Source organism: Oreochromis aureus, linkage group 7 (assembly GCF_013358895.1).
Source record: "Oreochromis aureus strain Israel breed Guangdong linkage group 7, ZZ_aureus, whole genome shotgun sequence".
NCBI lineage: Eukaryota > Metazoa > Chordata > Actinopteri > Cichliformes > Cichlidae > Oreochromis > Oreochromis aureus.
Window position 1 is genome coordinate 40,419,918 of NC_052948.1, and position 141,165 is coordinate 40,561,082.

A 141,165-nucleotide genomic window follows, 5' to 3' on the forward strand; every position below is an offset into this window, starting at 1 on the left:
ACAATGCACACAGTGGTTTCTGTCGATAAACTCTTCTCAGGCTTTCTATACAACTTTTTGATTGATTGAAGACAATTTTCTCTGAAGGAAAACTTCAACGTGTGGCCATATCTTATTGGTTTCTGTCCCAGAGAAGGTCTCTAGCACACCTTTACTCCTGGAGGGTAAAAACAAACACAACAAATCAGATTTCAATACCAGCATTTGAACTGTTAGTGCAACTTGCAGGAGTTAGAAATGCATGTACATCTCCTATTAATCAGCTGGCAATGCTCCTAAACTTCAGAACAAGTTATTTTAAACATTAAATCTGCATCTTCTTCTATTCTCAGTCTGTTATTATCTCTACTTCCTGCAAATGACAGACTTTTAAGCAATGTGGTTATAGTGGAAAGTGGGACACTGGATAAAAGCATTTCTGTGGAAACAGTCATACATTTTCCTGGCCCAGAAACAGAAAATAAGATCCATGAATTTGCCAGCCTGTGTTTTAACCTTTCAAGATAAATGTTTATATGTCTGTCACCTGATTTAATAAAGAGAAAATGCTCTGCAGTATTGGCTAGTGCTGCTGGAATGTGGTTCTTAAGCATTTTCTTCAGTCATGCAAACAGCTTTGAAGAATGCGCAGGGATGAAAAGGTCATGGTTCAATATTTTTGACTTTTAGCTGGACCCAGGCTGAGTAGTAGAGAGACTTTTTGCATATACTGCTGGCACTAAGTTTTAAGGTATCTGCGGTGCTCTACCTGTAGTATTCTAAGACGGGCTCCGTCTGGGTTTCGTAAGACTTCAATCGCCGTGTCACCGTCTCTGGTCTGTCATCGTCCCTCTGGAAAAGGGGCTCCCCTGTTTCATCATCGAAGCCCTGCAGAGATAAGATAAAGGTGTCTTAATGCTGACCTTTTGCGCATGTTTACTATGTGCTGCAAAGAGGGTTTTAGTTACTTTTTTGCATACTGGCTCTTTAATAATGAGATATATTATGCAATAAATGTTGGAACATAAAAAAATATGAGACATGTTGGAAAAGAGTAGAAATCAACTAACTAATCCACAACCGTTTGTAGGGTATGATCAGTGTAGAATGAAACGTGACAGAGACGTCAGTGTCAAAGGGCTGCCTTCAGTTCATTTCCCATGTTGCCAAGCACATTTCTGACTTTAAGAATTTGAAAGCTACAAAGATTGCTGCAGGCTGGCTTCTTTACTTTCCAAAACCTCACAGGATGCCTTTTTTTTTCCCCTGCAGGGATAGTACTGACCTTGCAGTACTAGAAGGTGGCTAGTGTAAACAAGTCTCCATCTGTGCTGAAAGCACTGCGAGGCTTTGAGCTACAGCGACTTCTACTAAAACACAGATTTACAAAAACATGAACCACAAGCTATTAGTCAGGAATGATAATAATAGTGTGAAAGGCAGACACTGTGTCCCTGCTCTACCCAGTGAACTTGACCAGCACCCTAAATCGACCCATTTGACGTACTCAGATACATAACCTGTCTGTCTCTGTGGGGCTTACAAAGGTTACGTTTCTCTCCCACTTCTTGCAACTCTCAAGGCTTTTTATAATCTCCTGCCTTAGGTTAATGTTTAGTTACCCTTCATCTTCTACCCATGAACTAAAACGAAACAAAAACAACCCTTCACATACACAAAATATCCTCAACTGAACTAAAACAAACTATATTCATCTCACATTTCTCGGGAACTGAAAGGTTGAAATTTATCTGGATTCATGTTGTTTATTTGTTAAGAAGTACTTGATGTTCTATTAGGACCTTGAATTTCTGAATTTCAGACAGACATTTGTTGCTAATGAACCTGTACAATTTGACCTTCAACATGATATTTTTGATTAAAGTGTATTAATGCAATTCGTTTTTATTTTAACAGCACACTTTTTTTTTGATCGGTTAAACTTCCAAACTCTTTACAACATTTTATGACCATCGGAGGATTGAGAGGACTCTAGATATATTCTCAACACCTCTGCCCCATGACACTATCTAAACATCAACTTTTACCAGCTGCTTCCATTATAGGATCAGTCACCCTGTTATACATTTCAGGAGGGTAGACTGTAATAAAATGGGCTCAGACAGTTCCAGGAATATGACAGTGTCTTTAGTTTACTCAGACAGCAGACACAGTCCCAGAAGGGTACTTCTGAGGCCAAGAGGGAGCACTGTAAACATGCTGTCCAAAATTCTGCAAAAATTAATGGTTTACATGGTGAAAGAATTAGCTGCCTCAAGCAATTCTAGTCTATTGAGGCAGTAAGTTAAACTTAGAAATCTGATATGAGAGACTAAGTATTATATTAAAGGCTCTCTCAGTGTGTTTACCATTACTCTTAGGAGATTTACCAAATATGCAAAGTGAGGGAATATCTCTTGGAAGATTGGAAATTTGCTGGAAGGATGAATACCAAAGACTTGAACCATTACCAGCACATGCTGAAGTCATTCTGGCAGCATGTGGTGGCCAAATACCTTACTAAGATTTATACTGTTTTTTTCCCCCTGTAATCTGGTATCCTTTAGTCTGAATTTCCACATCTTTATTCAGCAAATATATATAAATTTATGAAAATTTGAGAAACCTGAATGGCCTCTTGTCCCGTCTTTCCTGTTCGCATCACTATGTGGTCCAGACCATCAACTAAATTTTAATATTAAACAAAGATAATCTGAGTAAATACAAAATGCAGTTTTTAAATGATTATTTCTGTCATTAAGGGGAAAAAAAAAAAAAAAAAAAAAAAAAAAAAAAAAAAAAAAAAAAGCTATCCAAACCTACCTGGCCCTGTGCGAAAAAGTAAATGCTTCCCCAAAAACCCAATAACTTGGCAGCAAGAAATGCAGTCAAGCTTTCACAATGGCTGGTAACAAGTCTTTCACATTACTGTGGCTTACTGTTCTTTGCAGAATTGCTTTAATTCAGTCACCTTGGAGGGTTTGGGCATGAATGGCCTGTTTAAGGTCATGCCAAGACATCTCAATCAGATTCAAATCTAGACTTTGACTAAGCTGCTCCAAAACCTTCCTTTTTATTCTTTATTTTTTGGTACAGTGGTAGACGTTCACAGGTGGAGTTGCTGGTGTGTTTTGAATCATTGTCCTGCTGCATAACCCAAGTGCGCTTGAGTTTCAGGGCACAAACTGATGGGCAGACGTTCAATTCATGATTCTATCACTTACAGCCCCAGACATCACACTAACACCATGTCTGTTTTTTTTATGAAATGCTGCGTTAGTAATGAAACTTAAATTGGTCTGACTATCGGAAACTTAAGATTTTTGCAATTATCTGTGCAAAGCTGGGCTAAATACAATATAAAACATCAAATAGAAACTAAATCAGGACGTGATAGGAAAGAGATATTTACAGGGACTTTAGGCGGGTTGAAATCTGTGTTGTATACTCTGCCACTTGGAAGGTGAGTCCAACGTGAAGTCAACCTTTGCTTGATGGTCTGGAAAGGTACATTGAGGTTGAGAACTGTGTCCAAGGTGTAGACATCATCCAGAGCTTCTGCTTGGGACACTGTACGAGGAAAACCTGGTGAAAGAGACAGAGGAAATCTAGGCAAAGCAAAAAAGGAATCAAGGTTGGTGCAATCAATGCCAGTAATTTAATTAAACAGCTTAAAGTCTAAGTCTTTCCTCGAATGTTACATCTATTTTTTTATAGAACAAATTCAACAATTCCTAACTAGGAATTCTGATAATATGATCACCTACCACTCATTTTACCAGATGAAACGAGTGCTGATGCAAAGTTGTGAAAACTTACCATCGAGTAGCCAGCTGCTGCCATCTATTGCCCTCAGGTCATTCAGGATGAGACGAGACATGACGTCATCAGGTACCAGCTGACCCTGATCAATACAGGACTTCATTAGCAGCCCGAGCTCTGAAACAAACGGGGGGGGGGAGAGACACACAAGGAAGAGCGAAAGGAAGAATGTTTGTGTTAGAAAATGTACCATTTTCCCCTCATGCCTCAATTTTTAATCCATACTTCATAAAGCCAACACGGATACTATATCAAAATTTGGCTGCATGTGCCTGACAGACACCTGATAACATGCATCTACACCAGAAAACCTTGTTTATGTTTCAGCTATTCTAACAGCAGTGTCTCCATCATTATAAACAGTGTGCATAGCTACTCAGTGACACACAGCTGTTATAATTACAAAGATAAGCTATGCAGAATTACAAGGTAAAAAATATAAAATGATGCAAATACCACACTGCATATTTACACTTCATATGCAAAAAAAAAAAAAAGTGGTATAATGTATAATACAAATTGAGGAGGTTAAAGTGGAGGCCTTTTTTCTATTACTCCCACTTTAATTGGCCAGAGTCCATCAGAGGAAAGGAATTTCCTGACAAGCCTTGTAGAAATGACCTGCTGTGCTAATCAGAAACAGTGCAAAAGGCACTATGGCACAGTGACTACTCAATGTCTTGTACTTTGCCGTTTCTTTGGACTGCACAGTGAACCTTGTTTGGACAGCAAAAGCATTGCCAAGCAACAGCCAAAAGACGATGCCAGCTGGGAAATGCAGTTTACAGCCGGCACTTATATGGAGTACTCATGACCAAAATCCAAAAGTGCATTCTTCTAAGCGGATTTAATGAGGAAGTAGAATGCGTGGGGGGGTCGCTTGCTGAAATAAAAAGTCTGACTTTTAAAAACCGAACAGTCACACTGCATAAATACTGCTTTCATTGCCAGATGCTCAAGTGGATTAAGTTAAACTTGCACGTCTGCACTCTGTGTGGTTTAGGCTTTCCCAGTATAAATAACGGTTAAAGCTCGATTACACACCGCACACTCCAAATCAACCAACATGGGATTCTCTTCATGCAGGACTTTTTTTCCCTTCAAATGTGTAGCTCCTCCTCTCATGGAGCAAAAGTTCACGGCTATCTTATCTTTACAACTCTCAGCCACATCCAAGGTGATATTGAGCAGTAGCGGGCCTTCCTCCAAGGTCCAGGTAACTCCGGCGCAAATGTTGGCAGTGGAAACATGACACAACGCTGACCTTGTTTAGAGAGGACACAACATGTTTAAATTGTATCCTATGTTTAGTATTTCACAGCCAGATAAAAATCACACTGTTGTAGGCGTGGACTCTTATCAGAATATTGCAGAAAACGAGCCTTGGTTCGTTTTTAAGTTCCGCACTTTGTGCGTAATGACCAGCTGTGGCTTTGAGCAAAATAAGCTTGATAAATACTAAGTTAAATCTTTCAGTTTGACACGTAAACTCCTGAAAGCTTTTGCACTGCCTTAGTTTTAGTTCGAGAGGGAGGACACGCTATCTTACCGGTCTGTGCGTTGATGTTGGCTCTCAAAATGTCCCCACTGGAAATGTGCTTCAGTCCAAAAGTTTTGGTAATGCGCCCAGACACCGTTCCTTTCCCCGACCCCGGGGGTCCCATGATGACAGCACGGATAACTCTTGGCAGCACCATGTCCAACCGAGTTTGAACTGACTTTTATCGAGTAACAGAACAAGTGTTCCCTTCTCATGAAACGCAGAGCAGATCCACTCTCTCCTCTCCTTGCAAAACTGCACAACGCAAGGAGTGGGCGCGTCTTAAGCAGCTAGTTTGAACTCTCGGTGGACCTTTTATGTTGCGCAGCGCTTGCACAAAGTGGAGGAAGAGGAGGAGAAGGAGGAGGAGAAAGATGATGAGAACTACAATCAGCGGGTTTAGGGCCAGCCAGCCAGAGAGAGGAGGTTAGATGATGCACCCCTCAGACGACGCACACCGAGCAAAATGAGCTCCTTTCTCCTGCGTGCTGAGAAACTTACCCTCCCATTTAAACACTGCGCTTTACCGGACATGTATTTATTGTATAACACGTTATATAATTGGTCTACTGGTCGAATAAATAGCTTGCTGGCAAGGTGGCGGTGTTTAATCCTGTACGAGCCGATCCCTTGTGTAGCGGATTGGCTAGCTGGCAGCCCAGGCACGCTAGGTTGAACGACGACTCGTTTGCTTCCTCACACTAATCTTTAAAAAAAAATAACTTGGGACTTTTCAAATAATTAAATTATATTAGCAGCAATGGTACGACCCGTAATGGTTTAGAAAACATTTTTGTTTTCCTTACTTTGTTGTCTATTAACGACAAATAATTTCGAAAATGCTATTTTAATTTAATTTAATTTTTTTTATTTCTGTTTATTAAAGAAAGACTGTAGGCCAAACCAGAAATTCGTATTTTTGCTGTTTGTTTACATTTTTTATGAGATTTGTGCCTTTAATTTGTGCGTCATTTAGCCACGCCCACGTAGCGTTCGTGAATGGTTACAGTGTGCCATCTAGTAACAGTAGTGTGGCAACGCAGCCGTAGAAACCATTATTTTGACCCTACTGCCTTGCCGTAATCTCCCCCTCCCACTAACGTCTTCCTGGACAAACACACGTGGATTTTACTGACGCCAAGCACAAACAACAATAACATGGCAAGCCACGGGCTCACCTACGAAGGCTGCAATTTCCTCAGACAGCGTCTGGTTTTGTCCACGCTCAGTGGGAAGCGCGTTAAGATAAAAAACATCAGGTCTAAAGATGACGAGCCGGGACTCAGGGGTGAGTTTTTTACAGATTCGCTCCGCATGTGGCGTCGCAGTTAGCTCCGTGGCTAACTGGCTAGCTGTTACGCAGTTGGGAGTGTGTTCAGTCGCTGGGCGTCAGAGGAGGGAAAATGATGGGACAGTAGTTTGATAGTGACACGAGTGTGGTCGTACATTTGCCTTATGAAGTTGTGTCTTCGATAAGCGTGTCAAGGGGCGTCGAAGCAGTGATTTGGCAGTTTTGTTAGTTGTTTGAGGCGTCTTGGTGTGTCAGAATAAAGTTCACACTGTGGGTGGATTGTTTTTGAGTGCCAGACAAATTAAAAAATAAATTACCAGTTGACGTTTTTTTCAATCTCTACATATAAATTCTGTCTTCTCCAGATTTTGAGGCCAGTTTTATCAGACTGCTGGACAAGGTGACCAATGGCTCCACGATAGAGATTAACCAAACAGGTGAGTGTTACAGCGAGGGTGTGATTTCGGTGTTGCCTTTGTCACAGACTGTATTTTATGCACAGTAATGACTGTTTACTGTTAAGGTGCAACGGAGGGGAGATTTCACCAACTCATCGACAACTTTGACGCATGATTAAAATTAAGATTTTTTTTATTATGTTTTACTCCATGATTAACTTTTGCATTTAATATACATCTTCTCCCATAATATTTGTCAATTATGCCTCTCTTTAAGCTCGCAATCCAAAGGTAGAAATTATTTAAAGCTTTAAACTGTAAGGATGCTCAAATAGTGAAATTGTGGGCCTGTAGCAAGGTTTAAATAATGTCTTAAATTGACACATAATTATTATTGATTTTTAACGAATAAAATGTCTTCATTGGAAATCTTATGCGTATTTCGTTGCAGTTCTGTATTTTTCCAAATAAAGCATTTATTGCTTTTGTTTTATATCTACAGTATGTTTTATGTGATTTTAATACAGCATATATGTGGATGTAAAGTGGATTACACTTAATAATTTGTGTGTTCTTGACTGTGTAGGTTAAGCTGTATTTTATTTCTTTGTTACTTTTGTTGCCTTAAGGCTTTGTAGACTTAAACCTGGAGTTTTGTATGTTAGGTATATTAGCTTTATGTGTAATGAAATGTGCTGTATAAATTTGTACCTTAGCAAATATTGCCATTCACTGTCTTTCTTAGGTACCGTTTTAGTTTACCAGCCTGGGTTGTTGTATGGAGGCACTGTGGAACATGACTGTAACCCGCAACGCTCAGTTGGGTACTATCTGGAGGCCCTCCTCATGCTGGGTCCTTTCATGAAGTCCCCTCTGAAGGCCACTCTGAGGGGAGTTACCAATGACCTCACTGACCCAACGGTAAGCTCATAAATATGTTCACCTTCCAACTTTTGTTCTGCATTTTTCTCTCCTGATTTAGTTGCAACTCATCCACCTCATGATCGCACTGGGTGGAGCTGAGCCGTGCATCTGCAAAGAAATGAACTGCGTGTTTTGTGGTGGAGTACACACCTCCCATTTCCATATGGACACTGCCCTCTAGTGCACACTTGATGATGAGCACGTTATACGTCAGTTAGGATCAACAGTGTTTCACATAAGAATTGGTGTGCGCACAGTTTGTGTACACATATTTTCAGAAGTTGATGTCACTGGGGTTCATGTTTTTGTGATAATTTAGACACTCATGTGTTGACTTGAGGCAGTTGTGTAACATGCAACTGCTCTCTGGTTTCCCTCTTGTAACACCCTTTTTTGCCACATCCTTTGCACAGAAGCCAGTCTCTGTATCGTTCTCTTCAACCCTTTTCTTTAAGGTGCATTGTTTCAAATTAGATATTGTCAACATATCATACAAAAAAGGAAGCCTTGCGAAGTATGAATTGAGGACATTGGAGAGAGGTGTTGTCATGGAAACTGAACAGCGTCTGTCTGTTGTTGTGATGAGACTGGGTTTATTCTAGGGTTCTGGAAGGTAGTTTTCAACTCTCTGCACAAGAGTGTGCGTCAGGATTCAATCTCACTGTTCCTTGCCAGGTCGATCTGCTGAAGTCCACAGCCCTCCCAGTGATGAAGAAGTTTGGGATCGATGGAGAAGGCTTTGACATCAAGGTGAGGACCTCATGGTATTCTGTTTTTGTAGAGATGCATTCAAACCCAGGGATAGATAAGGAAACCATGCATGTCATCTTATATCTTAATCTGTCTCTTGTGTTACCCCCTCAGGTGGCGAAGAGAGGAATGGCACCTGGTGGGGGTGGAGAAGTAGTGTTTACATGTCCTGTCCGCAAAACCGTCAGGCCCGTCCAACTGACTGACCCTGGCAAGATCAAGAGGATCAGGGGAGTGGCGTATCCTTTTTAGACTTGCATTTTATTTCACCTTAAGCAAAATGAAAGTGATAGAAATACAGAAACGCCTCTTTACATTTTAGCCCTGGTAGCTTTTATGTGCTCATTTTAGTTTGATGAGTCATTTTTTTGTAATAATAAAGAGATCAGTTCTGCACAATTATAAGTCCGGCCTAGTTACAATTACATCAACATGACACAACTGATGTGTTATTAGTATTTAAAAAAAAAACCCAAAAGGCCAGAGTAGCTTATGTTGAATCAATTCACGAATCATTTGTTTAAACTTTAGCTCAGTATCTAGTTATAAATGAGCACAATGTTGCTGATGAAGTGAAGTTTACACATTACTGGTAATATGAGTTGTAGGAAGCCATCATGATTTTACACTTGTTACAATATACTAGCTACTAGCTTGATTTTGGTGTAATTTCTACATCACAAAGTGGGAACACAAACACACACTTTTGAATGGCGTGTCCTTGACATTTCAAACACAGATATTCAGTGCGAGTTTCTCCTCAGATGGGCAACAGGATTGTGGAGTCAGCCAGAGGCATCCTCAACCAGTTTCTTCCAGATATCTATATCTATACTGACCACATGAAAGGAGCCAACTCTGGAAAGTGGGTATCTTTGCTTACATTTATAAGCTGCTAAGCTTTACAGGGGTTTTCTATGTGTTTTTAACTCTCAACCCTTATTTGTGGAAACAGACTAAATCATTGTACTTGGTCAACCCCCCAGGTCTCCAGGGTTTGGTCTGACACTGGTAGCAGAGACGCTCAATGGCTGTTTCCTCAGTGCAGAGATGTCATCCACGCCACAGGGGCAGGGAGACCCCATACTGCCAGAAGACCTTGGCAGAAATTGCGCAAAACTGCTTTTGGAGGAGATATATCGGGTAAATGCACACATGCACATTTATTACTGTGTAAAGGCTCTTGATGCCTGGCTGTATATAAAGGTATAACAGGCGTGTGTGTGTGTGTGCGTGTGCGTGTGTGTAAAGTAAGCCTGTGAATAAAAATAATGATATTATTAAACAAGGACGGATCCGAACTGCGACTGAAAAAATGGTTAGATATGCCAACAGGATTTCTTTGTGCAAACAGGACAGAGCTTGAACATCACTGCTTCAATCCTGGGGGTGCATGCAAGTATAAAAAAAACATCTTTCTTTGAGCATTTAACAAATACAAATATTTACTGCATTTAAGTAAATATTTCAGTTTTTGACTTGGAGGGGAGCTGACGTTTGCTGCTTTCAGGTATTTCTAGATGTATTACCTGCAGCATTAGACAACAATTTATTTCTTGCACATTTCCAAAGTGAGAGATATGCACATTTAAGTGCTTGAAAAAACAGCTGCTAGTTTACTGCTCACTGATGTTAAATATTTCACAATCGTATAGATGATTGTGAAATATGTATCAGGATGTCACAGCAGATTAAATTGTGAACTTCAGCTCAGACTTTAAAGCTTCCACAGTTATACGGCACAGTTGAATACTTTGGTTAACTAAAGCTTCTTAAGCTGTCATGTCAAGTCTTCTCTGACTTCGGGACCTGTGTGAAGGTAGGGAACTCGCACACAATTCAGAATATTGCACAAATAATACTGTTACGACATGTGTTACATGGACATGTTTGCAGGAAGCCAAAGCAAAATACACATAGACATGACTTCTCCTAATGACAGAATACTGTCAGCATAACAGACTGTTAAATCTGGCAATGTCTGAATAATGCAGGTAACTGAAAGCGCTTTAATCAACTAGCTGATCTAAAGGGAACTGCCATTCAAAATAACAAGCCTATCCTGTTTTATTTGCATATCACAAGCAGGCAAAGCTGATTTCTGTCCGTCTTCATCAAGTCTGCTAGTAGTTGACTGAAAACATTACCATAAGGACTCTGCTGTATATATGTGCTTCCATTTGCTCCATCACAAGCAACTCTTAACATCGTTTATGGTGAGCTGTCACAGTTTTATGAGACACTCATATGTGAGCTTTAACAGTGAAACATCAGATGTTGACAACATGAAATGGAAGAAAGGGCGTGAGTGATTTGGATTTGCAAATTTTTGCATCAAACAGCCCACACCAGGCAGTGTGAAGTCTGTAAAAACTCCTCTCAGAAGGAAAGTTGCAGCATACATGCGCACAGTGTGTGTGTGTACACTTGTGAGCACAGCTGTTCCTAGAAATTGCCCTTAGCTGGAATGCATTGTTGTTCTTGTGCATATAGCCCCATCCTATTTTGTCTTTGTGTACACACAATAAAGCTTGAAATCATGAATAGTGAATGTTGTAGAATATTGATATATTTATTGCAGTTGTAAAACCAACACCATTCTTTTTAGATATAAGCCAGAGCACGTGTCACTGAGTTTATTGATATAGATTTTCTATTGCAAAGAATACAGCATTATAGTTACAAAGTTGAACTCATTCATGATTCCACTTTTTGTTAGTTTTTTTACTGTGCTGGGAACTCTCTTATCACTTAAAGTAAATATGGGCTTGAAACAATGTTGGAAAAGCTGCTGCTGCTTAAATAAAACTCCTGAATTCTTGGGGAATACCTGAGATACACTGTCAGCACACATTAGGCAACAATGAGATTGCACTTGTTTTCCTGCATTCCCTGGTAATAAACCTCGCCTGCATTTCAACTGAAAGAAACTTGTTTGTGGACAGACTTGCAATGTGGAGAGCAGCTTTTGTTTAGGTAGATTTTAGAGCACTTGATTGCATTTTCTACTTTTAATTAGGACATTATGTTTAAAAAAAAAAAAAAAAAAAAAAAGTAATCATGAAAGCCTTCATTTTTATTTTTTTGTGGAGGAGCAGTCGGCCTGTGTCAACTGAGGAAAAACATTTGAGAGACATCTGAAATGAAATCAAATTAGATTTTTAAGTTAAACTAGACTGAAGACCAAGAAAATGGCAAAATTAAGTTTGTACATTCAGATCTACAGTAGCCTCAAAGGGTTCTGCCTTAATATCAAGTAATTACCTCCCTCAATATGTAAAAAGTGTAATGTAATGTAGTATAATCAGTCATTCCTTCAATTTTAAAATGTATTAACAAGAAAAAAAATGGTGCAGTATGGGGTCCAATAAGCCATTATTACAACGGAGTATATAAATATTTGTGGTTTCAGAGTGCAGTGGGTCACACATTTGACAAACAAGCGAAAACTTTCCTGGGAAGAGAGGCAGATTCTTTGGGGAAGGTATCAGCCCAAAACGTTTAATATGCGAAGCTTCCGTAGTAGTAGCAGTGTTTACAAATAATATTTCATAATATGGATCAGGATTGTGATTGTACTGTTTATAATTGTACATTTACATATTGCCCCAGTTTCTTTCAACCTTACAGCTCATGTCCAATGACAGGATTTGCGCTCATAAATTGTTTAATTCTTCGAATACGCGAGCCGATTGGGTAACGTGTCAGCTGAATAGGCTGTGTTCAAACAGATTTAATCGATTAGAAATTCCTGATGGTTGTGACCACAGAAATCCAAAAAGTGAGACTTTTATTCATTTAGTTATCTCTGTGTGTGTTGAAAGGTTTGCTGTGTGTAAACCGTCACGTCGCATAGCCACACAGAGGGAAAAAGCCATTTCACCAGAATACGTACAATGGGAGTCTGTGAATCATGCTTGCCTCCACATGGTTCTGCCTCTCTGGCCTCTCTCATAGGAGCCATGTGAGTCAAGTTAGCTGATCAGGGTAGTGCTGATTATCTCTGAAAGGGGAATATTGTTGGCTACATCTTCTTAATTCCAGGCAACAGAGTGCAGAGCTAATATCTCTCATTAGCTTCCTTGGAGGGTGGTGGGTTAACAGGGGCCTTCTGCTTTAAGTTGCTTGGCTTTTTAAAAGCTTTAACTGCTGCTGGAAGAACGGGTAGATCATTTGAATAACTGCTATGTGTTATACCGAACTGTAGCAGGAGGACAGAGTGATTGCTAGAGCTGAGAAGCAAAAAGAAAACTCTGGAGTTAAAAGGATTTAATTTTATTTTGGGGGGCTGGAAAACTTTGTTTTTGAAATCTGAGGAAAATCAAAGGGCGCAGGTGCCCTGTATGTTTGGCTCTGTTTGTTTTATGGTTAATCAGTACAGTCTTCTAGTTGTAAACCAGTTACTCCATGGACATTTTGTTTTTGGAAGCAGCATCTACACAGGAGCTGACGTAAGTGGTGCACTCTTTCAATTTTTACTCTTTTTTTTTTTTTTCATCATGGAATAAATTTTTGCATAATACTTTGCAGAACGCACCACACTTGTGTTTGCTATTTGCATTGTTTTCCAAAAAGGAGTTACAAAAAGAGATTAACTGTATTGGTGATCATGGAACAGGTTTGTGGAGAAAGTGTCCATTATTTTTCATTTAATGCTAATGAATTCATAAGCTTGCTTAGGAAACACTATGTTCCTCACCTGTTGGGCAACTTGTGAAAAAAAAAAAAAATATATCTATATTACCTAATCTATCATTTCTAATGAATTTAAATTAATATGTGTTATATAGACCTACAGGTTCAGGTCAAATATATCTGTGGATGCTTAGAAGTTAACCCTCAATTATTTGCTTTACTGTCTGTTTTTGGGCGGCTGGGAAAGGGATTAACTTTCATTCAAAGGAATTAAGGGACTTTTCCATTAGGCCTTGTGGTTGGCTGATGGCCTCTGGAGACGGTCTCTGGAAGGCAGGGCCTGAAACTGGTGGTTAGAAATGGTGCTGTTGTGTCATGTTTCTTAGTTTGTTCAGAAACCGTTTTAGGTTTCTTTTCCTGTTTGGTCCAGAGCAGCTCTGAGAAGAGTAAAGTGTAAAATAGCTTTTCAGAGGGGATAAGATGAGATGCAGTAGCAGAGCGGACAGGACAGGGTTAAATGTTACATAGACTAACAACGGTAAACCTCTAACAACAAGTCATTGTTGTAATGTGTTTCACCTAATAAATGATGAAAACGTCACCATGGTTTCCATGATGTGATTACGTAATTGAATCAAAATTCTGCTGACGAGCTGTCTTGATGCCATAATTGGGCATGACTGAGCTACACAAGTACGTTGTTAGAACGGATCAGGTTAATGCTGCATATCGCATGTCAAGAAATGAGTAAAACTACCAGTGGACAACCATTTTAAAGGTCAGACTATAAAATGTTCTTGGGTGTGTCCAGTTGTGCACTGCACACAGTGGGAAATCACACACTGAGCTTTTTTAGAGCAATAGCATGTGCTCTCTTGGATATTGAGTGGATCATCTGTCTAAATATTTAACATGTAGATGGAATTGGGAGTGTTAGTGTCATTTGAGAAAATGGTAGGAAGATGACTGGAAAGTCGACTATAATACATTTATGTGTGCAAGAAAGAAGAAAAAAACACGTTAGTGACAACTTGCCAAACAGTTTCAAGATTTTAATTATATTTAATTGGAAAAAAGTTGTTTTTTTTTTTTAATGAAAAGTTAGTCAAACAAATCTACACAGCTTTCACTCTACAATCCCACTGTCAAGAAGTTGATTTCTCTGAACGTTTCCACCTCCCTGACGCATTTCAGTGTTGTTTTTGGTTGCTGACACACGACCCCCGCCCTCCTGTCTCCCTCTGTTTTAGGGTGGCTGCGTGGATTCATCCAATCAGAGCTTGGCGCTGCTCTTGATGACCCTTGGCCAACAGGACGTGTCGAAGGTTCTCCTGGGACCCCTCTCCCCATACACGTAAGACCCATTCAAAAATTAAATGTACAGATGGCAAATGAGGAACCCGCTCAATCCCACGTTTAGTTATTCTTCTACTAGTCCTCTTTTGGCAGATGACAATATCCCAAAGTTCACATCAAGTGCATCAAATGCCAAAATAAGAAGCTGAATAATACTCTGTACAGCTGGATCGTCAGAGAGGAGGGGAAAAAAGTCTGCATTTCTTAAATGAGCACAAAATGAATCCATTTCCACTGAAATTTAACCCACTCCACTAAAGATTCAGGGTTTCTGGTAAGAGCACTCTGATGGTGGCATGCAACCACAAGGGTTTGTTTACTCAGTGTCCAATTTTAATTTGATTACTTTGAGTAACATGTGCGATCAGATCAAACTGTTCAGATTCACATGGCTTTGCAGGGATTTTTTTTAATAGGCTCATAATGGGTGGCACTTAAGATAATGTAAACTTTTGCTAAACTACATTTTTGTAGTTTATAATAATTTAATAAATACTGTGAAATATTTGATAAAGTCTAATAAGTCTTGTTTTTGTTACCCTGCTTCTACTTCTAACCTCTTTGGGTGTGCTGCATTTTAAATGCATGATTTGTGTGTGTTTGATTACTTGCAAACAACCCAAATAAAATAAATAAAAGTACAGCAGTATAAAAATAGCTGAGCACTAACCTTGTTCCAGATGTCCGTCTTCTTGAATGAGGAGCGAACTATGAACTGTCCATTTTCAGTTATCATGGTACCGGTGCTGTGTCCCTCTCAAGTACAGTACTATGATAACTGAAGATTGGCAGTGCCATCACAATACACTCTTCCTGTTATTCAGGTAACACTACATCAGTTTTGGATAATTCCTGTCAAGGTTTACAGTTTTAAAAACAAAAACATGCACCTGTTAAGTTTTTAGCTTTAAAAAACTTTGTATGAGAAAATCGAGGGCTAATGGTCTTTATTAACATGAAACTCTCTCCTTTCTCTGTCTATACAGGATTGAATTCCTCCGACACATCAGAGATTTCTTCCAGATTATGTTCAAGATTGAGGTCCAGAAGCCTTTAGAAGACGAACGGAAAGGGGGCGATAAGGTCCTGATGACCTGTGTAGGTGTTGGATACAGCAACATTAGCAAAACCTTGAAATAAATTATTTTTTCATAAATGTTCTCATTTTGTTTTTATTAAATGTTAAAGTTATGACATTAGTTATTTGTGTGTATAAAAGAAAAGTGAAGTTAACAGATATCAGTCAGACATTTAAGTGCTATTATTGATCCATTAATAACAGCTTCTTTTTTTTTTTTAAATGTAAATCATCCAGTCTCAAAAAAAACAAACATTCTCACCCTAACCTTTAAAAAATTCATGAGAATTAGTTACATTTCCTAACTAGTTCAATTATATCAGTATGAAGTTATTCTTTAGATAAGTAGCTGGTCGCGCTGTCAGGTACAGGTCATCACATCTGCTGTGATGTAAAGCTGAACGACCCAACAACGGAGCTGGGAGGAGTTATTCTTCTTGGCCACACAGACACTTCAGTGTTTTTCCATAATCACCGGACACTTCAGACTACACAAGGATGGGGAGAGAGAAAATAAATTAATTGGTTGTTTGTGACGCACACCACAATAAACAATAGTTAACATTTAAACATGTTTATGTTGAGTCTAATGTTATAAATTCATAACATAACTCCTGTTTATACTGACCTCTAGCTGACTGTAGAGGGAACATCCAAACAGCTTTTTGTACTCTACTTTGATGTCTATCAAATCGATCTCTGAGCGACTGACGAATATCCTGGTCAGAGTGGACTCGGTGGTCCCTGCACCCTGGACAAAGTATAATTTGGAAAACAAAGGCATTTGTCCTTTAAGCCAAGGGCTTCAAACTCTGGCTAGACATGGTATGGCATGCGTTAATTTCATATTGTTTCACATAGAAAAATGGTCTCAACAAGATACAATGCAGGCTACCTTACAGGTAAGAACCTGTTTTACAACTTCTGACAGAATGGCATATTTAATTAAAATAAATTCTAATAAAAATGAAGGTTAAAATTTGTTCTTATTTTAGTCTGACATGGGCATGGACTCAAAGATGTAGTTTGTTACTATGCAGACTTCTGGTATTATGTTGCGTATGCAGTTATGCTGCACTAGTGCGTTCGGTGTGCACAGACAGACATGCTACGCAGATAGTTATGACCAGATTTCCCATAATTTATAAACATTTATATGCAGGCCAGATTCAAATCTGCAAAGAGCCACATTTGGCTTGCAGGCCTTTTACACATGTGAAGATGCGGGGGGTTGTTTGTTATTTATTTTGCAATACTACTGTCAATAGTTAGCCTATGCTTTCTTATTCAGACTGTTGACACATTTCAGCCAGTGTTGGCTGTGCTGGTCAAGTCACTAACAATAAAATGTGGTCAGCATTCCTTTCCACATCACTGGTGACCAATACAGTCTGCTGTGACTGAAAGAGTATGTTGCAACCATACAGAATGTGAATTTTGCTGGGCAGACATTTCTGGTGTGCATAGAGGTTTAGAAAGGCCCTTATGACACAGATGGACAAACTGACCAGTTGCACAACTCACCTTCATGCTCTTGAAAAGCCTCTCAGCGAGGTATGCTGGGACGTTCTGCACACACTTAACTAAAAGAAATGAGTTAATATATTAATTTGAAGTGCTCAGATGAGGAAGACATGGCGATAAAAACGAGCCAGTGATGTAACATTTTGCTCACCGACAGCCACAAGTAGTTTCTCCAGGTTTCCAGACATCTCGCTCTTAATGCTCTCCTGCAGAGTCTTCTTGCTAATATTCTTGTACTCAATCAGAGCTGCCAAAATACATTGAGCTGAGATTAGTTTTCTCATATTGAACTTGTAATACACTTTTATTTTTGCCAATTTGGCAGCGGTTCTCAGTGGGATGTGTATCTGCTGGTAGGTCCATCATAGCCCATTTTCATGATTCAGTTTAAAACGAGCTTTGGTGGAGCTCCTCGGTTCATTGCCTGTCATAATAAGCAATTTCTTTAAGCCAGCTTTCTTCTGAGCAACAGTGCCATTTTAAAAGAAGGTTTAAACTGGCTGGATCTGCTATGGTGACAGCAAGAGGTGTGTACCTTAGATCAGCGGCCCCCCAACCTTTTTTGCGCCACGGACCGGTTTATGTCCGACAATATTTTTACGGACACATAACACACGGGAAAAGACCCAGGGAAACTGAGTTAATGATTATTAAAAAAAAATAATGATGAAAACCGATAAAAACCCTGAAAACCATAAATTTCACACCCGAGGCTCAACTCTCGCGGCCCGGTACCGGTCCGAGTCCCAGGGATTGGGGACCGCTGCCTTAGATTGCCCTGAATGGATAAGAATATCCCCTCTCACTGGCATAATACAAAGCCAAGAGTTAGAAAAAAGTGTCTGAAACAAACAATTTAGAGCGACCAATAGCAGAAAATTTTAAAAAGCATAATAAGTTCACTTCAACAGCCCACAGAAGAATAATGACTTTGCTTATTGCACCATCATGAGATTGCGTCTTTGGGTTTTTGTGTCTTGAACTCTATCGATAGATACTGTCTGAACTATTGGAGTCTATCTATGTTTTTGATCAGGTGTCAGTGGGAATAAATCCTGATAAAATGCCTTTTAGTGTCACCATGGCATTTGACTAAAAACCTACTAATCAAATACGCTTCCATCAGCCGTAGCTTTCTTAGTTATAAATAGCATACTTGCACTGTCATGGTGATCATATTAGCATGTTGCTCTTCCTAAACAGCCTCAGAGTTGCAAACTCTCAGTACTATTTCTAAGATGCTATTTATCCACAGGATGAATGATAGGTCGGAGATCTACCCACTTTGCCGGAGCTGGGGAACACTTCTGTGGCACAGGATGTCAATAAACTTCCCCTCATCGGTTCCCCACTTCTTCTCTCCTGCTTCATACAAGGCCTGCATGGATTCAGAAGAAGTATGAGTACAATATTGTTGGACTAAACTAAAAAAGAAAGACACAAACACACAGAGTTAAAGTTCAACGCAAGCATACTAGATCAACTGAATCCAACATGAGAGAATTTCAACATGCTTTCAACATAGGTGCAGGTTGAGACTTGCATCACCCAGCGAGGTGCGTTAGCTGAGATGAGTGATGCCACCAAACTCTGAATGAATTAACCTAAAAAAAGTTACCTCAGTTTGAAAAGCAAGGGTTCATACACAAATGAACCAAACGTGAAAAAGCATACCTTAGCGTCAGCTTTTGCTTTGGCAGCATCGACGTTGGTGGTCTCATCTCTCTTCCCCTGTGAGGGAGGACGGGTTTGTGAGTCGAAGAAAAAAAAATGAAACTTTGAAATAGGCTATAATGATATCCTCACAATTCAATATTCTAAATAAACACTGTAACTTAATAATCGAGACCTCACCAAAGAGCTACAAGTCGTCTTCTGCTTTTCTCAACAATTTAGCTCTTGAAATTATTTACAATGGAGCAATTCATTTAGCTCACACAGGACATTATTTTTATTTGCTGCATTTTTTCCTACAATCAGTATTTGGATATGAAGGAATCAAGGTGCTTTAAAAGTACATTTCTAAAACATAAACGCTGACTGCACACCTGCTGACTGCAGCGAATTTCAATGTGGGTGTGGTTCTTATTGTTGGGAATGTTATGTCATCTGCTGTAATTTCATGTGCTATACCTCGGCCAAGATCAGCAGTGCTTTTCCATAATCTCCAGATACCTCCGACTGCAGGTCTTGAATCATCGATCTTCCCGTTTCTCCAATGAGACGGCGCAATACATGAAAATTTCACAATACCGCAGTACATCACAAACAGCTGCCACCTCATTTATGATTTCAGTTTCATCAGATATATTTGAAATACTGTGTGTTAAAATGTCCTACTTGCTAGGTATGCTTCAGACAGTTCTCGGATCTGCTTGTTGGATCTCGAAGCAAATATTTCTGTCAGAGTACTTTCTGTGGTCCCCGCACCCTGTATGCACAAGGATATACAAATGAATAAATAAATGATAATGTCACAACAATACAGTTTAATACATGTAACACTGAAGATCAAGCTCTTATCAACCCGATGTTGACATGTGCTATATAAATAAAAAAAATATATTGAACTGTTAAAGTCCAAACCATAAGTATAGCAAAATTAGATTAGATTAGGGTTTATTGTCTACTTAGAAGAAATTTCCTTGGACAAGCCAGTGGAACATATCATGTAAGATAACACACACACACACACACACAAGCACCAAACACTTATTTACAACTTCACCTATTACCAAACAATAATTTGACTGATAATGGCACTAGAGAAAATTTAAACCTTTTAAACTTACAGATTGGTACCCTGAACCTTGTTCCTGAGGGCATCTATTCATCCTCATTATAAAGGATGTAATTTTTTCCTTAATTTTCAGACCGTGTTTTACACCGACTCTTCAAATATCTTCAGGGGGAAGATGAAGAGAGCATCCCAGTTATCAGCCCTTTAAATCAAATGTTGAATTTGGGATCTGAGCTTGACTGAAAGGTTGACAAACCAGTAACACCATAACGTATATTAGATTCAATAGTTGCCCTATGGAAGAGTAACACAATATTTATCCACTCCATGGACACTAAGCCTTCTTAAAGCACTGACTAATTTGTGAGCACACATGCTCCACATGATGAAGCCACTGTAACTGACAATCAAAGTGAACCCCTTAAAAGTTGTCACTTGTTCAGCCTTTTCTCCACTAATTAAAACCGGGCTGTAATCTCCAATAGATCTTCTTTCTTTAATATTCTTTACATTTCACATTATACTTAATCCAGACAAATCTTTAGTGAACGAATTATAGTGCATGTCAAATTTAGAAATTATTTTTGTAACTTTTATTTCTTCAATCACTGAGTAAATCACCTTTTAGAAAATAGTTTTAAAAACATGATTCAAATTATCTTAGTTTAACAAAGTCTTACCTTCATAGCTTTGATGACTTCATGACAGTCATAGAGAGCAGGAGGCATTACCAAGGCTACTAACAGGTCTTCAAAGTCTCCATGAGTGTCACCCTTCAGATCATCTATTAATGTCTAATTGGGAGGAAAAAAATCAAGTCCTGCTCCAATAATGAGAAACTCACTTTGGCCTTTGTCTGTGTCAACATCAAAGAAAGAAAAAGCTTTAAAATTAAACAGGCAAGTGTATTTATATACCCTTCCTGTGGCTTTCTCATAAGCCTTGGCGATGAGCTGACGCTGAGGATTGCTTCTTTGGGTCAACACATCGATCAGAGTCTTTTCTGTTGTACCTTTGAAGAAAACAACACCAAGCAAACTTTTAATTCTTTCAGTTTATTTAAAAAAAAGTGTAGAACTTTCATCAAAGTTGTCATTTTACTTTATGTCTATTATCAACCTCCTATTGTATGGTGAGGGTGAACTGAACTGGATCTCCTTTCAGCTGCTCACAAAGCAGATCACCTGCTTCTGTCTCACCATGTCGCTAGCATCCTCCTCTCTCACACCAACTCTCTGCATGTCCTCCTTCATTACATCTATGAACCTTCCTCTTTGCCTCCTTGCTGGGAGCTCCATCTTCAGCATCCTCTGCACATGTCCAAACCATCTCGGCCTTGCCTCTCTAACTTTGTCTCCAAAGATCTCAAACTGAGCTGTCCATCTGTTGTAATCTTTTCTATTTTCTTAAGAGAGTTCATCCTGGTCACTCCCAAGAAATTTTGAGCATTTTTAGTTCTGACACTTCCAGCTCAGCCTACTGTCTTTTGGACAGTGCCTCTGTCTCCAAAACATACAGCATAGCAGGTCTCACTAACGTCCTGTAAACCTCCCTTAACACTCTTGCTGCTATTTGAACTGGATAACAGATAAAGATTTCCCTAATAGTTCATCCACTCCATTTTGAACTTGAATGTATGGCAACTTTTCTTTTCGATTAATAAAGTACCTGAGTGTATATGTGAATGAGTTCACCTTGCTTTATACTTCCTACCTTTTTATACTGCAATCAAAAGGCACATTAGCACATTTGCTGAAGTGCTTTACATATCAGTCAGATATAGTAGAGCATCTACAAAAATACATCGATGATGGTAAACCATTAGCTTACCAAGGCCCTCCATGGCCTTCCTGAGAGCAGATACATCTTCATCCACGTTGAAATTTGTCTTGTCCTTCACAGTTCCTCTTGCACTGGACTGATAGACACAGATGCATGCCAATGAAAACTAATCCACAGGTAAAAACTGTACCATGTATCGTGCTATAAAAGAAGAGCAGGTTGTACTTACTGTCACAGTCAGTGAAGAGGGGTTGTCTAAGAGCAGGTCCAAGTCATCCTGAAACACAGAGATGGTGACCACCTTCATTTTCTCTTATTTTGAGCCTACACGGATACAAACAGACATCTATGTAGAAGTACTTACCCAAACAGACATTTTGGTGGTTTAAGGGAGGCGTTTTACGCTGCAGAGAAGAAAGAAAATAAACTATTAGCACCTTAATCGTGTTGTAATGTAGCTTCTTAAGAGCTGACTCATGCTTTAATGGATTTTGTTCTAGCTGCAGATCGCCATTCCATCTAATCAGGGCAGCGCTTTTATGGGCATTGATGTGGCATCACAAATAAATCTGTAGGGTACAGGGTACGATAATACAAAACTAACTAAAGTCGAGAGAACATGTGCGCAAAAGGAACTACAGAAAAGCAAACAAGTAAGATCCGAATGTGGACAAGGCAAATCTAAAGAGCAAATTTCCTTTAAAAAGAACAACAACAGCACATACAGGAAGCTGATAAAAGTTTTAAAAATGTGTTCTTTTTCGTCTTACCTAGAAACAAGGAGAAGATTGAAGTCTGAGAACGAATTTCACAAATGCGTAAAAAGTCGCCACACCTTTCAAAGGGGTTGATAAGCAACGCCCACTGTGGGCTGGCGTACCGTGCATCACAGAGTACGTCTCTCATGAACTCCTCACTCCTGCAGAGAGTCCAGTAGGCTACCATAGAAATAAAGCAAGAGAGATTATGACAGGCTCTTTGCGCAACAGCCGAACTCACTGCATTTCTGAAATATTTTGGATTCCATTTAGTAGCCACATAGAGCTTTTACTTTGATAGTAGTAGTAATAGGTGTATTTAAACACCTATTATCAGTAATTTATCAAGCTTCAAAATGAAAATACTCTTTATGCGATGTAGATCACAGTTAGTTGGTACGGATGAAAATCCTGTCTTTGATTTTATATCTATATAAATTTCCCATAAGTATGATTAAAATATATGTCATTACGTTTTCTAACAAGTATGTGTTGATTAGGTCTGTGTACTCGTTAAGCCCAAAGCAAATAAACTGATCAAATAGGGGGGATAGTAGAGTTAAAATAGTGAGAAAATATCAAGTACGACTTCTAAAGTAATGTCCATTTGAGTAAATATGTTTGGTTACATTTTTGAATCCAAGCTAACAAACTTTTTAGTAGGTCTAAAGTACATGGCAGGGTAAAAACATGAGTCAGAGAGAAGGAGGAAGGAAATGTAACAGGATGAATATTTGCTTTGGCCTTATCGCATAATTTCCTAAGCAGCCTAATGAGATCACAGCCTAGCCTACATCCTTCCTCGCAATATTCTTTCAGCACAGCTAAGATTAAATTATGCACGCAAATGTATTTACCTAGTGAATATGAGGCACGCGAAACCATACATTTTATTATTATACAAAACAGAGAGGAGCACGTGGGTTTAGTTCAGCCTAGGCCAAATTCAAAGATGCCCTCCCTCCTGAGGCGCACCCAGCGGGCTTGTGCATCCACAGCTGTCAGGAGAGTGTGCCACTATGAAAACAAGGCTACCGATTAAAGTGAGATTATATAGCAGCAACAGCTAATGCATGGAAACATTCTGTGGTCAGATGTCTATATGGATAAAGAAATGCGTAAATTCCAATTGATGTGTGAAAGTAGGCTGATAAGAAAAGGAAAGGAGACAGCTGCGACATCTTTCGGTAAACTGGAGACACTACAGACCTTATTAGGAAAGGAACCATGAAAAAAGCAGGCATTAGGCTGCATTTCCTGGATGGATCTTGGGTGCTTTGGGTTTTTTTTAAAGATATAATCTAGATTATATTTTCCACTATGAGCTCTAAGTAATTCCCGTGGAAATGTAAAATCTGTCTCGTGATTTTTTACTTCCTTCCTTTTGCATGGTGCATCAATCTATTTTTCTGATAAGTGTGAATTTATATAAACGTAAATACATCCAATACATCTTTGGGACGTTACAAAAGGCCTCCTCGCTGACACCGCCTACCTTGTGATATTGGTCATGTTGCTGTTTCGCCCTAATTAAAGCCTTTAAGGAAGATTGCTGTAATAGCAATCTGACCTCTGTTACATGGTGAGTGAAACATAATCTTATTTTTATCCTTCTGAAATCTTAATTATAACCCGATGAACTCGAGGAAATAGAGGAGGGCGAAAGGAAAACAGATGCTCTACGTGGCACCAACTTATCCTGAGAGCTAAACTCGGGGGAGAAATTTACCCACTTCAGCCGGGTAGCGACAAAGCCTGTCAGCTCTCTGACAGCTCAGTACTGTAGTGACACTTGGAGACGTGTCATCGGCCCTTTAAAAAAAACTGTTTAGCACTCGTTTTCACTTAATGCGGCGACTGGAGCATTCGTTCTTAATCCCAGAGTATGTTTTGGCCTGTTTCACTTTTATTTTTCAACGAGCGACCTCATTAGCTCACTAAATAGCTTTGCCGAACTAGCGGCTGGATAGCCGACTAGCAGCAGGGAACCTCCCAGTAGTATCATGGCTAGCGAGAATTAGCCACTCCATTCACTGTGACATCACTTTGGTAACGTCTTAATATTTATTTTATTTTTTTTCCAGACTACCGCCTTTTAAAAGAAGTGCACTACTAAACCTGTTCGGTCTTTCTGCGCTTAACCAGAGCTTCGTGCTTAGTCTCGTTTTTCCTTTATAGGGAAGCTAACGTCACTTGTAGCTCGCTGTCCCTTGTTTACATGAACACCGGTCACCTGGGGTGCTCTGTGGGCATGTGATGGTTGTAACAACACAGGATGAACTACAGAGCAACCGGGTTGTAAATACGGACATGGAACTTGGAGGTAGTTAACGTCGGCATCTCAGAGCCATTTCTCTGAGAAGATGACCTGGACTCTAAAGGAGGACAGCTGTGCCAGCTCCACTGTTTGACTTTGTGTGGGCGCTGGACGGAGAGCAGGAGCTTTGTTTGTCCCTATTAAAAGTTTATCGTGATGCAAGGCTACATGAGGACAACTGGAAACAAACAGTGCTGGGAATCGCTCTCTGCTTCTACCACAGGGATGATGTGGAAAACTCTCCTGGTCGTCAGTCTTTTCTGCTGGGGAAAATGTCAAGACAGCCAGAATATGACACCCGAGGAAAAGGGCGTAATCAGGTGATGAATGTTCACATAGACATATAAACACTGAGTGCGTTTTTGTAAAGTTATTAAAAGCATTTAACTTTTGCATCTTTACCTTTTTTTCTTCTGTGCAGGGACCAGATTGTTGAAATGTTTGATCACGCTTATGGCAGTTACATGGTAAGGTGTTCATTACAGCATAATAATTGTAATTACCACTATGTTTATGTTTGCTTTTTGCAACAGTCCAGAGAAAAGATGAGTCGGTTGCTTCCAGTTGGAAATGTGCATGCAAGCAAGCATGCTGGATTTGGGTGAGGTTGCTGTTAGTATTGCTGGAGAGGGTCAGACTCACCTGTGCCTTTATAGGATGATCAGAGTTGGACAAAGAGGCACGCATGACCTAAAGAGTTTGGTAGAAGTAAAAATTAGATGTCCTTATGACCTAACATAAATTAATCCAAGTGTATATTTAATATAGGTTAAGTAGAGCAGCTAATGTTTAACTGATTATTGCATGTAAAAGGGTGATAAAGAGGCAAAATTATCACTACAAGGAGTTTACACAAGTACATTCCTCAGTTAAACTGTCAAAAATTTCTTCAACTGAGTCCTCTAATAGTTTGAATATTTAGATGGAAAACTTAAGGGACATTGTTGAGTGAGAACTAAAACTGTATGTGCCTGGTGAAGTGGGAGTTGTATAAGCTATTGATCTCCACGCATCCTTCCTCAATGAAACATTTTATGTAAAATGATAATGAAAGCATGGAGGCAAATGTTTGTTTCTGTTGTAGAAATATGCCTATCCGGCTGATGAACTGATGCCTCTAAGCTGCAGAGGGAGAGTGCGAGGCCAGGAGCCCAACAGAGGGGACATAGATGACTCCTTGGGGAAGTAAGTAAATCGTTAATTGACATTTGGAGCATGAAAAGCATATACATTTAAATCCCTTCAAGCAGCAGCCAGACCAAAGTATCGCAGCAAAGGTTTGAGTGTGAGCAGTTTAAGATTAGGAGATAAAAGATGACCTGATTTCCAAATGGCATCAAGTAAGAGATGAGATATTTTTGATTTTTTGAGCAAGATTACTTCATCATCTCTTATCTGCTGAAGTTTTGAAAGGACAAAAAGATAAGAGAGAGAGAGGGAAAAGTTCGTCTACCCTGCATGATAAGAACCCTGATAAATCTTCCTGAAGGTCTTTTGCAGTCATAGAACAATTTTGATTTGGCTTTCTAGGAATCCTGTGAGTATTTTTTCCAGTAATTCTTTTGCCTTTCCAGACCACAACTTGACCTTCACCATTCCTATTGTTTGAGAAAAGAGCTTTGTGGAAACACTTTTACCTCCACTGTCTCTGAACAGGATGTAGCTGTACCAAGCTACATGATATCTAGAAGTTATCTGACAGCTAAGATCTCTTTTGTAAACTTTCTTTCACTCCTAAATTCGACAGGGCAAAAATGATACACTCACCGTGCTTAAAATTCTATGAAAAGTATGTTTAATTTTCAATTTGAAGCCATTTAGAGATCATTTCATCTCCTGCTTGCTGAAGTATTCACAGTAACAGAATTTTTGACCAGGGTGCAAAATGTTTTGCATGCCAAGTCTAATTTGTCTAATGCAGGGGTGTCCAACTCCAGGCCTTAAGGGTCAGTGTCCTGCAGGTTTTACATATAAACCTGGGTCAACACACCTGAATCAAATGATTAGTTCATTACCAGGCCTCTGGAGAACTTCAAAGCACATTGAGGAGGTAATTTAGCCATCTAAATCAGCTTTGTTGGATCAAGGACAAGTCTAAAACCTGCAGGACACTGGCCCCTGAGGCCTGGAGTTGGACACCCCGGTCTAATGCTTCTGAGAATGATTTTGCATCTTGAAAGAAGACAGGAACTATAGTCTTGCCCTGCTATTCTCTTCAAAGATGCCCTAGTATTCAGAGATGCTGAATGAGACGCCAGTTTAAACAATTAAACCAACAGGAAGGCAATGAATCGGCATCTTGGAGTGCCATACACAGATCTATGTACAACACGTGTTTTATAATGTAACATTTCGCTTCAGACTCAGCATGAGTCATTACAAATTTAACTGAATCAGTGGAAAGTAGGACACCAGCTCTGCTGCGCTGTGCTAGCTATCGACATGTCATAATATTCGTTTCCACCATCTTTTTAGGTTTTCTCTCACTCTGATTGACACCCTTGACACACTGGTGGTGAGTATTTGATTTTCCTCTCATAAAAAAAACACAGAAAATTGCTTTGCTTGTGTTTTTGAACAAGTTTTTCTTTCGCTCGCATGAATTTTAAACAGGTGTTAAACAAGCTTGATGAGTTTGAGGAGGCAGTGAAGAAGGCTGTGAGTGATGTACGCCTCGACAACGATGTGGTGGTGTCAGTGTTTGAGACCAATATCAGAGTTTTAGGGTATGAATTTGTTATTTTCCTCAGATTTGTATTAACGGCTTTATTTGAAGTGCTTTTCTTCTTGGCTCATTATTCCAAATGTAGTATTTTTTTGACATCAGTACATCGTTTTATTGTCACTGGAAAGAAATATCCTGAGTATTTCTTCTTCCCAGTGGGCTTTTAGGGGGGCATGTGATGGCTGACCTCCTACGGCAACGTGGGGAGAGGATGCAATGGTATCGTGACGAGCTCCTACATATGGCCAAAGAGCTGGGCCATCGATTACTGCCTGCCTTTAACACCACAAGTGGCCTTCCCTATCCTAAGGTAGTGCTTATTTTATTGTTAAATATCACAAACCTTATTGCAGATTCATTATATGCTATCTGGTTCTTCAAAATTAGGCACTAATAAACACCGAACATGTTTATCATTTTGGAAAGTAACTGATATGAATTTCGCTTTATTTGGCTCACCAGGTGAATCTGCGCTACGGCGTCCTAAACCCGCTTTCCCGGACAGGCACTGAGTCCGACACCTGCACAGCATGTGCAGGAACAATGATCCTGGAATTCGCTGCCCTCAGCAGACTGTCAGGAAACTCTGTGTTTGAGGTATTACCTTATTCTTCCTTCTTCTTCTTTTTTCTTTCTTTCTTTTTTTTAACTTTTTCAGGTTAGAAATTATAGCTGAAAGTAGTTTTCACCTCAAAGAGTTTAAGCATGTAATACTTTTACAGGAACATGCAAGGAAAGCTCTGGATGTCCTCTGGGAGAGGCGACAGAGGGGAAGTGACTTGGTGGGGACTGTCATCAATATCCACAATGGAGAATGGGTCCGGAGGGGTGAGGCAGTTTAAACACAAAGATACACAAACATCGACAGCACTGAAATCATGCAGGTTCTCACACAAATCGAGCCTTACTGAGTCTTGTCGCTTCTGTGTTTGCAGACAGTGGAGTTGGCGCTGGCATCGATTCATACTACGAATACCTGATGAAGGCCTACATTCTTCTCGGAGACAATGTCTTTCTGGACAGGTTCAACGTTGTAAGCATTCCTTGCTGTAACATCATTGTCTCACATAGTCTGTCGTATTATATTGTTTGAGCTGAAAACACTACAGTAATTATTTGTGTTTCTTGGTTTTTCCTCTACAGCACTACAGTGCCATTATGAAGTACATCAGTCAGCCTCCTCTGCTGCTCAATGTACACATGCACAACCCCACAGTGAGTGTGCGGAGCTGGATGGACTCTCTCCTGGCATTCTTCCCTGGCCTGCAGGTCTTAAGATGTGCTCAGTTAATCATATTGACTCTTTTAATAGTGAAAGAGTTTGTTGTTTAAAGTTTCTAAAGTCCCGCTTTGGCTTATATAGGTTTTGCGAGGGGATCTGAAACCAGCCATTGAAACTCATGAAATGCTTTACCAAGTAACCAAACAGCACAAGTTTCTTCCAGAGGTAATGACTCAGTATTTATATTCCTCTGTATCCCAGAACATTTCAGCAGTCAGGAAAAGTGGTACTAACCTCTTTTGTTTTTTGTTCATCTCACTCAAGGCTTTCACTACAGAGTTCAGAGTTCATTGGGGTCAACATCTACTGAGACCAGAGTTTGCAGAAAGCACCTACTACCTCTATAAGGTAACCCTGTATATTTAATCTCTATCACTAACAGTGTCGCTGATTAAATATATTGCATTTTCTTTGGTTGTAAAGGTTCAACTTTGTTAAAAGTTGGCTAATTTATACAAGTATTTTATTCCTTTTAAGGATATGAAGCGCTTATCCTGTAGGACATGTAGGTAAGATTATATTTTGATGTCTGCAGGCCACTGGCGACCCCTACTACCTCAGAGTGGGACAATCCATAGTGGAAAAGCTCAATGCCTATGCCAGAGTGCCTTGCGGGTTTGCTGCTGTGCAAGATGTCCGCACAGGGACACATGAAGACAGGTACTGTGTGGGGCGAACTCTGTTCCGAACATTTAAAAACTGAAAAGTGTAACCTAAGCGTAACCTTAAGCATCAGAAACAGATGTGACGATTTTTTTTCTTCTATATATGTGGGCTTTTCTGTGTTTAGGATGGACTCGTTTTTTCTGGCTGAGATGTTTAAATACCTGTACCTAATGTTTTCTGAGAAGAGTCACCTGCCAATTGATATGGACGGCTACATTTTCACTACAGAGGCTCACCTACTGCCTATATCTCTCTCCACCACTCAGCCACCTTGTCCAGGAAACGATACGGTGAGAGCGCTCACTTTGTCACAAACACCAGTGCAAACATTATCTTCCTCTATTTTCTATACAAGCTCGTGTATGCCAACCACTCTGTTAGGTCCACCTGTCAAATTTCTTTTTAACATGGATATCTAATCAGGCAATCACATGTCAACAATTCAATTCATTAAAGCTGCGTCCACAAACGGAAGTGCCCATTGGAAATGCGTTTGAAGCTGACAGCTGGTTGCTTGTGGATATTCCAGGCTCCAGTTGCCTACGTGACCCTCTTAATATCTTCACCACCGGGTACTCATACTCTTGTCTATGATCAACATGTTGCTGAGAATCACTTCCAGGGTTGTTTACCGTAGTCACGTAGACCTATTCTCGACTGTCTCCTTGAACTCAAATGGAGCATCAGAATGGAGAGGAAAGGTGATTTAAATGTGATGTGGTTGCTGGTACCACAAGGGCTGGTCTGAATATTACTGGGATTTTCTTCACAACTGTCTCAAGGGTTTCCAAAGAATAGTCTGAGTATATGATTCTTATATAGCACTTTTCAAGCACTCAAAGCTCTTTGTTCAACATTGACTCATTCACACAAGCACTTTTTTTCTAACATTAACACATTAACATTCAAAGAAATGGACTGGTTCTTATATAGCGCTTTTCTACTCTGAGCACTCAAAGCGCTTTATACAACTAATTCATTCACCCAGTCACACCAGCTAAACTGTTAAGTGCTTACTGTCTACATTCACACTCCAATGGATGCATCTCCGATGGATGCATCTCCGATGGATGCATCGGAGAGCAACATGGGGTTAGTATCTTGCCCAAGACTGGTGGAGCCTGGGATCGAACCACCAACCTTCCGGTTAGTGCTCGCCTCTACCACCTGAGCTACAGCCACCCCACACCGAAATACAACCAACCAGGGTTCAAACCACCAACCTTTTGATTAGTACATGACCTGCTCTACCTCCTCAGCCTCAGCCAGCCCAACTGAGCATTTTTTTTAAACTACCACAGTCTACCTGAGCATTATTCCTGACCATGTCCATCCCCCGTTGTACCCACCTTCTGATGGCTGCTTCCAGCAGGATAACACACCATGTCACAAAGCTCAGATCACCTGAAACTGGAATGAGTTCACGGTTTTCAAAACGCCTCCGCAGTCACCAGATCTCAATCAAAAGCACCTCTGGGATGTGGTGGAAACGGAGAATTGCATCATTGATGTGCAGCCGATGGATCTGTTGTAATTGTGTGATACTATCATGTCAATTTGACCCCAGACCTCTGAGAAAAGTTTCCAGCACCTTATTGAATCAGTGCTACGAAGAACTGAGGCAAAAAGGAGGTCAAAAACAGTGCTACCTGGTTTGTTTGTATGTCTCACATTAGCAGTGCTAATACTGATATTGTGATAACAGAAATGTGAAGAAAATGAGGATGACAGCATGCCACCAGTCTAATTTATCTCAAATTTAGTTTTGTTTTTTAGTACAAGGGTTTGGGTTTGTAATAGAGAAGGAAGTTGATCTTAATTTAGTGAATATTGTAATTATTGTAAGTCTCACTTATATGACAGTGCTGTATATTTAGAAGTTTACAGCAAAACTCACTGGCATAGTTTTATAGTAGGTGCATACTTATTTAAAGGTGTGTCTTCTTCTTCAGGAGACTGTTCGTATTTCTCAAGAAGATCTGTTTACACACTCCTGTCCCAGCACTGACACGCTATTCCCAAACAACCCGTCATTTGCCAAAACCATCAGGGACGGCTACAAGTACCTCACTGGGGTGGGACGAGCCTTCCACCCTTTACCCATCAGGTGTGTCCAGCTGCAAGAGACTTTTGATTCCAGAGTGAATTCTCTGGTGGATTTGTGAAGTTATTTACCTGACTGCCTTCATACTTTGCAGGGAAATTGAACTTCCACTCCATGATAATGGCATGGAGCCAGTGGAGTTCTTTAAAAGCATGGGCATTTCTCTCACTCCACTGAACGAAGCCAATATGGGAGACACTGGAAGGCTTAAGGTACACACTGATTACTTTGCACTCCAAGTATGAACTGAAATGATGAGTTCAGGGTCAAAATAGGTCCGAAAACATACAATTACATGTAATTTTTAAATTCTACAGCCAATTTTTATACAATACTTCTTTTTCAATATTTAATGCCATTGGTAAAATAAATTAAATTTAAATTGATTTAGTTTTTTATCGCTACCTTATCGTGGTGGAGGGGTTTGTGTGTCACAGGGATCCCAGGGGCTATGTTGTCTGGGGGCTTTTGCTCCCTGGTAGGGTCTCCCATGGCAAATTGGTCCTGGGTGAGGGACCAGACAAAGAGCGATTCAGAAGACCCGTATGAAAAGAACATCGAGGGAACAGTTTACCCTGCCGGGATAGGGTTACAGGGCCCCGCCCTGGAGCCAGGCCCGGGAGGGTGCCCGAGGGCGCGTCTGGTGGCGGGCCTTAGTCCATGGGGCCCGGCCGGGCACAGCCCGAAGAGGAGACATGGGCCCATCCTCCCGCAGGCCCACCACCCGCAGGGAGGCGCCATAGGGGTCGGGTGCAATGTGTGTCGGGCGGCGGCCAGGAGCGGAGGCCCTGGCGGACCGATCCCCGGCTGCCAAGACTGGCAATAGGGACATGGAATGTCACCTCTCTGGTGGGGAAGGAGCCTGAGTTAGTGCGTGAGGTTGAGAAGTACCGGCTAGATATAGTCGGGCTCACCTCTACGCATGGCTTGGGCTCTGGAACTAGTCTCCTGGAGAGGGCTGGACTCTGTCTCAGTCTGGAGTTGCCCCTGGTGAGAGGCGGCGGGCTGGGGTGGGTATTCTAATATCCCCGGCTTGCTGCCGGTGCGTTGGGGTTTTTCCCAGTGGATGAGAGGGTTTGTTCCCTGCGCCTTAGGGTCGGGGAACGGGTCCTGACTGTCATCTGCGCTTATGCGCCCGAGTAGCAGTTCAGAGTACCCAGCCTTCTTAGAGTCCCTGGGGGTGCTGGAAGGTGCCCCACCTGGAGACTCTGTTGTCCTACTGGGAGACTTCAATGCTCACGTGGGTAGCGACAGCGAGACCTGGAGGCGTGATTGGGAGGAACGGCCTCCTGATCTGAACCCGAGTGGTGTTTTGTTATTGGACTTCTGTGCAAATCACAGTTTGGCCATAACGAACACCTTGTTCGAACATAAGAGTGTCCATAAGTGCACGTGGCACCAGGATGCTCTAGGCCGCAGGTCGATGATCGATTTTGTAATCGTATCACCAGACTTGCGACCATATGTTCTGGACACTGGGTAAAGAGAGGGGCTGAGCTGTCAACTGATCACCACCTGGTGGTGAGTTGGATCAGGTGGCGGGGAGGACGCTGGACAGACCCGGTGCACCTAAGCGCGTGGTGAGGGTGTGCTGGGAACGTCTAGCAGAGGCCCCAGTCCGCGAGATCTTCAACGCACACCTCCGGCAGAGCTTCAACAACATTCCGAGGGAGACGGGGACATTGAGTCCGAATGGACCATGTTCAGCGTCTCCATTGCCGGGCTGCTGCATTGAGCTGCGGCCGCAAGGTGGTTGGTGCCTGCCGTGGTGGTAATCCCGAACCAAATGGTGGACACCAGGGGTGAAGGGAGCCACCAGGCTGAAGAAGGAGTCCCATCGGGCTTGGTTAGCCTGTGGGACTCCAGAGGCAGCTGACAGGTATCGACAGGCCAAGCGGAATGCGGCTCGGGCAGTGGCTGAAGCAAAACTTCGGGTGTGGGAGGAGTTCGGAGGCCATGGAAAAGACTTTCGGACTGCCTCGAAGAGATTCTGGCAAACCGTCAGGCGTCTCAGGAGGGGAAAGCGGTGCTCTACCTGCACTGTGTATAGTGCTGGCGGTGCGCTGCTGACGTCGACCGAGAAAATTGTCAGGCGGTGGAAGGAATACTTGAGGACCTCCTTAATCCCACTGACACGTCTTCCGAGGAGGAAGCAGAGTCTGGGGATGAGGGAATGACCCGCCAATTTCTGGGGTCGAGGTCACTGAGGCAGTTAAACAACTCCTCGGTGGCAGAGCCCCTGGTGTTGATGAGGTCCGCCCCGAGTTCCTGAAGGCTCTGGACGTTGTAGGGCTGTCCTGGTTGACACGCCTCTACAATGTTGCGTGGAGATCAGGGGCAGTACCCCTGGACTGGCAGACCGGGGTGGTGGTCCCCATCTTTAAGAGGGGAGACCGGAGGGTGTGTTCCAACTATAGGGGGATCACACTCCTCAGCCTCCCTGGGAAAGTCTATGCCAGGGTGCTGGAAAGGAGAGTTCGTCCGTTAGTCGAACCTCGGATACAGGAGGAACAATGCGGTTTTCGTCCTGGTCGCGGAACACTGGACCAGCTCTTTATCCTCTCGAGGATACTTGAGGGTGCATGGGAGTTTGCCCAACCAGTCTACATGTGTTTTGTGGACTTGGAGAAGGCATTCGACCGTGTCCCTCGGGTGTCCTGTGGGAGGTGTTGCGGGAGTATGGGGTGTCTGGCCCATTGCTACGGGCCATTCGATCCCTATACAACCGTTGTAAGAGTTTGGTTCGCATTGCCGGCAATAAGTCGGACTTGTTTCCGGTGGGTGATGGGCTCCGCCAGGGCTGCCCTTTATCACCGATTCTGTTCATAATTTTATGGACAGGATTTCTAGGCGCAGCCAAGTGGCGGAGGGCTTCCACTTGGTGGCCTCAGAGTCTCATCTCTGCTTTTGCGGATGATGTGGTTCTGATGGCTTCATCGGGTGGGGGCCTCCAGCTCGCACTGGAACGGTTCGCAGCCGAGTGTGAAGCAGCAGGAATGAGGATCAGCACCTCCAAATCTGAGGCCATGGTTCTCAGCCGGAAAAGGGTGGAGTGCCCACTCCGGGTCGGGGATGAGTTCCTGCCCCAAGTGGAGGAGTTCAAGTATCTCGGGGTCTTGTTCGCGAGTGATGGGAGAAGGGAGCCGAGATCGACAGGCGGATTGGTGCTGCGGCTGCAGTGATGCGGACGCTGCACCGGTCCGTCGTGGTGAAGAGGGAGCTGAGTGTAAAAGCGAAGCTCTCAATTTACCGGTCGATCTCGTCCCGACCCTCACCTATGGCCACGAGCTGTGGGTAGTGACCGAAAAGAACGAGATCGCGGATACAAGCGGCAGAAATGAGCTTCCTCCGAAGGGTGGCTGGCCTCTCCCTTAGAGATAGGGTGAGAAGTTCGGCCATCCGGGAGGGGCTCAGAGTAGAGCCGCTGCTCCTCCACATCGAAAGGAGCCAGTTGAGGTGGTTCGGGCATCTGACAAGGATGCCCCTGGGCGCCTCCTGGGTGAGGTGTTCGGGCATGTCCCACCGAGGAGGCCCAGGGCAGACCCAGGACGCGCTGGAGAGATTATATCTCTCGGCTGGCCTGGGAACGCCTTGGTGTTCCCCCGGATGAGCTGGAGGAGGTGGCTGGGGAGAGGGAGGTCTGGGCTTCTCTGCTTAGGCTGCTGCCCCCGCGACCCGACTTCGGATAAAGCGGATGAGGATGGATGGATAGTTTTTTATTGTAAATGAATTAGTGCTCCAGCTGCAGTATTTTCATACTCCACCAGGAGGCACTGTCCACACTCTGTGAATATATTTTCTTCCATTATAGTTATCTAGTTTGTTATGCTTGTCTTATAACAGTCCACTCTTTTAAAGCAAAATCCGCCTGAGATGTAGTTTAAATGTGACGTTTTTTGGGTTTTTTTTTAATTAAATGTTCAGGGAAATCCATCAGTTTGTCTTGCATTTTGATTAGAGTGAAGATTGGGTGGTGCCCCATGGGTATTTCTGGTTTTTAAGTGTGCTGCAGCACTCTTGACTTTGGGAATGGCTGACCTGACCAGCTCTAGTTTTCAATTGGGTCTCTAAATATTGATGTCTGCAGGAGCATAAAGGAGTTTACCGGGTAAAACTTGTAGCAGAATTGAGCCAGGCACCAGAGGAGGAGGTTGTGGTGCCTCATGTCGTTCAGCTCATATCCCCGCCATTTCTGGGAAGGACGGTCCTCACTGCAGGACCTGCCAAATTTGGGATGGACCTCACCAAGCAGGAGCATGGGGTGAGATAACACACTACATGGTATCGGTGTCAAAGCTAGTGTAGCTTTCAGGAACAAAAACAGAAACATGTGTTTCATTACAACAATGTGAGCAACACTTGTTCAACAGTATGTTTGAAGAGATTACAATCTGACATATAATTGATATAATATGAACTACTAAATAAAATTATTAATTTATGTATGCATGTTTGTTCTCTTGGTCTTGTTGAATTCTTTTCTCTAACGTGCAAACACAAAATCACATTAAAACAAACACTTGTGCTGCAGGTGAAGGGCAGCATAGTGAAAACTTCTCCCTACACTGCGTGTGGACCCATAGACAATGCAGCGGGCCTAAAAGGCCACATCGCTCTAGCACTGAGAGGTGACTGCATGTTTGCTGCAAAGGCTCGTTGGCTACAGAAGGCAGGAGCCATAGGAGTTATTTTCATAGGTGAGAGTCATTATCAGTTGACCTGAAATCATTTGCTCTTATAGTATTTCTCAAAGTTTAGAATAAGTGGACTTCAAAGATGTTCATGAGCTCAGCATATGCCTTTGTTCCTCAGACCACCGTGAAGGAAGCAACAGCGAGGAAACCCCTCTCTTCCAGATGGTTGGAGATGGCGACTCAACTGAAGACATCACCCTGCCTTTAGTCTTCCTGTTCAGCCGTGAGGGTGCCGTGCTCACAGCTGCCCTGGAGAAACATCACAACGTGGATGTGCTGCTGCTGCCCAAAGAGCGGCAGCTCGGACGTGGTGAGCATCTGGAGGAAGATTAGATTACATATAATGTTTATGGTATTGTCAACAAATCCCATGAAGAGTTCAAAAATGATGTGGTTGGTCTTTCTTGTAATACTGTCAAACTTTTTGAGTCTTTTGGATAATTTGGCACTAACCCTGTTCAAAGCTGGCCAGGAGTCGGTGACTATTTTCAGAATTCATGTGGTACTTGTGACTGGTCCCTAATTTTCTGTGGGGGAGCCACAGTGGATAGATTTTGGCACAGATTTTACACCCAGTGTCCTCCCATTTACCTAACACCAGTTATACACTAGCCTGTGACCCCCTAATAGGGTCTACAGAATCAAAGGAAAAGATTATTCATATATTTAATGTTTGTTGGAAACAAAAAGGATATAGACTCATCCGATTTATACTTAATCATGTGTTTTCTAAAAGTCACTGTAAAGGTTAGGAAGAAAAATAAATAGCGCTGTTTTCAGAATTCATGTAGTGAAGAGTATTAAAGATAATGCTGGGTGTATGAACTCTTTGTGATGTGACTCACCAATGTGTTAAGTTTTTGGCCAACAATAGACGTGAATGACATTTGGAGAAAAAGTGTCTGCTTCACAGAAAACACTTACTATCATCTGTCACTTACAATTTTTATTGATTTTATATATTTAATGTTTGTTGAAAGATAAAAAATATAGAACATCACCAGATATATACTTGATCAAATATTGTCTAAAAGACACTGTAAAGGGTAGGAAGGCCTTTGTGCTTCTGTTCTTTCATAGATGTTTTAACACAGAGGATATGTTGTACGTCATAGTTCCTCTGACACAATACAGAAATCTAACTTTATGTAGCATGCAACAATGTATTTTCTTGTGGATTTGACATAGGTGCTGGTCCCAAATTGACCCAGAACATATAGCTAGCATCATTTTATTATTGTTTTACCTGGTAGCAAAGTGCATATTCACTAATTCAGTTGTTTTTAATTTGGGTTAATATCAAAATGGAATTGAAGTTGAGGACAAAATGAAATGATATGGAAAAACTTAGTTTGCGCTGCAGATGTGAGCTCTTCTCCTGTTTACGTGTGTCGTTGTCTGTCCTCGTACCACAGATAAAATGGAACGCGTCAGCATGAACTTAAAATTCCGCCTGGCAGAGGAGGGGGAGATGGAGGGGGGAGCAGCTAGCGGCCCCACCCTGGAGTTTGTCTTGGAGAATGACGAGGTGCTTCTTAAGGATGAGGGAGAAGAAGAGCTGAGAGAAAAACAGCAGTCAGAACAGCAGCAGTCATGCACAGAGGAGAGTGACAGGACTCAACCCTCCCAAATCCCAGACTCTTAATGTCGGACCAAACACAAATCCACGAGCTGTGCGGATCCCGAACTTTGCTGCCACTGGTATCTTGTCAGGTTCTGGATGGAGTGTGCCTCAGAGCCCCTCACTGCCCTACCGCACAGGGAGCCCTCACTGACACAGCTGGCATGTTTACGCCTGCCTTGAAGGGTCTATATTTACCTTTCAAAAGGATAGGCTGTTAATGTGTAAACCTAAACCTAACCTGTAGTTTTTGCTCCTGTGGGCCTATATAAAGTACATCCAGAGGAAACTGTAGATAAGGGTCCAAAAATGTCCTCAGCTACGGTTGTTATGCAATGCAGTGAATTTTTAGTGTATATTGCACCTTTTCACTTTAACAAGTACTGTTTAAGCATTTATTGATAGAGAGTAGAATATTACATGGTCAGTAGGTGGTGTTAGCTACCAGAGCTTTTCAGTAATGTAATGCTGGTTATTGAAGAACAGGAAGTTGGGCTAATTTAAAAACTATTTTCTTTCTTACTGGAAATCAACTTCAGGGAATTTTAAGAGTGAATACAGTTTGCATTGATGAAGTGCGCGCGTGTGTGTGTGCGTGTGTGTGTGTGTGTGTGTGTGTGCGCACGTGTGCTCTGCTTTTATGCTATTATGTGAGCAGTGTCTGTCCGTGTGCGTGTGTATGTGTAATGACTAAGAAACCCTTGAAGGCATCTCAGTTAAAACAAAAATGTATCCGTCTTTATGAAGTCAGAAAGCCGGTACGATTTACCATCATGAATCTTTTAAAGTTCAGCTTTCTAACCCAAAAATAGTCACACGGTTAAGTTGTAATCACTCACGTTTTCTTAGAAACACTGAAACTGTGATCAAAGGCGGTTTTCATGCAAGCAGACGCCCCTGGTTTCAGGTGCAGCATCAAGGATTGTTCAGGCTGCTTTGCACTTTGAGACTTACATTTGTTTATGGTCAAATGTAGTAACTAATTATGGTCATTTTTTATTGCATTTTCACTGTGTAACAATCGATTCTTTGTATCTTCCTTTAAATGCCAAATTTTTTGCAATGCTACTTTCAAAACCATGCAAATTGTCACGTTTATGAGCAAGTAGATTTGGTGAGTTTTTGGATCATCTAACATTTACCGGAGCGGAAAAAGCCGACTGAATCCTTTATCCCAGCGTATGACTGAAATCTATAGTGGATGCATTTTGCATAAATTTACAAGCTGCCGTTCTGACTCTCACACACTACTTGCAGACTCACCTGTTTTACACCATTAGGGTTACTTGTCATAACTTTGGATTAAAACTCACAACACTGCATAACTATTTCATCCTCACTAATAGTAGTTTGTTTGATTTTAAACTTTTGTGTAACATGGAAATGTGAGCTGTCATTTATTCCTTACCTAACTGTACAGTGCACCCTTTCCTGATGCTGCTGAGCTAATTTGAAGTCAGATATTTGTTTGGTCTTTTATAAGGCTGTGCCAACCTGTTTACCTCAGGACTGTGTATGTAAATGTTCATGCAGATAAAAGGACCATGCACAAAAAAAATGGATCGTTCTTCTTTTAAAAGATTTTCTGCTTCTTCTGCTGCTCTTTGAGGTTTTTGTTGGTCTGTGTCCTGCAGCTCATAAAGTGCCAAAAGAGAGATTCTCTGAAATCACTTTCCGAGACGTAAACTTAAATTAAAAATCATAATTCCTAACCCGACCAACCTTTTTTTTCCCCATTACTCTGCATTTTTATCATCAGTGGCAGTTATGGCTTTCTATGAGGTCATAGTTTAAAGGATGTGGTTGCCCTTTGCCTGTCGTAGGCTTTTGCGATTAATCATCCAGCGTAATCTTTCTGATACTTTATTTCCCACTTCATAATGACGCATTTATCTGGTTTAAAGTCCTTTTGTATTAGTTTTCTCTTTAAAAGTAGTTTAAAGCAATAAAATGTGTGCAGCTGTGTACATAGGTTGGAATTGCAATTTGATTGTGACACGTTTCATATTAAGTACACACATCTTTGTAATTTGATGTATTTTTTTTAAATTTATTAGAACATAAATATTGTGCAAGAGCAAAATAACTTCTTTATGTATATGTTTTATGTAGAGTTTGAGCTCTACGTAAAACATATACATAAGACACGTAACATCAGTTTCCTCTAAAACCCACATGCATCACATCCATGCCACGGCACTGCAGCGAGTTGTGAGCTTTTCAAAAAAACAGAATGTTGTCTGACTACCTTTGTCCGGGAAAAATCAGACAGACCTTGACACATTTTTGTTCCAGATGACTACGTGGCAAGAATGATGATGCCTGCGATGACATCATCAGTTATAATAGCGCTGCTGATGCTGTTTCACCCACAAAAAGCCCCACCAAGTAAGGACTCTGGACAGTTTTTAGAATAAAGAGGTTGTAATTGTTGAGTGGTAGTCCTAGAGCAATCTAATTTACTGCATGATAAATGAGTGGTTGGGGTTTTTTCTGTGTGTGTGTCAAAATAAAGTATACCACAAATCCATTTGATTAAACAGCTTTTTTAAGTGCGTGTATAGTCATAGTAAAAAAAAAAGTACAAGGATTTTACATATCAGGACAGGAATCTGGTCTTTATCAAGCCTTAAAATTAGATAAATACAGCCTCATATGAAGTAGAAAACATGACATATTACACCATCCATCCATCTTTCCACTTTGCTTATCCAATTAAGGGTTGCAGGGGGCTGGAGCCTATCTCCTCTGGGGTGAGAGGTGGAGTACATCCTGGACCGGTCACCAGTCTGTCACAGGGCTAAAGTAGAGATAACCATTCACACTCACATTCACACCTATGGGCAATTTAGCTTTCCCAATTAACCTCACTCCACTAACCGCATGTCCTTGTACTGTGGGAGGAAACCAGAGTACCTGGAGAAAACCCATGCAGACCCAGGGAGAACATGGTGCCCTGATATATGACACTGTGTCATTATTTATTTTACAACAGTTAAGCCATAATGCAGAAGTAGTGTGAAAAATTAAGTCAACCCAAACTGCTTTTATAGGAATTATGAGGGTGAGGAGCAGCCATGTGAAGTGTCTGACCATAATGCATATCAGCACAAACAACTCGCACCAACTGTGAAACACGCTGGCAGAGGGGTAATGATCTGGGCTTGTTTTACAGCCATAGGACCCAGACACCTCGCAGTCACTACTCGATCATGAACTCCTCTGTATACCAAAGTATCCTAGAGTCGATTTTGAGGCCTTCTGAGCGGCAGCTGAAGCTTGGTCAGTATTGATCACACAGCAGGAAAATGTTCCCAAGCAAATCTACAACAGAATGGCTGAACAAGAAAAGAATCAAGGTGTTGCTGTGGCCCTGTCAAAGCCCAGGCCTCAGCCTGACTGAAACACTGTGGCGGGAAGAGAGCTGTGCATAAATGAAACCTCAGTGAACTGAAGCAAATTTTGTATGAAAGAGCGGGTGAAAACTTCACCACAGAGAAAACCATTACTTCATATGTCATGCGTACTATGTATGCCATGTTCGCCTGTTCATGTCAGGTTGCACTTACCTAACTTTAAGAGCTGCTAAAGACTAGATAATTTTTTTTATTATGTCCTGATATGTAAAACATTTGAACTGACAGAGGGTGTAGGCGATACTCTCTCTTTCTTTTTTTAAAGGAAGACTGAGGGCTACTAGTAGCCCGGTTTGAGGACTGACTTAATTTGAACCGGACAGCTAAAGATCCTTGCTGACCTAATTCCGCTCTTTGTTTGGCAATGGTCTTTCAGCACTAAGCAAGCAAACAGGCTCCAGCAGCTATTCGCCATTTGGTCTGTGTTTGGGAAATAACAATAATGGCTTTGGCAGACAAGAGGGACAACAATGGAAAAAAAGAGGCCTATATATGCATGTTTGTTTACTCGATGTCCATCTATACATCTTAAAAATACAACCGGAGATAATTTTACCCCCACCTGCTGCTACCTGTTGCTCCTCAGCTGTCTCCCTTTGCACCTATCTGCATGTGGATAATATCAGTACTGCTAGAAAGAAGAAAAACATGATAAATAAGAATTAAAAAAAGAATAGCAATGCGTAGACTATGGATGTGAAAAGTTATCAGCATTAAAATAAGACTAGCAGTTTTGCATGAACACACGGCTCTATCCACCCGCATGAAAACCATCAAACCAAGAAGATCACATTATTAAACCGGTTCCTCCGCGACATCACGCCTCACGTATGAGTTTACGTGGTATCCTGATTATAATCGCTCGGTAAACTGTTGCATTCAAGTGCAAGTGGGAATCTGATCAGACACGATCTCGATCTGGTGGTAGAAATATCTCTATATAACTTCTGATGATTCAATACACGCATTTTTTTGTTTTTAATGTCCTGGTTATCACGGCAATGAAGTTAGTTAAGATGATATCACAGGTGCATGTGGGAAATCTGCGATTTAAGATTTAAGACATCATGATGATGAGGTTAGGTTAGGAATTTTCCATCATTTATAAAGGTGGGAAATTCCGGTGATATTTAATTCGCAGTTAATATATGATATCAGGATTTTAGGAATTATAGTTTTTGTTGACTTTCATTTCCTTTGTCTTTATCTGTCACACTTATTTAACCTTTACATTCAACGTGATACCCTGACACGATGTTTGATTAGAGCGTTTGAAACTAGAAAAATTTGAGCACCAGTGAAGGCAACTTTTCCTTTTCAAGAAATTTGTGAAATAAGCTACAGTTAGGTCCCAATGCTTTTGTAAAGTCACAAAAATTTTCATATGACAATATATAAAGCGAAATATTGCGGGACATATTATACTGTAGACCTCTTAGCTTAACTATGGTAAATGGCCTGTATTTGTATAGCGCTTTACTAGTCCCTAAGGACCCCAAAGCGCTTTACACAACCAGTCATCCACCCATTCACACACACATTCACACACTGAATGAAACTTTGCCGACATCTGTCCATATAAAAGCTTTTAAGATAAAATGTCAACCTACCTTTTGTAAGGTGGGCCTTATTTTGGCTAAAATAAGGGAAACTAAATTAATTTCAAATAAATTTCAATAACAAAAACTTAAAATATATTTGAAGTGAATTAGCAGCCACTCACTGTCTGCATTATTATAGCTGTGATGAAAAAAAAACAAACATTATGTTCAAACTGTAAACGTGTCAAGGGGAGTCTGTGTTTTATCCGTAAGTTTCCGAGGAGGCCCTGAAGGCAGCACGTCAAACACAAACCCTCCCCTGCCTGAAGCTCCGCTATCTTTAGCACTGTAAGGATTACGGTACGCAGTGTGTGTGTGGTGAGACTGCACTCCGGTGCGACGTGCTCGGCTTATCGCTGTGGGCTGTTTGCGCTGAAGCTCTCCTGCATCACAGAACAAAAACCTTAAAAAAAAAAAAAAAGAAAGAGGAAGAAGAAGAAGAAGTAGTGATGGGGGAATGACAACAAACCCCGTCCGCGGTTCAACGTCCCCGAGAAGACCCAAGGATGCTGCTGTTCTCCAGCCCGCGGTGCGGGCGCAGGCGCCGGGCCTCGCTGCTGCTGCCGCTGCTCTCTGCGGTCCTCCTCTGTGTCATCCCCGTCAGCGCTAGACTGCCAGGTAAATCCCCAACAGGACACCTTAACATCCGTGGCCTGAGCTTGTTTTCAACTGTAGCGCGACTGTCTGTCGCTCCAATTAACGCTACTGGGACATGTGTCACCAAAGAGCTTTTGTTATTAACCCGGGGAAGAGATTTTCAACTACACACGTGTGATTTCTTCACACTTTATTTTTTGGTTATGGTGTTCGTTTTGTTGTGTATGTGTCTTGCTGCTGAGGGCAGGTTAAGCAAGTGCGTGTGAATCTGAATGAGTGACAAGCGCACAATGGAAAGACAAAGGCGAAAAAAATTCAAATTTCCTTCCTTGTCAGGCTACTCTGGCTGTTTCGTTCTGTGCTGACAATTTTACTCTTGTTAATGTCACAATAACCCTATAAAAATGTAAGACAAATGAAGTGATGTATAAACAAAGTGCCAATTTTTAAGTATGTGGGAACTACCAGCCTTCAGGTTTTCTTGATAATTTCAGTTTATATGTGAGTGTGTGTGTCTAATGTTTTACCACACAGAGGTGGTTGCTGTTAATATGTGCAGGGGAGATAATCTGCTTCTCAGCCATTAATGCAGAAAACCCGTGGGAGAACCAACAGCTGGACTCATGTAATCTTTATCTTTTATTAGAGGCACGCACCCATCAATACACACACACACACACACACACACACACACACACACACGAATACATGCTATACTCAACATTCACTGCCTCTATTGACCCAAACCAGTATGACTTTGTTGATGTTAACGTATGTTTTTTAGATTTCTATAAGAATGAATGTGTAAAAAGAAAAAAAAGAAGCCTGTTTTCAATTTAAAGTGGTTGTTCAAGGCGTGTGCTCTGATGTGCTTTGTGACGTTGTGGTGATTTGGGAGTCCAAAATGAAATGTGCGTAGTGTTTAAATTTGAAGCCTGTGTTGCACATGCAGTGTGAATGGACTTTGACTGATCTACGACAGCTTGGAGAAATGAAAGCTTTAAATGAAATGCAATATAAATTCTTGGTTTTCAGTCACAGCAGATAGGGATGCCGCGATACATCGGTACTGACAGTAATCATGATATTCATGGAATTTATGGAATTACTGTCAATAATCCAGTGCCAATGGCTATTTGATTGACATCCCAAGAAAGATGGAATTGCACCTTAATAATGGCTGCCACAAAAAAGGACCAATAACAGTAGCCAGGTCGTTTCTGCCACTCTGTGGCTACTTCTGACTAATTTCTAGTAAAAGACTAATATTGTTACAAGTCAGAGCTACAGCTGAGTACAATAGTAAGCTTTAGAATACTGTGTTGATTCATCTACGTGTAAATCATAGTTTACTTCACAGATTTGTGGCAGCCAGTGGTTCATTTGTGTTGCCCTGTTTCCTGCTAGGTTCCATTTCTTTGAAAAGTTTACTTTTTTAATGCCACTGAATTAATGGAATACACATTGCAGTATACTGTTTCATAACCCTGCTGTATCATTATATGTATCAACAGACTCTTGTCGATAACATGCCCCATAGTAATGTGAATATATCCAATTCTTTATATTCCTGAAATAGATGTAAATCATGTAAATAAGCAGTAAACCCTTAGAGACTTCACTGACATCCCCTGGGCTCCAAATGGTGTGAATTTGCTCTGTCTTGTGCTTTCTTGGTAGCCAAGGTCATTTAAGAAACTGCTGCTTGAATGTCAAAAATCTAAAGAAGTGGTCGCTGAATATGTTGCGACCAGTTCTTTACTTTCTTTAGTATGGAATATTTTTTTAAATTCTCAGGTTTCTTCTGAGCTATAAGATTAGGTTTGGTTGCTCTTTCAGTGATAGTTTATACGCTTACTAGCTTCCCTTGAAAACGTGTTTGACATCAGAAAGCTAAAACTGTGAAGTAAAATGATCTTTCTCGTGAATGAAGAGAAGACTTACGGAAAGTGGACTTAACATTTTGATGACGGGAAAGGCCAAAGCCGTCGCTGTTGTTGTGGAGAAGTGCCCTTAAAAGACTGTAAACATAGAGACTGGGAATGAGCCAATGTAATCAGGTGGTTTATTCAGGAGGCACTGACACATCATCATCGTGCTTAAGTAAGCCATAGAGCTTTCACTGAACACTGGGGTTTTTTGGGATGGAAGTAATCCAAAACCTCAATTTAACCAATTGATAACATAAAGTATGTCTATCCTGGTGGCCAAGATACAGAATTAATTTAGCACGCAGAGTTTGTTGTGTAATTCAGGCTCAGGGGTGTGCACTAGATTAGCAACACGGGGAGAGTCACCTTTTTTCACTCAAAAAAAAGCGTTGTTTGTCTAATTTTAGCATTTCATATTAGAAGCATCATCTCCGCTTCTCAATATTCTAATTGAGTCTGGTCATTATTGTGCTGCCACGCTTAAATGCCAAGTTTGTCATTCATTAAACCCACATAGAGTTGGAGTGATTAGTATTCAGAAAGCCTCTGCCTCCGGCTGTTTCTGCCACTAGGATTAGGATCTATATCTTCGCTGTCACACGCTCTCTCCTTTAAACACACACAGCCACCATCCTCTGTTTTTCAGTCACCTTTTTATAACCTGCAGCAACAATACTCATCTGTTTTCTTTTGATTAAAAAAAACACAGGACATTTAAAAACTCTCACTGGGTTAGTACGCGCTGTCTGGTATCACCATCTAGTCTTATGAGGTAAAGCTTACATACAGTATGTTCACATTTGGATACGGTTAAAGACCTGCTAAGTGTGTAAAGACATTTGTGTTTTCCTTTGGGTTTAAAAACAAAACTGCTCTTTTAGAAATGACATAACTGAACCGGTCTATCACCTGTACAATCACTGACACTGCTGAACAGACTTCAGGAAACATGAGCTAAAAAATCTGTCTGGAATGAGGAACAAGACAAGTGGATTAACTAGATCTTGCAAAGGGGATTTCTGTTCAAAACAGTAAGGAAATAATAGTTATTTTAGGTTACTCAGCATCTGCTGAGCAAAATGACCAAATTCATACACAGATTTGCACAGATACCGTGATTTATTTTTATTGGACTCTTTATGAACTCTGTTTTTAGGACAATGCAGATCAAAGATAAGAAAGTGCTCGTTCTGGTTTCAGATGAACCTGTTATGTGGTTTGTGCAGTCATTGATGGGATTAGACGTCACTCGGTAGAGAAAGGGAAGATTATTGAAATTACCCAGTGGCCAGGAAACACTTACCAATAATATTGATCTACCTCACTGAGGTCTTTGTCTGGAAAAATAAGTGACCAGCCAAGGTTTTGCTGCAGTGGCTTCCTTAAAGCTCCCGCTCCCCCTCGTATCTGAGAGCATTCTGTGGACTAGCAGACCTCTCTGGGAAATTAAAGGGCCAAAATTAACTTACAGAGCACCTAGAGCTATGTTTTCAAGAAATGAAGGACTCTGTGTGCTTGTTTCTGACTGTCTTCTTGTTTATTGCTTTTCTCAACATCCATTCATCCACTCTGCTCCAGTTCACTCCAGTGCAGTCCAGTTTGGTCCTAATATATTAGCTAAAAGCCTTTTACTACAGTCAGATGAACTTTTGAACAACCAAGACAGACAGCTGCACGAAGCCCCAGATGTTACGTTGACAACTTTTACTCGAAACCATTGTCTTAATATGTGGGAGCTGCAGTGACCTCAGTGCTTTCCCCCTAACCAAACGATCATTTTCAGTGATATCTCGGTGTGAAACCCCCCCCTCAAGTCGGCTGTGTATTTTGCTGACTCATTTCACTCGCGCTGTAAGCCACAATTAGCTAATTTCAAACACGTTTGATCAAACCAGAGTCAGCAGAATTTTACCTTCAATTAGTTTCTCTGCACTTCTTTCTTTTTATTACTGCTGTGTAGTAAAAGGTGAAAATTCAGAGCACCAAATTTTCTCTGTCAGCAAGTTTGCATTTGTGTGTAGCCACATCCTTAACAAGAATGTCTGCATCGGTTTAGCCTGATTTTAAATAGAACTACTAGCAATATCTCATGCATGAGTTTCACTGCACTCTTTCCGTTGTGCATATAGTTAGAAGGAATGTCTGCCTGCCTCTACATACATATGTATATGTGTATATATGTCTGTTGCAGTACAATAAGCATGTTTGCTAGTAAAATGTAATTTCTGAGTCATTTGAATGTTATATTAAGCCAAAGCACTGCAATCAGTTGGAGTCACTAGTCAATCTAATATATAATATTTTATAAGACTCACTAAATGAATATCATAGGATGGATAATTGAAATATTGTACTGCAACAACTGATCGTGCCAGGAGCAAACAAACAAGATGACCATGAAAAATAAAATGGGGAAAAAATGACAAAATAAAGGCACTTTCATTTGCTGCCGACACACCGTCATTGTATAAATCCTTTTAACCTCTGTTCTGTTCGCTGTGGGATGTGCTGCTTTGCTTCACTCTAATGATAATGACATAGTAATTGTCTCCCGTGTAATGGGTTAGACTCATCATTGTCTGAAATGACAGAAGTTACTGGAACAGAAATATAAATGACAGACTGGGAGTGATAAGCCAGACGAGGTATGGGCCTGCTTAAAACAATAAAACAAAACCTTGTTCGACCTCATTTTTCCATCATGTAAAAAAAAAAAAAAAAAAAAAATTTATTCGCCTCAAGCTACCAGTGTATTTCCTGCCTCTGTCTTTTGAGCATGACTGTCTGTGTTTCTGCATGTCTGTATGAGCTTTTGCTCGCATGATTAGCAGGTGTAAAGTCATGCCCCATTTTCCACCCTAATTTTAGGTGAGTCATCGTACCAGATCACCGAGGGAAACTAACACCTACGCTACTGAAAATGATAATGTAGACAGTTTTCACAACCTCAGCCATTTATAGCCACGTATAGCTCTATATTTTGGCTTCAGGGTTTTTGGCATGGTTTTCTGAGAAATGAGGCAAGTGGGTTGGGGGTTACAGAACAGTTAATATGTCCACTTTTTCTATCTCTGCGATAAATAAAGCTGGCTCTGAAACCTATATGTTGCTGCCAGTTGTCAAACTGCCTCTATGTCCAATCAGAAGGGGTTTTAAATAACCACTTAACTGCAGAAAAAGGAAATTATCCCAGCTGTATAAAATGTGCCAATGTGGGGTTTTTTCTAGCTAATTTCTTTATATTTTGCGAAGAAAATGGAAAGTAGGTGTTTGGATTTGTTGAAACGTGCATGCATAAATGGAAATGCAGTAAAGGCAAAGACCAAATTTGCACAATTCTAACAAGCTTGAAAGTCAATATTCGATATGCCCAACTTTATTCTTCAACACAGGCTTGAACTTTCTTACACAAGCTTTCTTGTCATTTCTTGAAGTCGTCTTCAGGAACAGTTCTCCAGCTTTCTTGAAGGACATCCAAAGTTCTTCTTTGGATGTTGGCTGGCTTTTGTTCTGTTCTCTCTTAGCATGATTTTCCCATTTCACTTCCTTCAGAATGACGTCTTGACAGCCATCCTTGTTCTGAGGCTCTTTATAATGACTTGACCAGTATATTGGCTCGTGTTACATTATTCTGCTGCAATCCACTTCCATGGAAGCGTACATTAGCAGGTCTTTTTCCAGCAGATGCCAGGGAAAACGAACCACTACAAACAAGTTGTTGGCATTTGTTAGAGCATAGTGGATAAACAGAATTCCAAAAAGCCACATAAGCAAGCATAAAAACACTCAAATCGAGTCAAATCTACTATCCATGGGGACTATATCAAGTGAGGAGCTGTGCACAGACCTCTTTAATGTTTTCACTTGATTTGGACTGTTGGGCTGCTTCCTGTCTGCTATCAAAGGGTCAGGAAATGAACACAATGGGAGTGTATGGTCCTCTTGGCATACCCATTTCCTGCTTCCTCTAACTCGCTTACATTCACACACATGGCTGTGTGATTTATTGTACTGCATTTGTAGAACAGCTTAAATGTGTACACAGTAATGTGACAAAAGTGAGAGGAAAAAAACTCAAAGATTTTTTGTGTGCATGTGTCTTAGTGTTGGTCTGGGAGTGTAGGTGTGTACCAGGCTGTGTGAGAATGCCTCTGCTTGCCTCTCATTTCTTGCTGGCAAAGCTGCTGCTTAGCACACAGCCTGGCAACAGCAGCAGCAGATGGTTAGTAAAGTCATTTTTCACTTGTTCCAAGGACTTCTGAGTCCCTGAGTTGCATAATGTTTTTTTTCACACCTCCTCTGTCTTAGCTGAGAGTAAACGTCCTTATCTAGTGCAGAAAATCTGCTTCTTCAAATGTATATCTATATTATTAATGTTTATCCTTTCTCCATCTCTTGTTCTGTGTCTTGTTTTATATTCCTCTTCCTTTGTCACCTTAACTGAGCTTCCTAATTAGCATCAACACTGTGTGGGAGGCATGTGGACGCAAGGTCACCTCTTGTGCCTGTTTGACGTTCACTTTTGTCACGGCGGCAAACAGATTTGAGCAGCTTGGTCATACGATTGACACGTTGTTGAGCATCTTTATTTGTTCATTTATGGTGGCCTTGACAGCTCAGAACATACGCGAGGAAAACCGATGCCTGTAGACTGAACAGAAGCAAATTGGGAGACGTCTCTGCTGATTTAATAACATATGTTCAGCATTAGGCAAATACAGTACACTTCAACTAATGCCCACTGCATGTATTTGCTCAGCTATTTCTCATAATGCAGTGGATTAAGCTCTCAGGGCCATGTTGTTCAGGTGTGTTTCGAAAAGTATCATCATATGCATTTTGTTGTTTGGCTTTCTGGAGCACCAAAGGCCTACTACTGCAGATTAATTATTGTATAAACCTTTTTATGCTAGAAAATGGCAATGCATGCAGTTTCTGTTTGACTGCTGCACCTCTAACCATCATTTTCGCTCTGTTGTCAGCCTCACACATTCATAATGAGCACGGAGAGTGGGTTTGTGTTTGTATGGCTGCTTGTGCGTGAGGTGAATAATTTTCCTCGCTCATGTGACTGCAGTAGGTTTCAGCACACTAACTTCCCACATGATGAATAACAGATGAAGTGCTGATCAGAAGTGTCGAAATTCTAGCAGTCTTATTATAATCAGGATGTTAAAAATAAAGAAAAAATTCCCGATCTCTCACTTTGACAGGAATGAAATTGTTCTTATCTTTTGTTGACATTTGTAAAATTTATATGACAAACAAATGAAGAATTGTCTTGTGTAATTTTGTTTGAACATTACGGGGGATGTCAGCTTTTCTGTGTTTAATGGTTACAGTGTTTCATATGCTAAGGCCACTTTAAGTAATTTCTGTTACTCAATGTTTCTGTTACAAATGTTTAGTATGCACTATGGGTTTTTTGTACTCATGGCTCTGTATGATGTCATGAGAGCAGATATCCTTATATGGTCAACTCTGGTCCACCGAAGCCCCTGCTAACTGGCGTTTAGACTAAAAGTGGAAGAAATCTGACAACAACAAAAAAAGGACAAGGAGCTAAAATGACTTGTCAAGGAGCCAGTGTAAGATAAATAAGGATAATTTTGAAAGTAAATCATACAAAGCTACTCTACTAGAGTCCAAGAAACAAATTTGGAGCTTGAAACTTGGATTTTATGACTCCTTAAAAAAAGCCCAGAGACTCTGGAGTGACTCAGTAGAAATTGTAACCTCTTTCACTTCATCATCAGTATTTACTGCGCAATGGAAGCAAAAATGACAATTTTCTCTAAGTCTAAAGGTATAAAATCATCATCATCATTTCTTAATTTTCCTGATAATGATTTGTGCCACATGGTGATGACTGTGGTTTGCTTTTATTTATTTTATTGCCGCAAGCAGCTATAACATTTCTGAGCATATGGCAAAATTTTAGAGCACTGCTGTCCTGTGCTGTTACATTGAGAACCACAGCATTAGGCTTCATCCACTGGCAATCAAAGCACTTCAGGACCAAACTAGTGGACTGATTAACTCACATTTGCAGACGAGAACAGCTTGTTTGATCTGTGACATGAGTGCATTTGTCAACACCTAATCTGGGCCTGAATGGCTTGTGATCAAAGAGGTGTTAAATAAATAGATGGTGGAGGAGGAAAAAGAAAATTGATTGATGATTGTTGGGAGAGAGAATGAGAGAGGACAGATAAGCTTGAAAAGCTGTTTAGAAGAGGAACGCATTCTTAAACCAAAAGCGTCTCTGTACTTGTCTTTGGGAGTAAGAATAGGAGCTACCAGTGTGGTTTTCACATGGAGAAAAAAAAAAGAAAGTCGATATTTTCTAAATTTTGGCGAATTCTAAATTAAGTGCATTTGCATGGTCTTACAGCTGACACATACCCTCCAATGAACGGTACTCAGTCAGTTAAGTAACACAAGCTTTTGCAGTTGCATAAAAGGACAAGGACAGAGTAAGCTCTTTCTAGCGATGCTTTTTTTCCTGTAAGGTTACAGATTGAAGGAAGTGGAGAGAAGCAACAGAGAGAATTTCTAATCTTGTAATTAGAAATGAGGGGAATTTGGTGTATGAGCATGCTACACTCACAGTGCTGTGGGATAACTAAGCAGGCGGTGAAAGATGGAGGTGATAGAGCTGCTGCTTTTCAGTGCAAACTGGAGAGAACAGAGCGTGACTTTGAATCGAGGATGCTCAGGGAGATTTCTACCTGCGTGCTACTCTAAAGCAAATCATAGTTAAATATTTGCCTTTTCCGCTAATAGATGATTAATAAACCATTTTCTTTTTGTCAGGCACCAATGGTTCACAAAAATAAGCCCATTGTTTCCATTATCTCCAGATACTGTCTGTCAAACAGTGTTCTCAGATTACACATTCGCCCTTCACTCGCAGGCCAGGCCAGTCAGTGACATAAGAAGATGTGGATGTGTGCCCATCTGCCGATTGCAAAGTCGTGGCAGCGTGTAACCTTGTCAAATGTATTATGTGTATGTGCTGCTGTTGAGAGTGTCAGATTTTCATTGAGTAAGACTTTCACTGTAAGTCTGTTTTAAAAAAAAAACGTTTATTATTCAAAGAATGAATCATCTAATTCACCTACAATCTTTTAAATCACTTCATAAATTTTGCCTTGAAAATCTGATGAATTTAACAAAGATGGACCAAAAAACGTTTGGGTTATATTAGGGATGCAACGATACCAATTTTTTCAAACCGATCCGATACCGATACTTGGATCTGAGTACTTGCCGATACCGAGTACAAAAACCGATACTTCTACCACACACAACTTAAACTTAACCAGTAGTAAAGAAACGACCCCAGACAACTCTTTAACCCAAACGAAACGTTTACTGAACGTAAGGGCAGAGACAAATACTGTACAACACATCCCTTTTTTAAACTCAAATGATATTCCAATTCCTTAACCAAATGAAATACACTGTATAAATGACATAATTCCCTTTCAAATTATATTAAACAACCCAACTTATGTTATCACCTTTTGGTAAGTGACTCACTAATATACACTCCAAAACACGTTATATAAATCCACTAAACATACAATATTCACACATGGGCCCCACACACACTCACATTCACACTTGTTGCAGGCCTGTTTGTTGCTCACGCCGGATGATGGAGAAAAATCCTCTTCTCCCCAGTAAGAGCACAAAAGTCTGACTTACAGTTCCGTTGCTCGGTAGGTCGCCGTGCACCAGTCCCACACTAAATCCACTCCCTGCGGACCCGATGCTGTCTCTGCTACAGCCCCTTTTGCGAGTCACTGTCCAGCTCTCCGACAGTCCATAGCGGCTGCCTCCTTGGCGAAGCCAAGCAGTCCGGGCTAGCCTTTAGCCTCGGTGGTCGTAGCTGGAAACACAGCACGGTGGTGCAACCATTGAAACAAAAAGTCACTTCACCCACACTCTGTTGTGAAGCTCTCACACGGTCAGCTTTCTAGTCACACACTCTTTTGTGCTGGTTAACCTCAGTAAAACTAGCCGAGTCTCTCACTTTGGTTCAGCTAACCTCGTGCGTCTCTCCATGCCGATACACAGGTCCCGTTTTATGCTACCTTCACAGGCCTCCAGAAAATTAGAACTCTGAAAAATATTTTAACTCCCTTCAGAGTTACATACCATAAAATAATACTTTTATGATTAACGTAACAGTTTGATTGCTCTAATTACCTGTATTTACCTTGCGACATATTACAGGGCAAATTATATTCAGGGTAGAGTTACATCACATAACATCAACTGTGAACACCTTATGTTACCGTGGCGTTTAAGTCCATGGGAATTATGAGTATCCACTCCCAAATTCCCATCCGGGCTACATTAGTATCGGTTCATGGTATCGGTTAACTTTTACGAGTACGAGTACGCACACATTTTACAGTATCGGCCCCGATACCCGATACCAGTATCGGTATCGGTGCATCCCTAGGTTATATGCACATGACGAGGAGAAATAAATTGAACAGATCAGCAGTAACAGTTTGGAAACGATTGGCAAACAAAAAATTTCAACTTTGTGATCTCGCTTTTACTCCAGTGGTTTTCTGAGTGTTTTTATGGTGGTAAATAAGTTTAACTTTATATGTGATATTTAAATTCTTAAATATTTGATGTTTTGTGATGTTTTTGGTAATCAAATTTTATTTTCAGATACAATTTTGGGTTACAGCTGTTAAGAAAACAAAATAATCAATATAAAATTTTCTTTAAATGCACTCTTTTCATTTTTTCCGTACATTATAAGTACTGCATATCCCTTCCTCTACAGCAGGGATTTCAAACTGATTTTACGTAATGGGCCACATGTAGCTCACTTTGATCTTAAGTGGGCCACTGAAACTCCTTATTTTGTCAGCGCACTTTCAACAGTATGTGTCCGTTTTTCCACATGATGAAGAAATGCTGCTGCAGTAAATGAAAGAAATCAATCAGTGTGAAGATTTGGTCTGAAATGATAAGAAATAATTATGTAAAATTACACAAAAGGTTCTGGTACCTCATTGCTCACATTGTCCTGTAATTATAACAGAAAGTTTCTGTTAATTACGAGAAAATGTCTTTTTGTGTAAACCATTTGTAAGTTAACAAAAAAAATCACACAAACAAAAAAAACCCAGAAATTTCTATAGTAAATGGAAATACAGGAATTTTACCTATTACTTGATTACTTTGGTGTAGTGTGAATGACTACTATTAAAATAAATGCCTTTCTTCACATTTTGCAAATCCAGCCAATTGGCCACATTGTAGTCCGGGTCGATTCTGGCCCCTGAGCCTAATGTTTGACACCCCTGCTGCACCTTCACCCTTTTCCCAGGAGCCTAAACTCAGTCCCTGCTGTGGCAGCCTTACTAGCTTGAGCCAAGTTTTTACAGTAGTCGTATATTACACTGTATACTTGACCAGTCCTGACCTGTTATTCTTTGGAAAAACTGGAGTCTCCTCGTGTTCATTAAGCCGGCACCACTGCCCGCTGTGCTGTTCACCTTTAGCTGTGCAGCACTGCTGGGCTCATTATCCACTCTGATAACATACCAGAGCTCCACTTGCCCTCTGCTACCAACAGACCTGCTGTGGTTCTGTGACCCACTCCCTCTTTTGTGTGTCTGTCATGCTGTTTGTGTATATATCCAGATGCAGCTCTGTAAAACCGGCAGTAATCAGGTCAAGTGATTAACCAGATATCGACGGCCAAACAGGTGGGGCTCACCGCGTTATAAAATGCAGATAGCTATAAAAAGCATGGCTCTCTTACTGACAATATTAAACCTAAGAGGTTACATTAAACTCTTAAAACAGTTTTCCAAATCTCTGTGAAGCTGTGATGTAACTCTGACATCAACAGACACTGTGTTCCACAGCAGGTCTTTATTTCTAAACAGAGACACATCCACTAATAAAAGGACTGCCAGTAAAGGAGAAGCATTTCTTATTCGTTCAACGTGAAGAGAGCTATTTCACCACCACGTTAAAAGCATCGTTTCTGCATCACATCAGTGTGACTGTGGTGCAGATGAGACTTATTTTCACTCCCTCTCAGGTGGGTGTCGCTCAGTCTGTGCTAAACAGGGGCACGACTCCTACAAGCGTGCTTCTTCAGATTGTGGTCCCTGCTGCTCTCCTCTGCAGGAGAATGAGGAAGGACGCTGCATGCGTTATGGTATGTGGAAAAAAGGATAAGCGTGCTCTCACACGGCTCTGAACTTACTATGGTCACAAACTCCTCATTTCCTGTGAGGACATTACAGCTCAAACTAGCACTTGATTTAAAGACTTAACTAAGACAGAAGTAATGTGGTGTTCTTAGATATTATCCACCACACAATAATCTCACGGGTCTTTTTCTTTTACTGTAAACTGTAATTTTGTTTGGTTATCTTCAAACATTTCCAACCTTTTTTTAACCACCAGGAAGTAAAACCGTCGAAATAAACTGTGCGAGTGTCTTTGATTCATTAAGCCTGTTGGCATGTTTTTCAACTGGGAAAAACTGGAGCTCCAGGATAAAACCAGTGCATGGGATGGAAATGATCTGCTAGTTTAAAAGTGTATATAATTTTTACTGACAAAATCATTAATCGTTGAAGTGAAAGGGAAGCTAATAATTAGGAACATTTGAATTCTATGACTGTTTGTAATGCACGCCACTCTCCAGTCAGTTAAAACTGAGATTTAAAAAAAAAAAAAAAAAAATCAGCCTGACAAGAGTAAACTGAGAATTTTGGATTAGTTCTTTGTGTGTATGGTAATAACACTCTGAAGTTTGGTTACCTGTGTGAGGTTTAAATGGCTTCTCTCTGATAATAAACAGGCAAACGTGCTCTTGTCTTATCCTAATGGTGTGATTCTTTGTCAGGGCATCTTATTGTGGTCCTCGCTCACCCTCCTCTTCTTCCTCCCATGCCTCTGGCAACTATGGCGCAGGCTGATTCTCTCTGTATTTTAATCCGTCCCTGCCCCTGCTACATCTAACACACACACACACGTGCAGTGCCCCCGCACTGGCGGCCTTAATCACTCAGATGACATGCCTTTCTCTCTCTCCGTCTCTGTTAACCTTCATCTCCATCACTGAATCCAATATCTCTCAGTGAAAGAGCCAAGCTGCAGAAATAAATGCTATTTTTCAGATTTTCATGACGTGGCATTACACTGCTGGCACGCACTCCACGTTCCACAACAGACTTTGGACAGAGAAAAGGCAGCATCTTGTGTTTAAGAGTGTGAACGTCTGCGTGTTTGAACCGTGTGTGTTTATGTCAGCTGGTGGAGCACATGTGGCTTTTTAAGGATTAATAATTTCTATAGATTTGCAGCAGGAGAGGATCCAGTGCGAACTTGGCTCAAATTATTCTCAGCAGCATCAGAGAGCGAAGTAAACAAGAGGGTGAGATAAGTGTCAGTGGATAAAAGGTCACATCAGGCAGAAGGAGAGAGGATTATTAACTGTCTGCTGGGATGATAAGATGCAATCAATTAGTATAGTTACTTTAATGTTGGGTGGCATTTCTGCTTTTGTGTCTCTGTGATGTTTACGTATGTGGTGCTGTGAATCTAGTACATCGTAGGTCTCTAAGCTTCCTAAAGTGGTTACATAAACCCCCGAGAGACTGCAGAATACACTGATCCACATGAGAGTCTCTCTCTCGTTTTCACATTCACATGCACATGCCCTCAAACACACACAAAAGGAAGATGTGAATTTGTTTAACTGTAACAGATTCATTCATACAGTCAGTAGGTTTTTGGTGAATTTTCTTTGTACGGGGCTGTGGCTGCCTCTGCTATATTACGTCCTGCATATTGCACTTCTGAGGTCATTCCTATTGTTCCAACTAAATGAGCGATTACCTAAATTTTTAGATCAAAATTCTGTTGTGTGACTGTTCGCCTCTATGGTGACAGTCGACTGTCGAGTTTCTCCTGTGCAAAGTTATTTGTAAGCAAGCACTGGAAGTGGAGCAAGCCAGGCAAGCAGCACTTTTTTTTATTGTTGGGCCAGCCTGTGTTTGACATAGAGGTGTGCACTGCCATTTGTCAACACACAATATGACTGAAAGCTGTGTCACCTGATTGCATGCTTGCTGTGAAACCGTATATGCTAAAGGCACAGCATTCGCTTTACAAAAGGAGTAAAACACCTTTAATGGGTGTTTTACTCCTTTTGTTCTTCAGGAGGTTTTTTTGCCTTTTTATATCTACATGGAACTGTGTGAGACTGCCCCCCTCCCCTCCTCTGTTAGGTACACATGCTTATACTGACCTGCAACATAAAACCAAGCCGTCAATAACAAAAAGGCCATGACATGCTGACAGTTGCAAATATCCTGCAGCCATTTACTTTTGTAAGATGAGGCTAGAAAAATTGTAACCCAGATTTCCATTATTTCAGTTTGTATTTACAAATGAGCTTGTTTTTTGTTGTTGTTTTTTTTTTCCTTTTAAGTGAATCGATGAAATGTTAACAAGGCACACTGTATTAAAAATAAGAAAAATTATGATCACCATCTGAAATTCAGTCTAATTCCATTTTATTTATGTATAAAGCGCCAATTTAAAGCAACAGCTCACCTTAAGGTGTTTTATATTGTAAGGTAAGACCCTACAATAATACAGAGAAATCCCTTTGAGCATGCATTTTGCAATAAGGAGAAGGAAAAAGTTCCTTTTGACAGGAAGAAACCTCTGGCAGAACCAGGCTCAGGGAGGGACAGCAATCTGCCGCGACTGGCTTGAGGTGAGGCGAGAAAGACGGGACAAAAGAAACATTGTGGAAGAGAGCCGTAGATTCATAAGAACTAATGATTAAATGCAGCGTGGTGTGTAAAAAAACATATTGGGCGAATTTGATGCTCTTTTTTTGTCAGTTTTATTTGTATACAGATTTATCATAGTTAATCAATCCCACCATTTATACCACTCCTACTGTTCTACTTTTGTAAAACTTAAAATAAAATAACTCCCTTATAACACGTTTTACAGCTTGTAAATCATCAATGATGTGTATGATGCTCAACACTAAATGGTCAAAAAGTACTGGGTCACCTTGGCATTACTTCTACTCTGATTCCTAAATGCTTTCACTTTGCATTAATCCGACTTACAGCTGATTGTGGAATACCTAGGAAGGAAGAAATTTACCAAAAATTGACTTCTTGCAGTAGCAGTAGCATACTAATACAGTACCACACTTGAATCACTGTGCTCTGTAGAATGACCAATTCTTTTGCAAATGTTTGTGAAGGCAGGCTGCATGACTAGGTGGGACTGTGGCCCAGTACTTTGTACATATAGTGAATGTACCAGTGAAAGAAGCATGATTCATTTTATCAGTTTTACCATCAGAACATTTGCCCTCAGCAAATATTCCAGCTGTTTTTTTTGTTTTTTTTGTTTTGTTTTTTTTGTTATGTTTTTTTGACATTTGAAAATCAGGAAAAAGAAGTCGATAGAAATCAAATAAATTTGTCTCTGTTGTCTATTATATACCTGAAATTTAATTTTCATTTTTAGAGCTACTGTTGCTATGCTGGGTTTGCTTAGTTTACTTAAATAATCTGCTTTGTGTACTTATTTTACATAACAGTATCAATATGGGCAGCACGGTTGCACTGTTGCCACACAGCAAGAAGGTCCTGAGTTCAATTCCACCATCAGGCCGGGCTCTTTCTGTGTGGAGTTTGCATGTTCTCCCTGTGTTTGCGTGGGTTCCCTCCGGGTACTCCGGCTTCCTCCCACCGTTCAAAGACATGCAATTTGTGGGGATAGGTTAATTGGATAATCCAAATTGCCACTAGGTGTGAATGGTTGTCTGTCCCTGTGTGTTGGCCCTGCGACAGACTGGCGACCTGTCCAGGGTGTACCCCGCCTCTCGCCCTATGACAGCTGGGATAGGCTCCAGCGCCCCCCGCGACCCTGAAAAGGATAAGCGGAAGCAAATGGATGGATGAAGTATCAGTATGAATATTTGCAGATTTTAATAACTGACTGACCTCTAAAAATCACCATTCTAAGACTTGATCAGAGAAAAGACCAAAGCATTCTGTGTGATTTATTGCCAGCTTCTTAGACTTTTACTGCTTTTTTCGTCTTTATATTAGTAGGCGTACTCGTTTGTGTAAGTATGCATGGAAAAACGGGTGCGGCTCTTTATTTGTGTTAGAAATTTTGCTGGTTAGGTTTCGCACTGCCCTAAAAGCGCGCACTCAGCTGCGACTAACTGTTATAGCAGGCGGAGAATGGTTCGCTGCTACAATTATAAAGTACACAGGAACCAACTTGAGAGATGAAGTGGCAGAATGGCATTTTAACTACGCACCAGTCCCTCCACACACCACCTTATAAAGTAAATACAAGATTCTGATTAAACTGTGACCTTTTTTTGGTTGCTTTCCTCTGGCTTAATTGTCTTCTTGACCTTTTTTCCAAACCCACTGAAAAGAGCATGTACTGATCTCACAGCCGTGACCAGCACTGTTTAGTCACAGATCTTTAGAAAAATCTGAGAATATTTTCAACTCTTAGTTTTACTCCTGGCTCAGAATTAAACATTTGGGAGTGAGTGTAAGTGTGAGCCACCTCCAGATAATAAAGGCAGTAAGTGTGTCTATTATGATTGATGATTATGAAGACCAATTAAAAAAAATGGTCAGGTTAAAAATAATATTACAATGCTGGCAGTTTTCTCCTTGTTTTTTGTCTTAAACTTCTTGAGGTCACGCCAAAAAAAAAAAAAAAAAAAAAATCTACTGTGCTGCAAAAACCCTGAATTGACGCTTAGTCTCCATCTCATCTACTGCCATTAATTCAACTACACACTAGGTGGCAGCAGGACACACCAATTATACATCAACAGGCCTGAGCTCAGTTACCTCTTGTCCTACTGCTTCTAAGCATGCTGACATAAAACTAGGTTTAATTGCTTTATAGCTTGTAATTTATGAAAGAGCAGTGATATAATTGATATAAATATTTTCGTTTTTGAGAGCTTCTTCCTCGTTTTGTTTTGTTCCTTTTTTTGGTGTGAAAACGTGTAATTGTGTCACAGTATTTTTGACGTTTCTGTAGAATTAATCAAGAACCTGCAAACAAGGCGACTAATCCGATAAGTCAGACTCATTTAGGGAAAGGAGGAAGTAAGTGTGCGTGTCTGTGTGTACATGTGTGATTTTGGGGGGAGGAAGAAATGTGAATGGTTTTTAAGTGGGAAAAGAAAACAGCACATGTGTGTGTGACCCACATTGCCTGTTGAGATGTTTAGTGTTTGTTTGTTGTACCCAACTGCCCCCTGAGTGTTCGCAAGAGGTTATGGGTCATTATCAGGCCGGTGGCGAAACTCTCTTTTAGAAGGAGAAGTGTCCATACTTGGTGAGTGACAATCCACCCACATTTTACAGTCACCACTTTTGTTGGGTGAATGATCAACCTTAGCCTCGGTGGGATGCTGAGGGATTTTTCTTAAGTATAATACTGTTATTAGATAATTTTTTTATTTACTTTTTTTACATATCAGCTGCAGGTTTTTTAGTAACACCACACATTTGTGACACCACTAGCCAGGCTCTGCTAACTCTTGTGTGTTTCACTAGAATTTAAACCCACATCTCCACACGCTCCTGGCGACCACAGAGGCACAGTTGGTGCTCTTATCCACCTGCAGGGTACAGATGGTACGTCCCGCCTCCACAGACACCTGCTATGGAGTGCACTAAATGGCCAATGGTGTATGTGTGTGTTTGTGTGTGTGTGTGTGTGTAGTAGTGTTTTTGTGGTGGTGTGTGTGATTGGAGGGGTGAGGGGGGTGACACAGTAACAAAGCACTCAGTGAAAGTGCTGGCATGTCATAGCATACGCATTAGCTTGGCCAGATGGCCAGCCTTCTGGAGTGAAAGTGACACTGTAATTAATAATGTAATGCTGGCGTAATAACGTATTAGTTTAGTTAGATTGAGTTGTGCTCCCCATGCCTTTTTTTTTCCTCTGGAGTTTTTAAAATGCACACTATGCTAAATATTTGTTCAGGATGTTGATTGTGTGAAGGGTTGACTGAGAAGGGTAACCTGTGCTGAAACATAGAATGGGTATTCTTCAAGGATCAGACAGGATGAATGGATAAAAAAGGCTCTTCATTGGCATCATTAACACATCTTTAAAAAATCTGAATCTCTCAAATGCATTGAGAGATTCTGCCTTTTATAAATTCTTTGCTTGATTCATTAATTTTCTCTTAAAATACTTTTTTCTGCCATATGCATCCAAATACAAGACAGTAGATATAATATAAAAACAAAAACAAAACACAAGGTGGATCTAAATTTGTTCCAACTGAAATCAGATTTTTCATAGATACTGTATTAAATCGTTCACAGTAAAGATTTTAGGAATCGTATTCTACTTAATGTGTCTTTTTATTTGTATTTCATTATATTTCTGTTCTGATCCTGAGAAATATGTATTGATTGTAGTCATTTATCTCTGTAATGTTGTAGTTTTATGTAATTGAATACTGTAAAACATTTTTGTGTATTGTGTATTTAAAAACAACTAGGAAAAAAGTTGTAAATGAAAATTGGCTATAGGCTCTCTTTGTAATTTAAACAGCATCATTCCTATCAAATAAATTTTATTTATAACAAGAATCTAATGAGAATAATGTTGAATGGTGATATAATGTATTATCATTCATGTAGTTATATTTAATTCTTTTGATTCTTTATTTTACTCGAGGCTTCTTGTCTCACTAGGATTTTATGCAAACACCAATAATATCAAATTATAGTATTTGATATATAGCACATAAGCTTTACAGGGGGAAACAACTCTTTGATTATCTCCATTAGCAGTGAGCTGTGGGGTCTATTGTGAGGGCAGCAACTGGATCCCAGTGAAGCCAGGGTTTGGCTGATTGCTCCTGCCCCCCTGCGGTGCTTCCTCCTGTGGCCACACACACGCTCTCGGCCCCGGTCGCCCTGGAGCCTTTGGCCGTCCTGCAGGAATGTGGCTCATTGTCTGGCCTAAAGGGATGTTAACAACAGTTTAGCATTGTGTCCTTTTTAATCAGTCCCCCGGAGAAAAGAAGGCACGAGCATGCTCACTGTTTGTCACTTGAGAGTCAAAACACATGCAAATCTATGCATACATTCCTCAACCATATGCAAACGCTCTTGTCGTGCTTGTCCCTCCCCTGGTTACAACAATAGTCACCTGTTACCTGCAGTCACTAAACTGGATGAACTTTGAAGTTGTGTTTTTGAGACCTTTCGGGAAAGAGATGACAAAAAGAAAGAGAGAAGAAACCCAAATAGTCAGTCAGGAGAGGAAGTCTTGATGCAAGTAACGTTCTGCAAAACGTAAATAAAAACACAATGCAATGATGTGCAAGCCTCATACACCCAGATTTTATTCACAATAGAACATAGAAGACGTGTCAAATGTACAGTAACACGTCTCTACAATAAGGTGGGAAAGGACCATGTTTACCACTGTCTAGCAAACTCTCTGACCTCTAACAACAGTCTGTAAACATCTGGGAACTGAGAAGACCAGCTGGACAAAGAGAGTAATGTTGTCCCAGTCTTGTCTCGTATGAGATTCTAGCTGCTCAACAGTCCTCGTTATCATGTTTTTCATTTCATTATATAGTATATAGTTGAACTGTCACATTGCTTCACACTGCCAGACTGCAACTGCACTTTATGTACATTCTTTGTGTCGCTCATATATTGTGTTGCTAACATTATTGTGCTTGAGAGACACCATCGATCAGAACCAAATTCCTTGTATGTGTTTGCACATATACTTGGCCAATAAATGCAATTCTGATTCTGATTCTGTGCTAAATGTTTGGTGGTGATAGGTCTGGGCTGCAGGCAGGCACGCAGACTCATCTACTATGATGAGTCTGGGTGCTAGGATATAAATGCAGTATGTGGTTTAATGTTGTTTTGCTGAAATATGCACATTTGTTTTCTTTTTTTAAAGATGTCATCTGGATGAAAGCTTGATGTGCCTTTCCAGATGTGCTAGCTATGAAATTGTCAACAAGCTAACTCTCTATGCCACCATGAGAGATGCAGGCTTTTGAACTGAGCAAGGCTAATGGTCATGATGTTTTGATTTGTTTGACCACAGAGCACTCTTCCTCTTTGCCTCAGTCCATTTAAAATGAGCTTTGGCCCAGAGAAATCAGTGGTGACTTCTGAGAAACTTTGCCTCTCTATGAAGCTCTTTTTATACCCAATCATGTTTCAGACTGTTGCCAGGTAACCTGATTAGTTACAAAATCTTCCTCCAGCTGTTTCTTTTTAGCACCACCTACTTTTCCAGCTTGTAGTTGCTCCTCTCTCAACTTTTTTTGAGACATGTTGCTGCCATCAATTTCAAAATGAGTTGATATTTTTCATGAAGTAGTAAAATGTTTCACTTTAAACATTTGTTATATTTCCTCTGTTCTAATGTGAACAAAAATGAGATTTGCAAACCAATTAGTTTTCACTTCCCAGCATCCCAACTTTCCTGTAAACTGGTTTGTATTTTGGACCAAATAATTGAGTCACTTTCAAAAGAGGTTGTAATTAATGGAATAGGATGAAAACATTTTTTGGATGTTTTTGATTGCAGACTGTGGCTAAAGTGTTTGTTGATGCAGTCAGCTTTGTTCTAAGTGCCCTTGTTATTCATATAAAATTAGTCTGTGGTTGCTATCCAATTTGTATGCTATATGAATTGTTAAAGGCTTTGACTTTCACTGCGATTGTTATTGCTTTTTATGATCAGTGGTTTAATTCATTAATTCTCTCAGTAAAACTTCTGAATCTTTTCTCATTTTTAGAGAAGATTAAAACCTACGACTTGGATGAAGAAATTGACTTCCTTCACTCCATCATTGAGAGACAGGAAGTGTTGGAGATGAAGCAACAAACAACAAGAAAGCAATCCAAACATCCAGGTAAGAAAAATGCAGCAGAATCGTATAGAAGTAGTAATCACACATTATTCTCCATTTTTTTTTTTTTTAGCTCATCGAGTGTTTTGTGTCTCACTGAAGTGTTTCTTTTATTATGTTATGCTACATGTTACATTTCAGCTGTGTGATTATTGCATAACAGTCATCTGTGAAGCACTCTGACTGCACTTTGACTGATCAGATAATGTTTTTCCTTCCTTTTACTTGAAGCCTGTGATTGTGATTCTGTTGCTCTTTTTGCTTCCTACTCTCTCTTTCCAGTCACCATGACTTCCCGAACAGATAGAAAAAACAGCAAGACGGATGCCTCCAAACACAAAAAGAAGATACAGGGAATAATGTTAAGTGAAAACCTGAATATCTCCACTGCAGCTCCACCTTCTAATGCAGCAACACCACAACCCAGGACCACTGATGTGGAGGGCCGCGCTGGGCCTATACCTGTGCCAGCACCCATGACAGACACCGTAATTATTAGTGAGTATAAATTCATGTTCTCAGTACACAACATTGCCAAGGGGCCTGATGTTTGCAGCGAGAGGCTTCAAGAGGCCTCTCTGTGTACCCACAAAGGGAAAAAACACCTTTTCTCTGTTAGCAGGAAATTCAGGTTTCTGGTGCAGCATTAGGGTGTAACCAGATAAAAATTGGGCCTTGTCTTATTTCTTATCAAGCAGTTTGTTGCTTCCTAGCTCTAAGTTTGCCTTAGATCTTATCACTGTTGTCAATGTTGCGCATCATTTTGATGTCCAATTATACTGAGCGAATTAGCTAACAGGTAATTAAATTAGCCATCATAAATGCCTAGCACAGTGGTTATCAGTCTCTCACTCACTTACTCGTTATTTGCCCCTAACAGGCTCTGTTCCCCTCTGTTTACCTCTTTCTTTGTATCAATTTGCAGTTATTATCTCTGTGTGTGTGGTGATGGGAACGGTGGCAGTGATCCTGGCTACTGTCTGCTACATCAAGTAAGTGTGAATACCAAAAATCTGAAGTAATGCAAGAGAAAGCTGCTGAATAAAGTTTACCAGAATATGAAATTCTCATTTGAAATGAATTGAGTGCAACACAAAGCCAAATCTAGTGTGTTTGCAGCAATACAGCAGTTAGTTAATTTATATTTAAAAAAAAAAACATGTAGTCTGCTTGGCCATGTTTTATGTCCAGTTTATTTTACATTTTGAAGTCAAAAAGAACTAATAGTTTACACAGTTACATGCAGTATAATCTATGAAATGTTTAGTCCTGTTTGGTTTTACTCTCACAGTTTTTATGCATTTAATAACTTAAAGTTATAAAGACACATGCTGTATAAGAACATTCAGGAACTCTGACGTGGCCGTGAGATCAGAACCTGCTTGAATCTGCTGTCACTATAACCTACCATAAGCTCTGAGGTTGTGTTTAAGATTGTTTTTAAGTGGAAAACCCCCTCAAGTATTAAAGGAAGCTGATGATGCCCACAGGTTTCAAAAAGAATCACATCTTGCTGAGAAGGTAGACTACCCTGCTTTTGGAGGGGCGGGTGTACCTGCCAGTGGTACTTCGGTAAGCGCCCATCTCTAGCTTTGCCTAACGGGTATTATTAGTTCTGTTTCTCACTTCTTCTTCTGCTTTAACCACAAGGTTTGTGAGCTGAAGCTTCTATCTTCAAATGTGTGATCCACACTTCCTGCTTTTGTTTGCTCCACAGATGGGAGATAAGACTCTGGCCCAAAGTGCTCAAATGTTTCACTATCAACATCAAAAACAGCAGATGCTTTCAATGGGAAAGTAAGTTATTTGCTATTTTGTCTTTCTCTCTTTTTACAACACCTCTCTGCCTTTTTATAGACTTAAAACCACATCCTTTCCCTGTGCCCTTTGTCGCCATTACCTCCACATTAACTCAAGTGTCAATTCGTTTTTTTAGTCACAAGCCAGAACAGAAAGTCGGTGAAACTGAGGGCACATCAGATGAGGAAGAAGTGGGAGGTGACTTCACAGTATACGAGTGCCCCGGACTTGCACCAGTGAGTAAACGCATGCATAAAGTCGCACATGCACATATTTACAGCACTGAACATTTCTAATGTTTTATGACTGGCTGCTCATTTTCTGCGCTCTCTCAACAGACTGGAGAGATGGAGGTGAAGAACCCTCTGTTTGATGATTCAGCTGTACCTTATCAGGGGAATGCAAAATGAATGCTGAGCACTTTACAGTGCACGTGCACGCACGCACGCACGCACACACACACACACACACACACACACACACACACACACACACACACACACACACACACAGGCATACAAGCCGTTTTTCTGGAAGATGCCTTGCAATTTCACACTGCATGCATCGAAATGAAGGATTCTGGTAGAAGATGATGTGATAAAACTGACTTTTTCCTGTTCACCCTTTACTCTATCTCCCCCAGCACGGCTTTTAATACTACAAATGTGTGGTGGTTTCCTTGTTAATTTATTTCTGTGTCTGTTTCGAAGCCACTTTGTCTTTTAATGTAAGTTTGCAAACCCCGCTAGGTGTTTGTCCTACCTAAATGTCAAACTCTAAGTTAAGATTTCCTTCTTTACCTTTGTTATTTTCCTAAAAATCTGCAGCTGTTTCCAAAGAATATGATACAATAGCTAAAACGTGTACCACGCAGATACAAATAAAAAAGCTGAAAATGTCCTAAAAGTCGACAGCCTGAACAGATACCCAGGAAAAAGTCCCTAACACAACACAAGGTTTGACATTAAAAATGTTAGTGTTGTTGAGTTTTTTTGTTTTTGTTTTTTTTTTTTAATCCACATAAGCTGCACATGAAGATTTTTAAGACTATAGATATACTGAATAGAAATGAAAATGAAGTACTCAGTGATGTCTTTTGCATGGTTTGATTGTATAGTGTTTGAAACATGGCAATGCTGCAATGAATTTTCTGCCTCCTGTATGTATGTATGCATCCTATTGCTGCAGGACAAATGTACAGTAAAAGTGACTTCCAAGCACTTGAATGAAATTTTGGAGACAGGCTGTTGTGATAGACGTGTAGGTGGTAATAATCTCTGTCTTGTATCGTCTCTCTTGCCTCTTAGCAGTCCCAAGTTAACCTCATGCTGCAAATTGTACATACAAAGAGTGATAGTGTTCACTTTTTATAGATATTTGTACATGCAGACTAACTACTGGAATTAAAACTTTTTACCACATGCAACATGGACGTTGTTTAGCCTTTTATTTCTGCGGATAACATTTGGTAATACAATACTGTGCAGAAATTTGTGCCACCTCTCAGTAATTTGCTTCCATAGACCTGGACTTTATTGCATTCTTTCTGAAGACATTTCTGACCATTTTCAGAGGAATGATGAATAATTGAAGCGTCAGTCTACACATAACAGAGAACTTAGGGAAACAAAACATTTTAAATAGTCTATTTAGAGACTTTATTATTAGGCCCCTGTCCCTAAAACACATCATTTTTTACCATTTCTTTACTTAAATTTCCAGAAAATGATCAACAATAATGCAGTGAGACAGGCATAAAATAGCATTTTAGCCCCAATTAGGTGATTCCAAAAGAGTTATTAGCACATACTTGGCACATATGTGCATGGTGTGCAGTGTGTCCTTAAATAATTTAAAGAAATTGGACAAATGAAGGAATAGGTGACATCCTAATATGTAAGACTGCTTTCTTCCATTTGCGCAACATCTCTAAAATTAGAAATATCCTGTCTCAGAGTGATGCTGAAAAACTAGTTCATGCATTTATTACTTCCAGGCTGGACTACTGTAATTCTTTATTATCAGGATGTCCTAAAAACTCGCTGAAAAGCCTTCAGCTAATCCAAAATGCTGCAGCAAGGGTACTGACAGGGACTAGAAAGAGAGAGCATATTTCTCCTGTTTTGGCTTCCCTTCATTGGCTTCCTGTTAAATCCAGAATTGAATTCAAAATCCTGCTCCTCACATACAAGGTCTTAAATAATCAGGCCCCATCTTATTTTAATGACCTTGTAGTACCATATCACCCTATTAGAGCACTTCGCTCTCGCTCTGCAGGCCTACTTGCTGTCCCTAGAGTATTTAAAAGCAGAATGGGAGGCAGAGCCTTCAGTTTTCAGGGCCCTCTTCTGTGGAACCAACTTCCAGTTTGGATTCGGGAGACAGACACTATCTCTACTTTTAAGATTAGGCTTAAAACTTTCCTTTTTGCTAAAGCATATAGTTAGGGCTGGACCAGGTGACCCTGAATCCTCCCTTAGTTATGCTGCAATAGACGTAGGCTGCCGGGGATTCCCATGATGCATTGAGTTTTTCCCTTCCAGTCACCTTTCTCACTCACTATGTGCTAATAGACCTCTCTGCATCGAATCATATCTGTTATTAATCTCTGTCTCTCTTCCACAGCATGTCTTTCATCCTGTTTTCCTTCTTTCACCCCAACCGGTCGCAGCAGATGGCCGCCTCCTGAGCCTGGTTCTGCCGGAGGTTTCTTCCTGTTAAAGGGAGTTTTTCCTTCCCACTGTCGCCAAAGTGCTTGCTCATAGGGGTCATATGATTGTTGGGTTTTTCTCTGTATTTATTATTGTGCTATCTACTGTACAATATAAAGCGCCTTGAGGCGACTTTTGTTGTGATTTGGCGCTATATAAATAAAATTGAATTGAATTGAATTGAATTGAATCCTCAATTAGTTTTGACAGTTTTCCTTGAAAGAAAATGGCAGATGTAATGGGAGACTGCAAGCTGGGGAAAGCTTCGGTGAGGACTGCCAGCAGTTCCTGGGCCAGGAAGAGGCCCAGGTACTAATGAGGGCTGTGAGAACTTAGGAGGAGGGAAAACTTATATTAGTCATAGAGCCAGAAAGGGTGTATGTAAGGTGTGGTTCTGCTCCTGAAATTCAGATAAATTATCCATAATTAACGAAGAAGTGTCAGGTCTAAAAAAGCTATGTACAGCAGATGAACAGAATTTAAAAATCCTTATAGAGGAAAAGATCCTGACACAGGATCTAAGAGATGCATCTGCCCCTATATTGGATCCACTGTTCACCAAAGCCTCATCAGAAATGGTGTCAGTGGAAGAGTGTCTGTCAACAAGCCACTGTTAACCTTCCTGTTGTGTTCAGGAAGGGAGAAAACATGGAGAAAAGGCTAAGGTGTGAACAGCTGCACAAGAACCTGACTGAAAATCAGCAGTAACAGGTTTTCGTGGAGTGATGAATCCAAATTTGAAAAATTGGTTCCATTCATCAGTATTTACAGATGATATCAGGAGACGGTGAGTGTCTACAGCCATCTGTGAAACATGGAGACTCTATCATGGTTTGGGTCTGAGGGGCTGATCAGACTTTGATCCATGCACCATGTAATTCTATCTAGAAAGCGTCTGATTGGGAATACTCTCATTTTTCAGCACGACAGTGATCCGAAACACACCACTTGAGTTGTGAATGTCCTTCAGGAAGCCTGGAGAACTATTCCTGAAGTCTCTTTAAAGAAATTATAATAACATTTCCCTAAGAGAGTTCAGGCTGTGTTGAACAATAAAGGTGTTTTTACCAAATATTACCTTTCAAGCTTGTTCAAATAGAACATATTATTTTCCAGATTATCCTTGCATGTTTCAATTAATCAATCGACAGATTTCCAATTTTCAAGCAAAATAAATAAGGTGTGACTCAAGACTTTTCTATAGTATTATGTATTTTCACAGGTAAAGCTTCTTTTGGGTGTTTTTAGTAAAGAAATTACAGGAAATTTAGGACAAAGATGCAACAGTGGCCCCTTGTGAGAATCATAGTAGGGGTACTAAGTTAAAGCGTCATAGTTACATGTTCTACCAAAGCCAGTGCATTATTTTGCAGTTTTAAAGAAAGTTTTCCAGATGTTGATCAAATATGGGTCTTCTTCTTTTGTCCATTTCTTAAGACTAAGGATTTGTTTTTGAGTTTGACTGGAGCAAGTCAACGAAACATCAAATCATAGAAAATACAACAACACTGTGCTCTTAGATACAATGTATATAAAAATGGATGTTGATCTACGTTGCCATCTTCTGGGACACTCAAAGATTTAAAAAAATGAAAATCTGTGCAATCCAACAATACTGAAAGCCAACTTTATTTTTCATACTAAATATTCATGAAATGCCACAAGACATCTAAATATTCCCTGCTGATATAACAACTAACCCATAGTTGACATAAATATGGAGAAATAACAATAAAATAACAGACTGAATAGAGAAGGACTCAGTTTAAACAATCACAGATACATTCTCTTTTACCCTGGCAGTATGATGCATGTAGTGCTGCCACTCTGCCTCAGTCCTGAGTGATCCTGTCTGACCTTGTTTTACCTTGACTACGCCCATAAAGTGTGTGTGTGTGAGTGAGTGTGTGGTAGGAGTAGAGAGAAAGGTTTGTGGGTTTTGTGTATGTGGCTGAATTTCCGTGTGTGCTCGGGAGGGGATGTGTCAAGTCTTCTGCCTCCATTGAGATGTATGTAAATGCCAGTAAACCTCTTTGTGCTCGCTGGTGGACAGTGAGAAGAAGGCTGCCATCAGCCATGAAACCTTGAGTGGGTGGAGGTGTGTGAACATGGGTGTTAACGGCAGGGCTGTTAGGGGGGAAATCAAAAAGCCATCAAACTTGTTTGTGAGATGATAGTGATAGTGCTGCTCAACAGGAAGGGTGGATTTTAGGAATCCTACCAATTAAATCAGCAACAATCTGAAGGTAGTCCCTGAGATTGAATATAAGATTGTAGGTACACTCATTACATGTTTTAAATTCTTTCTTACTTGCAGGAATTACAGAGATCTTCCCAGAAGTGCATGTTTACTGTTAAGTGAGTCATTTTACACATCATGCATCTGCAAATAGAAAAGGAAGACATGACCAGAAAAAAAAGCAAGTACATTTACTCTCACAAGTAAGGGTCATGAAACTCAAGTTGGAGGTGTTTCTTTCACAGATCTGATCAGTTGAGATGTGCAACACATTCACACTGCCACCCTATCAGCGGGCTTTCTTTTATCTCTTACTTTCTCCCCTCCTCTGATTGTGCTGAAGGGCTCTGATGAGTCTTGAAGAGAACTAAAGGCAAGATCTGAGACATTTGGGAGGTGGGGGGTGGGGGAGGAATTCAGCTAAATCCTTGGATACTCTTCTCACACATCTCCTCCTCACTGTACTGAGCCATTCAACACTAAACCCTCCACCCCCTCTTGCCCCCAACACCACCAACACTCCTTTTCTTTGGACACCCTGAGAGCTCTGCGCTCTCTTGTCCCATTCTCTCTCTTTCTAGCCCAGCCTATCTCCCTTGCTGTGTTTGTCTTTTGCATAACAATTATTCCCCCAAGTCCATGTACCCAGAACAATGCTTGTATAGCTGGTATTTGATGTCCTTTACTCCACTGACTTCTCTCCGAAAGTGTGTTAAGTGCTCATCTGCTGGTTATAATGTAGTGTGATGAGCTAATTTCAGAAGCTCCAAAAGAAGAAATTCTGTTTGTTTGCAAGAACGTCTTAAACTAGACCACATGAAACACCAAGAATATAATAACATGAGTTTGAGGTGCTCTCTGTTTTATTGTCCAAATACGTATTGTGAAACTACACATATGAGTCTAAGGTTGACCTCTATAATAATGAGGGCTATCTGCAAATAAATAAATAAATGCAGAAAAAACGTTTTTTTTGGGGGGGGGGGGTAAGGCCACAAGCCACAAGGGGACAGAACACATGGCACTACATATGCAACCTATATTCCAGCAGAACTTGATTATACAGCCTGCAGACAGCTTGACCAGTTTTACACCTTTAGGTCATATTGCAGTTAGTGCCTGTAGTGGGACTTGCAGACTAGGGGGAAACTTCCATCGAAACTTCAGGATAGTGTCTCAGATGATGGGGGTGTTGGGGGGGGGGGTTGATGGGTGTGGGGATTGGAATCAAAGGGTTGAGGACTTTTTGTTTCAACGTGAAAAGCTAATGGCCGACCATCGCATCTCGGGATCTGAAATCCCCGGGGTGCCCCCGGGGCCTCGTCGTACAATTGCACCCCCCACTCCCTTCCCGCAGTGCGTCTTCCTGCCGCAATCTGCGGCCAACGATTCGCGCTGGGGGATCGCATCTGTACTGGGCTTTTGAATAGCCATTGATAGGGGGTGAATGGGAGAAGTTCACTTGAGTGCTGTCGATTGTTTTATGGTTAAGCTTGTTTTTTTCCATTCCGAATCTTTTAATAAGCTCAATATAAAAAAGTAGCCATAACCTTGGCAACTGTAGCCTTTTCCTTTATTTTTTTATCCCAGTATGTAAAATCTTATGCATAATCACATATTTTATCTGAGTTTTTTTTTAAACAACCATAAAAATTGTATACTGTCTTTTATTTCGGTAACACAACCCTCTAATTCAAATACAGATTTTAAACTGATCCTTCTGAACAAAGTTATATTCAGTTGTTTTAAGATAATGAAGAAGAAGACAAAAAAAACCCCAACAAAAAACAAAACAAACAAACACAAGTGAAAACATACACTTTGTAAAAAAGGTGCCACGGGCATGAATAATTTCTCACTACTTCATCCTCGAGAAGCTTCCCACAACAAGATAGAACATGTCTTTATCTGCAATGGGTGGGAAAAACTTTATTTCGAGTAGCCATAAACCATTTTTCTTTCCATTATGCAAGTGATGCCTAATTTATGAGCAATTTATGTTTGTTAGAGTTAAAAAGTACCCGACCCCAGTGTGTTTACGATTACATTTGGCCTAATTTGCTTCATCACAGTTACTCGGGATGACATTGGTATTTGTTTAAATACATTGATTCAAGCCACACTGAAGCTTGTGTGTGAGAAATTTTAATGTCAAAGCCATGCCATTAACGGGGAATAATGTAAAGAAACGCTGCATTATAATTTATGTATGAAATGAGCGACTTAGGATGTTAAATTGTCTTTTTACAGCAGCAGTGACGTGTGGTGTTTGAGCAGTGTTTTTTTTATGGTCTTCTAAGTAAATCAGTTTATTCTAAGCAATAGCTTAACTTTAAAATATATGTACTTCACATACATAAAGTATCAATACCGTGCTAAAAATAACCTTTTTAAGTTCAGGTGAAAAAAACACGCCCACCTCTTTGGGAGGAGTCAAGGTCATTTACAAATGCACCTTCAGCTGTGCCCAATCAACTAGCCGACCAATGGGCGATGATTGGCTGTAAGACGATACTAACACTTGTGGCGCTGATAAGAAAAAATCTGTGGAGTAGAGACGCATTTGAGCTTGATGGCAGATAAGCGTTTGGGAGGACAAAGCTTTATGGACTAGGTCGTTGGGCTATTGGTAGTTATGCTGCATCCAGACGCAGGCCTTCACGTTTGAACTGGTTTATTTATTTATTTTTTTTCTCCCCTGGATCCCGAAACGGATAAGACATTTTAAAATCAGTCACCGCTAGATCAACTTTTTTTCCCCACTTTCTGGAAGCGCGTTTGTTGCTCGGCCAGGTTTTCTCGTCTTTTGGAAGATGTCTGAAAGTCCCGAGGGCCACAGCCGGCCTTATGACTTCAGCCGCACCAGCGCTTGCGCGCAGCTTTTGGGTCAGGAGGGTTTTGGTAGTAGTGCCTCCTTCCAGGTACCCCATGGTGTCTTGCCAGACCCGAGCCGCATTTACAACAAAAGCTGTTACAGTGGTATCGCATCGACATCTGCTCAAGCCTTTTTCCCCTTCCCATCCGTCTCCACCGACTACAGGCCCTCTGAGCTACAGACTGGAGACTTTGGGCAACCCAAGCATTGGTATCCCTTTGCAGACTACACAGGCCAATTACCTGGCGTATCTGCAGCAATCCAGCCTATAAACCTTAGCACCCCTGAAGCCGAGACGGCGGAGCAAATCAAACTACCTGAAATAAAGATGGAGAAGGTCGCCCGCGAGGACTACTCATCCGAGATGAAAGTTCAGCAGTACCTGACTCCACAAGCCTCCAACGATATGGCCCATGGATTATTCTACGCTAGGACTGGGACCTGGAACCCGTCCTTTTGGTCCTTCTCCTCACCTGGCAGCGGTAGTCAAACTCCCTCCACATCTTCGACATCTTCCCCATCGCTGTCCCCCTCACCCCCGAGCAACGGACTTCCGGGGAACGGGTATTTCAGCGTGAACACACCTCAGGTTGTCCCCGAGGCCCAGCAGCAGAGGCCGGCCACCTCCCGACGAAATGCCGCGTCCTCGAATCGAGGATGCAAGGAAGAGGTAAGTCTTCATCTCGTGGACCTTTTGCAAGAGCACTGCAAATGTGCGCTACCTATCAGCCAAAGATGTTTCGCTTGAATTTTGTATAATTTTTAATTTTTTTTTTAAATTTTTCTCCTTCTAGCAGGAGACTGTTTCCACTGAAGAGCTGGAGCAGTTTGCCAGGGAGCTCAAACACAAGCGCATTACTCTGGGTTTTACCCAGTCAGATGTTGGCCTTTCACTGGGAAGCCTTTATGGTAAATTTATTCTTTTATCTTATTCTGTGGCATCTGACTTCAGTAGATTGGATTGGCAGATTTGGTAAATGTTGGCAATTTAAAATGGTTATGAATATTATATGCTCATGAAGTGTCTTTTGCAGTTTGGGGAGCTGGCTGTTATGTCTGTCAAGTCTTATCTTTTATTTTTCTGGAGCAGGAAAAATGTTCAGCCAAACTACCATTTGTCGTTTTGAGGCTCTGCAACTGAGCTTTAAGAACATGTGCAAGCTGAAGCCCCTTCTGCAGAAATGGCTGGATGAGGCGGAGAACTCGGAAAATCCTCAGGATGTAAGTTTCAAACAACCAGCTTGGGACCAGGTGATCGCCAAACTGGGGCTCCTTTTAATTTTAGGCTAAGCCCAAACTGAAGCAGATATGTCAAATCCTCTAGTGATACAAATTTAGGTGCTTGAAGAGCACAATCAGTAACTCCCCATCCCACTTACATGTTTCTGCTTCCCCAGATGTACAAGATTGAGAGAGTTTTTGTTGACACCAGAAAAAGAAAGCGGCGGACCAGTCTGGAGGGGGCAGTGCGTGCTGCTCTAGAGTCCTATTTCATCAAGTGTCCCAAACCGAACACCCAAGCAATCAAGCACATTTCGGATGATCTGGGCCTAGAGAGAGATGTAAGCATATCTTATTTGTCTCACCACAAGTCTCTTGTGGTTCACATTTTGTTGACTAACACTTTATTTTGCTCTTGGCAGGTGGTACGTGTTTGGTTTTGCAACCGGAGACAGAAGGGGAAGCGCTTGGCTCTGCCGCTGGATGAAGAATTGGAAGGCCAGCTGTATGAGCAGAGTCCTTCCCCCATTTCCAGTCAGGCCTACCCAGGGCCCAGTTTCACTGGAGGCCCTCCTCCCACGCTCTACATGCCTCAACTTCCCAGGCCTGATCTCATGAAACAAGCCTTGAATCCTGGAGTGGTTGGGCACCCAACTAGATAAAGCCATAGTCCAACCAGAACCACAGATTGCCTTTCAAAAACATGCCCAACTTTCCTCGGAAAGGAAGCTCTACAAATGCAGCAATCAAACCATCTGATCGTATCTGAGTTCTGTGAGGGTGAAATCAAAGTGGTTTCCTGTTTCAGCTGTGGTGATGGTGAAATGTCTTGCGTCACTGTGTTCTGTGACCTTGAACTACTTTGACCTCATATAGCAAAAGAGGATGTCAAGTTGCACATTTATTACATGACTATGTATTGGCCAGTGAGTCCATAGTTTTGAGTTTTATGTGCTGTGACTATATGGACCAGATGTGGAATGAGGCTTGGTCTGTAAATGCTCGAGAGCTGGGGTGTTTTAGTTGTGCAAAATTCTGGGTAGGCTTTCTGTGGTGCCAACAAGGGAAAAGCAAGGGATTGACACCGTGAGGGACACCTCCTTAAACAGTATTCATTTTTGACAGTTTAGCCAATACTTGTGCAATACTTCTGTCATGTTTGAAGAGAGCATCTGTAGTATTTGTCTAAACTATCACTGCAACAGAAAGCGCTCTTATAAGATTCATTTGTCCAAATTTTTTACAAGTCTTTTATTCCATTTTTATTTGTATACCAAACTTGCTTTTTTTCCCCTTCCCTTGTGGTTATTAGCATTAAGCAAAAGGGGGGAAAAAGCGCTTCAGTAGGTGTTAGTGTAATCCTTTGAAGGAATCCGGCAAATACTGCTACCCTTTACTTGTTTTGTTTGTACACACTTTCTTTCTCAGATGAGTGACAGTAAATGTGACTTGTTGCCATCTGCTTTTAGGAACCCTTGTAGGATGATTCTTCTCTTTATTTAGATTTTAATGTTTACTGACTACTCTGTCAACTTTTTATTATCATTTTTTTTATTTTTTTATTTCCTATGTTACTCTTTACTCAGTGTTTTTAAAACTTTGAAAACGATGTTAAATGTCATTCCAACTTCAAAATACACCAAGAAGTCCCTAGGTGACAATAAAATTATTAGCAGGATCAGCTTAAAGTTGTCAAACAATGGAACAATATGTACTGCTGTAATTTATTTTTGGCCCAGGATAGCTCAGTGTTGATTACAAGCTGAAATTATCGGCTTGGAATTATTTACTGGGAGTGCAATCACAACTGTTAGGCATTAGCTGTTAGTTTTTAGCAAAACTAAATTGATTAATATATTGAAAATCTGGGATAGTGACATTTTTCACTTAAAAAAAAGTTTGTAATCATATGTATGCATAATTACGGAATTGCTTATTATCCCCCAATAAATGTTATCAAAAGACAATGTATGATTTTTTTTTTTTTTCATGATAAACCCTCATCAGAGGGTAAACAGCAGTTTGTAGCTGAACTTAAACAGGGGAATTTAAGTACATCATGCTGCTGAACTTGGGCATTACAGTGTAGTAAGTGCATGTATGTTATATATTATTTAAGGAAGTGGTGTGTTTTGTGGGGTGGTGTTTTTTTTTTTTTTTTTTTTTTTTTTTTTTTATGGGGCCTGGATATAAACTGCAAACATAGTCTGAGTCTTTCAACATTTCAGCAATGAAAAATGACTACAGTTTTAGAAAGTTTTCAAGGTTTTGGTTTATTGTAAACTGTTGAGGCAGTTTGAGAACTGGACAGTTTCTACACTTGGTAGAACATGAGGCGCTGTGAACAAAGCTCATTTGAAATGTTGAATTATTTACAAACATAATCGAGACAATCAGCTAGCCTGGCTCTGTCTAAAGCTATGAAACTGAATGCTATGAAGCTGGAGCGGTTGAGTAGCTCACAGTATTTTATATATTCAGACAGAATATTGCAACAGCAGCTTCTTTAATAACTAACCTGTAGATGTAAAAGTAGTTGCATCATTTTAATGAAACATCCCTTTCTTGCAACACAGGAAAAGGATGTTTTCTTTCATAGTTTGTACATAATAGCACTTACAGTACAGTGTGTGTTTACAGACATTTCCATAATGCAAGAGGCAGGTTACACTTTATCCAGGTATCCACTACATCCCTTTTCTAAATATCTCCAAATACTAGGTAATTTTTAACCTTAGTGTACTGAAGTAAAGTGCTAGGGATCACGGTGTGGCAGATCACTCGGTCATTGTTGTTAATGCATTGTAGTTACAGTGCAGTTTAAGTTGTGTGCATATAAACACATTTCTAAAATATCTTTTTTAGATACAATATTTCAGATTTTTAAGTTTCACATTCACTCTGAACTGTTTTCAAAGTAATTCGGAGAATGATGTCATGTCTACAAATGTTGCAAAAAAATACAGTAAAATTTGATCAAATGTTTAAGTTCGTGTTAGCATTGATCCACGCGTCTAGGTCTGAGTAAACTTTGTGCTTAGGTAAACTGTTGTACTTTGAACAGATATTACACAGTCTTTCCCTCCAGTCTGTGTACCGTTTCACTTTCCACCGTTTCTTCCAGGTAAAATACTCATTGTAGCGTTTCTTGTCCTCTGCAAGCTGTTGTAGATACTTTCCCATTTCATTCACTGATGCAAACTCATCAACATGGATGAAAGAATGAGGTGGAGCCACAGCTTTGTAATCGCCTAAAGGTGGCCCCAGGACAATGGGCACTGCCCCTCCCTCGTAAGCATTCCTCCACAGCTTCTCTGTGATATAATCTTTAGCAAGTGAGTTCTCAAAAGCCAAATAAAAATAGCAGCGAGATATTGTAGGTAAAAGTTCTGAGGAGGGGAGGCGGTTTTTAGTCCAGCGCCCATAAACCTCCACAGGAACTGAAGCGTTGAGATTGTTGTACACTTGGCTTCTTTTGTGGTGGCTCTTATAGTTGCTGATCACCCAACAAACCAGAGAGCTCTTGTTTACAGAGTTGTCTTCATTCACATGTTCTTCAGCCTCCCTCCGTAGCAGCATGCCATAGGGTATGCTGACGTCAGCATCCTTTCTGTAGGTTATGGTCATGTTAAAGATACCTGCATACTTATGTAAGTTTCCATTGTGAGAAGGAGCCTCCAGGGACATCCAGGCCCACTTCTGGCTTGGTGGCCGTGAGATGTTAGTAGGCAACTTGTGGAGGCCCACTTGCAGCTCCCTGTTGTGGAACACCACTACATCAGCAGAGGGGAAGTAGGAGCGCTCGTCCACCAGAATACAGCGAGGGATACGGTAGAGATCCCAGCAAACGTCACCCTTCAGGCTGAATGATCTGTTGAAGGGCCAATACCACAGCAGGACAGTCACATTTCTACTTCTGCTGTCATGATGTAAAGGTTTCATAGAGCTACTCAGCCACCCACTGAAGAGACGCAGTGGTAAAATACAGAGAAAAGGGAGGATGACTAGCCTCTTCACCAACTTGCGTATCCATTTGGCGTGAAACCCCTGTGATAAGAAAAGAATGAACACATCAGTTTTTTTCCTGCTTCACTGTTTGCCTTGAGCAGATATATAAAGAAAAGGCATGGCTTGCTTGCACGATTTTTTCTTGAATGCTGCATAGACTTCAAGGATGATCTGTTTTAAATATAAATATAAATCCCTTAAATTTTCAGTAAATGCATCCTTCTAAAGGTCCACTTAAATTGGACGTATATAAATTCTTCCTCTAGCACTATGCACAGTTCACAGGTTAAAAAAGGTGTTGCAGTGACCTCATTATAAACTTCCTGAAACAAGACATGTTAGTGCTTATCCCTTTATGTCATCTGTTAAGACACCAGAGGCCTCTTCCAGGAAACATGTTCACAAAACTCTATATGTTAAAAGTCAATCTAAGATGATTAATTCTGATAAAGTCTTTTGATCTTTTGGTTCCAGAGAGGCTTATCAGTGTTAAGTCAATTATCTCTGTGTATATTCAATTCTGAGTTTAGGCGTGCCTGACCAGAGGAAGAAAAACATCATCAGTGGAGTCGAGGTGGGAAAATCCGAATTTCAGTATTATCAATAGCCATGCTGTTATTGGTATCAAATTGATGCTAGCGTGATCAATACAATCAATACTACAGTGGAGGTCCCAGACCACAGATTCACCATTTTAATGGGTAAATAAAGAGCAGAGCCTCCGATTAAAACCCAGCAGACCGAAGGATGTGAAAATGCATCAGTGTGGACAATGATGTTTATCTTAAAAACTACGGTGGATACACTATTTGTTGCCATCTGTGATGAAAAACAAAAAACAAGAAAATAAATGAAAAAATTTTTTTTTGCTACAGTTTATCACCATTTTCGTTTTAATTTAAAGTAATAGTAAAACGATGGGATGTAACCAACATACTTAAATGCTTAGTGAGGTTTAAAGAAAAAACAAAGAGAAAAACAAAACTTTGCTTTAATGTTTCCCTGTGTAAATACTTCTAATCTGATCTAATCTCAACCTTCACTGATAGATGATTGTTCTCTTACAGCCACAGCTGGTCAGTGCTCTTTTTAGTGAGTCACAAATGGAGAACAATGGCAGTTCCAATGAAAAGTTTCACAGTTTACAGCTGTTTACGGTCACTGGCGCCCTTTTGGGGAAATCAAATTTGAGGGGGCATTCTAGTTTCTAATTCTGTCTGGAAACTCAGAAATTGAGGAACAGTGATGCTTATCTGTTTTAAATCCTGCTGTGCAAGTGGTTTTCGACCTGGTTTGCCAAAGATACCTTCTACCAGAGCCCATTCTGGGTAGATGCCTCAGTACATCTATGAACAAGGTCCAACCTGAAATGTTCACAACACAGTCAGACTGCCTGCAACATTTAATGATGTTAGAGTCTTAAAGTCATTTCGGTCTCATCTTCATTCAAATATTCACATCGAGATCCAACTGTGACAGGCATTTGTTTTCTCCTTCTCACTGTCAAATGAGTGATCAGTGATCAACGTGTTAAAGCTAAAGCTTTAAATAGAATTAATATAAACAATATTTAAAGATATTCAAATAATAAATTAGTGACGTAACTGCTGTCTCCATCCTATGGAAGTTTGTTTCAGCTAATGAATGAATGAATGAATAATTAAAAAAACAAAAAGAAAAAACTATCGAAACCCAGACATGCATCAGAAATTTCTGTTATTATCTCCATTATGTGTAACTACATTAACTACATTATGAGTTATTATCTCAAAATTTCAACTGGCAAAAAATATGTTTTGGGTTTTGATTTTTTTCAGTGGTGGAAACAAGACTTCATACCATTGTTATTGCTGACTAAATCATTGCAAAAGTGTTGATGTTAAGTGCAAAAAATAGCAAACGTCTAAGTGAGATTTCGGTCTTTGTCAGCCTGTAAGCTTCTGGAAACGAATCTGCGTCGCTCTGAGGTTCGCCAGGGACTTTATGACTGAAGAAGTGAAAGAGCAGTCACTGATTCAGCTGTGGTGGTGGCGGCGTGGCAGTCAGACAGAAATTCAGAGTTTGTTGATGAAAACCTGCCAGTGAACAGATTTAGTTCACAGATTCTTTTAACCTGGTAATTTACTTTTTCTGGAGCAGAATGTGAGGGTTTCTTTCTATCTTATCGGCTTAATAATGTCAGCGCTAAGCTTGCTTCCTGGAATAGAGTTTGGGTCTGTCATTAAGTGACCAACACCTCATCAAACTATGGAGAAACTGAAAAAAGAAGCACTTTCTTCACAAGGTAAATTTGTATGGAAATTTATATGGAAAATCAGAAGTCTCTCTTAAAGTAAATAAAAGTGTGTTGTATTCAGTTTTGGGTAGAGTGGTGACTGTGTTCAGGACTCACCATTAGGGACTTTAACTTAACATGTGGCTTCCAGTATGAACACGATTCACCACCTCCTACACAGATCAGCACCTTGCCTGTCGTTTGCTTTAAATGAACAAAACAAAAAGTAAATATTACTTTATAAGAAGGGGAAAAAATCTCTTTCAGTCAGTATTTGCATGTGTGCAAAACACGTTATTATCTTCCTGTTGGTTAATCGCTACTGTCATGTTCAAAAGACAGAATCAAACAGTTGCACAAATGACACAAAGTGAGTTACAAGTCACCTGGTGTAAGCTCGAACAAATGCAATTCAAATATTTTAGTTAATCCTGTTTTTGCATTGCATGGAATTGCATATTAAATTCTAAACTAAAGGCCTTTATCATTTAAAATCTCTAGATTTCTTAAATGGTGTGCTGTTCTTTTGTCTGTGGAACTTGTCTGTGTCTGTGTCTTTAGAAAGTACACTGTGATGCAGACTTAAGGAAATGGGATTTTGCAATACCTGAAACTACAAGGTTTCAGGTTGTTGAAAATGAAGAAGAGCAACATTTAAAATGACTTTCCACACTAACTCCTGAAGAAACATTTTCACAGATTTATTCCTTACATTTGCATGGTAGAGGAAGAAAGCACATGTTTGGAAAAACAAATAGAAGAACAAAAAATGAGCCTCCTTCATAAAAACATTTGTATATATCTTTCATACATTATATATTTTTTTATTCAAAATCTATGTCAACATGTGTATTAAATAGCAATATTCTTAAGAAACAGGCAACGTCTATAGTTCAGACCTAAAGATCAGCTACAGGATGTTGTAAAAGATTTTGTTCTTCTGTCACTGGCCGGTGACCATGTACTTTTAAACCTGCATGTTTTTATTTATTTCAAGCAGTCAATGAAATGCAAGCTGGCAGATTAAATAAGCAAAGTGTGTTTTGCACAAAACTTTAAAAAACCATAAACAAATAAAGATTTAAAAAGGGTATCTGCTTAGCAAGAAATTTCTTTAGATGAACCACACTGACCAGAAAGACATAAAAGACAAAACCCCAAACCTCTTCCACTAACCTGATGATGAGACGAGTAGTTTATTCTCTGTCTTCTACCACCACGAATATTGTGTCTGCTCGTTGCCAGTAGAAATACGATGGTAAACTTGTGTTAGAAAACCAAAAAGACAAAGCCTTTTAAAGAATCGGAGGTGTGGCTTTTCTGAAATCTTGCTGAATATGTGTTTAGATAAAAAGGTCCACATGGTCCCACCCTCTTTCTAAATCTGCATTGCATTTAAATTCCTGCCTTCTGGTAAGTACGGAACATTGTTTTTCTTTAATGTCTGTAGCAACCCTCACTCTATGAGAAAAAATGGAGTATATTCAAGACGAGTTTGTTGCATGTGTGCATGGCTGTAAAAAAAGAGGAAGTGCATAACATATGAAGATGGGGGTTACACAAGGGAGCTCACACAAGACTGAGTTACAATCAGGGAAGCTGCTGTAGGTGGAAGAAAACATTGTTTGCAATCCCCTGTTTCTACTCAACACCGGCACTACTGTGCAGAAATATTTTGCAAATGTTCCTTTAATTAATACACAAAACAAAGGGGAAAGGGCCTGAATCGGAAACATCATGTTTCTGTTTGCATCAGTGAGTGGGAAAAAGACAAGATGCAGCAAAACGTTAGATATATATAGTGTATTATTTACATATACATGCCTGGTTGTCACTGATTATCACTTGTGGTTTGTTATTGCTAAGTAATGAATAAGCAGCTGCAAGAAGTTGTGAACAAGTCTGTATTCGATCCAGAATGAATTGCAGATAGTGTAGTTGTAGTTTAAAATCTGTAACAGTGTATCTGTGAATATGTAAGTATGTGCACTGGTGTGCTGGATCTCCTGTGTTGCTGCAAAAAATTATTTTCCGTCTTGTGTAATCTTGAATTTGAGCAGTAGAGGTCATCCTTAATCTTCTTGTGAGCACATCACTAGCTCAACAAGCTTGTGCATGTTGGTGGTTCCCAGTGGGATTTCTGGACCCCATGGAGAAGAAATTATCTGCCTCTTTTAACTACTAATTTTCCTTTACAATAGTCCCAATCACCCGACTCTTATCTGTGTATAAGCTTCTCCTGCATTTCCCAGTCGCCACCTTAGCGCATAAACTAGACATTTCCACATGCTTGAAGACAGATTTTACTGCTTTTACCTGTTTTTCTCTCCCAGTAGCCTCTTTTTTGACCTGTTTGTCTCACCTTTAATTTGTCAAAGGGTACAAAAAATAGGATTTTAAAATGGTTGAAAGTATATTTAAATCTCATAGATTATCAAATACTAAATAAAGTCCATCTTTGTGCTTGTGCAACCAATTCAGATGAAGCAATGTGATAAAGGAACATCATAGTCATAGTCATACCCTATAAATAATGGTAATTGCACGTATGTTTAATATGTCATCTCTTTAGTAAAACCATGTTTTATATAACATATTTGGTTTATGTTGTGCTTATGTTAAACAGTTTTTACACCATATTTGTTGCACATATGACAATTTAGTTTCAATTGCTGAAGAATTTATTCAAAGAATATTTGAGCGTTTCAAAAGCAGAACAACATCCTGTTCGGGACAAAACAATACACTAAAACGCTTTGATTAACATTTATTTGAGTGTGTGAATTCAGCTTACGGAATTCACAGCACAGAAAGTCACAGATGACTGATAAAGACAGGTCACACCCTTCTGATTTCCTTCCTCAGTCTTCCTCGCCTGTGGAATAATACAATGTGTAGGGGTTGTGTCACAGCTACTGCAGTCTGCTTCTTTCTAGTTTGTGATGTTTATCTCACTCATTCAGCTTTCACCATTTTTTTTCTCTTTACATCCTTGAGGGTGTTTCTTTCTCTTCTTGCCAACAGGAACACAGGTGTCTGTGGTGAATGCTTGTTACACCAGAGCATTTTTATTCAGTATCAACAGCTAGAAACAGCTGTGGAAAATGTGCAATATAAACATATCAAACTGAATGGGAAAACACTGGGTCACAAAATTTCTTCAGTGCAACAGCTCTCTCAGTTCTCTTAATTTATATCTGAAATGGAAAGCATGCGGAAAATAATGTGGCCCCAAAAAAAAGAGAAAAGAGGAAAGAAAAAAAGAGTTCATAATAAATTCAACAACATTTTTAAGATACAATATCACCTTTGTGGCAGTATTTTGGATAGCCCTCCTTCCAGTTCCACTGTGAGGGTACCACAGTGTGCAAAATGTGATTCATCAGCTAGTGGAGAATTTTTCTTTATAGCATGGGGAAGCAGCCACAAGCAGTCAAAACATCCTTTGGAAAACCATGCTATTGATGTTACAGCAGCATGTGATATACTTCAGACTTTGCCCCATGAGATAACTGCAATACTTCCTCCAAAACATCAATATGTCTTTTAGATTCCATTCTTCAAAGACGTTCTACCATTAATTAATGTTTCAGTCTTACGTATGATCAACCTGTCTCTATTAACCAGAAACATACCACAGGCCTTCAAGCTGGCAGTAGTTAAACTGTTACTTAAAACGCCATCACTTGACCTAGATGTCTTAGCTGATTGTAGGCCAATCTCCAACTTTCCTTTTTATCTAAAAAAAAATCATGAGAGAGTAGTTGTAACAGAGCTAACTGATCATCGAGGAATGGTTTAATTCAAGAGAATAATCAGGCCCATGTTATCTTAAAGCCCTCATAGTATTGTGTAATTCCATTAGAGCATTTAGCTCTCAGACTGCTGGTTTACTTGTGGTTCCTAGCATTTTTAAAAATAGACTAGAAGGCAGAGCCTTCAGGCCCCTCTTTTCTGGGCTTCCAGTTTGGATTCGGGAGATTAAGCTTAAAACTTTCTGTTTTGGATATAAAGGATGTAGTTAGAGCTGCATTAGGTGACCCTGAATCCTCCCTTATTTATGTTGCAATAGGTCTGGGCTGCTGGGGGATTCCCATGATGCACTGAGTGTTTCTTCTTGACTCACTTTTTTCAGTCACTATGTGTTTACACACACCACTCTGTATTTAATCATTAGTTATTATTAATCTCTTGCTCCCTCTCTTTCTCCTCTCACCCACAACCGGTCGCGGTAGATGGCTGCGTTCTGCTGGAGGTTTCTTCCTGTTAGAAGGGTGTTTTTCTTTCCCACTGTTGCCAAAACACTTGCTCATGTTTTCTGTCTATTAATGTAGGGTCTTTACTTTACAATATAAAACGTTGTGAGGCACCTGTTGTTGTGATTTGTGATGAATAAAGTTGAAGTGAAATGAACTGAACTGAAAGTAAGCAAGCTTCAAACTACAGAAGTAGTCCACTTTTTTGATGACTCCTTTCTATCTAACTGATCTATTCTGCTAGATAGCAATTGACAAAGAGCAAGCCAGGGCTGAAAGAGATTGGACAGACAGAAAGATTTCATCAACAGAATATGCTGGAAGTGAAGCCAGATCCAGATTTGCTGGTCTGACTGGTAACACCAGAGGAGGTGTAGGCTGCCACTCAATGCTGGAGAGGTGTGGTGGCAGATGAACAAATAAAACAGAAACAGGTGCAGAATAGAGATATTAAATAATACAGGCGGAGGGAAGATAAAGTACTACTCTTGCATCCAGTGCTAGCTGTGATCACCAGTGTGAGTATATCTTTCAGTATACGTACTTTCTTTAAAAACAGAGAGGAAGAAATAGGTAAGGGGGTGTGTCAGAAAACTGCAATTGTCTTTACTTCAGTCACTATCACAGCTCTGCCTTGTCATTTCATCAGCAGTGACAGAAAGAGATCAGTTTGTGGAACCAGCAGAGGTACGTGGACATCAGTGGAAAGACGGAGAGAAAGTAAGATGGCCGAGGAGCCAAAGATTGAACTCTTTGTAAAGGTAAGACATGCGACAATCTTGACGTGTTACAGTCTAAGCAAAAACCCTGCTCATTCCCAGCTACTTGGTAAAACAAGGTGACATTTTCCTGTTTGTTCACATCTGAAGTGACAGAAATATGTCAAAAAAAAGCTTTTAACTTGAGCAAACTACAGTATTTCAGTGTATTTAAACTGTACTAAAACATATCATGCAGGATATGGCAGAGATACAAACCAGTATTAGAATAATAGGTAGGCAGAGATACAAACCAGTATTAGAATAATAGGTGGGCAGAGATACAAACCAGTATTAGAATAATAGGCTTTTTAATCTGGGTGTGAAATTCCTTTGCAGTTAGCTTAAACTGCCAGAGCAGAGCAGGCTTGACGAGAATACCTGTGTAGGTGCTCATGTTTTCGTTAGATCCTGATACCAGAACCCACGTACAATTGCGCAATTTTATGATCATAAAAGCTTGTCTTATACTCATCTGCTGTGACTGCAAAGTGTCTTTGTTTCTGTCTGTCAGGCCAGTTATGATGCTGAGAGTGTGGGGAACTGCCCTTTCTGTCAGAGACTCTTCATGATTCTTTGGTTAAAAGGGGCCAACTTTACCCTGACCACTGTAGACATGAAGAGGTGAGAGCACATTTTATTCTTTTTTCAAAAAGTCTTGTAGAATCTTTAAGAGCTGGACACAAAGGAGTCTGGCTTCATACTGCTTTTTTTTGATGTAGTCTCAACAAAACTACTATTTACATTGTTTTTCACAAGTTGCATTCATGGACAGAGAGTTGCATTTGTAAAAGAAATGGGAAGAAAGTCTGATTTACATTATAAAAGCCACACAACAATGAAAACCTGCCAACACCTCACCCTCCACCAACCCCACTGAGTTCAGGAAGGGTTACAGGGACACTAAATGCTATGCAAGAAACAGCCACAGCAATAAAACATATAGGCAGGCAAATTACATTCATACAGGATTCAGTTTTTGGTAAAGAGAAATGGTAAAAGCAATTTATTATGTGAAATGCAGATTACTGAAGAGACGAGACTGCAGGCTGGTGTAGGCCAAAGGGCTGAGATTCTGAAGCAGTCATGCAAATGACTGCAATAGGTTAAGAATGATAAGATGATGAAAACGAGTACAAAGAGATATCTGTTAAGACAGATAACAACATGATGCAAACAAATATTTTACACACCTGCAAAGAAACACAAAAGGTCCACGAGATTCAAAGCAATTACAAAAATGTCAAAAAAACCCCCCAAAAAACAAAAAGGTTAGAAAAACACTAGTGAGAAAAACAAATGGTTGGCAAACAGTTGTTACTGACTTAAAAGTGACACAAAATTAAAGCAAACAAGCTCAAAATAATCAGGTTCACATCTAAAGCAAACCAGTTTCCATTCAATTTTTAAAAAGGCAAAACACAAATGTTGTGTTCTTTTGTTGACACTGCCCCCAAGTGTCAGTAAAATCAGGTATTACAGGTTTAAGAAAACAAAAACACACACGGGAAGCTGAATGACAATTACAATGTATGAGTGAGAATCAGGCATAAGAAACACAAAAACTAACACACACACACACACACACACACACACACACACACACACACACACACACACACACACACACACACACACACACACACACACACACACACACACACACACAAAGGTTTGACATAAAATTTAAAGCTGTCCTTCTGATGAAAGGGAGGGGGGAAGGAACAAAATATGCTGCACTTAACATAAACAACATGAAAGTTAAGTATATAAAGTACACAATTTAAATCATATAAAATCATATAAAAATCATATAAAAAATAGGAAGCTTTCATTCTGGTGTCTCAAAAAATTCTGTAGGAAGGTGTTAAGATGGTTGCTTGTACTCAAGCAGTCATTGCTTCTTCATGTTTTGCAAAAGAGGGAAATAATGAAGCCCTGTTAATTTATAACACAAAACAATAACAGCTCAAAGGTTTCAAACCCGTGTTTGTATTTTTTTGTTCAACTTATCATGTCAGTCTAGTTTTCACCCAGTAGGAGTCACTACAAACCAAATTTAGAGTGGTAAATGTGCATTAGAAGAACACTTGCACACTTACACAAACTAATTCATGGCCATAAAACACATTTGGTAGTGAAAAGAAACTGCAGTGGATATTAACTCTTTCCCCATTTAAAATTTTATTAGGATTAATCCTTGAAGCCCTTTTCTGAATAGAGTAATGTTTGTAATATTTCAGGCCTACTTATAGAACAAAAACCACTGGGCATGCCTCAGAAGTCAGCGAGTGTGGTCTCTACCTATGCAGCTACCTTGAAAAAAAAAAAAGTCAGAAATTACTCTAATCATTAATAGTCATCATAGCATGGTTTTATTTATATATACTGAGGTGTCAAAACACATCATTAGAAAATGATCCTAACATCCTTTTAATAGCATTTGCTTGGTTTAGGCTGGGAAGTTAAGCATTTTAACTTTCTGATCAAGTGTACCAAATAAGCCTTCACTGATCTGTTGCAGGGCTCCGGATGTACTGAAGGATTTGGCTCCAGGCTCTCAGCCTCCCTTTCTCATCTACAATGATGAAGTCAAAACAGACACTAATAAGATTGAGGAGTTCCTGGAGGAGACCTTAGCCCCACCACAGTGAGTAAAGTGAACCACAGTGTTTTCAGTCCTTGAAACACACTGCATATCAAACTCATCACTGCACCACAGAACATTAACAAAATGTTTTATTTGATTAACGACAGGTACCCAAAATTGTGCTGTCGATACAAAGAGTCCAACAGTGTTGGAGAAGACATCTTCCGAAAATTCTCAGGATATATCAAGAATCCCAATCCTGGTTTGAATGACAGTAAGAATTTTGAAATTTTGAAAGTCACTTCTGCTATATATATGATTGCATGATGGAAAGAGCCACCATGGGTTAACAGAAAGCCTGCAACTTCTTTCAGTGCTTGAGAAGAAATTTCTTTCCACTCTGGTGAAGCTGAACATGTATCTAGAAACTCCTCTCCCTCACGAGCTGGACCAAAACCCGGATCTTACTGTGTCTTCACGCCTCTTCCTGGATGGTGACAGCCTTACCTTGGCAGATTGCAACTTGCTTCCCAAACTCAACATTGTCAAGGTGAACAGAATTCAGCAATCCTAAAGAAGAGAGACATTTTCACTGTTATCTGAATAGTAGGGATGATTTGAGAAATGTAATGGGTCATTCCTGGAATTATTTGTAAAAATCGCTCTTCCCTCAGGTGGTGATTAAGGAGTACCGTGACTTTGCCATCCCTGCAGAGCTCAAAGGTCTGACACGTTACCTACAGAATGCCTACAAACGGGACGAGTTTCGCCACACCTGCCCAAATGACTCAGAGATTCTCCTCGCCTACCATTCTGTCGCCCAGTACCTAAGCAAATAGAGGAGTAAACTAAAACAGCATTCATGAAATGAAGGAAAGTAAAAACAGAAAGAGATAAAATGCAGAAGACTCAAATATACCATGTTGAAAATTAAGTTCGATATCTGTTTAAATTACATCTGTCTGGACAATAAAAAAAATTGGCAGTTTAATCATTTACTTTCTATAAAAAGTATGGTTGTTTCCATGACTTTGGCTCCCTCTAGTGTTTCTTGAGTGTTTTTGTAAATGCCGTGTACGTTCGTGTTTTGTGTCTGAACGTAATGTTAAGTGCACTTAATTCATTCAAATCAGATTTTAAACTACACATTATTTTAGCATACACATAAAAAGATGAATGGCTGTACATAACTCCTCTTTACATATTTTTATATAGTGACTGCATATTAGCAGTGACAGTTTGAGAATGGTTTAATTTAAATGCATAAGTGGAGGGTGAAGGAAAGAGTATATCTATTTATATGGACATTATGGACATACATTAAAGGTTAAATATGAAAAAGTGGCTAATGTTGGTAAATGAATGTTTGTATATGAATTTATTAGCTACTAGCTGCTTTAAAGTTGTCATGAGTAATCGTTTTTATATTAAAGTGTATGGTGAATGCAGATTTTTCATCATCATGAAATCCAAAACACCGGATGAAACTTAATCAGTTTGTTAATAGCAAATGAATTATAGTAATAAAATTATTGATTACATGTCTATATGACTCTTGACGTATTTATTTCTATGGAAGCAGTATTTCATGCAATATAACAGTAAAATTCACTTTCCAAATCTACCTGACCCTATATAAAAAAGTAATTGCCCCCTAAACTTAATGCCTGTTTGTGCCAGCCTTGACAGCAAGAACTGCAGTCAAGTGTTTACAATAACTGGCAATGAGTCTTTCACATCACTGTGGAGGAATGATCATCTCTGCATGGCAGAACTGTTTTACTTCAGCCACAATGAGAGTTTTTGAGCTTGAACAGCCTGATTACAGTCATGCCAAAGCATCTCAATCTGGTTTAAGTCCGGGCTTTGGCTAAGTAACTCCAAAACCTTGTTTTTGTTTTGTTTTTTGAACAATTCAGAGGTGGACTTGCTGGTGTGTTTTGGATCATTGTCTCTCTGTATTGCCCAACTGCTCTTGAGCTTGAGGGCATGAACTGATGGGTGGAGATTTTCCTTCAGGGTTTTCTGTTAGAGAGAGGAATTCATGGCAAGTGATACAGTCATGCAGGTCTTGAAGCAGCAAAGCAACCCCAGACCATCACACTACCATGTTTGAATGTTGGTATGACGTTCCTTTTATCAAATGCTGTGTTTGTTTTACGTGGGATTTAACAGGCCCCAAGTCTTCCACAAAGATTGACTTTTGTCTTGTCAGTTCACAGAGTACTTTCCCCAAGCTTTTAAGGATGATGAGGATGTTTTATTGACAAATTTTAGATGAGCCTCTGTGTTCCTTTTGGTTATCATTGGTTTCTGCCATTGGATTTTCCCATGGATGCCATTTTTGGCATCCATGGGAAGTTAAGTTTCTTTAGCTCGTGATATAGTGTGTTGTATTTTGAGATCTTCTGGGCTAGTTCACAAAGAAGTTCTAGGTTAAATCAGGCCTGGGTGTGGCTAGTTAAAGCTCATTCAGCTTTCGTATTTTGTATTTACATATGTTATCATTGTTCAATATTAAAATGTATTTGATCATGTGAAGTAAGTGTGACAAATATAAATATTAAATGTCTAAGCTCTAAAATAGGCAAAGGTAACTCGAAAATGCAATAGAAATATTAAAAGCCATAAGAGACTGGTCGAGAAATAAACAAAGTCCACTTCCTCTCGGATGTTTGTAGCCTTCAAAGATGCTTTGTTAAAAACAGGAAGACGAGGATGTGCCTAGTGCGTTTCTGATTGGATAAATGATCTGAGCGCTACCAAGGTAACAGCGGATAAGGGCGGAGCTAAGCGACTGACAGCATAAAACTTTGTTAGCTTCTCGCTAACTTTAGTCTAGCTTCTGTTTAGCTATGTTATCAGCTTGAAAACGGCACCTCAGGATGCTCGAAAAGTAAGCGTCGTGTTTGTTTTTTACACCCTGTCAACTTCACAGAGTTTGACTATCTTAGTTCTTCAAGATAACTTGTGAAGCAGCTACTCTCAGTCAGCTGGACAGCTGCTAGCGAATGTTATTTTAGCTAACGTTAGCTACTCCATTCAGACGTATTCAGTAAATCGTTTAAAGCTTGACGTCTATCGAAAGTTACTTTGTTGCTGGCTAATTATAACACCTCATCGTGTTTTGGTAATTTTATTAAGATGAATTAAGAAGGTGACACAACGCTACATGGCGAGAGTGGCTGCTAACATACAAATCCGTGTTCCCCTTCTCAGTTTTTGCCTTTTCCTCAGCAACTTTTGGTTCCCCTCGATGGCATGTGATTTTTGGGCTGCAGACTCAGCGTTAATAGAGATTTGTGTCTTATAGGTTAGAGTGTCATGGAAAGGATGATGGAGACCCGTGCAAAATGGCCAGTTCAGTGAGCGCATAATTCCATTTAAAATTATTCCTAACTTTGTTTGAAAGGAGAAAAGTCAGTTAGTTGGAAGCTACCAGTGTTGAACATTTATTACTTGAATCTGTTGTCTTATATTTAGGTGGTAACGATGAGCAGAACTGACTTCCGTGCACGGCTGCCACAGTTTTTGGAGGAGAGGATGCAGACCAGCATGGTATGAAGTGGAAATTGAGTGCCTGTGTTTTGTACAAGAAATGAGGGCCCTGGATACAGTGTTATCAAATCAGGCGGTTTTCCACTCAGTAGAGCTCGTTTTGCTTAGAGTTATACAGATAATTTAATTGTGATGCAAAGTTGGACTAAAAACAATAATTTTACAAATGTGCTGTACTCTATGTAACTGTGCTGTCGTGTGATCATACTATTGCCTCATCAGTCTTGTTTGTCTTCTAGCTCACAGGTGTATTGATTGGAGCTATGGTTGCAGTTGTGCTGATTGGGATTGTGGTGCTCTTCCTTTACAGGAGATTCAAACATGCCCGTGAGTCATCTGACCTCTTGCTGAACTTCATATTTATTCTATGATATATATCATTTGTTTTTGTTTACCAAATGAAACATTTTCTTTTACACTTGCTGCAGAACGACATTTGTTGTTTATCTGCATTATATTTTTGGATTTTCCGACAAGGTGATCAACAACCGGGTGTACCTCACTATCGATTCAGGAAACGAGATAAAGTGCTTTTCTATGGAAGGAAGATAATGCGAAAGGTTGTCTTTTTTCTTTTCTTTTTTTTCTCCTCAGTTCTGTTGATGGCTCATACACACTCTATTGGTATAGTCTACTAGTATAGTCTAGTAGATTGTTCTCTGCTCTATAAAAACTAGTGAGTTTTGCTTTTAATGTTTTTATGCAAACAGTTGATGTCCAAAAATACTTGATGGTAACATCTAGTTGTAGTTTTCTATTAATTTCATAGGTAACACTACTAAGACTTCTATAACTTAACCCTAATACACAATGACAGAAAATGCCTTCAGTAATTTGGCTTGATGATAAATCACAAACAGCCTTTCTAATTTTAATCCAGCAGTTAAAAAAAAAAAAAAATCAGTTCCAGTATTTCTTAATTAGAAGTACAACTTTGGATAAAATTTTTTCTGTGTGCAATAAACAAAATATATTTAAATGTTGTTTTGTAGGTTAAGACACTCTCCTCGCTTCCTTCTCCATCCCATCCCTCGCAATCAAAGCAACCACAGCGCATACGAAAAAGAACCAAAGTTCTGAACATAGCCCGCAAGTATGAAGAATTAACACATTTTTATATTCTGTGTACTCAAGGCTTTTTGTGAAATTAGTGTTTTGTTTTTAAAGTACATGTTTGTTTGTTTTTCTCCTTCTGACAGAATCCTGAGGATCCGGAGAGACCCTCCCACCCTGCAGCCCAAGGAACCCCCTCCCTCCCTGCTGGAAGCTGATCTAACAGAGTTTGAAGTGCAGAGCTCGAATCTGCCTTCTGAGGTCCTGTATATGCTGAAAAATGTCAGGTAGGCATGTCAACTTTTCCTCAATAGTGTGTGTGTGTGTGTGTGTGTGTGTGTGTGTGTGTGTGTGTGTGTGTGTGTGTGTGTGTGTGTGTGTGTGTGTGTGTTTACTTTTGTTCTTCAACTTGTAGGGTCTTGGGCCATTTTGAGAAGCCTCTGTTTCTGGAGCTGTGTCGGCATATGGTGTTTATTGAGCTACAGGAGGGTGAAGGCCTGTTCAAACCAGGGGATGATGATGACAGCATCTATGTGGTCCAGGATGGAAGACTTGAGTTCTGCATACAAGAGAACGTATGTGAATGATGTGTTGTCTTCCATTTGACTCTCTCTTCAGGCTAATTTTGAAACTTAATTACCTTTGAGATTCTATTGCCTTTTTCCTTTTTATGCAAGCAATATTGTTATTTTTCTGACCTGTAGGGCAGGGTAATATGGCCAAAAATATTTATCATGATATATATTTGAAAATTTGCGATAACAATATAACTGAAGATATAACTGATGTGAGACAAAATACTTTACAACTCCACAACTTTATTAGTGCAAAAAAAACCCCATCAATGTATTTTCACTTAAACAAGCAGGTGTTTTTTATTTTTTTTATTTTATGTGCATTAAAGCTATATAAAAATTTAACAGTGCAAGTGCAAATTCCTTGCTGACAGTTTAACCAAAAGGCATTTCCAGTACAAATTGGCCGACATATCCTGTGCATAACCATGTATAATATCCACAAAACTTAAGAGGTTATACACACACAATGCGGTAATATTATGTTGAAGCACAGTACGTATTACTCCGCGAGGCTCCCAACTAAGGTAGCCGTAATGCTCCGACAATCCATCAAGCGGTGCGGCTTCATAGCTTAGCAAAGTCGAACTAAAACATTTTTGACAGATTTTTGAGCGCGGTGTACTACCTAAAATCGGTTTGGTAATAACGACAGCCCGCTTGCATGGTCTACCAAAAAATGTGCTTTGGTGTGTATCTGATGGACGAAAGCCAAAACCAGTTCCACACCACTGAAGTTGCACCATTTTTACACTCCAATTCTGGTTCATCTGCTTCATTCAACAATCCGCTTTCGCCCTTCTCATTCTCCGTCGCCACCATGCTTTTTCCGCCATGTGCGTATGAAAACAAAGGCACTGCACATTGCGATATTTCATTTTCTTATCATTGCCTAACATTATACCGGTATTATTGTGAACGGTGTGATATGGCCCAGCCCTACTAACCTGTGACATTACATCAATTTATATAGAAAATGGTAAATTCAAAAGTTATATTGCAATTTTAACAACTGTGCCCACTGGTCATTATCAAAGTTCAGTTTAAAAAGTGTGATGCAAGGTCGGCTCCAAACTGTATCTAATTTAATTTACATTCATTTTCAGTGTCCTTTTCTATCTTCCAGTTTTACTTCTAATGATAAAGTATGAACACCAGAGGACAGTAGAATAAATAGTAACTACTTTATTTTTGCCATCGCAACAAGTGAGTGGCATCCCAATATGTTGTTGGCTTGCTTAAATTCCTACTTTCATCCAACTAGATGTCTGCAGATTTGTTAAGAAAGTGTGAAATATTTTTACCTTATCAATATTATTTTGTTGGCATCATGTCCTGTATTCTTCTTTTTTATATTGCAGGATGGCACAGAATCAGTGGTGAAGGATGTCCTCCCCGGAGACAGCGTCCACAGCCTGCTCAGTATTCTAGACACTATCACTGTGAGCTGCTGTTTTTTCTTTCTCTAGGTTATGTCCTCATTTGCCTTCTGAAGTGTCTGTGTCATTTTGATTTGTTTATTCATTACCTTCATGCCCCTGAAACAAAATTAATGTACTTTCTATTTGCTGTAATTTGTTTATTTAAAGTTGCATCTTATAGACTGTGTTTTTCTGTTCTTAAAATACATCATTGTCATCCTTTTCACACACTCAGATTGATGTTGTTTGGAACTGATTGTGCAGTAATGAACTCAAACCACGTATGTAATGTATAGAAAAATCAGTTATTACAATAGAATAACTTTTTAATATCTTGTTACTTTGTTGCAATTGCATACAAACACTATCACACTTGTGTTATAGAGCTTTGAAGTGCTGACAATTATTTAGGCCACATTAAAATGCTGCAAGCAGAGGTACACGCACAGGTCACAGAATAAACCTTGCGGAAAGTATCCTTAGCCCAATTTATTACTTAGAGGACAGTTCCAAATAGACAGCTGTAAAAGATGTGGATGAGATTTCTCTGATTCTTTTCTTCGATTTGCCAGGGTTATCCAGCTCCGTATAAAACTGTGTCGGCACGAGCTGCAACTCGCTCCACCATCTTACGCTTACCTGCTTCAGCCTTCGAGTCAGTGTTTAAGAAATACCCCGAGACACTTGTACGCGTCATTCAGGTAAAAGAGTGCATGATGTAGTGTTTGTTTTTTCTCCAGCTAAACATCTAAGTTGGAGCTACAACATACAACAATTAGCAGAATATACTACATATCATGTTGTAGCCAAGGGTTTTCTTTGTTTTTTCAGATAATTATGGTGCGCCTCCAAAGAGTCACTTTTTTGGCTTTGCATAACTATCTGGGGCTAACAACTGAGCTCTTCAATCCGGTAGGAGGAGAATTGGTTATTGCACACCTATAGTATTTATGTGCATACACATGGTCGCGATGACTGTCACACAAGTTATGATGTGATTATTTATTTATTTATTCCTTGACTGACAGGAGAGTCAAGCAGTGCCCTTGACCAATATAAACAATGTGATGGCAGAAGCAAATACTGGAAAGATGACTCGTCGTCACCACTTCCAGGACGAATTACCTGCTGGAACCACTGAAAACACTGTAGAGACAGGTCAAGCACACACACAAACATGCACACGTGCATCCAGACATGCACTACGTGCCGTTCAATTTCAGCTTTGTCTTGTATTGAAACTGATCCAGTGCTGGCACTTTACTTTGTATTAAACAGATGGTGTAAAGGACAGCCATTCAACCAGGAAGCTGCGATCCACCTCTATGCCCACTGAATGCACAGGTGGGTCACTGCCTTGGACATAAGCGATCATCCAATAGCACATGGCTGTATAAATTTCCTGCACAGATGTACTTGTTATCCTAATCCTTTGTTTTCTGAGTTACAGGTAATGACCTGAGCATGGCCTGGGAACGAGCTCGAGTTACCATTGAGGAGGCTCCATCAATTCCTATCACTCACAAAGTAAGGCCTGCTTTTTACATTGAAGCGTGGTGACAGGTCTTGTGTGTAAATGTAACACAATATCACAGTATCTGCTGCATCTTACCTACTTCCTCCATAGTAGTTTCTCTCCTGTGCCTGTCTTTGTAGGCTAGTCTGAAGAAGAGTGTGACAATGCAACACACACCATCTGAAGTATTTCACTATACAGACAGTGGAGGGCATGCTGATGCTACCTATCTTGGTAAAAGCAGTGCAATCCTCCAAGCTGCTAAGAAAGACCTGCTGGGAATCATCCAGCTGCAGGTGAGGGGCTAATTGGAGAAAATTCAGCTGGCGTCAGTGTTCTGATCCTTTCAATGCACCCTTTTAAATTTATTTTTGTGCTATGTTACGTGGGAAAATGTTAAATCCAAAGTCTTGTCATCATAAGTGGGTCTTTAGAGTGTCTTTTTCTATTGCAGGACCCTAGTCTGCTTGAAGGCAGAGTAACCGTCCACCATGTCAAAGCTGGCTCTGTGGTAGCTCGTCAGGGAGATCAGGTTGGAACAGCAACTTAGAACCTAGCTACTTTTCATTCTGTTTAATATTTTACTTCATTTCAACTCTTCTTGATTAATTTATGCCTCCATTGGACAGTGTCGATGCATTGCAGAGGGTCATACATGGGACCTGGGAAACTAATGTGCATGTAAAGTTGTGTGCATGTGAACTTGCTTGTGGGAAGAATTAGAAAGCTGTCACCTTATACTATCATAAGGCTAAAGGGTATCCTGATTCATAGGCAAGAGGGGAAACGGGTTAAGCTTATAAAGTAAACAAACTAATCAGTCATTTAAAAATCAAAGGGATGACTGGGAACGACTTGCCTGTAATGCTTTCAACAGTAAAATCTGAATTTCAACACAGGTATTACTCATCTTAAATATCATGAATTCAGTATTTCACCACCTGATTGTTAACAGCATTCAGAGTCACAGTGTTAAATCTGAGCATTTTCTCTCAATCGTCCCCTCTTGGTGTTTTAGGAGGTGAGCATCCACTTCGTGATTTCTGGCCTCCTCCATGTTTACCAGCGGATGATTGACCGTGAAGAAGAATCGCGCCTGTTTGTAACGCATCCCGGAGAGCTTGTTGGTCACCTAGCTGTCCTGACCGGAGAGCCCCTCATATTTACAGTTCGAGCTCAGCGAGATTGCAGCTTCCTCTCTATTTCCAAAACACATTTTTATGAGTGAGTGACCTGAACACACATCCTCACACTGTTGTGATGTTCAGCACTGTAGAGTTGGAGGGAAAAACAAAGATGGCTACTTCTACTTTGTCCTTTTGTGGATTCTTCTTTATTCCTTAGGATAATGCGAGTGGAGCCCAAAGTGGTGCTGAATGTTGCTCATGCTGTGTTGAAGAGGATGTCATCTTTTGTCAGGCAAATAGACTTTGCTCTTGACTGGATGGCCGTCGAAGCTGGCAGGGCTGTTTACAGGTATTCCTCTGCCAGTGTTGGGGAGTAACGGAATACATGTACCGCCGTTACGTATTCAGAATACAAAATATGAGTAACTGTATTCCGTTACAGTTACCGTTTAAAAAGGTGGTATTCAGAATACAGTTACTTTGTTGAAATAAATGGATTACACGGCGGTACTTCCCTGTTTCATATTGTCGCGGGTCAGGACTGTTTGGGTTTGTTTGACAGCTACGTTCTGTTGTTCCAGGCGGCAGCGTTACGGTTGCCATGGTTACAGGGTGACGCTCTCTCTCTGCGTGTTTCCTGGGTGAGAGAGCGCCTTTTTTTGTTGTTGTTGTGCTAAGCTAAAAGGCAGAATGCTACAGGCATAGCTCTAAAGCATGTAGCCTGATGGGCAGTGTAGTCCGTGCTGCAGGGAGAATGGACTGCCATACCCGTTATGTGTCTGTGAGCGAGGGAGGGAGAGAAAGGAAAAGTCCGAGCTGTCACGGAGCAAAAACGGGAGCTGGGAGCATGTAAATATAATAACCACTGCAGCCAAGAAGAGTGCCTGACGAGCCCATTTGTAAGTAAGCTACTAAGACTCAACTGTACACTGTGTTCGTGTTTTCCTCCGAAACAATAAGTTCTGTTGGAGCCTTTCAACGCCTCTCTCTGTCTCTCGCAAGCAAAGTTGACCCAGACAACAAAGTAAAGCTAGTTTTCGGCTACCAGCCAGACAGGGAACCGGACGTATTAGCCAGAGGTCCCTTTACTACGTTTCGTACTACGTACCTTCAGTAACAGTAATAAATCACAGCAATAGGACATTCATGTAGTTGTAAACAGCATGATAATATATTAAGTATTCCAAAGTATTCAGAATACGTTACTCTCATTGAGTAACGTAACGGAATACGTTACAGAATACATTTTGGGGCATGTATTCAGTATTCTGTAGTGGAATACATTTTAAAAGTAACCTTCCCAACACTGTCCTCTGCTGACCTTGTGTCTCATGTGTGAAATCAACTCGTAACATTACAGGCATTACTTGGTTCATGCGGGACAAGTTAATAAATACTAATAGAGGGAGGGGAAGCTGAATTTGGAAATGTGATTGTGAGTTGTTTGCAGATTTGCAGTAGACTGAAGTTATCTGTATTTTCTTTTCTTTTTGCAGGCAGGAGAGAATCCGACAGCACTTTCATAGTGCTGAGTGGTCGACTGCGCTCAGTAATCATGAAGGAGGATGGCAAGAAAGAGTTGATAGGGGAGTACGGACGTGGTGACCTGATTGGAGTGGTAAGCACCGTGACAGCCAGAGGGAAGACAGCTGGGGAAGAGTTGATGGAAGACTATTAATATCCATGCTGTATCAAACAACACTAGCTGTTTGTTTTCATAGAAGAACCTGTTAAAAGGTTAGATATAAAAAATTACAATGTTAATATCACAAATGGAACTGCCTATTAGCTGTCAGTATACCGCATATGGCTGATGAGACTGGATTGCCTGTATGTTCTACTTTCAGTAAATGCAGACTAAGACCAGTACATCTTGGGATATATTTAAACAAATGGGGGGGGAAAAAAGTCCAAAAAATGTAGCCAAAAGGCAGCTGAAATAGAATATGCATAAAAAAATAATCCAGATAATTTTATCTTTTTCATGCTCTTTGTCTTGGGCTCTTTTTGGGACAGTTCCAAGTGCATTTAGACAAAGCAGGGCTCGCAAAATTTCAAAATCTCTAGTAGCCCTTCGGGCAGGCCCTCTTCAGTTTTTGGTAGCCCAAAATAAATTTAAGTAGCCCGAATAAAAAAAGAGAGCAATTTTTTAATGTTTTGTTTCCGTTACAATATTATACATTAAAGTATAATATTGTAACGGAAACAAAAATTAATCAGAAAATTGTTAAAATACAAATCACAACAACTGTATAAAAATTACAATCATCAACTCAAATACTTGTTTCTAATTGAGCAGGAATTTCTATGAACTTGCAAGAACTGTGTAGAACATGAATCAGTCTGTGTCAGATCCTGAATCTGAAATTTCCACTGAAGTCAAGGGTAAGAGGTAAGTGGAACCAAGATCGAGGCCATTTGCTTTTTGAAGTTTGCAAAAACTGCTAAATTTGGCCAATGGTGGTTCACTCTTTGCAACATAGTACGCTTCTGAAAGATTTTTCAGGACTTCTGCTTGTGCTTGGTTTATTTTTAGTATGTTTTTTGCAATTGTTGTTTGTTCTGGGAAAGATATTGCAGACTGGGCAATAATGCATTTCTTGTGTTTCTCATGGGTTCTGATGGGGTTTTTCTTAAAATTACTGGTCCCAGTTACAAAGGCGCTTGTCGACTCAAATGAAATGAAACTCACGACACACCCGGCAGAACATGATGTTATTTAGCTCGTCATATTCCAGCCACATAAATTCTTTTGTCCATGAAACCAAAAAAGCTGAGCTTTCTTTTTGCCTCATAGTCTGATTTGTCATAACTTTTCCGTTTTGTGGTCGGCTTTTCATTGGCTGCCCCTTCTTCACCCTGACCTGTCTTATTTGGCTCAGCAGAACTAAAATACCGGCGTAAATCCTGCTGCTTTTACACACGTACTTACATAACGGTCAGCGATATTCTGCGCAATCAACCTCTCACATGTTTGAGCTTGCTGTGGGAGATTTCACTTGTCGCGTTTGAATAGTAAGCTAATGAGTGATAAGATGATGCCAGAGGAATTGGTGCGCAATTAATCGTCACTCACCAATCAGTGCTGCCGCTCTCTACACACTGTTCGCGCGATCGCAAAGTGAAAGTGAAAGCAAAAAACAAGCGCAAATTCAAACGCGATTTCAGTATGTCGTATATTGACAGTGGCTCATCGATGCCAATAACATACTTACTCAGCTACATTTGCGAAAGAAAATGCAAAAGCATTGACACATATTTTTCCTTCCTATGATAGCCCGACGGGCAGGGCTGAGATGGATTTTGGTAGCCCGACTGGAAAAATCGCTAGCCCCGGGACGTCGGGCTAGCGATTTTGCGAGCCCTGCAAAGGCATGCACCAAATTCATTTGCTAGGCTGCCAGAGGAGTGTGGGTGTTGTTAACCTTCAATACTGGTCAAAAGATTTGGGTCCCATGATGTGCATATTTATATTTACGAAAAAAACGTAATAAATGGATTGTTTGAAATTACTGCACTTCATATTACAATCAAAGGGAAAAGGGGGGGAAAAATCAGCTTGACTTTAGGACAAATTTTTATACAAACATGATATGATGATGATGATGATGATGATATTGATCAAATCTGATTCTAAAGTATCTTCTAAATATTTTAATAGTACTGCCAAGTTTTTCTCAAATTAAACTCTAATATTGTGTTTTCAACCTGTGTAAAACAAAGTCACTTGGTTTAATTCATCCACCTCTGTCAGCTGGTGTGACTGGTTCAATGCTTCTAATAATACCTGGGTTAATGGATCATATGGTTACTATTACCTGGAGGAGAAACGCTGTCATTGGAGCTTCTGTGATAATGATTGTCAGACAAACTTAGTACGACTCAGATATCAGTTTTAGATGAGGGGTAGAGGTTAATTTTAGCTTTTTAGCTTCGGGTGTATTTTTATGTATTTGTTTATTTATTTTAAATCGAAGGAGACAATCAGGTGTCTGTTCAGAATATACAGTGCAATATGAAATAATTGATACAGAAATGGCAAATTCCAGGTATAAATTCTGTTATATAACAGGCAAATTCCAGGTATAAATTCTGTTATATAACAGGCAAATTCCAGGTATAAATTCTGTTATATAACAGAATTTATACCTGGAATTTGCCATTTCTGTATCAATTATTTCACTTAAAGTAAATAAGTTATTTACTTGCATTCCTGGATAGGTTTTGTTTGGATTTTGTGTAATTAATGACTTGTCTGTGCGCAGGTGGAGGCCTTGACCCGTCAGAACAGAGCGACCACAGTACACGCTGTACGAGACTCTGAGCTGGCCAAGCTACCAGAAGGTGCACTTCGCTCTATCAAGAGGAAATTCCCTCAGGTAGGCCTAATCTAATGTTTTAAATTCATCTGGTTTGAAAATAATTCTGTTAAAGTGATCCTTTTTACTGGAGAGAACAAGCGCCATTGCCTCACCCGTCCCTTTAAACAAAAAAAGACTTGAAGTAATCATAAAAATAATACAGATAATTAATACATTTAATCAAACTAATAAAAAATAACATGTTCCATTCACTGAAACTCATCACAATAAACATTTAAAATAAAGTCAGGAAATGACTTTGTACTGCAGAGTCTGAGTAACAGGGCTGATTATAAAATGTGCATCTCAGGTTGTCACCAGGCTGATCCACTTACTCGGACAGAAGATACTGCAGCAGGTCAATGGTCCTCTGACAGGTGTGTACATCTGTGTGCAATGCTGCCTATTTTGCAGGCTCTTTCCTGGCTTAGACATACTGGCAGTTTTTGTTGATGTACCATAAAGGCAGTGATTGTGTGGCACATCTGTTTGTTAATGGATAAACAAGTATCTCGTGTTTAATTATAAGAAACTGAAAATGTTTTGATATTGTTTGTCATTAATAAGGTTTGTAATTTTTCTTTGGCTCTTGCTAAAAACCTCTCAGAAAGTCCTTCATGTAGGGGTGGGGAAAAAACAAACAAACTTTGGATTCAACATATGCATGGTCTACAGGTGTTTTAATTGGTTAGGTTCTCCCATCATTTCTGGTATTAAATCTGTTTTTTCACCTTTGCAAATCTGTAACACATCTCCAGCTCGCAGTTTGGCCCTGCACACACCAGGTAGTAAGTGGGATGCAGGAAACCAAGCCTCCAACCTCTCCACTGTGGCAGTCCTGCCAGTATCAGAAGAGGTGCCTCTTACTGCCTTTACTCTAGAGCTGCAGCATGCACTCCTTGCAATAGGTAAGAAAGAGATATGGAAGCTCAAATTTGGCTTATAATCATTCATGCTGTTCTCGACACAGAAAACGCTTCAGGTCATGGATGATTGTTTATTTTAAACATATGACCAGCCTACTGCTGCTCTTCACCCAGTCTGTTGTCATTTTCCAAAACTTCTTATCAAGGACATGGAGGCATGATTAGAGGTGCTGTCTGTCTGCCATGATGGAAATACTCTCCCCTTAAGAATTCTGGATTCCTGTTTGCATCCTAATTTGAACTGGAATTGAACCAAAAGCAAATGAGCATCTGTCCTGAGGGCTAAATAAGATGGTACAGACAAATTAAGCGATTAGATTTTCACTTTAATGAGCATTAAGGGCTGAACTGTTCAAATAAGTTGTTTTCAGTGTAGTGCCTTTTTTTTCTCTTTATTATAATATACCACATAAAAGTGGTATATTATAATATACTGCTTTACAGTATACAGGACGTAACACCTCCTTGAAGTAGACATTCATGGGTGTAATCTATGATCTCTCACATAAAGGTCCCACTCTTCTACTGACAAGTGGTATCATCAAACAGCGTCTTGGAACTGCTGCACTTGACAGGTATGTTTTGTGCCAGATTCAAACTTCTTTTTTTTTTCTTTTTTTTTTTTAAAAATTTTGCAGGTCCATCTTCTCTTATTCAAACCTCAAATAAAATGAGTCTTTTTCGGTGTCTTACTGCTGTCTGTTGGTTTTTATTTTCTTTGTGCTTTGTCTTTAGCAGAATTTAATGAGCATGAAAGTTTGCTCTATTGGCACAAGAGGAAAATGGATCTCTTGGATGCTGCCAGCAAAGCAATGCTGCCTGTCATTAATGGACTCCTTTCCTCTTTAGTGTCCATGAGTACCGTCTGTCCAGCTGGCTGGGCCAACAAGAAGACATCCATCGCATAGTTCTTTACCAGACTGACTACACACTGACCCCGTGGACACAGAGGTGCATCCGTCAGGCTGACTGCATCATTATTGTGGGACTAGGAGAGCAGGACCCTACTGTAGGGGAGGTGAGGTGTTCACTGGTTCCCAGGAGAAGAGAGAGGTGTATTACTAGGAACTGTTAGAGCTACACTTTCAAATCATGCAAAGACACCCCCAAATTATTGTTGTGAATGTGGCTTCTTGTCACCTCTGCCAGCAAATCAGAAAAATACCTGAAAGCGGCAGTGTGGTGAGATGCACCACCTGCAGGGTAAATAACTCAGTTAACAAAGATTCTGCAGTTTATTAAAAACAGTTTTGTATGAAATTGGCAAGCTTGGTACCGGAAGCTTTCTGGTTTCTATTTTGTTCAGAATGAGCAACAATGAGCTTTTTGTTTTGTTTTGTTGTTATAAGGCTCTTCGTTATGAAGCTTTGTGTAACACAAGAATGCCTAAACCAGGAAGTTATTTATTTAAAATGTATATTTAGTGGAACTTTTTTCTGCTTATTCCTTCACTCCAGTTTTTAAAGATAACAGAACATTGTAGTTTTTCAGACATGATTAAGAAAAGTAGTTGTATGTTTCATGAAACCTTTTGCAATAATCCAAAAATGTATAAAGGATTTGCACAAGTTTGCCGCGTTTTCTTTTTTTCTTCCTTTTTTTTCCCCCCCAGGGACTCAACTCCTATAGTTCATGAAATATTCTAAAATATCTGTTCTGCTTTCTCTGTAGTTGGAGCGTATGTTGGAAGGAAGTGCAGTGCGTGCGCAGAAGCAGCTTGTGCTGTTGCACAGAGAAGATGGTCCTGCACCCAAAGGAACCGTAGACTGGCTCAACATGCGAAGCTGGATTTCCAGACACCTCCACCTTGCCTGTCCCCGAAGGGTCTTCTCCAGACGAAGCCAGCCCAAACTGGTGAGAATGGAAGACATGGCCAGAATGTGCTGTGCGTATGAAAGGCCCCCCTTCCCCTTTTTCTCCTCCCTCCTTTCAGATCCATCCTCAGCTTGGCATTTAGTAGTCTTTCTTATTTCCTGTCTTTCAACATCAGTACATTCATTCTTATCCCACTTGTTTCGTCATCTTCTTTTAGCAGTATTATTTATTTATTTATTTATTTATTTATTTATTTATTTTTTGCAGTTGGAACTGTATCAGCGTGTGTTTGAGAAACCAGCAGATCGCCATTCTGACTTTTCCCGCCTGGCTCGTGTTCTTACAGGCAATGCTATTGCTCTTGTCCTGGGAGGAGGAGGGGCCAGGTAATGTTTGTCACACGGTTTCTCATCATAATTTTAAAGACAACATTATACAACATCGGCTCCTAATGATGCTGGTTATTTATGTCAATCTTTTCTTTGTTAAATTTTTCTCTTTCCATGTTTGTTCCCCCACCCTTCTAACCAGGGGTTGTTCTCAAGTGGGTATAATGCGTGCACTATGCGAAGCTGGCATCCCCGTAGACCTAATTGGCGGAACTTCAATTGGTTCCCTGATGGGCGCTCTATATGCAGAGGACCGTAGCCACAGTCGTTTGAGGATAAGAGCTAGAGAATGGACTATGGTAAGAGTCAAAGTGGCAGTTACTCTAGTGTTTCAGATCTAAATCTTTCTGAATGCACTGACATCTGCTTTGCTTTGTTTTCCATAAACTATTCAGAAGTTGTCCCATTCTTTCTTTAAAAGTCACTTCTGAGGCAGTTACCAGAACTCTTAAGTTCAACCACAGTGTAATTGTTTTGGGTTTTCTCCCCCCCCCCCTTTCTACTGTTGCTTAAAAAATAAATAATAAAATGGAGGTATGATTTCCTGGAATGACATTGAGCAGAGAAGTCTTGAATTTGATCAGTGTCAAACTTTTAATGATAACAATCTATAGGATGTTTTAATCTTGCTTTAAACTGGGTTAGTTATACATGGATGTGAGACTTTCTTCCTGAAATGATTTAAGTGTAATCCAGTTTAGATCTCAGACCTGCTTTTAATTTCATAAACCATGCTGAGCAAATTTACCACCATTTCATATCACGTACAAGTCCTTTTCCTGCCCTTGAGTAGCTGTCTGACTTAGAATGACTTAGATGTAACACTTCACCTGTATTCTTATTTAGTATGCATCGATCTGTGTTTGCAAGCCCCACTCATTCTCATGTTCTCTTGCTGCATGTGGAAAAGACACAGTAATGCAAAGAGTTGTCACAGTGATCAACAGGGGAAGGGAGTACTCCGAAACTGTGCCATCTTGGATAACCCTTTAACCCTAGAGGGATGTCAAAACATTAGTCCCGGGGACCAGAATCAGCCCACTATAATTTCACAAGTTTTCCTATTGATAAAGACTACCCATCCATCAAAGTAATTAACTAACAGATAAACAGTTAAATGGCGGGAAAGTAAATTTTTCAACTATTAGTGAGCCCACAGTAAAATTAACAAAACTTTATATTTTATAATTACAGGACTGTCTGTGTAATGAACTATCGTAACTTTTTCTTTAACTTAACACATTTATCATGTTTCACTGGTCCACCCTGCTTAAGATCAAAGTGAATTTGACATCACTGTCCTGGATTTTCTGCTCTAAAAGTTAGCCCCACCTCACAAGTTGACAGTGTTGATGTGTTATATCTTAAATCTTAGCTAGAAGACATGAAAGTTAACCATGCAGGTAATGCTACAGATGAGCATTTTAGCTTACAAGCTGGAGTGAACAAATTGACCAAGGGTGGGGGGGGGGGTGTGGCGTCAAAATTAGTTTTGCAATATTTTGAAAAATTAGCCATGTTTCTGACAATATAAGAAGAATTTATGAATGCTAAACTTGTTTTATTGACGCTTTCAGGCAGAACCATTCAACCATCCAAGTTTTACTTTTTTTTTTTTTTTTTTTTTCCCTCTCTTCTTCCTCCAGTGGGCTACCATTCGTTAATAGTTATTAGGAAATGTGTCATGTGTCTAATTTGAAGTGTGGCTCCATTGAGGCAAGATGCCAGAAGTAGCGTTAACGTGTAATACTCGTGACACAGTATTGACAACTAGCAGGGCTCGTTCCCGGTATTGATACCGGTATTTTGGATGTTATGATATGGCACAGCCCTACTTCTAGCACGTTTAAAAAAACAAAAAAACCCAAAACAAAACAAATTCATATGGACATGTTAATATGGTAAAAAATGTAACTTTGTTGGAACATATCCATTAAAGCTGATTTGAGACACCTGCTCTGTCTCAGGTCTGCAGGCAGAGCATTTGGTAGGTTTTGGTTTTCTACGTTGTATATGGCCTGTCCTACTCTGGCTCTGTTCTTGCCTACAGAAGGTTCAAAATAAGTTTGTTCTTAGCAGACTCAAATGATGAAAATTAAGATGTCACAGGAAGCAAAACTGTATAGTCAGTATTATTCAAATGATTGAGAAATGTACACACTTGTCAGACAAATATGACAAAAAATTCAATGTGTTTTTTTTTTTTGTAGTGCTGGGTATAAGGTGAGAATCTACCAGAGTTTTCTTTTGTATTAAAATAAAGTTCAACTTCTAGGGAAGTAGTTTCTTGAGTTGCTTAGAGGTGGGAAACATTTATTTGAACCTCGTTTTAATTTGACTCCTTTGGCTTTTCCTGTAGGAAATGACTTCAGTATTTAGGAAGGTCTTGGATTTGACATATCCAATCACATCCATGTTTTCTGGTGCTTCCTTCAACTCTGGCATAAACAACGTCTTCAAAAGCAAACAGATTGAGGTGAGCTAAATGACAGTAGGTGTGACCCAGCTGTTGGAATACTGATCTGAGGCCAGTGTAAATTCTGTGTCATGCAGGACCTTTGGATCCCATATTTCAATATCACAACTGACATCACTGCCTCTGCCATGAGAGTACACACTGATGGTAAATACAGTGTTCAGTTTATTTAGTTTGAAAGAATCATTTTGGTCTTGATTGAGTTTTCTGAATTGTGTTTTTTGTCATCATAGGTGAACTGAACTGGCGAACTTTTTAATAGTCTCTGATTAATTTTCGGTTGACTCAGATTGGTTGCTTGCAGTTAAGCTTTATGCCTTTTTAAGTAAGTTTAAGTTGCTTGTTTGTTATTTGAGGTTCTCTATGGCGGTATGTCCGTGCTAGCATGTCTCTATCGGGATATCTCCCTCCTCTGTGTGACCCGAAAGATGGACACCTGCTGATGGATGGAGGCTATATTAACAACCTGCCTGGTTTGTTACATTCAGTTTGTACCTTCCCTTATGAAGTATTAAAAGTAGCCGTACTTTGATGTTGTTGCTCAGCTGTTTGCTTATAGCAATATATTTTTAATTTTACCAGTACTGTATGCTGTTTGTCTTGATGCCTTCTTCCCCTGATTCTCCCAGCTGATGTTGCGCGCTCCATGGGGGCCAAAGTGGTAATAGCTATCGATGTGGGCAGCCGGGATGAAACTAATCTCACTAATTACGGCGACTCACTCTCGGGCTGGTGGCTGCTATGGAAACGCCTTAACCCCCTAGCTGAGAAAGTTAAGGTGATGGATTGATTAGGAGTAAAGACACACCATGCTGTGCAGCAATGTTTTTAATTCTATCAATAAAAATAAGGATATTTATGGAAATCGTTTCAGTGATTTATAAGTTAATTTCCACAGGTGCTGAACATGGCAGAGATTCAGACTCGGCTGGCCTATGTGTGCTGTGTGAGACAGTTGGAGTCTGTGAAGAGCAGCGATTACTGCGAGTATATCAGACCTCCAATCGACAGATACCGTACACTAGAGTTTGGCAAGTTTGATGAAATTGCTGTAAGTTTCAGAAATTTGTTTTCATCTGAACTCTTTTACCCCTGATCATGAACAAGTATTGAAACTTTCAGATGTTGTAAGACAAATGTTTTTCATTATCTGAAACACCAGACCAACTTTTAAAAATAAATGTTTTGGCAAATAGAAAATGGTACTGATATGTGAATATGTTTGTGTGATTTTTAGGAGGTGGGGTACCAGCATGGCAAGACTGTGTTTGATGTGTGGCGTCGCAGTGGTGTGGTGGAAAAAATGCTGAAAGACAGACATCAAGAAGAGTTCCACAACACGCAAAGCAGAAGCAATGTAAGGATGTTGGCAGTGAACAACACATGGACATACACTAGAACATGAAAGAGTTCAATAAAAATCAACATCAGACTATAGACTTTTCTTTGACTTAAAACCACAAAAATATTGTGATGCAATACAATATAGTATATTAAACTTGATCAAGTTGTTTTAAAATGCATTGCTTTAGGGTTGTAATGACATTGAAAACTTTTGTTCTCTGGCTTTTAGCAGCCAGATTTTGAGATGCAAAATAAAAATGAAATACTAGTAAGTAGCCATATTCAAATCTCACTCCTCTGAATCCAATGTAAAGGCAACAAATGGACTTGTAAGCAGTCATATTACAAATCCCTTTAAAAGAATACAGCTGTTAACAAAATGTATCAGGAAAAGATGAGAGGGTATAAAGCTATTTTCTACAAAAGGAAAGCTTGAGGAGGAGAACACTTCTCTGCTGTAGTTTATGCTCTTAAGTAATCTTACGAGTCTGACTAATTATCTTCAAAATCCATGTTCCTTGCATCCAGAGTTTAAAATAAATAAATAATCTTAAAGTGAGTTTAACACCCCACTTGCAGTCCTTTAACATTCAATTGACCAGTTGGTTAATTAAATATTTTGGGATCATTTTCTCATATTTTATTGGTCGTGCTATATGACTTGCTGTTAACAGTGCAACATTTTTAGACCTTAAGCTTTTTTTTTTTTTCCTCTGATAAAGTAATAACAATAAAACTATGAATTTGCTTTTAATGTACACAAAAATAGATTTCTGTGCACCAGATTTGTTCCAAGCAATGTCACAGAAACACAAAGCTCCTCCTAACCAAGAGATGACGAGAATGATGAAGAAGTTGTTTACTCCCAGTTTGAGCAACAACATGAGGATGAAGGGTAAAACAGCAGGACTCACACTGGCAACCTCCCCCTCCCTGATAATAAACAACAAAGGCAACAGAACAATTGCTGAAAACAGGATGGAGCCACTTTTATGATTGCAGATCTGAGACAGTAATGTTTAAGACTAAATGGCTTCTGTTCGCATTCTTTAAAACAATAGGCATCCCACACAGTTAATGAATGCCTTTCTATTTTCAGATGCTACTGGAGAGTACGACAACCAGGGGATGCAATGCTTCTCCTTCTGTGATACATTTGATACTATTTATTTTTATGCAGATCAAGACTTAAAAACACAACCAAGGTTGTGGGACTAGTTGAGCTTAAAAAAAGGCAAAATCAGATGTGCTTCACCGAAAAGCTGAAATTGCACAAACGTCTGCAGCAGAATTTTTTGATGCAGATAGTTTCCATTATACTTTGCTGTAATTTCCAACTCACAGCAGTATAGAGGAGTATATTATTTTGTTTCTTGCAGCTGGCATGCTTGGCACACAGTTTGGAAGCTTATTCAAAGACGATAAAATTCCATAACGCCTCCTCAGTAGTCCCTGTCACTGACTGTGGCTTTTTGTTTTTTTGAAGGTGGTGACATGTCCCAATGCTTCCTTCACTGACCTGGCAGAAATTGTGTCCCGCATCGAGCCCGTCAAACCTCCTCTTGTGGATGGTAAAACTACCGACACACACTCCAACACTGCAGCTTTCAGCCACACTCAAAGTACTTTTTAAGTACGCTCATGTCTCCATGTTTGTCTTTGTCATTCTTGACCTAATGAAAAACAAATCAACCCCACAAAACAAAATGTCATATTTTATTAGGTCATAATTTTAACAAGTCAGGAGACTTGACTTGTTGGCTACACAGCCTCAGTGTAAAACCCGCTGATGGAAAAAGTTACTAAATTGTACAATAAGAAGAAGTTCCCAAGTATTTACAAACTTGTTCTTATTCCTGTTCTCTCTATTTATAATGCATTTGTCATCCATCACTCATCAAAGTCCACCCTGTATGACATTTCTAATGTTCTGACTTATGCACCTGCACACCCACGTGTATTTGTCACCATTCTACACTCCAGATATTCCAGTTTATTCACCCACAGTGTGCTTCCTGTCCCCCACTCTTTCCTTGCATCAGAAGAATCCGACTACCACACTGACTATGAAGAGGATGCACTGGAGAGTGCTCTCTCTGACATGGAGATGTATAATCGCTATGGAGAGCACACTGAAGGGGAGGAGACTGCTGACACGGTACGAACTTGTGGTAGTAAGATTAGAAACTGTGGGCTCTCTTTAAAGAGAAGAAGAGCAAGCAACCACAGTGAGGAATTTGTTTTTACTCATGTCTAAAACAGGCTTTTCAGGTTACATTATCATTAATTTCATTGTTTTGCAATAATGGAATGGAAATTTGTGTTGCAAAGGTTTGTCTGGCTTACAATGACGACACACTTGATCGGTCCTCTCGGTAAAAAGATTTTCATAAATCACTTGGGAAATCAGACTATCCTGCTGGCTACTATTCAAAGTCAGATTGAGGTTCATGCTGGAGTCTGGCCAGTTCATGCTTTAAAAGTGATTTAAAATAATTTTAATGATATTAAAATTAATTGGAAGCCATTGCAGGGGCACCTAGTTCAACTAAAGTGATATCATTTAGAAGTTGGGGCTTGAGAACATTGTATACCTGCAACAACACAATTCAGGTTGTGTTTTGTATTTATTTATTTTATGGCTGTCTGACAATTAAAACATTCATTTTTAGATTTAACAAAGAAAAATGGGGACGACTATGCACGCCTCAACCTGATTCTCAGAATGTAGAACTGGATGGGAGATCGACATGCTCCATTACCCCGCCCACCAGCTGCCACCATCAGCTTCCGGCTATCCCTAACAGTTCACTGGAAGTGATGTCAAACCAGCAAGTAAATTCCAAGTAGTCTGTTTTTGTGAATGGTGGAGTAATTAAAGTTGCTTAAACAGGTTGGCACAATGTAAGCATTCTGTCTTTGCTACATTTTACCCTCCAATGTGAACCACCAGACTCTACCTGCAAGACTTGTCCTTTTGTCTTCTGTGACTTTTTTGTGTGTGTGTGTGTGTGTGTGTGTGTGTGTGTGTGTGTGTGTGTGTGTGTGTGTGTGTGTGTGTGTGTGTGTGTGTGTGTGTGTGTGTGTGTGTGTGTGTGTGTGTGTGTGTGTGTGTGTGTGTGTGTGTGTGTGTGTGTGTGTGTGTGTGTGTGTGTGTGTGTGTGTGTGTGTGTGTGTGTGTGTTTATAACTTGCATTTCTGCCGACACCTCTCGTTATCGATACAGGGTAGAAAATGAGCTAGCAACATAGGGTTGACAAGCGATTTCTCAAACACTGCAAAACAAGCGAAGCACAAACTTCTAACCTCTTTAGTCACCCTTCATGTAGTCATCTCACTTTCATTTCCACTACACTGTTTAACATACCTGCATTGTTTGACTTGTGTGTTGTTGTTGTGTTTTTTTTTTCTTTTTTTTCTTTTTTTTTTTTTCTTAAAACAAGCTGAATTATATCAAAAGGTATTTTAAGTAGCAGTTATCTAGACTGTTAGACAGTATAATGCCATCATGCTATCTTGAAATGGCGGATTGTGGTATTATTGAGTTTGAAACTTCGCTCTGGCCATGTTGGATTGGAGCTTAAAATATTTTCAGTGGTTGCAATCCACTTCAAAAAACTAGTTTTCCCCCTTTACTGGTGAGAGAGCCCCCAGAAAAAAAATTTTTTAAAAAAAAAAAATCTGTTTTGAGTCTGTCAAGACTGAGTCTGCTCAAGACTGTCAAATTAAATCTGAAGCTCAACTTGTCTCTACATAGTTTATGCACAGGAATATGTGTTTGACCAAGTGTGGGTTGTTTTTGTTTTTGTTTTGCTTGTTTGGGTTTTTGTTTTTTTTGTTCTTCGCTCTGCGATGTAAAGCTAGGGTAATTTTTGTTTTTTTAATTAAAAAAAATTATCTGTGCATACAGATTTTTCAATGTATTCAAAATATATATATTTAAAGAATATATACATATATATAAAATATATGTGCCAATTATACATGTAGGCCTTCTCGATTAAGAGTTGTTCAGTCATTCCAAAAATGCAATTCAATGCACAATCGGTTAAGTACATAGCTTTGATTAACATGCATACTTGTATGACAATTAAATTGTTACACTGCTAAATTTAATCTACATAGTAACAAATAACCTTAGTAGTAACCATAGCCTTAACATGCAGCTTTACAAAAATGTAACTTCATGTACACATCATGTTGTACAAAGTATATTTATTAGCACAATAAATATAATACAGCTGTGAAACAACATGTGATAGGCTGCCAGTGTAGACAGCTCAGCTTAGTTTAACAAGTGACGGGTGACTAAGCTAATTTTCTATTGGCTGTTTTAAAGGGGAAGCTCCACCGCTTAATCCTGATCTCCAACAAAATGTAATAAATTCTTCCTTTGCTCGTTTTCTACCTCTCCAAGTGTCAGAAAAATCTGCCTTTATATTTTTTCTTTTTGTGTAATCCTGCTAATATAAGAAACTACAACAAAAGCGTTATGTCTGTGGTGGAGGTAACTAGTGCTGACTATTATTTCCTGTATTTATTCTTGTATTACTTGAAACTAAATCTTTTGTTTTTTACACCAACAGAGAATGATAAATGTGAATATGTAAGTTTTTTTTTTTATTTTTATTTCATTTTTATTTTTTGTGGCTAACACTCAACAATCCAAAGATTCTTACTTATATTAACTTTTTGTGCTGCTTTTTTTTTTTTTTTTTTTTTTTTTTTTTTTTCTAAATGTTATTTTTATTAAGACATTATACGAGGTGAATGATTATCAAATTGCTCTTGTTGAACTTCTAATTGTTTCTGGAGCATTTCCAGTATTACCAGAACTCGACCAGTGCTGTTTCTCTTCCTGCTTCTGTTTGCAGCAGATACAAACATAGACTGAGTGTGATGGTTTAAAGTTGGAGGGGATGAAAACAAGCCCTTTCAGTGATTCCTTTTCTGATCGTAAAAAACTTTCTACATTACCACAAACCCGTCTTAAGAATTTCTTTACTTAAAAATTGACCCATTGTTTATTAGCTCCACCCTATGTCAATATAACAATATCTAACGGCGGCCCCCTCAGGCGTAAATCTAATCAGTACTTTGCCAATGCAACTTTGCTTTCCTCGTCTTTCATTTCCTTATAAACTCTGGTGCTACACTGCCTGCAGCCTTACATTATGTGTACACGGCGAGAGAAACCTTGTGATAAACACTATGGGCTCTCATATGATGTTTGGTTAAATATGGTCTGTACAACAGCTCGAGACAAGAAAACGTTTGCTGTTTACCAATGAGGTGATGGAGTTCGCTCTGATATTGTTTGTACCTAACCCTCTGCACAGGGAATCAATCTTGTCTGGCAGAGTGAACGTCTCATGGATGAAGAGCTGATGTAATGTGTGGAACTGTGCCATGAAATTAATGCAACCTTCGATGACCCATGTTGGGGGGGAAAATGACTGCTTGTGCCCTTATTTGGCACCCATTCCCATACTAATGATGTACACTGAAGAAGTTTACTGTTAAGCCTGTAATGTACAATTACTTCCCAAATGTGTGTTCTGACAAGCTGTTTTACTAATTAAACACTGTTGTATTATGTGTGGGGTTGTTTTTTTTTTTTTTTGTTGTTTTTGTTTTGTTTTCCTTCTCTCCAATTAACCGTCTCTGTTACAGTTTATTGTAAAAGAAATTGAATTATTTTGGGCTGCAGAGAAAGTAACTAAAAATGAAACTATCAAGGGCTTTAGTTACTAAAAGGACACATCTTATGAATAATGTTTTAAGGCACTTGGTTCTTGGTGAAAAGGATTTCTCCATGCCTTCCAGGTGAGGCAAAACATTAGGAACACCACAAATGTGTTTGAGAAATGGCCATAATATCCTGTAAGTAACCAGAACATTAATAACTGTTATAATTAAAATAAGAGATCATACTTTCAATTACTTAACAGTCTAAGCATTGTCTCTTAATTTCCCCTTGGCATGAATAGGATTATTTTTATCACCACTAGCCTGCCGATGGAGAGCAGGACGAATCATCCTTGAAACTAATCAAACAAGGAAACACTTTTCCAGTTTTGGTAAACCCTTGTGAATTGTAGCCTCAGTGTCCTGTTCTTATGTAACAAAAGTTACACTGGGGGAGCGTCAAAGTTCAATGTGTTGTGCCTTCAGAGATGCTACCTCGGTTGTAATGAATGGTTATTTTCAGTCTTGCTTTCCTATCAGCTGGAAGCAGTCTGGCCATTCTCCTCTGACATTGGCAATGCTTTCTTGCGGAGAGAACTGACACTCACTGGATATTTCCTCTTTTTCAGACTATTCCCTATAAACCCCAGAGATGTCAAGTCCTTAAAATATCTTTAGTCTTTAACCATTGGTTTTTTTCTAAAAAAATATCTGAACTTGCACTATATTCATATTGGCATCACACTCTCCAAGGAGGCGCATATTTAGATCAATGCTTGAGGCCACAGAGTCAGAGATACTCCAGCAGTTAAAGAGATGGTTAGCACACAAAACTTACAAGTAGACGTAGCTGTATCAGTGGATAAGTTAAGCACCCAAGAGTGATAGTGGAGTCTGGTATTTCAGACTATTGTAACGCAGATGAAAGGGGTTATGTGCTGAGTTCAGAAGTGAGTGTAAACTCTGTATCACTACACAAGGCTCACGACTGTAGTTTTGAGAGCTCTGGCTGCTCTGCATCAGCTGTGGATTCAGATAATACTGATACTGACCTTTTAAATAACAAGTTTAAGACACTTGGCTTCTACATTTTCAGCCTCTTTACGGGCACTAACTGCACTCTTGGGCCTTTTGGATGTGTTTCACCCAGAAATATATAATGGTGCCCAGTGGCGGTCCTAGCCTGTTTGGCGCCCTGGGCGAACACTCCCTCTGACGCCCCCCCCTCCACCACACACACACACACACACACACACACAAAACATATTAAGGATCGTACATTAACATAAAACTGTTGTCCACACACATATGAAGACAGAGAGAGTATGCATAGTATGCAAACGGCTACCAAACAGACATCATAATTCTTCATACAATGAGAACAGGACAAATCAACAACTGACAATGACTAATTAATATTAAAATCTGTAACATAATGTATTGTTTGGAGTTTAATCTGTTAGTGTTACTATTTTTACCATTTCTTCTTGGAGCAGCTGTAACACACGTAATTTCCTTAGGAATTAATAAAGTATTCTGATTCTGACTGTTTCAGGATGACCTGCCATTATCCAATGACACATCTGCTTACCTGTATCTTTTGCTCGTTTCTCCTCCTCTTCTTTTCTATTTTTTCTAAACTGAGCACCTGATGGCTTTGAACTTTTCTTGTCCATCTTCCATTGGTTTTAATTTTGCACTCCAGTATGAACACCCATCCTTCAACCCGAGGATCACCACAACATATCCTAACAGACCTACACCGTAGTTCACAGATTCACTTTGTCTAGGGTGCATTTCTGAGATTTCACACAACCCAGGATTCAAATCATGAATACATAACAGACTTGGATTTACAACATTAGGAATGAAATGTGCTCGATTTGGAAGCAGCCGGGGCTCCTCCCCTTTCGACGGGTTATGTGTGAGACTTTAAATCATCAAACTGTAAATTTTGAATTGTCATTGATCCCTTTACCCCGAGTCCTAAAGTCTATATTTATTTTCTTACTCTTCTTATATTTATTGTTTGTTTATTTGCACTGCTGTAACTGGAGCCTCGTCGTCTCGTCTCTCTATATACTGGACTGTATGTAGCGGAGATGACAATAAAGTTTACTTTGACTTCAGCAGCGAGCAGGCGCACCGAGGGCTCTCGCGCTCACTTTTCGTGTATAGAATTTTGAAAAAACGGTGCAAATTATAAGTCTGTATCATAATGTCTGGTGTTTTCGTGTTTGTTATTTTGTTTTATTTTGCTAGTTGGTTATTAGATGCCGCTCCAGTCAGCCAGAGAATCCCCCGCCGCCCCGCCCTCTCCTCTCTGCGCCGCAAGCAGCAGGCGCACCACGCAAACGGAGGGCGCCCTTACTCCCAGCAAATGGGCGATAGAAAACCGATCGATGCCTGTGCCATTCCCAATATGCGCTGGCTGCCGTAGGGGCAGCATGAGTACGAGCGTTTTTTTTCTTTTTTTGCCGATGCCCGTGATGCCGCCCCCCATCACGATGCCGCCCCGGGCAACCGCCCGTGTCGCCCGTATCTAAAACCGCTACTGATGGTGCCAGGGCATTTCTCAGGACGCAAGGTCAAATAAGAACTATGATAATGGATGGTGGGGATTACCATCATTTTGGCCTGGCTATAGGTTTGGTGTCATGGCTATCTTTATTCTTGACTGCTTAACTAAATAACACTGCAGTTTAATATAGATGGACTCCCCCTTTTCAAAAGCAGTAGACTTCAACATTGTCTTAAAAAGCCAAAAACTGTTGATCAGTTTTTAGGCCCATTTAGTCACATTTTGAAGAATGACATTATTTGCAATGGCTGACAGTCAAAGTATGTTCATTTGTGTGTGATGCACCTGCAATAGCTTTCATTAAAAACACAAAGGCTCATAATGGTTATTCTGGTTGTGACAAATGTGTTCAACTGGGTGAGTGGAAGAACGAAACGTTAATGCAAAGTTAAGAACTGATGCTAATTGTCACTTAATGACTGATGTAGACCACCACTTGAATCAAATATCGTCTCCTTTAGGTGGTATAGTGAAAAGGGTTACAATGTTTCCCTTAGATTATATGCATTTATGTTGTCTTGGAGTCATAAGAAAACTCAAACACATGGATGAAGGGCAAAGTACTTGCAACTAGCTGTCCAATCAGACCGTAAGGTAACTTTCAGTAAAATTGAAAGGACTGGGACCTTACACGCCAGTTGAGTTGAAGCAAGCTGAGGGAGTTGTCAGAAATTGATGCATACATTGTACAACACATACAACATATATTTTATGTTGGATGCAGGGCCTGTGGTAGGCATTACATTTACATACAATGTACACCAGCTAACATACCTGGGAGAAGAATATTGACTCGCTGGACCTTAAGGTAACATCTCAGCATTTCCTTATGAAAATGACTTGGATTGGTCAGATTAAACATCTCTTGCGAAAGACTCACTTGCCTTTATAGTAAGTTGTCAAAAAGGCTTTCAGAAAAAACTGATGCAAACACATCACAACTGAAAAAAGTACATAGGATAATGCATCTGCATTATGATGGTCCACTTGTGACTCAAATAGACCATTCAGAACAGGAGGGGATAACTGTGTACGAGTTGTAGATGTCGTTGTTATCGTTTGCAATATTGTGAAAGTAGTTAATGACATGTTTGTAATCTTCCAAATGTTTTGTTACAAGGAGTCTTACTTCCAGTGCCCCCTACTGTCACCCAGAGTTAGTTGCTACTGAGTGTGGCAGTTGAAGTGGGTCCAACCGAAAAGTCTGGAAATGGTACATATTTCATTGGGGGCGACTTAACTTTGAACAAGCAAGTACATTTTTAATAACTCGTTGGCTGTGTCCAAATTCAGAGGCTGCATCCTCCTGAAGCCGAATTTGTAGGCCGATTACGTCACAGCGATGCGACGAAGGCTGTCCAAATTTGAAGACTCCTCCAAATGCGGCCGACAATTGCGTCCTCCTTTTCCCCAGATTTGAAGGATGGGTCGGGTGTATCCTTTGTGGCTCAACCTATCCCAGAATTCATAGCGCGGCCCAGCCAATTCCAGTTTCCAACAATGGAAACTGGAATTGGCTGCTTGACCGGTTTAAAAAAAAATAAATAAAAAAATTATTGGTTGAAAAGCTGTTGTTCTGCTGTCAGGTGTCTAGTGTCATGAAAGGGTTTTTACGAGCCAGCCCTGCAAGGGATAAACTGAGTCTTCAAGGATGTATTAAGCAGTATTCACTGAACCTAAGCTTCTCATGTGAGCTGGTTTCCCCAGCTGGCTAACTCCCACAGTGTGGACAGTCTCTGAACCTGAACGTCATGCAAGCTCTGTGGCAATCCAGCAAACATGTTCCAGTACCGACCTTTTCCATCAACAACACCCTGAATGATTATGTAGTGCCAGCCAGCCTTTACGGTTGAAATAGTATGATAGTGTTGTGGTGCTATGATGGATAGGTGAGAGCCATCTATAGCGCTCAAACAGTATGGGAGCCCCCACCTGTTCTTGATGTAGGCAGGCATTTCTCTGAAGCCCTCATCAGGAAAACAGATTTGCTCTGCCACCAACAACGTCTCAGTTGCAGCACAAAACTCTTGCACGCACAGACACACAGTTGTGATTCTTACTCCACAAAGATGTCCAATACTCTTGTATTCTGAGCCAGTAGCAAGTTTACACAGTGCAATAGCCACTCTCTTCTTCAAGGGCACACACTCACCGAAGGTTGTGTCTTGTTTCTCAGGAAGCTTAACATTTCTTAAGACATACTAAAGTTCTGCAATGAAATCACACCACTGGGAGGCTTGGCTGAATGCCCAGGCCAATGGTTTGCACCAATAACTTTGCAACAAGAGAGCAATCTGAAACACACACACAATGTAAACACATATATATATATATATACATACATACATATACAGTGGAACCCCGACTTACGAAATAAATTCGTTCCAGAGGGTCTTTCGTAAGTCAAAATTTTCGTAAGTCGAAGCACCTTTTTCCATCGCCTTTTGAGTGAGGCGATGCTGGCTGAAGACGAAGTTCTTGGTGGAGCAGGACCTCACTCATATTTATAAATAATTTCTCTCTTTGTTTCCATCGAGAGCACTTTACGCTTCTTCTTTTCAGTCGAATCACTTGCAGAAAGTTTTTTCGGCCCCATTATGAATGAACGATAGGCTAATTGCAAACGAAAGGCACACGAAATAGCGCGCTGCAACAACAATACGTCTTTCACGTGGAACAGCAAAATGCAAGTACGAAAGCCAAGGGGTTATCACATGATTCGGAAGGCATTGTGGGCATTGTGGGCTCAGCCAGCGGATTTCGTTACACGGGAATTTTGCTGTACCACGGGCAGAAATATTTCCGTTAAGTGCCTTCGTAACTTGAATTTTTCGTTAAATGGGGTCTTCGTAAGCCGGGGTTCCACTGTATATATACTGTATATGACATCAAGACAAGGAAGCTCCTGACCATGGATGGAGGGTTTCACCTCAAGTCCAGCACCCCGAGGCTGTACACTAAGCGGGAGGAAGGAGGCCGGGGACTGGTGAGTGTCAGCACCACAGTCCAGGATGAGACAACAAACATCCACGAATACATCAATAAGATGGCCCCAACTGACCACATGCTCAGCGAATACCTCAGGCAGCAGAAACCCAAGAATGAGGAGGAACAGGAGGAACCATCATGGAAGGACAGGCCCCTGCATGGTATGTACCACCGGCAAATAGAGGAAGTGGCTGACATCCAGAAATCCTACCAGTGGCTGGACAAAGCTGGACTGAAAGACAGCACAGAGGCACTAATCATGGCAGCACAGGAACAAGCTCTGAGCACAAGATCCATAGAGGGTGGGGTCTATCACACCAGGTAAGACCCCAGGTGCAGGCTGTGTGAAGATGCCCCAGAGACAAGAACTTTGCTAAGAACTTTGCTTCTTTGTTGTATGCGCTGTGGTTGCTTTGATTGCGAGGGAGGGGTTTGAGAAAGAAGACAGGATAGCGTGTTGAGCTGAAAATACATATTCATCATGCATCATCTTAAATTTAAACAGTAGAGGTCACCCTTGATCTCTTTTTGAGCACATCATTAGCTCAACAAGTTTCTGTGTGTTGGTGCCTCCCAGTAGGATTTGCATAGTGTGCACGTTTGGAGAATCAACCAAATCATATCCCTAGAATAATCATGTGAAAGACTGCTGATCCTCCAGTATAATTTGACAGCTTTAAGTCACTCAGGTATTTTAAGCATATTTACAGCTAGTTTTGTTATGTAGGTATATATAGCAAACATATATTGATTACTGTCCTTAAATACAGATTGTATTATTTAATAATAGTGTGTATAAAGTGCTAATTTATATTAAGTTTTTGCTTCAATCATTTTTTTGAAATAGGAAGTGGTGATTCCTAAAATGAATCCATGTGCCACAGTGGCATACCCGTCATAACCTCTTTGGAAACCTTTGTAATGACTGACCCCCTCAGGTATCTGGTGTCCATCTCCGGCCTCTGTGGCTCTGTCTGGTGTATGAGGAGGTGATGTAGATAGGTCTGCGTCTTGCTTTTGACACCATTAACAGTAGTAATTTTATGGACAGTTTAAACAGTTACACATTGACTGAAAATTGTAGTTAAATTCACGTACGGCAAAATTGTGATGCGTGTTTGCGTAACCCATACTGTATGTTCACACTGAGAAACTGAGACAGAAAAAAAGTCATAAGAAGTGTTCTTTAACCTTAATTAAATTACCATTATGTGGGACTTGTACTTGTGCCATTGCTGTTCAGATTCACTGCAGCTATGCACAGGGGCCACAACTGGCACTGTCAGTGGTGAGTAATGTGCCATTTGGAAGAGCAGTGCCACTGTGTGGCTGCACATAAGAGCGCCCGCTAGACAGGAGCGCTGGCAAAGAGCAGTAAACATCAGAGCAGCAGTAGCTCAGATCAGCTGATCACAGCCTGTACACAAAGAAAATCAACTGCAGCTGTCAATAGAAATTGTTGTAAGTTGTGATTCTTTCTCCATTCTGAGTCACTGCAACCTCTATTTTTTTAGTTTGTTTGTACAGCACTTTGGTCAACCTCTGTTCTTTTTAAATGTGCTAATAAAATAAATTGACTTGACCTGCTAATTCAGCTTTAACCCCTGACTGTACTCATTTTCATGTTTAGAGGCAAACTCACCCTCTATAATGTCGGCAACAGAAAATAGAGCTACTTAAAAAAAATTGTTTCTTTTTCTCTGCTCATGTTCTGCTTAACTGATTCAAGCTGAGTACATTTATTCCGATTAAAAATTAAAGTTTGTACTCCCATGTACTAGTAATATTTAATTATTACATTAATACAGTACAAGCTTCAGTTAGCTTTGCACAAAATAGCTGGTGGAAAACTACTTTTTACTTTCTTTGAGTACTTTTTCACTTAGTTGAGTAAAGAAGTTGAGTCAGTACTTCAGCTTTTTTAACACTAGTATCTGTACTTCTACTTAAGTACAGAATGTCTTTACTTTGGTCTCTTGTCACACATCACCAAATAAATTCTAATAGTAGACAATGATAGTACGAGTAAATACTATCCCTATGAAGACCTTAATGCAATAAATTATTATGTCATAAATTAACTGTGATGTCATGAATTAACATTTGGAAAGAATTAACTGAGTGCACTTAACATGTTAAAGGCATTTTTGTGCTAAAGATGCTCAGTATTTAATTTATAGCTAATGTTTAATATCAAATATATCATCTCAAAAGTAATTTTGACCCCAGAGCCTGCAAGATCCCTGAAGGGAGTCTCTTTAAAAAAAAAATAAAAAAATTAAACTAAGGCTTTTCAGACGTTTAAGACCATTTGAAAAAATGGCAAAAAATCATATTTTGCATGGTTGGATCTTAACAAAGTTCCAAGTAGAGCTTTAACATGCAACAAGAAGAAATGAGCCTCTCACAGCACGCCATCGCTGCTGAGGTGGGACACAGTGAGGCAGTAATTTGAAATTTCTTAAATGATCCTGAGGGTTACAGAACAAAAAAGTCAAGTGGAAGACCACAAAAAATTTCACCAGCACTCAGCTGGAGGATCCAATTGGGTGTCCGTCAAGACACTGGACAATCCTCGACCCAAATTAATGCCGTTACTGGTGCTGACTGCAGCCCCATAACCATTAGACGGCATCTGAGACTGAAGGGTTTCAAAAACAAAAAATGTCTTCAAAGGTCTCGTCTCCTTGAACACCACAGAACTAACCGTTTGGACTTTTCAAGAGAGCACCAAACATGGGACATGGAAAGGTGGAAGAAAGTTTTATTTTCTGATGAGAAAATTTTTTACCTTGGTGGTCCTGATGGTTTTCAACGTTACTGTCTTGACAAACAGATCCCACCTGAGATGTCTTCTACGGGCCACAGTGCAGGGGGCGCTATAATGGTCTGAGGTGCTTTTTCCTTCAGTGGAACAATGGAGCTTCAGGAGGTGCAGAAGCGTCAAATGGCTGCTGGCAATGTCCAGATGTTGCAGAAAGCATCCCTCATGACTGAGGACCCTCATCTGTGTGGTAACGACTGGGTTTTTCAGTACATAATGCCCGCAGGACAAGGGACTTCTTCCAGGAGAATAACATCACTCTTTTGGATCGTCCTGTGTGTTCCCCTGATCTAAACCCAATTAAGAACCTTTGGGGATGGATGGCAAGGGAAGTTTATAAAAATGGACAACAGCTTCAGACAGTAGGTGCCCTTCGTGCGTCCGTCTTCACCACTTGGAGAAATGTTCCCACTCACCTCATGGAAATGCTTGAATCAAACTCTTCAAATTTTTGAAGAGATCAACAATAATGTTGGAGCTACTCATTACTGAGGTCATGTTTGGAACTTTGATTTCTGTTTTGGTGGGGTTTACAGGTTTTTTTGGAGGTGTGGTCCTAAACTTTTGATCAGCTGTTGTGAAAAGATTTTGTTTATTATTCAAATATGCTTTGCTTGTGATTGTGTAAACTCTGAATGACGATTCACCCTGATAAACATGAAGCCTTGCCTATGCTTATCAAATGCCTGTGAAGACAAGTTCCTGTGTAAAGAAGAACGGAAAATGCCACTTAAGCAGACGTTTAGTATAGTACGGACAGAATGTTTAGTAAGATATGCATTTGTCAGTTAAGCAATCTATATTCTGAGAACAGGCGGAGACTGCCTCCGTCTGCTGTGTAACCTACATGCCTATATAACCTGCAATAAAGAAGAGTACTGGGTGACTCTCCCGAGAGTTCACCCATTGTACATATGATTTTTTATATTGTCTCACTGTGTCTCTGTTTTACTTTGGCAGCTTTCTATTTGGGAATTTTCCCCTGACAGCTGTAAAACAGCCTGTTTCAGTTTAAGCGTTGTTTTCAATAAATTACATGCTCTAAAAAATGTTTTGTCTCACTCCCATTTCTTCTTGTTGCATGTTGAAGCTCTGCTTGGAACCTTGTTAAGATCCAACCATGCAATATATGATTTTTTGCCATTTTTCAAGTGGTCTTAAACTTTTGATCGGGACTGTATGTAAATGACATGTTGATCTGCATTTGACTCTCTCTTCAGGCTAATCTTGAAACCTAATTGCCTTATATTGTATTTCCATGTCAACAGTTGTGTCCACTGGTCATTTAATAAGTGTAATGCAAGGTCAACTGAAAACTGTACCTAATTTAATTTACATTCATTTTCAGTGTCCTTTTCTATTTTCCAGTTTCCGTGTTTACGTCTAGTGATAAAGTGTAAACACCAGAGGGCAGTAGAATAACTAGTAACTACTTCATTTTTTGCTATCACAACAAGTGAGTGGCATCCCAATATGTTGTTGGCTTGCTTAAATTCCTACTTTCATCCAACTAGATGTCTGCAGATTTGTTTAGAAAGTGTGAAATATTTTTACCTTATTAATATTATGTTGTTGCCATCATGTCCTGTATTCTTCTTTTTTATATTGCAGGATGGCACAGAATCAGCGGTGAAGGATGTCCTCCCTGGACACAGTGTCCACAGTCTGCTCAGTATTCTAGACACTATCACTGTGAGCTGCTGTTTTTTCTCTCTCTAGGTTATGTCCTCATTTGCCTTCTGAAGTGTCTGTGTCATTTTGATTTGTTTATTCATTACCTTCATGCCCCTGAAACAAAATTAATGTACTTTCTATTTGCTGTAATTTGTTTACTTAAGTTGCATCTTTTCAACTTTGTTTTTCTCTTCTTAAAATGGATTGTTGGGATCCTTTTCACACACTCAGATTGATGTTGTTTGGAACTGATTGTGCAGTAATGAACTCAAACCACGTATGTAATGTATATTGTATAGAAAACATCAGTTATTACAGTGAAAGATTCACTTTTTTATATCTTGTTACTTTGTTGCAATTGCATACAAACCATTTAAACACTATCACACTTGTGTTATAGAGCTTTGAAGTGGTGACAATTATTTAGGCCACATTAAAATGCTGCAAGCAGAGGTACACGCACAGGTCACGTAATAAACCATGCGGAAAGTATCCTTAGCCCAATTTATTACTTAGAGGACAGTTCCAAATAGACAGCTGTGAAAGATGTGAATGAGATTTCTCTGATTCTTTTCTTCGATTTGCCAGGGTTATCCAGCTCCGTATAAAACTGTGTTGGCATGAGCTGCAACTCGCTCCACCATCTTACGCTTACCTGCTTCAGCCTTCGAGTCGGTGTTTAAGAAATACCCTGAGACACTTGTACGCGTCATTCAGGTAACAGATTGCATTATGTAGTGTTTGTTTTTTCACCAATTAACCTTCTAATTTGGATGTAGCTACAACATGATATTTAGTATATTCTGCTGGGGTTTTTTTTTGTGTATTTGTTTTCCCTGTTTCAGATAATTATGGTGCGCCTCCAAAGAGTCACCTTTTTGGCTTTGCATAACTATCTGGGCCTAACAACTGAGCTCTTCAATCCGGTAGGAGGAGATTTAATTAGTGCACACCTACAGTATTTATGTGCATACACATGGTCACGATGACTGTGTCACACGACTTGTTATGTGCTTGTGTATCAACAGGCATAGAACACACACACGCACAGGCTAATTTTGCACAACATTAAGCACAGCAATATAACCTGGTCCATCATAGATCATAGAAAATGAATAAAATAACTAAACACTTCAACAGAAACAGGGAGCAGTAACATATATATCTGACTTACCTCTGGATTTATGATTATTAAATCTAATCTTTGATTTAGAGTTAGGAAATTTATTTTTAAAAAGTCTATATTTCAATGTACTTTAAAAATCTTTAGATTTTAGTTTTTCTATATTTCAAACTAGCCTTAAACAGATTAATTCATAAAGTAAAATATTGTTGAATGTGTGGTAGTGACATTATTGGTGATTGTAAACTGTTGGTGAGGAATATACAGAGCTCTGTTGCATATTTTAAAAGAAATTCAAAATTATTTAAAATTATTTTAACTTGATATTTGCTACACAGTTGTAATTGCCAGCAAACCCTTGAAGATTACCTATCCCGTCCATATTTGACTCATCATTGAAAGATTATTCTCCACTTCCAGGACGAGTTACTTGCCGGAACCACTGAAAACACTGTAGAGACAGGTCAAGCACACACACAAACATGCACACGTGCATCCAAACATGCACTACATGCCGTTCAATTTCAGCTTTGTCTTGTATTGAAACTGATCCAGTGCTGGCACTTGACTTTGCATTAAACAGATGGTGTAAAGGACAGCCCTTCAAACAGGAAGCTGCGATCCACCTCTATGCCCACTGAATGCACAGGTGGGTCACTGCCTTGGACATAAGCGATCATCAAATGCCACATGGCTGTATTAATTTCCTGCACAGTTGTACTTGTTATCCTAATCCTTTGTTTTCTGAGTTACAGGTAATGACCTGAACATGGCCTGCGAACGAGCTCGAGTTACCATTGAGGAGGCTCCATCAAGTCCTATCACTCACAAAGTAAGGCCTGCTTTTTACATTGAAGCGTGGTGACAGGTCTTGTGTGTAAATGTAACACAATATCACAGTATCTGCTGCATCTTACCTACTTCCTCCATAGTAGTTTCTCTCCTGTGCCTGTCTTTGTAGTCTAGTCTGAAGAAGAGTGTGACAATGCAACACACACCATCTGAAGTATTTCACTATACAGACAGTGGAGGGCACGCTGATGCTACCTATCTTGGTAAAAGCAGTGCAATCCTCCAAGCTGCTAAGAAAGACCTGCTGGGAATCATCCAGCTGCAGGTGAGGGGCTAACTGGAGAAAATTCAGCTGGTGCCAGTGTTCTGATCCTTTTAAATTTACTTTTGTGACATGTTAAGTGTTAAGTGATGTGAACTGTGGACCCCGATCGGACACAGTGTCTATAGGTATACCATGAAGGCGGAGCAGCACATGATCCATAAGCAGTCTCGCCGTCTCTAAAGTGGTGGGCAATTTGGGCAGAGCAACAAAATGTGCAGCCTTGGAAAACCGGTGAGTATGGTGGCGTTACCTGAAGATGGTTACAGTCCAGTTATGAAGTCCAGGACGATGTGCGACCAGAGCCTCCTCGGGATAGGTAGGGGCCTGAGAAACCCAGCAGGCGAAGAGTTGGATGTCTTATTCTGCGCACAGGTAGGGCAAGCAGAAACAAAATCCTGGACATCCGAAGCAAGAGATGGCCACCAGAACAGATGTTGCAAAATCGTGCGGTGTCCTGCTGAGTGTTTCTGTTCAGGGTCTCTGTCTCCCATGTAAGAGCCCCAATAATGCAGGCCGCGGGCAGGATAGCCTTCTCCAAGGCCTCACCTGATGAGGAAAGCACATGTGGCTTCACATTTGGGAGCTGGGTCTGTAAGTAATGGTTAGGTTGAACTGAGTAAAGAACAGAGCCTGCATGTCCTGACGGGAGTTGAGGCATTTGGCTGCTTGAAAGTACTTAAGGTTTTTGTGGTCCATCCAGATGCCTCCATTCCTCCAGTGCAAGCTTTATGGCCAGCAACTCCCGGTCCTCCACGTCGTAATTCCGCTCAGCCTGTGAGAGACAACAGGACAAAAAAGCACATGGATGAAGCTTACCCCCGGAATGCTGTGACACCACAGCTCCAACTCCTGAATCCGAAGCATCCACTTCAACTATGAACAGTTCAGAGAGATCTGGTTGAATCAGGATGGGCGCAGAGGCAAATTTCTGCTTGAGCTGGGTGAATGCTTGTTGCACCACTGGAGACCACTGGAAAGAGACCTTGGGAGAGCATAAGCATGTCAAGGGGAGAGCAACGCAGCTGAAATCATGGATGAAGTGTATGTAAAAATGAGCAAATCCCAAAAACCTCTGTAGCTGTTTACGGGTCCTGGGCTCTAGCCATTCCACCACTGCCTTGATTTTTGCCAGGTTCACCCGCAGCTATCCTTGCTCGACAATAAGAAAAAGAAAAGCGACCGACTGTAGGTGGAACTCACATTTCTCTCCTTTGACGAAAAGTCAGTTCTCCAACAACTGTTGTAGTACCTGGCGGACGTGCCCCTCATGGTCTGCCAAGGACTTCAAAAGATCAAAATGTCATCCAGGTACACAAAAACACAGTGATTAATGAAATCTCTCAACACGTCATTCACTAGGGCCTGAAAAACTGTGGGACCATTGGTGAGGCCAAAACGCATGACCAGGTACTCAAATTGTCCCAGGTGCGTATTTAATGCTGTCTTACACTCATCTCCCTCCCTGATCCTGACCAAATGATAAGCATTTCTTAAGTCAAGCTTTGTGAAAATGGTGGCAGAAGGCAGAAGAAAGCAACGGAAGGGGGTACTTGTTCTTAACAGTGATTTTGTTTAACCCCCAAAAGTCAATCCATGGACAGAGAGATTCCAAGTGGGGACTTGGAGGGGCGGATTATTCCGGCAGCTAGTGAACTGGTTATGTAACAATCCATGGCCTCCTGTTCTGGCTTGGAAAGACTATACAGGTAACTGGTGGGGAGAGGCACGCCAGAGAGCAGGTCTATTCCATAATCGTAGGATCCAGGTGGAGGAAGGGAGAGAGCTCAGTCCTTGCTAAATACGACGACACGAACAGAGGACAAATCAGGAACTGTGATCGGTTCAGATGGAGTGGATGGCGAGACACTGGGAGTGACTGAGTGCAAACAGTTCTTATGGCACCACAAGCTCCAACCTGCAATACAACCCTTGGACCAATCTATCTGTGGGATCCTACGTTTACCGATGGGCCGAGCTGGGCAGGAGTCCGCATAATGTCCTTCTTTTCCCACAGAAAAAACACTCCGCGTTCACTGCCTTTGATTCTAGTCCGAGCGCGAAAGTCGGGCCCGGCCGAGCTGCATCGGTTGCTCCTCTTCCCAGCAGCCTCCCACCTCTCAGGGTTCTGTCCCCCGGAGGCGACCTCCCAATGGAATCGACATAAAGCGGCAGCTTGCCCACCGTACTCCTGGATGTGGTCATCCATCCTAACACACATTGATAATAATGCATCCAGTGATTTAGGTCATTCTTAGGGGACAATTCACACTTTAAGTCTTCATTAAGGCTATTGCCCCTCAGAGAGCATTCTCCCCCCACCCCGTCTCCTCTGCCAAAATCCAAAAGTCAGTGTAGAAGTCCACCACAGTTCTCTTGCCTTGCCAAAACCTCTCCGACAACACCACTAATCAACAAAAACGAAAAACACAGTTCGACAGTCCAACCCCCCGGTCCAGTGGCCGAAAACAGTTCTGGAGGCCGACCCAAAGGACGGCAAGACCAGCGGGACCTGCTGTGGGTCAGGCGGTGGCGGCAAGACAGTTCAGGCGGCCTACCTCTACCCCCTTGGAGACAACGCTGCAGCTCCGGCGGGCGGCCATGGGTCCGGCAGCCCCGATGAAACTGTTCTGGCGGCTTGCCCCGGCTCCAGTGACGGCGGCGGCGGCGCTGCTGCCCCTCCGGCGGCTTGCCCCAGCTCCAGTGACGGCGGCGGCGGCGCTGCTGCCCCTCCGGCGGCTTGCCCCGGCTCCAGTGACGGCGGCGGCGGCGCTGCTGCCCCTCCGGCGGCTTGCCCCGGCTCCAGTGACGGCGGCGGCGGTGCTGCTGCTCCTCCGGCGGCTTGCCCCGGGTCCAGAGACGGCGACGACGTTGCTCCGATGAGCAACGGCGAGGAGTGGCACGTGGCCTATGAAGCGCTGGTCGCTGACGTGGATGTGCTGGACGTCGATGGCGTGGAGAGAGCGCTAGACGTGGACGGCGTGGAGGGCGCGCCAGACGTGGAGGTCCCTCTGACACCCTGACCTCCAGTTCCGGCTGAGTGGGTCCCTCCAGACCTCCGAGCTCCTCCGGTGGCAACGCGGGCTCCACAGGCTCGCTGAGCTCCTCTGCTGGCAACGCCAGTCCCTGCGGCTCCTCGAGGTCCAGCAGCGGCGCTGGCTCCTCAGCTGGTGGCTCCTGCTCTTGCTCCTCGAGCTCCGGCTCCGGCTCTTGCTCCTCGAGCTCCGGCTCCGGCTCTTGCTCCTCGAGCTCCGGCTCCGGCTCTTGCTCCTGCTCATCGAGCTCCGGCTCCGGCTCTTGCTCCTGCTCATCGAGCTCCGGCTCCGGCTCTTGCTCCCGCTCTCCGAGCTCCGGCTCGCAGGGCTCTGCAGCTGGCGGTGCGGGCTCCTCCCGCTCTCCGAGCTCCTGCTCCAGCTCGCAGGGCTCCGCAGCTGGCGGTGCGGGCTCCTCCCGCTCTCCGAGCTCCTGCTCCGGCTCGCAGGGCTCCGCAGCTGGCGGTGCGGGCTCCTCCCGCCTCCCGAGCTCCTGCTCCGGCTCGCAGGGCTCCGCAGCTGGCGGTGCGGGCTCCTCCCGCCTCTCCGAGCTCCAGCTCCGCTCGCTGAGCCCCCGCCGGGCGGCGCGCGAGCTCCTCCGGCTCGCTGAGCTCCCACTCGGGCGGCGTTGTAGCTGGTGGCATTGCTACAGATGGTGAAGAGGTGAGCGGTGAGGAGATCGCTGAATGAGGTGATGCTAGCTGTACTGTTGGCTGGCTTACAGCAGCGTTAGCGGTGTCCCCATCCACTGTAAACAAAGAAGCAGATGGGGTGAGAAATGGAAAAAGTGTCCTCATTACTCACCACAGCCGGCTCTTGAGATGTCCGGGAAGTCGGCTGCGGTGAGGAACGCCGCGCGCGCGAACGTCGCTTCCGGTAGACGTCGGGGCGGCGTATCAGGCTGCGAATCCCCAGCTCGCTGGGCTGGTGGGCAGCCTGAGTAGGAGAGTGGAGGTGGAGGGTAGAGAGAAGAAAGTCCAGGACAACTGAATTAAGTGAGTCCACCAGCCAGGGGAATTTAAACAGCGTCTCCTGCAGCCGCTTCTCCACGGCGCGACGCAACCCCTCCTTCTTCCACCATAGCTCACAGAGTCTATAAACCTTGTCCATTACCTCCCTCCGAAGCCTCTCCTCAGAGACCGCTGGGTCCATGCTTGGCGGGATCATTCTGTCACGGTCCGCCAAGCAGACCGTGGGGATGTGGGGAAGGAGGACCCAGATGTGGTGCTCTGCGATGCAAACAGTGCGTTTATTTACAGTGTAGTAAATAATAATGCACAATTAATCCCCGTGCTCCCCAACACTCCCGTGTGTGTCTTCCAGTGGCGTCCGTGTTCGTGCTCCCCGCTGTCGTGACCCTGCACACCCTGTGCGTGCTGTCCTTCCTCTCCACGCCCTCCTGAGGGGAAAAATAATGGAAGCAGCCGTTAGACACTGACCCCTGCGGGCAAACACAATCAGGACTTCCTGCACTGACACACTGACTTGGGAGTCTAACTCAATGATCCCGCGTCGGTGGGAGCTCCAAGACTCTCTTAAGTAGCTCCCCCGACGAGGCCTGATCAGGAGCAGGTGTGTGGCTTCGGGTGTGGCCAGTCCACCAGCAGGGCCACACCCACCAGGCCTGAAGGCGCCCGCAGAAACACATACACACATCCAGACAGGGAGAAGAGGGACAGCAACACCAAATATATATACACAACATAACCAGTCCATGACTGCTCAGGGGTCCTGGATCGCTCAGACCCAGGACCCTGACAGGAACATTTTGTGTGAGGCAGCATCTGGGCTCGAACCTTTGTGGAAAAACACTACAGAACTTTATGAATAAGTCATTATAGAATATGTCAGGGTGAGCTTTAAGAACCGCCTGAGCCCATTTCAGAGCACACCCCATCAACAGCGCCTACATAAAATACATTTTTGAGCTGTCTGAGGTGTAGGCTCGGTTCTGCTGATGAAACGGTAGTGCACATTGAGTCCGAAATCTATCTGTTTTGTCCAACTCACCCGAGAATTTCTCTGGGATGGGTGGTGGGTGTTTCCGTGGCTCGGAGGGCACCGAAGGAGGAAGCGGGCAGGCAACTGCGATGCTATGTGGCAGTATATGTGGTGGAGGAGGCACAGACAGGTGAGGCTGTAACATACTTTTCATCTCTGTTACACATTAAAGGAGATAGCTCTGTTCCTTAGTGTTATGATTTAATGTTGTCAGTGTTTTGTTTTATGTTATGTTTAAGGATTTGTTCTCGTTTCCTGTTTTATTGTGAAAGTCCGCGTCTCATGTGAGTGTGTTCAGTTTTACCTCTGTCTCGTCTTGTTGATTATTCCCAGCTGTGTTCCCCACCTGTGGGTAATCTCCTTGTGTTTCCCTGTGTGTATTTAAGTCGCGTCCTCTGTCTTTGTAGATTGGCTGGTCCGTCTGTGTATCCACCATGTCTCATCCGTGTGTTTCCCTGCTGCCCAACCGTCATCTGTTTTCTGCTGGCTGTTATTCGTGTTCAGGTTTGTGTTTCTGTTCAGGGTTAGTAGTTTAGTTTTTCCCAGTATAGTTTAGTTCTCCGTTTACCATTTTGTCCATCTCTTTTGTTGTGTTTGCCTTAGTGGCACCAGCCATTTTGTTTAGCCAACCTGGTTGTCCAGTTTAAGATAAAGCCTCTTCTCATCCCACAATCTGGTATTCATCTTCTTTTATGTTGCGGCTATGAGCCGGGTCGTAACATTAGAGAAATGCTGCAGCATTTTCTCATGCCGATCCAATTGATCCCCCTGAAGTGACAGGGCTTGCTGAACGGGATCCAAGTCCACTGGGTCCATTTCTGGCTGGATCGTTCTGTCAGAGTGGTGAAAGCAGGACCCACACGCAGGACTTCCTGTGTAGAATAAAGTGTGTTTATTGACAGTCACAAAATGACAAAAGATGCAAATAATCATCTGTGCGTGTTTTCTTCGTGTGCTCGTTCCCCGCTCGCGTGCTGTGACTTCTCCCGGTGTCCGTGGTGAGTAATTCCTCTCGCTTCGGTGTTTATGTACAAACATGCTCGAGTTCTTTGAGCTCAGCGAGATTGCAGCTTCCTCTCTATTTCCAAAACACATTTTTATGAGTGAGTGACCTGGACACACATCCTCACACTGTTGTGATGTTCAGCACTGTAGAGTTGGAGGGAAAAACAAAGATGGCTACTTCTACTTTGTCCTTTTGTGGATTCTTCTTTATTCCTTAGGATAATGCGAGTGGAGCCCAAAGTGGTGCTGAATGTTGCTCATGCTGTGTTGAAGAGGATGTCATCTTTTGTCAGGCAAATAGACTTTGCTCTTGACTGGATGGCCGTCGAAGCTGGCAGGGCTGTTTACAGGTATTCCTCTGCTGACCTTGTGTCTCATGTGTGAAATCAACTCGTAACATTACAGGCATTACTTGGTTCATGCGGGACAAGTTAATAAATACTAATAGAGGGAGGGGAAGCTGAATTTGGAAATGTGATTGTGAGTTGTTTGCAGATTTGCAGTAGACTGAAGTTATCTGTATTTTCTTTTCTTTTTGCAGGCAGGGAGAGAAATCCGACAGCACTTTCATAGTGCTGAGTGGTCGACTGCGCTCAGTAATCATGAAGGAGGATGGCAAGAAAGAGTTGATAGGGGAGTACGGACGTGGTGACCTGATTGGAGTGGTAAGCACCGTGACAGCCAGAGGGAAGACAGCTGGGGAAGAGTTGATGGAAGACTATTAATATCCATGCTGTATCAAACAACACTAGCTGTTTGTTTTCATAGAAGAACCTGTTAAAAGGTTAGATATAAAAAATTACAATGTTAATATCACAAATGGAACTGCCTATTAGCTGTCAGTATACCGCATATGGCTGATGAGACTGGATTGCCTGTATGTTCTACTTTCAGTAAATGCAGACTAAGACCAGTACATCTTGGGATATATTTAAACAAATGGGGGGGGGAAAAAGTCCAAAAAATGTAGCCAAAAGGCAGCTGAAATAGAATATGCATAAAAAAATAATCCAGATAATTTTATCTTTTTCATGCTCTTTGTCTTGGGCTCTTTTTGGGACCGTTCCAAGTGCATTTAGACAAAAGCATGCACCAAATTCATTTGCCAGGCTGCCAGAGGAGTGTGGGTGTGCGTACTACAGTAGTTAAATCATTTCTCATTTTGTTTAGTGGCCTTTAATCTGATTAAAAGGAAATTAGATATTCAGTCCCTGTTGAGTTATCCAGTATATCAATTCATTTACCAGTCCTTTAAGTATTAGGATAGTTTACATTAAACTGAATATATTGAAACACATAATGTGGAGATGGCTAAAGCGGTTGACACTACATAAATGTGCCACACCAGAGGTTCAGTATGTCTAGTTTTACATCAATAAAGCAAGATCTATGTAGATGTTTTGGAATGTCATTTGCAGTTAATGAGTGCCTAAAGTCTTTGAGCCATTAATGCCACCAGATCCTTTATCCTTCCCCATTATGTTCTCCCAGCCACCTTCAGCTCTTGTTGCTGTGGGGTCTCTGTTTTCAGTCTAGTCTTCAGCAGGTGGTATGCAGTTCCGTTAGAATAGGATCAGGTGACTGAGATGGACAGTAAAGCCACTCATTCTCTACACCCTCTAGATTCCTTGTATGTTTAGGGTTGTTTTCCTGCTTAATAACTAAATGTTTTTGCATGTGTTGTGATGCATTTGACTGGATCCAATTTTGCTAGTAAAATACCTCCCTTTGAGTTTCTTGTTTTTTGCTTTTATGTATAAAGTTTTATTAAGTTTTGAGCTATGTTTGAATTTTTGCATGCGACATGCAGAGCTGGCTGAAATTATCCAATTATATTTTTAATCCTTGCAATTTTAGCGCTTTGAACACTTGTTTTTATTTTGACACAAATTAACCTATCAGTTGAGTTTATACATTGCATTGGCAAAATATAGTGTTCACATGCAGGAACTTGAGTGACATCCCATTCTTAATCCATAGTGTTTATTAAAATGTCAGTACACACTTTGCATCTATAGCTTCAAATTGTCTGGGAAGGCAACAAGGTTTAGGAGTGTGTTTATGGGAATTTTTGGCCATTCTTCCAGAAGCACATTTGTGAGGTGACCTGGCTCACAGTCTCTGCTCTAATTCATTCTAAAGGTGTTCTGTCAGGTTGGACTCTGTGTAAGCCACTCATGTTCTTTCACACCAAACTCGCTCATCCATGTGTTTGTGACCTTGCTTTGTGAGCTTTCATGTTCGAACAGGAAGTGGCAATCCCCAAACTATTGCCACAAAGTTGGGAGCATGAAATTGTCCAAAATGTTTCAGCATGGTGAAGCATTAAGAGTTCCTTTCACTGGAATTAAGGCCGAGTCCAGCTCCTGAAAAACAATCCCTCACTATAATGCCCCCTCCCTCTATTCCTCCACCGCTCTAGAGTCCAGTCTTGGCAATCCATTACATTGTGCTTGGTGATTTAATGCTTAGATGCAGCTGCTCGGCCTTGGAAACTCATTGTACGAAGCTTGCTATGCACTGTTCTTGAGATAATCTGAAGGCCACACGAAATTTGAAGGTCTGTAGCAACTGACTTTGCAGAACTTGGCAACCTCTGCATACTATACACCTCAACATCCGCTGACCTCGCTCTGTGGTTTTCATGGCGGTTCGAGTTGCTGTTCTTCCCAGTCGCTTCCACTTTGTATAATAACACTAATATTTGTCTGTGCAATATTTGGTAGTGAGGAAATTTCATGACTGAACTAACATAAGTGGCATCCTATCACTGTAACATGCTGGAATTCAATGAGCTCCTGAGAGCTACCCATTCTTTCACAGATGTTTGTAGAAGCAGTTTGCATGGATAGGTGTTTGATTTTTATATATTTGTGTCCACGGAAGTGATTGGAACACCTGAGCTTAATTATTCAGATGGTTGAGTGAATATTTATGATAACATGGTGTATGTAGCATGCATTTCCTATTGATTGTGCTTAGTAACAAAGCCTAAATAACACGAATAACTCAACTGCGTTTACTTTGTTGTAAAACATTTTAACATGTAATTCTGCTCAAAAGTGTTGGGTCTGAAAATTAAAAAGAGTATAAAATCAAAACAATATAATAAGGAGATAGATGCAGTTACATTTGAAAATATTCAGAATGAATTTATGGCCAACTTTTATACAAACACGATGTGATGACGATGATATTGATGAAATCTGATTCTAAAGTATCTTCTAAATATTTTAACAGTACTGCTAAGTTTTTCTCATATTAAACTCTAAAATGGTATTTTCAACCTGTGTAAAGCAAAGTCACTTGGTTTCACTCACCCACCTCCCTGTTGGCTGGCGTGACTGGTTCCTGTCACAATGCTTCTAATAATACCTGGGTTAATGGATGCTATGGTTACTGTTACCTGGAGGAGAAAAGCTGTCATTGGAGCTTCTGTAATAGTGGCAATAAGATTGTGAGACAAATTTAGTACGGCTGTGTTGACGTCAGTTTTAGATGAGGGGTAGAGGTTATTCTTAGCCCCCCCCCACACACACACACACTTACTGCATCAGTAGAAACCCGGTCTGTGGACTAGCAAGACTCTAAATTAATTAACTTGAATTACATACTTGTAAGTGAGCTTTTCTTGAAAATCTTAAAGTAAAAATGCATTTAGTCATATATGTAATATGTAGGAGTTGTTTGGGTATACTATAAACCCTCTGTATGTGATGTCATGAAACATGGTTGGAAAAATGAGGATGAGAGACTGCAACAATGCCACGCAGACCCATGCCTTTATACACACACACACACACACACACACACACACACACACACACACACACACACACACACACACACACACACACACACACACACACACACACACACACACACACACACACACACACACACACACACACCCCCCCTCTCTCAATCCATTTATCTATTTCTCTCAAACACACAGATACATCACATGTTGTTGTAATCACATGGCTCCATAAAATAACAAAACAAGAATTTCATGCATTGGCCTAAAATGGGAAAATAGATGAATCTGGTGGAATATCACAACTTTTCTTCAAAATGAAATGCTGACATTATAGAATGCATTGTTTTGTACTGCATTGGCAGAGAGATTTAAAAAAAAATGTGATTTCAATGCAAGTGAATGGGGCATTTTTCTCCACCAAGGTGTTGAGAGGGAGTCTCTGGCACTACACAAAAAATAATAATACTGTACAATCAAATCAATCAAATCATGTTTAAACTGGCATTTAAAAGGTTATATTTCTGAGAACGATTAAATGTTTGATCATTTTGAAAGGGCTCAAGTTGAGTAAGTGATTTACAAAAAAAGGAGAAAAAAATATTGTATGAGGATTTTATGGCATGTCTTGTGCACATACATTTTAGTCCACAAAGATATCAAAGGGGGTCAAAATTTGACACGGGCACAAGGGTTAAAACCATACCTTTAATCCATGACATTTTTAAAATGTTCATCATGTTGAGTTTCAGTGAATGCAACATGTTATTTTTTTTTATTAGTTATTTGTATTATTTTCATGATTACTTTGATTCCCTTTTTTTTTTAACCAAGAAGTCTCTGAGTGGAACAGCTGGACTACCCTTTTCGGTAGGAATGATGGGTGCTGGTCTTTGGTGCGTTGACTTTACATGCACCTTAGACACTGAAGGTGTTGTGGGAGGAGGCGTCGATGAGTACCGCCCACCCCCCCATCGTACATCCTACCTGGTCTCGGTGTGTGTGTGTTTATGAAAAGAAAAAAGAAAAAATTGTTGCATGAGGATTTTATAGCAGATTTGATATGTGTGCATTTTTGTCCACGAAGGTGTCGAAAGGCTGTAAAATACATCAACAGAGTATGGATGACATCGGATTTCAAAATTCTGGCTAAAAAGAAGAGGAGGGCATAACAGTTAAACATAAGAGCTCTACTCTGTTGTCATTTTCCAAAACTTCTTATCAAGGCATGGAGACAGGATTAGATGTGCTGTCTGTCTGCCATGATGGAAATACTCTCTCCTTAAGTATTATGGATTCCTGTTTGCACCCTAATTTGAACTGGAACTGAGCCTTCAGGACAGATGTTCATTTGCTTTTGGTTAAATAAGACAGTACGGACAAATTAACACCAAATTAAGGGATTAGATTTTCACTTTAATGAGCATTAAGGGCTTTAGGGATTGACCATATAAGGAGGAGGACTTTAGAGATTACAAACAGCTGAAAGGTTTAAATAAGGTACTTGTGTTTTCAGTGTAGTACCTTTCCTTGCTTTATTATAATGTACCACATAAAATCCTTTCACCAATGCTTTACAATGTGGTGGATGTTTGACTTTAAAAGATCTGAGATGCACCTGAACAATCAAATCACTTTTCAGCTGTCTTAACCTGGACGTAAAACCTCCTTGAAGTAGACATTCATGGGTGTAATCTATGATCTCTCACATAAAGGTCCCACTCTTCTACTGACAAGTGGTATTATCAAACAGCGTCTTGGAACTGCTGCACTTGACAGGTATGTTTTGTGCCAGATTCAAACATTTTATGCAATTTTGCAGGTCCATCTTCTCTTATTCAAACCTCAAATAAAATGAGTCTTTTTCGGTGTCTTGCTGCTGTCTGTAGGTTTTTATTTTCTTTGTGCTTTGTCTTTCATGCTCATTAAATTCTGCTAAAGTTTGCTCTATTGGCACAAGAGGAAAATGGATCTCTTGGATGCTGCCAGCAAAGCAATGCTGCCTGTCATTAATGGACTCCTTTCCTCTTTAGTGTCCATGAGTACCGTCTGTCCAGCTGGCTGGGCCAACAAGAAGACATCCATCGCATAGTTCTTTACCAGACTGACTACACACTGACCCCGTGGACACAGAGGTGCATCCGTCAGGCTGACTGCATCATTATTGTGGGACTAGGAGAGCAGGACCCTACTGTAGGGGAGGTGAGGTGTTCACTGGTTCCCAGGAGAAGAGAGAGGTGTATTACTAGGAACTGTTAGAGCTACACGTTCAAATCCAACATTTGTTTTTATATGTACAGTGCATGAACCTCATTTTATTACTAATTTATTGATAATTAATTAGTTAATTACTCTGATATTTTACTGCTGTACCTGTGATGCAAAGACACCCCAAAATATTTTTTAACCTAAATTCAGTGCTATGCATTCACAGGGACTTACTGTGGAATACCAGTACTATCTAGTTATTTTAAAAATCAAGGCCTGTTCACACTGTTATTAATTTGTATTGTTTAAATAATTTGTGACCTCTACTAGCAAATAAAAAAAAAACAGGGTAAGTAACTCAGTTAACAAAGATTCTGCAGTTTATTAAAACCAGTTCTGTGTGAAACTGGCAAGTTTGGTACTGGAAGCTTTCTGGTTTATTTTTTTCTCCAAGTCATTTCTGAACAATCTTTGACTTCATGCAGGAAAGCGGTCCATGTGGAGAAGAATCTCAAAACATTGAGCTTTTTAAAAGAAACCTTTAAAGCATTGATAGTCAGACTGTAATTCATGCAGTGTTGAGCCTTTTTTAGAGAAACGAAAGCTCTTACAGGCAATGTGACATCAAGCATCAGCCGGGAGAATAGGGTGGGAGGGGGGAACTGTGGGATCCTCCTGCCACTCAGTAATCATACTTGCTTAAACATTTTGCTATATTAAAGAACATGGAATAAAAAACATGGATGGTGGCAGATGGGCTGGTCTGAGACTCTGATAGTCAAACATCATCAGCCTTTTCTTTGTGACATAACGCATTAGGGATGTGATTGACCAGGAGATTTGTTCAATGACTGTGTAGCTGATAAATCTGAAAGGATTATGTTGGACAATGACATAATCATGGACCGTAACGTCCGAGTTTTTAAATTGTGTAGTCTGCTTGTGTAATCTGTCCCTCAGAGAACTGAGGCAATTTTTTCAAATTGATGTTTGGTATAGTGCTCATGACATGTATTTCATGTATAACATAGAAAAGCACACTCTCATTTAAGAAATCAAGAACTGAGTTGGTATTTTTGTTTAAAATAATTCTCAAAAGAATATTTTAATCATTTGGGAGTCATTTATCTGTACAATGATGAATATAATGACAGGAACCTACAGTTTTGATTCACTTAATGCAGCGAGGTCAACTTGATTACACGAAGTCATGGACTTATTAATATTACTAGTATAAGTATTACACACACACACGCCCCTCCCTCCTTTAACTGAGCTCTTGTTCAGTACATGACAGCAATTATCAGGTGTGTTATCAGGCAACAATCTTCTTAGAGCAAGCATTTTTTGGTGT

The 141,165-nt window shown here is 40.6% G+C and overlaps 10 protein-coding genes across 18 annotated transcripts in view; 7 read left to right on the forward strand and 3 right to left on the reverse strand.

Annotated features, from left to right (window-relative positions):
- Positions 1–5,878, reverse strand: part of ak3 (adenylate kinase 3) — a 7,078-nt gene extending 1,200 nt beyond the window's left edge. Inside the window, exons 1-5 of the mRNA XM_031758850.2 lie at positions 5,351–5,878; positions 3,799–3,918; positions 3,392–3,564; positions 749–867; positions 1–157 (exon numbers count right to left, since the gene is read on the reverse strand). The exon at positions 1–157 is cut by the window's left edge and continues 1,200 nt beyond it. Of these exons, the coding sequence (XP_031614710.1) occupies positions 46–157; positions 749–867; positions 3,392–3,564; positions 3,799–3,918; positions 5,351–5,498 (672 nt within the window). The 5' untranslated portion in view covers positions 5,499–5,878 and the 3' untranslated portion in view covers positions 1–45. The remainder of the gene's footprint in view (positions 158–748; positions 868–3,391; positions 3,565–3,798; positions 3,919–5,350) is intronic.
- A 512-nt stretch (positions 5,879–6,390) lies between these two features.
- Positions 6,391–15,851, forward strand: rcl1 (RNA terminal phosphate cyclase-like 1). Its single transcript, XM_031758776.2, has 9 exons — positions 6,391–6,629; positions 6,998–7,069; positions 7,776–7,951; positions 8,630–8,704; positions 8,819–8,943; positions 9,444–9,569; positions 9,691–9,847; positions 14,590–14,693; positions 15,682–15,851. The coding sequence occupies exons 1-9, from the start codon at positions 6,500–6,502 to the stop codon at positions 15,833–15,835; spliced, it is 1,119 nt and encodes a 372-aa protein (XP_031614636.1). The 5' UTR covers positions 6,391–6,499; the 3' UTR covers positions 15,836–15,851.
- On the reverse strand, positions 15,852–22,719 carry anxa3b (annexin A3b). Its single transcript, XM_031758777.2, has 14 exons — positions 22,590–22,719; positions 22,184–22,223; positions 22,049–22,096; positions 21,868–21,955; positions 20,955–21,049; positions 20,718–20,831; positions 19,638–19,728; positions 19,431–19,510; positions 18,972–19,028; positions 18,582–18,675; positions 17,449–17,544; positions 17,298–17,356; positions 16,402–16,524; positions 15,852–16,261 (listed from the first exon to the last, which is right to left on the reverse strand). The coding sequence occupies exons 2-14, from the start codon at positions 22,193–22,195 to the stop codon at positions 16,202–16,204; spliced, it is 1,017 nt and encodes a 338-aa protein (XP_031614637.1). The 5' UTR covers positions 22,196–22,223; positions 22,590–22,719; the 3' UTR covers positions 15,852–16,201.
- A 1,243-nt stretch (positions 22,720–23,962) lies between these two features.
- On the forward strand, positions 23,963–39,544 carry si:ch211-282j22.3 (ER degradation-enhancing alpha-mannosidase-like protein 3). 2 transcript variants are annotated; one of them, XM_031758775.2, is made up of 21 exons: positions 23,963–24,159; positions 25,118–25,214; positions 25,316–25,361; positions 25,979–26,079; positions 27,370–27,409; positions 27,508–27,620; positions 27,776–27,929; positions 28,082–28,216; positions 28,342–28,447; positions 28,555–28,652; positions 28,763–28,888; positions 28,983–29,066; positions 29,166–29,249; positions 29,437–29,561; positions 29,692–29,857; positions 31,520–31,674; positions 31,766–31,883; positions 35,759–35,932; positions 36,203–36,368; positions 36,484–36,675; positions 37,781–39,544. In XM_031758775.2, the coding sequence occupies exons 2-21, from the start codon at positions 25,120–25,122 to the stop codon at positions 38,008–38,010; spliced, it is 2,508 nt and encodes an 835-aa protein (XP_031614635.1). In that variant the 5' UTR covers positions 23,963–24,159; positions 25,118–25,119; the 3' UTR covers positions 38,011–39,544. The 2 variants fall into 2 exon arrangements, with proteins under 2 accessions (XP_031614635.1, XP_031614634.1); XM_031758774.2 differs by lacking the exon at positions 23,963–24,159 and adding an exon at positions 24,276–24,626 and having other exon boundaries at positions 24,756–25,214.
- Positions 39,545–43,284: 3,740 nt separating this feature from the next.
- On the forward strand, positions 43,285–67,748 carry npdc1a (neural proliferation, differentiation and control, 1a). Its single transcript, XM_031758843.2, has 8 exons — positions 43,285–43,621; positions 64,409–64,525; positions 64,805–65,020; positions 65,448–65,514; positions 66,013–66,094; positions 66,240–66,319; positions 66,459–66,558; positions 66,661–67,748. The coding sequence occupies exons 1-8, from the start codon at positions 43,510–43,512 to the stop codon at positions 66,730–66,732; spliced, it is 846 nt and encodes a 281-aa protein (XP_031614703.1). The 5' UTR covers positions 43,285–43,509; the 3' UTR covers positions 66,733–67,748.
- Positions 67,749–73,742: 5,994 nt separating this feature from the next.
- pou5f3 (POU domain, class 5, transcription factor 3) lies at positions 73,743–77,335 on the forward strand. 4 transcript variants are annotated; one of them, XM_031758827.2, is made up of 5 exons: positions 73,743–74,817; positions 74,942–75,056; positions 75,235–75,368; positions 75,545–75,709; positions 75,791–77,335. In XM_031758827.2, exons 1-5 carry the CDS (start codon positions 74,086–74,088, stop codon positions 76,028–76,030), a joined length of 1,386 nt encoding a protein of 461 aa, XP_031614687.1. In that variant the 5' UTR covers positions 73,743–74,085; the 3' UTR covers positions 76,031–77,335. The 4 variants fall into 4 exon arrangements, with proteins under 4 accessions (XP_031614687.1, XP_031614690.1, XP_039471114.1 ...); XM_031758830.2 differs by having other exon boundaries at positions 75,238–75,368; XM_039615180.1 differs by having other exon boundaries at positions 74,945–75,056.
- Positions 77,336–77,615: 280 nt separating this feature from the next.
- On the reverse strand, positions 77,616–83,050 carry LOC116335234 (fucosyltransferase 7 (alpha (1,3) fucosyltransferase)). Of its 4 annotated transcripts, none has more exons than XM_039615182.1 (4): positions 82,828–83,050; positions 81,769–81,855; positions 79,317–79,415; positions 77,616–79,286 (listed from the first exon to the last, which is right to left on the reverse strand). In XM_039615182.1, exons 2-4 carry the CDS (start codon positions 81,769–81,771, stop codon positions 78,345–78,347), a joined length of 1,044 nt encoding a protein of 347 aa, XP_039471116.1. In that variant the 5' UTR covers positions 81,772–81,855; positions 82,828–83,050; the 3' UTR covers positions 77,616–78,344. The 4 variants fall into 4 exon arrangements, with proteins under 4 accessions (XP_039471116.1, XP_031614730.1, XP_031614729.1 ...); XM_031758870.2 differs by adding an exon at positions 80,683–80,740 and having other exon boundaries at positions 77,616–79,415; positions 82,828–83,048; XM_031758869.2 differs by having other exon boundaries at positions 77,616–79,415; positions 82,828–83,049.
- A 3,218-nt stretch (positions 83,051–86,268) lies between these two features.
- On the forward strand, positions 86,269–90,800 carry clic3 (chloride intracellular channel 3). Of its 2 annotated transcripts, none has more exons than XM_031758848.2 (7): positions 86,269–86,425; positions 86,560–86,668; positions 87,180–87,289; positions 89,190–89,315; positions 89,423–89,529; positions 89,630–89,805; positions 89,930–90,800. In XM_031758848.2, the coding sequence occupies exons 2-7, from the start codon at positions 86,633–86,635 to the stop codon at positions 90,092–90,094; spliced, it is 720 nt and encodes a 239-aa protein (XP_031614708.1). In that variant the 5' UTR covers positions 86,269–86,425; positions 86,560–86,632; the 3' UTR covers positions 90,095–90,800. The 2 variants fall into 2 exon arrangements, with proteins under 2 accessions (XP_031614708.1, XP_031614709.1); XM_031758849.2 differs by having other exon boundaries at positions 86,277–86,425; positions 86,557–86,668.
- Positions 90,801–92,032: 1,232 nt separating this feature from the next.
- pnpla7a (patatin-like phospholipase domain containing 7a) lies at positions 92,033–112,716 on the forward strand. The gene is made up of 36 exons (XM_039614967.1): positions 92,033–92,151; positions 92,569–92,620; positions 92,739–92,813; positions 93,053–93,140; positions 93,291–93,373; positions 93,806–93,906; positions 94,013–94,153; positions 94,282–94,441; positions 95,803–95,883; positions 96,435–96,563; positions 96,694–96,774; positions 96,891–97,020; positions 97,141–97,206; positions 97,313–97,389; positions 97,519–97,674; positions 97,833–97,910; positions 98,397–98,602; positions 98,723–98,878; positions 100,009–100,123; positions 102,771–102,884; positions 103,177–103,243; positions 103,625–103,774; positions 104,304–104,367; positions 104,642–104,810; positions 105,464–105,646; positions 105,875–105,993; positions 106,139–106,295; positions 108,356–108,472; positions 108,550–108,619; positions 108,829–108,945; positions 109,102–109,250; positions 109,371–109,523; positions 109,710–109,829; positions 111,303–111,387; positions 111,859–111,974; positions 112,489–112,716. The coding sequence occupies exons 1-36, from the start codon at positions 92,141–92,143 to the stop codon at positions 112,492–112,494; spliced, it is 3,942 nt and encodes a 1,313-aa protein (XP_039470901.1). The 5' UTR covers positions 92,033–92,140; the 3' UTR covers positions 112,495–112,716.
- Positions 112,717–133,457: 20,741 nt separating this feature from the next.
- Positions 133,458–135,688, forward strand: LOC120441137 (patatin-like phospholipase domain-containing protein 7). The gene is made up of 3 exons (XM_039614966.1): positions 133,458–133,839; positions 134,065–134,196; positions 134,388–135,688. Exons 1-3 carry the CDS (start codon positions 133,751–133,753, stop codon positions 134,569–134,571), a joined length of 405 nt encoding a protein of 134 aa, XP_039470900.1. The 5' UTR covers positions 133,458–133,750; the 3' UTR covers positions 134,572–135,688.
- The last annotated feature ends 5,477 nt before the right edge of the window (positions 135,689–141,165 follow it).

What these genes read in the sequence shown, in the direction of transcription:
- rcl1 (XM_031758776.2), top strand. Translation starts at nt 6,500, where the DNA reads ATGGCAAGCCACGGGCTCACCTACGAAGGCTGCAATTTCCTCAGACAG. An exon ending in GAGAAGGCTTTGACATCAAG is followed by an intron (nt 8,705 to 8,818) that starts GTGAGGACCTCA and finishes TTACCCCCTCAG; the next exon opens with GTGGCGAAGAGAGGAATGGC. An exon ending in GGACCCCTCTCCCCATACAC is followed by an intron (nt 14,694 to 15,681) that starts GTAAGACCCATT and finishes CTGTCTATACAG; the next exon opens with GATTGAATTCCTCCGACACA.
- anxa3b (XM_031758777.2), bottom strand. An exon ending in TGTTCCCCAGCTCCGGCAAA is followed by an intron (nt 17,545 to 18,581) that starts GTGGGTAGATCT and finishes GTATTTTGGCAG; the next exon opens with CTCTGATTGAGTACAAGAAT. An exon ending in GAAACTACTTGTGGCTGTCG is followed by an intron (nt 17,357 to 17,448) that starts GTGAGCAAAATG and finishes CATTTCTTTTAG; the next exon opens with TTAAGTGTGTGCAGAACGTC.
- si:ch211-282j22.3 (XM_031758774.2), top strand. Translation starts at nt 25,051, where the DNA reads ATGCAAGGCTACATGAGGACAACTGGAAACAAACAGTGCTGGGAATCG. An exon ending in ACCAATATCAGAGTTTTAGG is followed by an intron (nt 27,621 to 27,775) that starts GTATGAATTTGT and finishes TCTTCTTCCCAG; the next exon opens with TGGGCTTTTAGGGGGGCATG. An exon ending in GTGGCCTTCCCTATCCTAAG is followed by an intron (nt 27,930 to 28,081) that starts GTAGTGCTTATT and finishes TTGGCTCACCAG; the next exon opens with GTGAATCTGCGCTACGGCGT.
- npdc1a (XM_031758843.2), top strand. Translation starts at nt 43,510, where the DNA reads ATGCTGCTGTTCTCCAGCCCGCGGTGCGGGCGCAGGCGCCGGGCCTCG. An exon ending in AAAGCAATCCAAACATCCAG is followed by an intron (nt 64,526 to 64,804) that starts GTAAGAAAAATG and finishes CTCTCTTTCCAG; the next exon opens with TCACCATGACTTCCCGAACA. An exon ending in AGTGCCCCGGACTTGCACCA is followed by an intron (nt 66,559 to 66,660) that starts GTGAGTAAACGC and finishes CTCTCTCAACAG; the next exon opens with ACTGGAGAGATGGAGGTGAA.
- pou5f3 (XM_031758827.2), top strand. Translation starts at nt 74,086, where the DNA reads ATGTCTGAAAGTCCCGAGGGCCACAGCCGGCCTTATGACTTCAGCCGC. An exon ending in ATCGAGGATGCAAGGAAGAG is followed by an intron (nt 74,818 to 74,941) that starts GTAAGTCTTCAT and finishes TTCTCCTTCTAG; the next exon opens with CAGGAGACTGTTTCCACTGA. An exon ending in ACTCGGAAAATCCTCAGGAT is followed by an intron (nt 75,369 to 75,544) that starts GTAAGTTTCAAA and finishes CTGCTTCCCCAG; the next exon opens with ATGTACAAGATTGAGAGAGT.
- clic3 (XM_031758848.2), top strand. Translation starts at nt 86,633, where the DNA reads ATGGCCGAGGAGCCAAAGATTGAACTCTTTGTAAAG. An exon ending in CAATCCTGGTTTGAATGACA is followed by an intron (nt 89,530 to 89,629) that starts GTAAGAATTTTG and finishes AACTTCTTTCAG; the next exon opens with TGCTTGAGAAGAAATTTCTT. An exon ending in CCAAACTCAACATTGTCAAG is followed by an intron (nt 89,806 to 89,929) that starts GTGAACAGAATT and finishes CTCTTCCCTCAG; the next exon opens with GTGGTGATTAAGGAGTACCG.
- pnpla7a (XM_039614967.1), top strand. An exon ending in GGTCAATGGTCCTCTGACAG is followed by an intron (nt 103,244 to 103,624) that starts GTGTGTACATCT and finishes ACACATCTCCAG; the next exon opens with CTCGCAGTTTGGCCCTGCAC. An exon ending in CTATATTAACAACCTGCCTG is followed by an intron (nt 108,946 to 109,101) that starts GTTTGTTACATT and finishes TGATTCTCCCAG; the next exon opens with CTGATGTTGCGCGCTCCATG.
- LOC120441137 (XM_039614966.1), top strand. Translation starts at nt 133,751, where the DNA reads ATGACAAAAGATGCAAATAATCATCTGTGCGTGTTTTCTTCGTGTGCT. An exon ending in GACTTCTCCCGGTGTCCGTG is followed by an intron (nt 133,840 to 134,064) that starts GTGAGTAATTCC and finishes TTTATTCCTTAG; the next exon opens with GATAATGCGAGTGGAGCCCA. An exon ending in GCTGGCAGGGCTGTTTACAG is followed by an intron (nt 134,197 to 134,387) that starts GTATTCCTCTGC and finishes TTCTTTTTGCAG; the next exon opens with GCAGGGAGAGAAATCCGACA.